The 144,179-nt window shown below is 41.7% G+C and overlaps 1 protein-coding gene across 2 annotated transcripts; it reads right to left on the bottom strand.

Moving 5' to 3' along the window:
* Positions 1-23,514: 23,514 nt before the first annotated feature.
* Positions 23,515-120,287, bottom strand: LOC142368486 (dachshund homolog 2-like). 2 transcript variants are annotated; one of them, XM_075450661.1, is made up of 12 exons: positions 119,340-120,287; positions 65,733-65,848; positions 53,670-53,780; positions 45,529-45,741; positions 43,388-43,557; positions 41,762-41,867; positions 41,324-41,398; positions 37,858-37,958; positions 37,503-37,650; positions 37,149-37,316; positions 33,917-33,982; positions 23,515-26,800 (listed from the first exon to the last, which is right to left on the bottom strand). In XM_075450661.1, exons 1-12 carry the CDS (start codon positions 120,020-120,022, stop codon positions 26,763-26,765), a joined length of 1,995 nt encoding a protein of 664 aa, XP_075306776.1. In that variant the 5' UTR covers positions 120,023-120,287; the 3' UTR covers positions 23,515-26,762. The 2 variants fall into 2 exon arrangements, with proteins under 2 accessions (XP_075306776.1, XP_075306777.1); XM_075450662.1 differs by lacking the exon at positions 45,529-45,741.
* Between the last annotated feature and the right edge of the window lie 23,892 nt (positions 120,288-144,179).

Here is a 144,179-nt window from a genome sequence, read left to right as displayed (position 1 = left end):
GGTGCTTTTTTAGGTAAGAAAAAAAATCTAATTTCAGAGCGTTTCAGATTTAATTTTTATTTCTATATCAAGAGATTTGTTCAGAGTAGAATTATCCAGAATCTTTATTCAAGTTATTCAAGTATTTCCCAAAAGAAAAAGATAGTTAAGCCTTTTTTTGTCAGTTTGGTGTGCGGTAGTCTGAGCTTTCACGCTAGGTACCGTATACTCTTCCATGTGGTAATAAAGTGCTCCGAGGGTTATTGGCTGTAAGTTGTATCCAAATTTATGTTTGGTTGCTACGCAAAGCTCAAATGAGGCACAACACCCTATTTTTATGTTTTATTTTTCACAAAACATCTGCCACATAAAAGCTGTTCTGCTGTAATTGTACCTTCTGATTCTATAAATTGCGACAATCCGTTATCTCCTATGTGGATGGTGACACACACCTGCTTAATAGACTGCCTGGACAAAAAAAGAAATAAAAGTCATCGAGATTTAAGCAAATAGGTTAGATTCTCCCAATGGAAAAGTACTGCTGTGGTTGATACGTTTCAGCTGGCGACAATTTGTCATTCCTTAAACAAGCATGTCAGAAGAAACATCCTGGGTCAAAAGGTTCAGATAATTGTTCTGCATCAAACAATCAAAATAAGGGGGTGGGAGATTGCTGAAACTACTATAACTGTATAGTGGTAGACAGCAGAACTCAGGTCAGTGTTTAATAGTCAGAGAAAGAGCACTTTCACACAAAAATGTAAAGAGAACTCGAGGTGTCGGGACCAAATAGCTGTGTGACCTCAAGAAAATCTCTTATTAGGGATGATAATCGCATAAAGAAAAGGCTTCAGTTTGCAATGGGACAATGAAGTTTGGACTCTGAATGAATGGAAATGGGTCATATGATATGAGTCCATATTTACCCTGTTCTAGAGTGAGGGGGGGGGGCATCAGGGTAAGATGAGGTGCACCCATCATGCCCAGTGCCTGCTCCACAAGCCTGTGGGGCCGACGTCATGATCTGTTGGTCAGGTCGAGGCTCAGCAATGTTGTGTCTGAAAAACATGGTCAGCTGAGCACGTAAATGCAGTGAGTGTGGCGACAAGTCTGTGTGTGAAAACGACGTCAAAAACCTGGAACAGAGTCCCGACCTGAACCCCTTTTGAGAATCTTTGGGATGGACTGGAGAAGACTTTGCACAGCAGTCTGACTCTCCAGCAGATCTTGGAGAAGAATTGATGCAGTTCTGGACGGAAATTAATTTTGTGACTTATTGAAACAATGCCACGGTGAACACGTGCAAAGTTAACCAAAGTTAAAGAAAATATTAGAGTGTAAATTCTTTATTTATTTTTATTTTAGGTCTGGCAGCGTATAAGCCTGTAGTTTCCTGCAGTACCGCATTCAAACTGTAGGCGTCACCCTATCATTTGATGCAACAGCAGCTCTTGCCTCACCGTGCTCTCTGTTAAAGGCATGGTTGGTAATCCTGTTCAGAAACACATTTTGTAATACTGGGTGAAATGGTCCGTCTGTCCTGAGAGAAATCTATACAAGATGTATTTAGAAAAAGGGACGAAAATAATCAGACCTCTGTGGCAGCTGCAGGACTGAGAAAAAGCTGACCAATCCCGCTGATCTCGGATTGGAGCGCCTACAAAAACCAATCAGATGCCTCTGCTTTCTGCCTACGCCCCCCTCTGTCGGCTCCCTGCTCCGTGTGCGCATGCGGTTCTACCGGCTTTGGATGAAGCACTGACGGAATGGGGAGGGGGGGGTGGAGCTTAGAGGAGGGGACACTTTCGAATCTTGCTAGCTCTCTTGCTAGCTCTCTAGGATTACCTACCATAGCTTTAACCAACAGCCAAGTTCACTTCTTAAGCAGAGACTAGATTAAATAGTGTGTGTGTGTGTGTGTGTGTGTGTGTGTGTGTGTTACTAAAGTTACTTTGATCCATTTACTTCTCCCCCCTCAACAATCAAATTAACACTCATGTTATTGCCTGTGTGTGTCTAATTGTTGCATGGACACATGCTCAGTGATAGGATTGAGATGCCAGTTATTTCGCCATAGCTTTGTGTTTCCGTGTGTGTGCGTGTGTTGAATTGAATGTTTCATCCACCTTCCAAACAAATATGTGTTTTGTCTGAAATGTGTGTCTGCACGTCGCTTGAGCACAAACGCAGTGTATGTGTGTGGGAGGTCCTAGATGTGTTTATTTATTGAATAATTCACAGCTGGGTGTTTAGAAAAGACTCTGTGGCCTCGGAGCTCCAATAACAGAGGACAAATATTGTGACACACACACACACACACACACACACACACTTTATCAGGCACGTCAGGGTTGACGGTTTATTTGGACACTGTGGATGGTGGAAATGGAATGTACAGAGACCGGAGACACACACACACACACACGCAAACACACACACTTTTCTGTTACCCACGGAGATTTGTCATTGCCTTCATTGGTGCCAAGACTTCCTCTTTCCTTTCTTTCCTTGTTAAGTTGAAAAACCTAAACATTTAGCAGTGGCTCAGAGGTCCTACTAATGGCACTCGGAAAGAAAAAATGCAACACATGTCTGAAATGCTCTCACGTTATCTATCTGGTGTAAATATAACAATGGAGGTGTATTTAAGGAAGGTACAGCGCATTCAGAATGGATCTATTCTGTCATCGTCCCATAGTGTGAGGTGCTTGGGAGGTTTGACAAGTTTTAGTTGCAGTTTGGGGTGTCACAGTGTCAGATTTTCCCCACTTTATTCAGATATTTTTACCAGTATCCTCAGTGAAGACAGAGTGTGAAACAATGCCTGTTCAGAAGTATACCAGAGCAAACAGATGGACTAACTATAAAGTGGACAAAGTAACCGGATGAAGATGCACACGGTCGAGTACGCAAGCATGAGTAACTACTCCGACACTAATTGATCGGGTTGTGAAGGTAAACCGAAACATTTAGGGCCAAATTGATGTTTGCCCTGAAGCAGAGTCGCAGTGAGAGCGTTGTGTGGATGTTGGTTGGCTGAAGGAACACAGAGAAGCGATTCTCCTCTTACCTCGAGAAAATGAAACAGACGTTTGAATGGAAATATAGATTCTTCCTCCCATTTCAGTCATCATCTGATATCATCTCTCCCACTAGTGTTTGTTTGTGTGTGTGTGTGTGTGCGTGTGTGTGCGTGTGCATTTGTACTCGTGTGCCATCTTTCTTTCTCTTGGATGTCATTTCAAATCCTGTTCTGTTCCATCGAGCAAGTGACCAATAACGGATTAATTAAACTTCGCATAGGCGAGTACAAAGTGGAGGGGACATAAGACGAGATGAATGCCTCCCACCATGACCTCACGTGTTAAAACTGCACATTTAATGTATGAAACGCAGTAAATGATTCCAAAAGTAGTCTTTGCAAATGAGAAGATGTTGATTTATGCAACAGTACACAGCTATTCAAACGTTTATTTGAGTTTTATAATTATTATTATTATAAATATTTAATCTCTTATAAATATTCGTGTTTATTGAGAAAATGTTCATGTTCAAGTTAAATTTCTGTTTGTTTGTTTGTTTTTTTTAAACCCCTTGATAGAAGCTTTTAATGACACCTCGTGAGTGTTGGAGCTCCCGTGTCATCTCCACAGGAATTGCCAACAAGAATTTTGGAGAGCACTGAAGACATTAACACATCTTTGACATCAGGCTCTTTTCCTTCTGCTTTCAGGACTGCCAGAGTCACTCCTCTTCTAAAGAAACCAGCTCTTGACCCTTCAGAGATCAAGAACTACAGACCGGTATCCCTTCTACCCTTTCTGTCCAAAACTCTTGAACGTGCTGTCTTCAAACAACTGTCCTCTTACCTCCACCAGAACAACCTCTTGGATCCCTACCAGTCCGGGTTCAAGGTGGGCCACTCAACTGAGACGGCCCTCCTAGCAGTAACTGAGTCACTCCAAACTGCTCGAGCTAACTCTCTCTCCTCTGTCCTGATTCTCCTGGACCTGTCTGCAGCATTTGACACAGTGAACCACGACATCCTTCTCTCTACCCTGGAGGGAATGGGGGTTTCTGGCTCTGCACTCTCCATGTTCTCATCCTACCTGACAGATCGCTTCTACCAGGTCACACTGAGAGGATCTGTGTCGAAGCCACGTAGGCTCACCACCGGGGTTCCCCAAGGTTCGGTCCTGGGTCCTCTTCTTTTCTCCCTCTACACATCTTCTCTTGGTTCTGTCATCCACTCCCATAACTTTTCCTACCACTGCTATGCAGATGACACCCAGCTGATTCTGTCTTTTCCCCCTTCTGACACCCAAGTGGAAGCACGCATTGCTGCGTGCCTGGCAGACATCTCGGGGTGGATGTCGATGCACCACCTTAAGCTCAACCTGGACAAGACTGAGCTGGTGTTTCTCCCGGGGAAGGGCTGCCCATTCAGAGACCTGGCCATCACCATGGATGCCTCTGTGGTGACATCAACCCGAACCGCGAGGAATCTGGGTGTGACCCTGGACGATGAACTGTCGTTCTCGCCAAACATCGCATCAGTGACCCGTTCCTGCCGATTCCTCCTCTACAACATCCGGAGGATTCGCCCCTTCCTCACCGACAAGGCAGCACAGGTGCTCATCCAGGCTCTTGTCATCTCCCGCCTGGACTACTGCAACTCCCTCCTTGCTGGCGCCCCGGCTTCTGCCATCAGACCTCTGGAGCTGGTTCAGAAAGCTGCTGCTCGTCTGGTGTTCAACCTCCCCAAGTTCTCCCACACCACTCCCCTTCTCCGCTCTCTACACTGGCTCCCTGTAGCTGCTCGCATCCAGTTTAAGACTCTGGTGCTGGCCTACAGGGCAGTGGAAGGAACAGCTCCTTCATACCTCCAGGCTATGGTCAAGCCCTACACCCCCGCCCGACCACTTCGCTCTGCGGCCACCAGGCGCCTGGCTGCCCCGTCACTCAGGGGTCCCTGCGCACGATCGACACGGTCACGGCTTTTCTCTGTTCTGGCACCCCGATGGTGGAACGATCTCCCGACTGATATCAGGACAGCTGAGTCGCTGCCCATCTTTCGCCGTAGGCTGAAAACCCACCTCTTCAAGAAAAACTTCCCTGATCCGCCCTCTTAGGACAGCACCTGCGCCGTCCTAGTTCCTTACGCACTTATTGTTTCCTCCACCACTGGCACCCTCTATATTTTCATTACCCCCTACCCGAACCAGGGTTTGCATCCCATTCCTGCTTTTTCTACCTCTTTTATTTCTTCCCCTACCCGAACCAGGGTTTGCATCCCCACCCCGCTGTGACTGGTGTGCAGTTGGTGAGAGGCTGGTTGGTTATCGCACTTACTCTAGCACTAGTTTTGCTCTTAGCTGTTTGGTAGTGGAAGGAAATGCACTTATGATTTCTTGTGACCTGAAGTTCTTTTGCCTACCGATGTTGAACGCACTTATTGTAAGTCGCTTTGGTTAAAAGCGTCTGCAAAATGACCGTAATGTAATGTAATGTAAAGACCTACTTTAAGAAAAAAACTTTCATTTTTTTGGGGCTATTGTTACTAAATTTGGACTAGGTATGGGTCAGACATTAGGCCGTGGTCTGATTGTGTTTTTTGACTAACCACACACACTCACATACACACACACACACACACACACACACACACACACACACACACACACACACACACACACGTCTACAGGTGCACATTAACATGAAAATTTAGATGGACAAAGTAAATATTTCTTTAGAATGTTCAGACATCTATCTCTCTTATAGTAAAACTTTGTGATTCTGACAGTTTTATTAGAAAATGATGGTGCTTACTTTCAGAAGAGACTCGTATCAAGCTTTTTTACTCCATATGGTCGGAGAACGGCTCTTAGTTTGCTCTGGGTGTACCATGAATATGCATTTTAGGTCATTTTTCCCAGAATAGGATGGGATTCTCATTTTTCTTAACTACAGCCACTGATCACATGGTGTATTTGGGTCCAACAGTATTTACCAGTGTACTATTTTTAGAATATTCAATGAAAAGCGTTAAGTTTAGAGAGGTGAAGGCATCCTGATTTGACAGCGGCTGATTTATAATTGGTTAATATTTTCAATTATTTAGAATGAATTAGATGTTCATTCCATCGCTCTTTTAAACCACAGCAGCCTGTTCTTAGTTGTTCAGAAATAATATTAATTAAGTCACGTTATTAAACAAGAATTAGACTGAAAGCTAAATACTTGGCAATAATATTAGAGCTTTGCCGCCCAAATATTTAGTTAAGTTTTGTTGTTGTGTAGTTGTATAGTACCAAACAGTAACTGTTCCGTGAACGCAGCAGTCTTGTTCCACGGACACATTGAATGTGTCATTGTTTATCATGTTTTATGCATGTATGAAAAAATTTTTGTATTGCTTTACTGTTTTCTTTTTTTAACTTTGTGTGTGAGAGCGTGTGATCTGATCTCAGCGTGTGATCTGCAACAGCTCAAAGTAGAGTCAGTAAACTCCAGTTCTGAGTGGTTGCGTTGCCCTCGAAACAGACTTTGCTTGAAAACTATTGGCCGCTCTCTTACAGAGCACCAAATGAATAATTACGTTAACAAGATAACAATCGGTGCCAGTTCAATCGGACCGCCATGATAAATGGTGCTATAAATTCTATCCCAAACAAATTTGTTTAGGTACAAATGGGAAGAAAATTAGTGGAAAAAGTGACGACTTATCGTGTGGTGTGACCCCCGCAAACGCCTCGGTAATAGTATTTAGTTTTGTTTGGCTAAAGCTGGATTTACGGTTGACGCGTAGCTCACGGCACAGCCGACCCGTTACGTCAAAATGACGTTTCAGGCCTGGCACTTGCCTTGAAAAGACAGCGCAGCGCGTTGTCGTGCGCCAGCCGATTTTTGTAACTTGGCTGCGCCGTGAACGACAAACCGGATGGACCAATGTGAGACCGGCTCAGTCAGGAGGTGCATTTGTACAGGCACCTGTACGTAATGATGGCAAAACGAGGCTTCATGAACCAATGAGGCTTTCCAGCCCAAAGGTTCGCCAAAAGGTTCATTACCCGAAGCCTCATTGAAACGGTCTCTCTAGTGACACCTGCTGTGCAAAAGGAATATATGACAGACTAAATTAACCCTGAGTTAGAGCATCCTGCAATATAAAATAAACAATTGTTGTCACTGTGTCTCAATGAAAATAAATGTGTGAAAACTGCATATATGGAAGTATTATTGAGTGCTATGGTGTTGATCACTCAAATGAAATATATCAATGATGTACACTGACTACAGTGCTTATGGAACTGGGAGTATGAAAGTGCTTATGGGACCGGGAGTCAGGAATAAACTGCAACCGAGCAGTATGGGCAACAAGACAAATATAAGTTATTGGTTTTTATTTAAAAAAATGTGTGTCAATAACGTTGCGGTTTAATATGCCCAGAAGAAAAAAGAGCGACAACTACTATGTTCTTCTCTCGAAAAAACACACCTGCACCGCGGGCTTTAGAAGAAAAAAAACGCTACAGAGCGGAGTCAGAAGAGCAGTGAAATACACGTGAGTCACTATTTGTCCTACTGTAATTTGTATTTTTTTTCATAATCATTTTTTATTTTCTCCCGTTCTAATCCAATGACTCGGGTCGCGGTGGGGCGGTGCTGATCTCCGCAATTTGAAGCATTCAGTTCGTAGTGATGATTAAAATTATTATTTTACAGTACAGTAGTTATTTGTAAAAAAATAAAGGTTACTACTTCACGGATTTGGCCTATCATGGGTTCTTTTTGGAACGTAACCCCCACGAAAAACGAGGGTTCACTGTATATCCTATATAACTATTCTAACACTATTCTAACCTAAGTGCGATATATTCTAATGCAGTATAATAATAATAATAGATGATATGACTGATATAATAACTGAACTTAACCACTAACTCTGATACAACCAACGCACACTCTACCTCTCACCAATACCAAACGCCAACTCAAAACCCTCGAAGTGCCGCAAGGTTCAAACCTTTTTATGCGATAGTGACGCTCAAAATGAATCAGTGACGTGTACACTGAATCCGAGGCCTCGTTTGTCATCAGTCACGTGATTTTTATGGAAACGATACAAGCCTCGAACCAACGCTTCATCTGGCTCGCCCCTTTTTGCTCGACACATGCTCCGAGGCCTCGCTTCAAACGCCACATCATTACCTGTACGTAACTGCAGTGAAACAGCACAGGGACCACGTAAACTCCCAAAACTCGTGGACAGAGATTGGCAGAACTTTGGGGAAAGAGGGAGAGTTCTGTAAGAATGTGTGGAAGAAGCTACGGGACAGATGCGTGAAGGCAAAGAAGAGGGCAGAGATTCAAGGTGGTGATGCCGGGGGCTTCAGACATTTACCTCTATTGACTGAAATGTCTTGGCTCACGAACTTTGTGAAACACAGAAACACACTAAGCATTTCATCTTCCAGATACTGCAGCAGTATCATTGATGACAGTGTTCCTGCTCTTGACAGTGGCATTGTTTTCTTATCGACTTTCTTCATTGCAGAGTAGCGGTAACCTTCACGTAGCAGCGACACCTCTGTGACGGAGAAAATTGCAACTACTGGCGCATCGACTTGCGCCACCTTATAAAGCCGGCATGAAATCGTGACGTCATCAACACCGCTCGCGCTAGCTGACGCTGCAACCATGCTAGAGCCTTCACAGGTTGTTTAGTTTAGTGCTTTTTGCCGCCGTGCATTCGTCGTACTTTTCTCTGTGCTGATGTCTGAGGTGCTGATGTAAGTTAGTCGTATTGCCACGCTGACGTAGCAACTTAAATTCTCCATATCGTACACGGCACCTCTCTCTGTTCGACGTCCGACAGGTTGACGCCAGATTGTCACCATTTTACAGAGGTGGTTTCCTTTTTTTTTGGCTGCCAGTTCTGTGTCCATCTTCAGCCGGTACTCGCTGCACACTAGAAAGTCACGTGACCGTACACGCCGCACGAGATGGACTGGTCATCTTTTTATTAGCTGCGTCGAAAATGGGCAAACTGCTCTCGGAGACTTAGGCTGTGTTCGAAATCGCATACTACATACTTGCAAACTGCATACTTCCATTCTGCGGTATGGCATACTGATCAATCAGACAGTATGCAGAGCGTTTACCCAAACTTCTAAACTCTGTAAACTTTAGCAACATTTGAAACATTTTCAGGCGAGAAAGTAGTCGTTTAGATCCCCGACGTGTTGAAAATCTGACAAAATACCGGCTATTTACAATTTTGTTCCAACGAATTCGTTGCTACTAAAGCTAGCCGTAGTGAGCAACACACTTCCGGTTATTTTCACAAAATAAAATACCCGTTTTATCATAGGGAAAGCCATTACGATACAATTGGTGCTTTTGTTTTGAAAACAGGAAGTGAACCTACCCTCGTTGTAGCTAGCTTGAAACTGCCATTTTGACAGGAAATGACGATCGGCGACGTCACGGTACGTTGCATCTTGGGTAGTTTGAGTATGAGTATTAACCTCATGATGCATACCCAACATTTTGGCGAATCTAGTATGCATCCGGGAACTTCTCGCTTACTCAAACTCGCAAACTAACTCAAAAAGTTAGTATGAGTAGTGGGAGTAGTAGGAGAAATATGTGGTTTCGAACACAGCCTTAGTTGTCATGTCCATACAAGCACTAAATTAAAATGGCGGCATTTTTGCGGTCGCATTATTGCACAGACTGACATCACTATTGGGAATGAATGAATCGTGCAGCACTAGTATGCGTTTGCTTACTGTCTCTTGCAGTGAAAAAGAACTCCACTCCAACTCTGTCCGCTCAGATGTTGATTTTGCACTTACTCCAAACTTGTTCACATCAACACAACAAAAGAAAATGTCATCCTTCTTCCCAGCTTGGTCTGATATGACCTGTAAGTGACAACAAACAAGAAGAAACAAAAGAGGTGCTAGAAATGGCAAGAGAGCAGGGAAATGTTGTCGAGTGCGAAGGAGGAAGACGAGACACAGATCTGATATCCTAACCCTTGATGACCTGTGAGGAGTTGGAGTCTTTCGCTTGTTTTGTTTGAACCCTCTGAATCCATTTCCCTCGATTTTGCTTGACGGCAGTCTGTTTTGTTCCACGTTGCCCAGGTTAAACAGCAGAGAATCTGCAGTGCTGTGCTTCCAAAACATAACCGTGAACCTCGGGCTGACCCCAAACACTCCATTACTCCTCGTGCAGGAAACCGAGGGAAGGAACTATAAATGAAATGGCAGAAAGAGGGCGTAGAAAAAGGCAAATTGAAAGAGAAAATAAGACAAACACTTAGCATCCATCAGTTCCTCGAACCCTTTTTTTTTCTCATAGAGGACAGCCTCGGCGCTCCAATTCATCTTCGTTCTTCTCACAGTGGTGTGTTCAGGGAAGGTCAAAACCTGGAAAATAGGCTACACACCAGGCATTTTGTCACCAGACACCCTTCACCTGCCTCCCGAACGCCGAGGAGCCGCACACAACTGGGACACAGCCGCGGCCAAAAATACATCAGGTGGAGCGGAGCAGCAACACTGCTCGCTTTTACATCGCATTCGTTCTGCATTTCCGCTGCATTTGTTGTCCTTTCGGAGGAAGCAAAAGAGCGGGGCGGGGTGACATTTTGTCACTTTTAAATTTAGGAGTCTAATTGTCATGCGTCCCCATGTGTGGCGGAGCTGATTACACGATGGCCTCCTTTACGTTTCCTCTCACTTAAGTCGAAGGAGGTTTGAAACGATTCCGCGCAAACTTGACCGGTCTGTTGTCGGGAATGAGGAACAGACATTTGTCAGTGTGTGGAGGGTGGTGAGGGTGTTTCACGTCGAGCTATGTTGGTATGGTGTGTGAGGTTTTTGTTTGTGTGGAGTAGAGCGTGTTAGCAGCACGGGCCTAACGGCGTGTTGCTGTGCTGCCTCGTATTCCTCCCGTCATCCGTTGTTCTTGCAGCGTTTCTTCCAGAAACCGTGCGCACCAGCACTGTCAGTCGAGCTCAACTAACTCGGTGATCGAGTAGTTGCATTTCCTCGTTGCTTCACAATACAAACTTCACGTTCACGGGAGAAAGGAGCACTTCCGCATGGGTTGAACGGGTCAGATAAGTGAAAGAAACAACTTGTTTACAGGATGACACGCACGTGTTCATGGTTTAATGTGGCACAGCGCAGTCAAAGCCGGCTGCGACCGATGTGTCAAAAAGCTGTGGTTAGTAAGGCTTTTTAGGATTCTGATAAAAGTAGATGTAATATTCTGCTTCATTCATTTTGTGGTAAAGCAGAGGAGGGGAGCGTCAGAGCCGATATGCGCCTCTCGATCGTGGCTCAAAACAGGAAAAAAACAACAACAACAAAAAAAAACTGCTTTGCGTCAGGTCGGATTTCCCAACGCACCATGAGCCCCGAGTCCCACGGGGACGACGCAGCAACGACACTAATGGCAGGCTACGTGGCATTTAGAGCAGAAAGGTGTGACATGCAAGCCTTCACACTCCCTGTCTGTCACACACACATTTGCATACACTCAGTCTGACGCACTCCTCAGGGCCTGCCATTAATAACAGCTGACCTTTGCACATTTAGGCTGTGAAATGACGGCACAACAGACCTGAGGACACCATATCACAACTCCCTTCATCTTTTTACTCCTTCCATCTTTCTTTCTGATGAAATCATGTCTGCGCGATTTCTTCCCCGTTTCTCTTACAATTTAGGAGAAACGTGTTTCTTATCCTGTTTTTTTAATTAATTATTATTATTATTATTTTTTTAGCTGTGATGTTTTTGTTCTCTTTTTGCATTCTTTTATCTAGTCATGCACCAAAACCAGGTTTTCTTTTTAAACTGCACATGTAATCATTTCTGTCATTTTTGTTTCAATCTAACATTTATCGGTAACCTTAAAAATGGATTGTGAATAACCTTTCGATTAACTCCGAGGCGCAGTGGTCTACAGGGCCTTCTCCCAGGTGTGCCGGTATTTGTTCAAAATCCAACGTAAAGTAAATTAAATTGTGTCGTCCTCTACGCACCCTATCAAAGGTCCTTAACCTTTCTGTCCTTTTTGGTCATTTGGAAATAGAAAAGCTCATGGGAGCACAGGACAGTTTATGAACCTTTAAAAGAAAAATCTTGAATATGAAATTACAATCACTCAAACATTGAGTGCCTGCTGGCAGATGTCTCGCTGTGGCTGTGGGATTGTTGCGTTTTCTGACTGTGGGCAAAAAGAAGATTTCTCTATGCTGTGGTGAGGGTGCATTTACTGACTGGGAAAGAAAATGTGATTTCTCAGAGCCATATGCATTGTGCTTTTATTGCCCCCCCCCCCAATTTAAAAAAAGGTGAAATTGATCAGCTGTTTGTGTTTGTGTTTATTATGTTACATCGATTTTACAGATGCTTTTATCCAAAGCCACTTACAAGCGAGCGAGTATTAAGTATTTATTGTCCTGAAACAATCCGCGAAAAAGCTTTTACTTCAGAGGGGTTTGAATATCTTTTGGGAGAGATCATAACAACCGAGTGCTATGAGCTCAACAAAAAAAGGATCAATCTGTGAATCCATACCCGAGGTTACTAAAACTGCTCACGTATTCATTATTCATGCACACAATAATGCGATCTGTGCACACAGCAGGACGTCTGGGATGTAGTTTTTTTTTTTTTTCTTTCAACTGGACGAGGGACTTTCAGGCAACTTTAATGGACGGGAGAGGGTGTCGGTGTGGGCTTCCGCCGAGACGTTTAAGCCCACAGGGGACGATTCTCTGATAGAATTACAGTCAGATTGTTAAGATGTTAATCATCTCGTGTTTTTTGTTTTTTTGTTTTTTATCCCAAGCAAAAATGCTCAGTGTCTGCTTTTGTCCTATTTGATTTTAAGTGATCTATAACAGTTTGACACATCATTATTGACCAACATTAAACCTAAAATCCAAACCGGCTTGGTCATCATCGAATTAAAACTCGCACCGGCAGTATATTTATAGTCTGCATTTTTGTTTATTTTAAATGTTGGTTTTAGAATCTTCCAAACCAAATTGAAAATAAAGAAACATTTCATTACATTCCACACCCCTCAACTGTTAGGTGACATATCCACTCTGATCTGAGTTATACCCACCAAGTGTGGTTGCTCAGCTCAGTTTCAGGTATTTCTAAGCGGACAGCATATGTTAAATGGAGCTAAATGGAGCTGTCAAGTTGCCCTTTTGAGGCCTCAGCTTGTGTCTGACTGAAGCCACTTGATTAAAATCGCCACTAAATAACTAGATGAACAGAAAGTTTTCTTTTTCATGAAGTTACTGGTCCAAACTTGACCAGCTCTAACTTTTGGTGAGAACTCTTCCTTTCAACCAAACTCAAAGTGTTTTGGTTTATTTTTTTATTTCTTATTTTTTTCTGGGCATAAAAGTTGAAACGGCACAGCTCAGCCAAACTCGGTTTACGTCTGCCTTCCTTCCTCAGCTGAACTGAAAGCTTCATCGAGATGAAAGAAAAATGGAAAGACTAATAATTATTTGCCAGTTTCCGCGTCTCTCTGCCGAGTCAAAGTGGTTCCGTCTCAGTTCGTTTCCCTTCCAGAGAGGTCGATGAACGGCAGAAGAATGTCTGTTCTGTCACCGCTCTCCATCTGCTTTTCAGATTGTTGTCGTCGAACCAGAACACAAACAAAAATTAAAACTAAGAGACGACCAGCTGCTATCTTTGTTAAGGTCAACAAGGAGTCCAAGTTCATCCAGCTAAAGCAACACACGCACACGGATTCCCTACGGATCAATTTCCATCTCTCGCTCACCCTCATTCCTGTCATACGTTTATTTGAATCCCTCCTCCGAGCATTTTCACTTTTTTTTGTTCTCATGTTCTCTCTCTCTGCCGCTCTCTGGTCAAGTGTTCGCTCTGCCTGCCAAGCCCCTCTGTTTGTTTAGAAAAAAAAGGAAAAAAAAAAAGAACCGTTTCTAATTTGGTATCAATTTGTCCCGTTTTGTCCGGAGTTGGCGTGTTCGTAGCTTTCTCGTTTTATTCCCATGATACCATATGGGCCACACACACACACACACACACACACACACACACACACAGACACACATTCCCACCCCAAGGATCACAACTGACAGAAATAGTTGTACCAAAGTTTTGGCTGAAGACATTCACATCCTGTTGTCCATGTTTACATCAGTGTCTGCGTTTTTTCCGTGTCTTTCTCTTCGGGACGTTTCGCGTCCAAAGCGATCAGCCTCATGCCTGTTGGACCTCATGATTATTCATCCCGTTTCCATCAATCAGTTGCCAAATTGTTTAATTGCACAGAAACATTTTAAATGGCCAGGAATTTGCCCTGATGTTGGACAAACATCAAGGCTGCGCTGACACGTTCAGTCCTCACTTGTTTCCGTTTTACAGAACTATGGCTTCCTAATGACATGCAGAGCAGGATAAATGAGGCTTTACATCTTTTTAATTTAAGCTGATATTATTCATGTTGTAGGATACTGTCTATGTAATTGTTGAGTTTTTTTTTTTTTTTTTAAATAGATGCTCATAATTAATGGCAATAGTTCTGATAATCGATAATTACTCAAAATAATGGTAAATGGTTACTGGAAATCTGAATTCTACGTAACTGACTATCTATGGTTGGTTGTCTCGGTGTTGGCCCTGTGATGAACTGGTGTTCCCTGCCTCTTGTCCGATAGTAGCTGGGCTAACCTGGTTTAATTATATCAGCTTTTATGGGATGTTGACTGCACTGGCTTTAGTAACTTCTTTTGTCTCTGTTCTAGATGTGGATGCACATGGCCCTGCAGTCTCATGCTCTTTTGTGGGGATTGGCGGGGCGTTTACCCATGCTGATTTTAAACAACTGACACTTTAGACGGACATGAGATTCAACATAACCCAAAAAGGATGGGGGAAGACTTCTTAAGAACTTGAAAAAAATCCTCAGTTAATCAGAGTTGATGAGAATTGACTATGGGCAGTAGCTTCTAGTTACAATACACTGTGAAAGTCCTGAGTTTCCCTGTATTTCTGCATACACAGCCATGAGAACAGGAAGTCGGTGCATTGATTTTTGGAATCATAAGTGGAATATCCAATAACAATATTTGTTATGAGCCTTTATTGTTCAACACAGTCTGAAGCTTTCTGGTCATTTATTTAAGCAGTCTTCAGGAATATTTCTCCAAGCTTCTTGAAGGACGTCCCAAAGCTCTTCTTTGGATGTCGGCTGCCTTTTGTTCCGTTCACTATCAAGATGATCCCACACTGCTTCATTCAGTAATGTCGAGGTCCGGGCTCTGATGGAGGATTCATCCCTCCATCAGACCTGTTGCCACTGATTTTCAGTCCCCCCCCCCCCCCCCCCCCCCCCGAGTTGTGTGCCTTTTCATGCTTGTATGATTCATAGGTCAGTGTGAAGTGGCTTCACAAACAATTGCTCAACACCACTTTACAAGATTACAAGAAAGTCTGGCTCCTTGGAAGCAAAATAAAAAAAAAATGAGAGGCAGATCAAGACAATTGCACAACACTGTACAGCTGCATCGTTGACAAACTGTTGACTATTAAGATATACAGAACATACGAGAGATTCATGTGGACCTTTTAAGTAATGCATTAACTCTCCTGTTGGTTTTCGGTTGTCTCCTTCATCTCTGTTTGGCTCCAACCATATTCACTTGCTCATTGTTTTTTTTGGTTCGTAGTTATTTGGGAGCCTCGCATTTCCAACATTTGATATTTTCTCTCAGGTTTGAACCATCAACCTGTGGGTCAGATTCACTCTAAATCCTCACGCTCTCTTGTGGTTTTGCCGTCCACTTGTCCTCCACGGACATAAACTGTTGTTAACCCTGGAGGTCACTCTGGAACTCAACCATGGCGAGAGGGAAAACACTGAAAAGGAGCATATCGGATTATGATTAGGCGCGTGTGAGGCGCTGTCTTTGACGCGCTGAAATCCTTGTGTGCGTTTTTGAGTGCACATGCAATTTATGTATGTGTGACCCTAAATGTTGTGTAGAGATTTTTGCTGCATCTATTTGCAGTGTTCCTCTTTCATATAACGTATTAGCACACATGCAGAAGAAGCGCCACTGATTTTTTTTTTTGTGTGTGTGTGTGTGTGTGTGTGTGTGTGTGTGTGTGTGTGTGTGGCAGGTGTTTCGCGTCACCACCCACCATCCATCAAGTCAAATGGGCAAATGACAGGAAGAACAAAAACAAATCCCTCGCTTCGGCAAGAATAAACGAATGGTGCCGACCAATGACAAGTGTTTATTGTGTGAGTGAAAGGGAGAGATGAGGGGATACGAGTGTGTGCATATTTTTTCCTTTATGTATATGATTGTGAATACATACGGGTGAAATTGAAAGAGAGAAGCACAAAGCAAAGGAGCGTTGAGAGACATGGAGAAAGGGAGAACGAGGTGGCGTTTCATCAGTCCAGCAGCAGAGGCACAAACATCGGACTTCGGGAGCAGGCACAATGGATACTTCCAGGACAACCAACCAATGGAAAATGGTGTTTCCTGTTGATCTCTCTGTGTCGCTGGCTTTCCTCACATCCTGGTGTGCTTTATGTCCTAACATGACCACGAGATGCACACGATCATCACACTGTCACGACCATAGAAGTATCATTTCTGATTAGTTAACATTTGGACTTATTTTAGTGTTTGTCGCGCCACTTTAAAAATGAAACTAGCTCGTTAGCACGGTCTTTCACGTACACTTGAAAGCCTTTTCAGGTGCTTCTCAAATAGCCCAGGGTTGTTTGAGCTCCCGCTTTGGCCTTTTAGCCCTCAAGGCTAACTCAAACACTCAACAAAGCTTCACGCGGTCGAGAATTCGACCTTGAAAGTGTTTTTTTTTGCTCACCTCACCATTGTGATGGCGAACTGCTAGCCTGTAGCTCTCATCCAACTGGGTGGCAGTGTTCACTCTGCCTTAAAATAAACGTTCCATATAGCTCTTGGACGACTCACGGGGATGTCGGTGATTCCTGTAGCTGTCCAGGTGAAATTCTCTTAAAGATACAATGGAACTTTAGCCATATTGAATACAACTAGCTCCATGTTACTGATCGGGCTGACTGGATGACATTGTATTGTAGTCTGCAGTTATACAGCAGATGTACTTATTCAACCATTACTAATAGCCAGTATTTCTTATTTTCATGTGGTTTTGACTGAATGAAACAATTTTGTGCAAATAAATGTTCAACACTGGAAGTTGAAGGTCATTTGTGGTCCCTCTGGAAGTCGATTAGCTTCTTCTGCTCAAATCTTAGAAGAACTGAAATTAAAACGCTTGACATCATTCACTAAAATCAGATACAGAAGTGGATAACTCGACAACGGGATTTTCATATAGCTGTCAAAATCAACATTAATTAGTTATTAGCTTCGACAGAGTAAATGAACCAGCAGTTGTCGTGCAAGTTTTAAAAAATGGCATCTTTTTCCATTTAGGAAATTGCGCTCTTTCAAAATTTGGTTTTAATGTAGAAATGATTAATTGTTTTTCAGCCCAGCTCTCATTAAAAGAAGGAGACGGAGAAGTAATGACCAAAGAAGATCATAATCGTGGAAAAAAAATTCTTTTGTCAATCAGCTCAAGTCGGATCTTTATTCACATCTGTTTTTAATAAAGCCAGTATTGTCTATAACAATCATCATGTTGCCCGGAGAACAGGCAAAAAAAAAAAGAAAATGGGCAAAACTTTACGAATTTTTTGAGGAGAGAAGTTTAGTGAAAAGTGGCAAAAAAAAGCAGCATGGAAATTTTGGGAAGTTGAGACACTTTTGGAAAGTGATTAATTTATCAGGTCACAGCTGAGTACCAACAAATTACCATCACCACTCTGGGCCCTGCAGGTATAGTAAGTGTGTGGTTGTGTGCGCCGCTGTAGGATGATGACAAGAAGCCATCAGCATGAGGGCCGCACACACAAACACACATTTTGTGTTGGTGCCGAAAAAGAAAAAGGACCATCTTTGTATTTTGTCTTTATTCTTCCTCACTTTACTTCATTTTAATGGCAGAAGTCTGAACCAAGTGGTGCAATTTAAATCACCCTGCATATAAAAATGACAGAAGAGTTCTTCTAGGTCCTTTTCCAGTTTCTACCATATTAATGTCCCGCCAACGGCAGCGTCTGATTGGTCAGAAGCCAGTCAGTAAAGGAGGAGAGACTGGGAGTCAGTCAAGTGATTTCATTGAGTAACATAGCTGATGGAACTTGACACTTGTCAGACAGCTGATCCAGGCAGCGCTCGTCCGTCAGCCCCGTTTCCATAATTCAGTAATTCCAGGGTGCAGTCGCATAAACCATGCATCGGAGGAAAAAAAAAAAAACCTACAACCCTTTCCTACACACAAGTGTATATTCATTATGCAGAATGTGTGCAGGTGTTTTACGTTCTGCAGACCATGCACAGAAACGATTTTATGGCGGTTTGTTGCATCTCTGACTAAATTTAACATCAAACATAAACAGGTGTGTTTTTCTCTATGATAGTGAGTCGTCTGTTTTTCTTTTTTTTTCACGTGTGTGCAATAAAAAAGCTGCCGCCAGGCGCAACAGTCATATGTGAAGATGGCTGTTCTGGTCTTTGACTTTCTCTTTGCTTTCATATTCCGTTCGGCCGTGGTGCAAATGTTTGTGTCAGACGGTTACTTAGGGGCGCACATGTCTGTCTTTGTGTGCACATACAGCTTCTGTAGCAACCAGGAACACAACCACAGATGATTTCAGCTGTCCTACCACTTACTTTCAATTAAATCCCTTCACGATGGGTCATTGTATGCCGGCTCCAAAACGTGCAACAAAGCACAACACCCGGCACCCAATGTGGACGCGCCGACTCGGCAGTCAAAGTCGAGGGTTTGCACTTGCTTCACCCGTTCTGAGTTGAGACGAAGCTTTGATATCACATGCTCGAGGGTCCTCTTCTTGGAAGCAACTCCAGCCGGGTGTTTGCCATCCTTCCCCCGGGTGGATGCGTTTCCTCGTATCTGTTTTATTTACTTTATTTATTTCAGTCTGACTTGATCAAGTGGAAGCCAATGCGCCGTCATATTTTAGCCGTTAAAGCAGCGGGTATCGTGCGGATTTCCTCCTTGACCATCTTCCGTGTGTTTCACTTCCTCCTTTGTGTTCCGTCAATATAACCTCATCGATCAACAATGAGGAAATCAACTCTTGTCATGTATGACTTCGTTCTGGCATCTTCCACGTCGCCCCATCCCTGCTGCTAATGCCATTGACTCTTTATTATTTCATAATGATTGCTTTCCTCTCATTTTTGTTTGTTTCAGAATGTACCTGCTGATTTACAATTCTGTCGATCCTTGTGTTTTACGTCACTCAGAGTTTTCTGCCCGTCTCTCTTTGTTTCCTACTCTGTAATTTCTCCCCATCGTTTTACTCGCACCTCACTCTGACAACACACGGGTTCATTAGGAAAGTGTGCACGCTTGTATCGTACTTACTTACAGGACAACACACACACACTTCTCCTTTCATCTTCTTTCATAACCCCATGTAGAAATTAACTACAATTACACACATACACACACTGGCAGGCAGGTTGGACCCCAGGGTTCAGTTTGGGAGGAAACTCCCTTTCTAATTTTCCTCATAAAGACTCTAATGAAGACTAATGACGGAGCAATGTGAGTGTGTGTCTGTGTGTGCGTTTTTAACAGCCTGCTCTCTCTGTCTGGGAATATTTCTGCTTATTCTTTCCATCCCTTTGTTGTTTCATACAGTTTCTTTTACATTTCCATCCCTACTTTTTCCACCACAGCTCCAACAAATTGTATTTTAAGCGCTGATTAATCTACAGATTACTATTAAACGTGCCGTACTGTAACACGGAAAAGCAAAAAGATCCTCAAGTTTTAGTCTAAAGCTGCAACTATTTGAACGTTTTTCTTTAGAAAAAGTCTGATAATTTTTGTAAAATACTTCTAATTCCTCAAATAAAGACAAAAACCTTTATTTATTTCAACTGCGCAGGCCTTAATTAGGGCGGCCATTTATTTTTAACTCACTGATGGTAGTAGTATGACTTAAATGGTAAATAGACTGTGCTTTCTAGTCTAGTTTATCACTTAAACGCTTTTACACAACAAGCCACATTCACCCAGTCACACACACACAGTTATACAGCATGTTGTCGGCCTTTCCTTCTATTACACATCACGTTCCGATGGAGTTGAACCGCAGATCATCCGATTGACAGACGGCTGCTCTCTCGTCTGAGCTCCACACAAACGCAGTTCTTAGCGAACAGGCTACCAAAGTTCATGCTGCCTCTACGCACTCAGCACTTCCTGCTCTGCGTCGAATTAAAATCCGTTTTCAGTTTAATTAGAAAGAAACCCTCCTGGTTGTAGCATTCCTTTTATGATGAAAGGTGTGCGTGCTAACCATATTTACCATCCCCACGGCTTTTACAGTGATACTGTAAAAGATATTATTTGGATTACTTTGTCCAATTTGACGGGCTAAAAAGTTTTGATCTCTCCTCCTTAGTTATGCTCATTTTAATAAAGGTATGTTGTTTGTTAGTTAATTATTTCAGAGCAGAACACACAAGCCCTCCCATGGCTTTCAGTCCGAGTTCTTCACACCGGTGGTGGCTTCGACACCCTTCAACCCAGTGGTTCAACTTGCCCATGAACCACTCCATACAAGTGCATCCTTGCTCCCTTACCTCAGCAGCTCTTCTTCTGTGGTACTTCGGCAGTGTTTTAAAGTGTCTCTTCTCCCCCTGCTTTTATAGCAGTACGATCTCGTATCAAACATAGATTATTTGGGAGATTGTTAAAGTAAAGGAAAACGGCTGAGCAATTCATCACTCCTCAGGCGATAAATCCAGCTTATGTTATTGTCTTAAAGCATTTCTGTGGTAAATATTTGATTGTGTTATAATAATGATAATAAAAAAGTAATTCAATGTTTAATACTGTAGTTGGAAGTTCAGTCGCAGCAAATGGAACAACAATGCCGCCTGTTGACATAAATTAGTACCTGCAATGTCCCTTTGCTAGTATGGTATAAGATGTAGGCATGCGTGATGACATAATGCCACTTATCGATGAGGGGGAATCTATAATTAAAGTCAAAGCAGGAGGTGTGTTACAGTGTAAAGCATTCTACTGGTAACGGTGGCAGGACTTGAAATGCATCAAATTCATTGCATCTCTGGCTTTGGTGTGCACGTCATAGTTATACAAAGACACTTTGTGATTGGGGGGGGGGGCACAGGCACAGAAAGTAGTGACTCACCTATGCATGTGCAAAAGTCTTGAGCCACCCCTCATTGCTTTATTTTTTTGCTTCAAATCGGGGCATCTTTAGTCTACACATAACGAAAAAACTTAGCCCAGAACCACGCTTTACTTGGGATGCATGATGACATGAAGGCTGGCTGGAGCCTTTCGAATAGTATCGTAGCTTTATGGGAAAGCATGAAAATGATGGAAAAAAAGGAATAAAATCTCTGAACCAACATGATTGGACTATGAAATTAAAGCAGAATATGCGGCATTTAATTTTCTGCTCGAACACACATTTATATATGTGCATGAAAAAGCTCTGTCTGATTGGTATGAGTGAGAGATCTTAATAGGACAGTGTGTAGTGTATTGTCTCTGTTTGCTCAAAGCTTTGCAGCTCTGATGTGACGACACGATCACTTCCAAGACTTCAGTAACTGCTCGGTGGGCTTGCAAGGAAGCTGCTCAACAGTGACATAATTACGTTTTAAATGTTCTCCATGAATCTGTTTTGCTGCATTTTTACCAGCCTCTTTTTTTGTTGTTGTTGAGGGTTAGATTTTACAGATTTGAAAGGTTTTTAATCTTTTAATGTTCTTTTGAGGTTTCTCTCCGTGTTTTCTTACTTGTCACTTTCTCTGTCAATCTTCAAATGAACATTATTTTTTCAGTATGTTACACCTCTCCCCCCGTCTGTCCATCAATTCCCCAGCTTGCTTTTTTTTTTTTACTGTTTTCCTTCCCTCATTCCCTCCATCATCCCATTTCTGTCCTTTTTGCGCCACGTCGACCCGCAGATTCTTCAATCTCTTTTCCCGCGCTGGAACCTTTTCATCCCCCCTCGTTGCCTTCTTCGCTTTCTATCTATCCTTCTTCATATTTGGCTGTTTTTCCTCACCGTCCATCGCTCAGTGTTTCTGCCTCCATTAGGGGGAAATGGAAAAAGTGACATCAGCTATTTGGTAAACGGAGAGAGATGGGAGAGACAGAAAGAGATAGAAGATGAAGTGGAGGATGGAAAAATGAAAAGCAAAGGTCAAAAGAGTGACAGAGGGAATGATTGTTAAAGAGAGGAAAAGGAAAACAGAGGAAGGAAGAAAAAAAAAAAGAGGCGAGTGACAGCAGTGAGAATGAATAAAAGACGAACATGGAAGAGAGAGACGGGTAAAGATCCATTAAAGAGAGGGTGAGGGAGAGAGGGAAAGGCCTCACCTCATTAACCTCATAATGCAGAGTAAATATACAGTCTAAATGGAACATGGACCACGTGTGTGTGTGTTTACTCTCAGGCTTCTTTCCGTCTTCATCCTGTGCAATACTGAAATACCTAAGTGCCCCTCTGACTTTGTGTTTATAGGCTCATGTGCATTTGAGAATGTGAACATATACTATATATATATAAAATGTCAGGTTGGAATGAAAGGATGGTGATAAGTTTGGCAACAAATGGTGTTTTAGACTTAAGGCAACCCTGTCTGTGTGTAGTCATTGGCTTTTGCTGCTGAAGAGCTTAAAAAAAAGCAGGAAAAAAAAAAGAAGCTCACTGTTATGATGCATTGATGGGTTAAAACACATTTTTGGGGGGGCGCTTCTTTCATTGGGTGATGAATAGTAATTGGTTGTTTGTTTCTGCCCTTCCAATTTGACTATAGCGCCTTTATGCTGACATTAGTCAGTCGCACAACAGTACATTACAACTACAGCGTGCATCACTAAACTCACTATTGCCATGTCACCGTGGTAACCAGGACTTGTCTTCGCAGTCTCTGTGTCCCAATCACCCGTGGATCGACTGGACACTAAAGGTGGATGAAAATAATCCCAACAATATGATTGTGACAGAGCTCATACTGCATAAAATAGAAAATGAGTCGCAGTCTGTCGTAAGGATTACCCAGAAGCCCTGCAGGGCTGGTAGTCTCCCTGAACCCTCTCACAGAGGTCCTTCTGGAAATCATCCCTTGTTTAGCCTTAAACCGGCCTGTAACTGGACTCCCTCTAACAGTGTCACTTACACGAGACTGGGATATTCATGGTTCTGTTGTCTCCGACTGGTTGTGCCATACATGAACTTGTATCTGCACGGCTGCTGTCAGGTTAAGTAGTTTCCATTTTTACCTGGAGGGCATGTTCCCTCTGTTTGGTGCTCCGGGCGGAAAAATATGGCAGAGAAATGGTAGACTGACAAACGAATAAAACAAAATGCTGGGGTAAAGCTGGTTTATCATAAACATTGGTTAAAGTGGAGATGTAGGCTAGGTACTTTCCAGATTTTGTCGTATTATAACAATCACAAGAAAAGCCTTTAATAAAGGATCGAGTTAATAGACAACTGAGAAGGCAGAGAAGGAGGATCATTTGATAGAATGGGACCGTTGAATGAGAAAAGATGGAGGAAGGCCAGGAATATACTAGCTTTTAATTACGGATGCGTGCTTTTAACACACAGTTTTCTTCAAATGGACACCGTGCGTTCGAAAGCTGCGATTATGTGGGTGACCAGTAGAGGCAGTATTACACTGATGGCGTGTTTTTTTTTTTTCCCATCCCGAGTCATCAGGCATGTAAATTCCTAAATGTCCTCCAACAACAGTTGTTTTTGAACACTTCTTTTTCATTGCCTATTGGCTTGCCATAAGGGTCAGGAGAGCTCGTATATCTAAAAAAAAAAAAACATAACTTCTCCACACTAGCTTGTTGGCTTGCTAACTTTCAGGGTTCAGGGCCGGTACAACAGCCAGTTCTAAGATGGTTCTAGCCAAGAACTGGTTTGGTTGCCCACAACCAAAGAGGCACCCTAGATCCACATTATTATTACATCCCTTTAAAGTACATTTTGACCCTGCTTCCACTGTTTTCCGAAATGTTGTAGAGGACCACAGTGCAGGCAGACGTTTAATCTTCAAATAAGAACAGCAGGTTAGCTTTGTCTGTCCTATAAACAGGAATTATAGCTGATTGGGATCAATAAATGCCAGCTGACCATTCTAAATCCCCAAACAATGTAGATAAATGTTGCTGAAAACACTGTTCGAAGTAAAGCTGCAAAAGTGATTGTGAATGCCACAATGGGACAGCATTCACAAATGCAACAGACGATCCGTTCTTCTACATCTTCTATATCTATATAAAGGCTCAGTTTTTTTTTTTTTTTTTAATTTATTGTTCTTTCTGAATTAAGCAGACCAAAAGCTAATTTGAATTTTTTTTAAACACGGCGGTCACAACATTTCAGCCGAGTCTCCATAACCCCGGCCGCAGATCCACCGAATCGCAGGTTTTCCACTTTAGCACCAAACCAGAGCTGGTTTAAAAAAAAATAAAAAATAAAAAAGCAACCCTTAGTTGCGTGCAAACGGAACACAGATTGCCTTGAGACAAAATGTTAATGTGTTGGTTTCCAAGAGATGTACATGACTTAAGAGTTAACCAAACAATAAATTACTTTTTTTTTTGGAATGCCATAACTCGATAGTTTAAAGCACCACAAGACAGCAGTCATTATAATACTGTATATTTGCAGTCAGCTCAAACCCAGAGAACAGTGACAGACTAAGAGATCATCAGGAGGAAAAAAACCAAAAAAATAAAACAAGAAAACGCTGAATGTCGTCTCTATCTACACAGAATATCCCTTTAATCCCAAGCCCTGCCCACCCCGTCTTCTCCCTCCCTCATTCCTCCCGTACACATTTCAAATAGTAATCAACAAATAAACGAAACACGCAGTGGGATAAACAGAACTTCAACACAACAAGTCTGCACTCTTAGTAGGTCAGAAAATCAGGGGGAACGAAAGGTTTCTGGTGTTCGGCATTTGAGGAGCGCTTGATATCTACACCTGTGGTACGTTCTGTCACCATTGAACAATTACCGATTTTTAGTTTTTCTATAAATACTTTTGCAAATCCGAAAAAAAAAAAAAAAAGAACATGTAGAATTGAAGATTTCGGTTCGTGTTTTCTACAGTTTGCGTTTGGGCAGTTTTTTTAAAAAAGTGTTCTGTAGCTTTAATTCGACAAACACCAGAAACTTGGACTACTTCTTCCAACGAGGATCGAAATGTGAAAAGGTCCGACATCAAGGAAGATAATTCAACATACCTTTTTAGGATGATACTAAAAATGACTCCTTTTTGTAATAAAAAATGGTTAGTTTTTCTGTCTTTTTTTTCCTTTCCTTTCTTTTTTTTTTTTTTTTTCCTTTTGCATTTCAGAAACTGATTCCACAGTTACTTAAGGGTAATAGAAAATGACTTCATACATTGAAAAGCTGCATCCCAACATTTTCAGAGCAATTCCTCCTTTTTATAGAGAGGAAACGAGAAAATGAAAGGATAAGGAATACATGTTGACTAAGAGGGGAGAAAGCAAGTTGGGAATCATGCAAAAAAAAAAGGGAAGAAATGTGATGTCTTTGAAGGAGGAACAGTCGTTTTTGTTTACAGGATAAAGGAAAAAGGGGGTTGAAATGAAGCAAAAAACGGTGAAGAAGAGTTTAGAAGGGGGTGAGAAAGCGAAAGGGTCGGATGTAAGGAGAGTTAAGATAAGCCAAATGACAACAGAAGTTTTCCCATGCATTCTTTTCAGTCCCTGTATGGAAAACAAAAATCAATGAAACACGAGAGACAGAATAAGCCTCTCGAGTTGTTTTCCTCCCTTTTCGTTAGTTATTTCCTTCCCAATATTTCTTCTTTTTTTTTCCAACTCTTCTTCTTTATTTTTTCCTTCCGATCCTCTCCTGATTGGCTTATTTCCATCCCATCAGAAGGGATCGACAGCGCCAACGAGAGTTTGAGTCAAAACAGGGAGGTTTGACGCTTCCCTCCTTCCTCACGGAACCACACTCGTCTTGTCAGGACTAATCGGACAAGATGCTCCTGCAGATTCCGTCGTGTCATTGGACAGTCGGTAAAAGTCTGTCCAATCAAATTGGACTTCTGGTAAAAACTTCTGGCATCAGCTTCACGAAAAAGTCTCTAAGTGGAGTGGAGGTGACGTCTGTGACGCTATGCTGTCGGTCTGGTCCATTCGCCTCGTAGGGCCTTCCTTTTGTTGCCTTTTCCTCTACTCGGGAATGATTAAATATTGTTCTGTTTCCAGAAAGAGAGAGGTGGTGTTAGAAGTTCTGAAGGAAGAATAAAAAAAATAAAAAAAAGAGGAATGAATTGACTAAAGTTGGTCTAAAAACGGGGATAAAGAAAAAGTAGAGAGAGGACCCCAAAATAAGTCCAAAAAAGGAGTGCGTCTCTTAGTAGTCTCATCGTTTCCTAGCAACCTAGCAAAGTGTCACTTTTCATCCAAGATGGAACCCAGCCTGGGGGAAATCGTTTCAATGATGAGCCAGGGGGTTCGTGGAGGCTGCGGTTGCTCCAGAAACGGGCTGGTGGAGTTCATCTGTGCAGGAGAGAGGGAGACGGAGAGGACGTGGTTTCTGGAGGCGGAGTCCCTCTCTCTAGAACATCATGGGGGTCTTCAGGAACGGCCGAGACTCTGAATTAAGAACACAAGAAGAAGACGGAAGGAAACAAAAAGGAAGGGGGGGTGTTAGAATTTGCCAATACAACTCAAAACAGTGCAATGACATCATAACGTTTGTTGGATCTGAGAGATTTGGTTGTTCCACCATAGATTTAAACTCAGATTGAGAAGCATTGTCGTCTCCTCTGGTCCTTTACCCGACACATCTACCCTATATCATCGATTATTGTGAACAAATTATTGGCTTTTTTTTTCCATCAGGCAGTCATTTTTGTATCTTTAATTGGACCTGCACCAAACTCAAGTTCCATCTTCTCCTTGTCTGATGCAGATTGGCATCTCATCACTGAATATATCGCTTCCATCCAATCATCCACAGCCCGTGTCTGCTTCCCTTTGGCCACCTGTAACCTGGTGTTCTCCTGTCCCATTGCTGATGGTTTACCAATGGATGGGATCATCCAATGGATCTCATCCAACATCGACTCCAGTTTCTGCTCATTCGTGTTTCTTCTCTTTTGTTGTACCTTTTCTATATTCCGGCATATTGCTTTGAGATTTCGGTCTTTCTGCACTTTGACGTCTTCTTGAGTCGACCTGCATGTTTCCCTTTCACAACCTTCCCCTTTTGTTTGTACTTTAGACACAGCTGACTGGGAGCAACCAGCATCTTTTCCCAGACTCTGAGTTGAATTACCTTTCTTCTTTCCATTGACAACTTTCTTAATGGGGGCAAAAGCTTGTTGTGCTCATTAAGCACTCGTTTAGCTGCAGACTTATTTGCACATTAAGGCTGTGTTCGAAACCGCATACTTCTCCTACTACTCCCACTACTCATACTAACTTTTTGAGTTAGTATGCGAGTTTGAGTATCGCTTACTTAGTTCCCGGATGCATACTAGATTCGCCGAAATGTTTGGTATGCATCATGAGGTTACTACTCATACTCAAACTACCCAAGATGCAACGTAACGTGACGTCGCCAATCGTCATTTCCTGTCAAAACGGCAGTTTCAAGCTAGATATAACGACGGTAGGTTCACTTCCTGTTTTCAAGACAAAAGCACCAATTGTATCGTAATGGCTTTCCCTATGATAAAAGCCAACGGGTATTTTATTTTGTGAAAATAACCGGAAGAACTCACTGCGGCTAGCTTTAGTAGCGCCGATTTCGTCGGAACATAATTGTAAATAATCGGTATTTTGTCAGATTTTCAACACGTTGGGGATCTAAACGTCTACTTTCTTGCTTGAAAATGTTTTAAATGTTGTTAAAGTTTACAGCGTTTAGAGTTTAAGCGAAATCAGCTTCAGGCCGGCTGATTTTGGCTCGGGCAGGAGCGAAATGCATTGTGGGTAAATGCTCTGCATACTGTCTGATCGATGAGTATGCAGCATGGAAGTATGCAGTTTGCAAGTATGTAGTACGTAGTATGCGGTTTCGAACACAGACCTAAGACTTGTGCAGGTAATAAGAAATGCATATGACAGTCGTATCTTCAATTTGACCTGAGAAAATTTTTTAAATTGCAGTGGTTTCATTTATTTTATTTCTTAGGTATGTTTTACAGAATGTTCAGTAGTCAAATGAAGCAGTTTTGTGTCATATCTGGGATCTATTTACTTGTTGGTTATCACAAAGTAAAACAACAACCTCCAAGAAAGTTGATTCTGTAACTTTTCCCAGGGGTTCAAACGGCGTCAGAACAGAGTCGTCGTAGCTTCAAGTTTATTCTAAAATACAGTTTTAATGAGTTCATATTCATGCAGGAACTTGATTTCCCCATCATGATTATTTAAACAGGATGTATTGTTTTAACTGAGTGTTGCATCTTGTTCTCCCTTGAAGCTGCATCCGTTTATGATAGAAATCTCCTATCTACAATCTTTTTACTCTCATTTCACCTCCGTCGTTCTCCATCCCCTCCCTGTTGTGCTGTATCTGCACCCACCCACACAGGAGTGTTTTCACACACTAAAAACACACCAGACCCACACGTACATGCAACACACACACGCACCTTCCTCTCCCTGCGGTGTCATTGTTTTCTGCGAACGTTGCAAAGTGTTTACATTTCTGCAACCATAAAGCTGCCCTCGCTCCTCTTTCCATCCAGCTCTCCTCTTTCTCCTGCCCTCTACCACTTTTCTACTTATCCTCTCCTGCTCTTTGTCATCTTTTCTTCTTTCTTTCTCAGATACGTGTTGGAGTGGTTAAAAGGAAAAAGAAACTTTCTTAAATTTTCTTTCATCTCGCCCCTCGTTTCCTCCTTCATATTCACTGCCTTCCCTCCTTTTCATCCGTCTTATCTCCTGCTCTTCCCTATTTTTATCACTCCACAATCCACTCCAACCCCTCCTCTCCTCCTCTTTCATCCCTCTATTCTACATGCATCTCCTCCTCCTCAATTCCCTTTTGCTCCTTCCTGTCCTCTATCTGTTACTCTCATATTATTTTTATACCGTCCCATTCTTCTCTCTGTCCTCTCCTGTCTTCTCTTCTTTTTTTCTTTTTTTTTTTCTTCTCTCGCTCTCTCTTTTAGACTGCAGGCTTGGCCCGGTGTTTAAAAACTGTCCTGCAACTTGAAGGGTCGCAGCATTTCACTCCCCACTGCTGCCCTTAAAACTATAATCTGTGCGTGTCCTCTAATGAAGACGCCGGAACATCAAGTCATCTCAGAGCTTTGGCTCAGTGCTTTGCTGCCTGCGCCACAAGCAACGGTGATTTTTAAGTCGGTTTAAAATCCCAATTCTCATTTTTGGAATGTATTCGGAAATCGGGACACGTGGAATTGCTTCTAAAGTTGGTTTGATCAAGAAATTAAGCAAAAATACTATACGCTTTTATCCAAAGCAAATTACAGGTAGGGTAACAGGGGTTTTGCCTAGGGACCCCTACTGGAAGTAGTACCTTTCATGCAGGGTATTTGAACCCAGGTCACCTACACAAAAGGTGGCAATCTTACCACTACACTATCCAGTCTTACTTCAGGGATAGTTTGGGGACCTACTCCAGTCATGTCTACATTGCATAGGCAACATAATGCCTTCATTTTTCCTGTCTCACGAACTGTAACATCCTAATCAGCTGCCAGACTGCTGCACTCAGACACCAGTTATGATTGTTGTACTTAGTAAAATTGACACCGTATTACACCATAGTTGCTATGTTTTCCACCAGTTGTTTTCTGAAAAATTCATTTTAAAGGCTCGTATGTTGCAAGTGTTCAGATAACAACGATGTACCTCAGCCAGCCTTGCTTCCGTGCACATTTGTTCCGTGCATCTGAGCACGAAGAGGGGAGAGACGGCTGCAGCATCGGTGCGTGTGGACCGCTCGCCAAACACAGAAAGAGGGTTTGAATAGATGCGCTGCGTGCAGCTCTAACCTTAAAGAAGAAGTCGCCGCTATTTTGGATGGCAAAAAAACATTTTTGGAGGGCGTCTTGAGTTTACTCTCTCGGTCTCAGCCCTGGCTTTGTGCCTCCCACCAGGTCCACTCATCCAGCCCTACATGCATTCAGTCCTCTTCCTCGCAGCTCAAACGATGTTTTGCGTTAAGAAACGAGCGTGCAGTTTAGGGCCATGAATTGATTTGATCCATTCATTCAAATTTGCAGTTTCTGACACTTTGCTTTTATGAAAATAGTCTCGTCTTTCCCCCTTTAATGTGTGACGCTCTCCTTGGGCTCCTGTAGTTCAGAGTGGCTTTTTCTCCTTTTTCCCTTTCCGCTCTTTCCATTGTGACCTGGCAACCCCGTTTCCCTTCCCCTCTCACCTCCATTTGTCACTGTGAACTACACCTCCAGCTGTGTGTGTTTGCTGTCCTGGTTAAAAAATGATGCTGACCTGCCTTGTTAAAAGTCTATCAGCTGGGTGGAGGAAATGTCACCAGGTCTTGGAACAAGGTCACATTTTTCAGCCCTGTCCCAGAGAATCTGCACACTCCTCCTTTGGCTACTTCATCCCTCCTTCCCTTGTCCTCCTTTCCCTCCTCTACCTCACTTTCTGTGCTTCCCCTCTCTCTTCTCATCCTCAGCTCACCCCCACCTCTCATTTGCTTTACCTTTTAAATGTCATCGGCTTTTTTTTCTCTTCAACCCCTCGGTGTTCATCATTCCGCTTCTCTTTTTTTTACCTCATCTGCTCTTCTCTCTCCACCCTTTTCTGCTCACTCCTTCCCTTTACTCACCTCTTTACCAAACTTTCTCAGGCTTTCCTCTTAATTTTCAGCCTTCTTCTTCTACTCTCAATTTTCTTCTATTTCCCTTTCCCCCTCCTGGAAAATTCCCTGTCCTTCCTCCTTAAATCCTCCCCTTTAGTCTCCAACTCTTTCACCTCTCGCGGTTTTTACACAGCCAGTTAGACAATCTTTTAACCGCCTCTTTCCTCGCGTTTTTCTGGAGACGTCCAGCCCCCATTCTTGCTGATCATTTGATTTTATTCCCTTCCTTATACTCCTCTCTTTTTGATTGTAATGCGATGTCTTTCTTTGCATTCAGCAGTTTTCTCCTCACTCGTTAATTAAGAGTGTGGAAGGTGAGAGAGGCAGGGGAGAGGTGTGTGTGCAAGTAAACCACCGTAGGTGCAAAATGCTTTTATGGCAGGAGGGATGAGTGTGTGCTTGTCTGAGAGTGTGTGTGTGTGTGTGTGTGTGTGTGTGTGTGTGTGTGTGTGTGTGTGTGTGTGAGCAAAGCAGCAAAGGGGTCCTACTGGGCCAATCAACATTAATGAAATCAGGTGTGTGTGTGTGTGTGTGTTTGTCGGAGTGCTTGGCTTGCAGAAGAGAGGGGATCTAAAAGGGGTCTAAAGAGGAGTGAGAGCTAATTAGAGTTCCCTGTCTCACAAGTGTGTAGATCAAACACACACGCTAAAATGCACAACTACAGGTACAGAGAGCACGCACACACACACACACACACAGAAAGTGTGTGCCTGTAGATATTCATTTATACACTCGCAGAGTTTCAAGTGAAGGTTTTCAATGTCAGGGAGGACTGAGCACAGCTGGTGGAAAGAAGATGACACATGCATACTAACACAAACACACACATCAGTACTGCACTAGTGAGGACCTCATTGGCATAATGCATTCCATAACCCTAACGTAAACCTACCTAGTTTCGTCTTAACTTTCTCACATTGAAACATCTCCACCGTCAAACACGCAGAAGTTTCATCATAGAATACATTTAGAATATTTTTTTTTTTCCAATCAATCTACGCTCAATTCTCCCCAATAATAAATCATTTGGTTTTGAGTGTTTTGTAAGTTTATCCGAAATGGAAGCAACTTGGGCAGCAGATAGGGATTGACTGCCTTTAGGGCTCATTAATGAGAGCCTCAAATTGTCCCTCTGCGTTTAGCTCACCCTACGCATCTTTGGTAATCGGGCTACTCACACAGATGTGCAGTCAACAAAATCGCTCGCTGGGAATGGCCCTGGGAGGTGGTGCTCTGTGTACGTTAAACACCGATTTATCGGCTACAAGTGGCATTCACGGGAAAGTAGCGTAAAAATCCCATTCACTGACCGTAAAGTCCAAACATGGAGGCTCTGAAGCTGACGAAAGGAGTTCTGTTGTGTTGGCTGATGCAGTTACTGGACTCTGAATGTGTTGCAGACCCCAAAGCACAACATGCCACTAACGGCAATGGAAAAGGATTTAATCAGATCATCTTAGGTGTGTAATGTGTACCCACCTTTTAGGGAGGGGAATTGAACTGTATAAACATGTTGGTTTTGGTGTAAAAACGGCATATGACTGCTGTGTTTTCCACAGCAGAGCAAAACTAAAGGACCATCAACGGCACACCAACACAACCAAGAGTAATCCCCACCTGATATTATTTCTGAGCTTGCCCCTCAGGGGCAGCAACACGCTTTAACATGTAGACATGTACAGAACCACATCAAAGTCTTCTTAGGAGTGATCCTACAAGATTGCCACTGCATTCCTTTGGAGTCCTCTTCCATTCTTCTTGGCAGAAAGCTCAACAGGTTGAGATGGGAAGCCATTTTTATTCCCTCTATCCTGACTAGAACAGAAAAACCTCCCCACAAACAGCTGTTGCCCAAAACATGTTTGGTTGTCGGGATGGTACGAATGAGATGATGCTCGGTGCCACGTTTCTTCCGCTCATGACAAGAGCCCAGTTTGATCTTTGCTGTTCACAGGCGGAGCTGCTTGCTCTCAGGCTGTCTTTGTGCACAGACCCTGAATTCTACTTTCAGGAGAGTGTTGCTGTGCTGAAACTGCAGGATCAGCCTCTACAGACCACATCTCAGTACATTTCTAATCATCATAACCAAATGGTAAACAGGTCCAGTACATTCAAATAAGGCCCTGGTCGACTCGAATGAAGTCGCTGTGAACAAAGGTTCTTTAATAAGGTGCTAATGTGCTCTTTAAGTTTATTTAACTTTATTTTAAATTCATGAGCAAATCATGGCAAAATTCTGTTTATAAAATGTATAAAGCATAGAAATTAACTTTATTTAATTTCATTCTAAACGTATTCATAGTCATCATTGCATGTATAATCCTTACAATAATAGCAAAACACACGAGACAGGATTTCAAAATGTGGGATTATTCAACATGTCCGACTGTTGAAAAACAAGCTCTCACCTCACAAAAGTCTCGTTCTACCACGACGTCTTTATGAAACTGATGAAAACGACCATTACTTTAGATGAAAATGGAATTTGGATTTTAATTTTAATGTACGAAATTTGAAAATTCCTTCCAAACCTTCCAAAACACACGCACACACACACACCCACACACACCCCGTGTCGACATGTAGATGCTGCACACCAGTTAAATGAAAAATTTACACGCATGTCTCATGTGTGTGTGTTAAGGTGCACATCAAAGGGAGGCCACTATGTCTGCTTAATGTCTCCACTAATCTAGACTGGGCCCCAACACACACATGTGCCCGCCATGTGTGTGTCGAAAAAGTCTGCCTTTGAACGCATTTGTGTAAAGTGTCGTATCTGTTAATATGTGACATGTGTGTTGGGGGGATGTTTTGTTGTTTGAGCATATCGGCATGACTGCGTGTAGGAGTGAGTGTGTGTGTGTGTGTGTGTGTGTGTGTGTGTGTCTGTTTTCATGTACCTTGCACAGCGCCATTGTCTTGCTGGTTTCCATTAAGCTCAGGTTTGTCCTCGGCTATAGCAGCGTCTGGCATGAAACACAAAGACAAGACAGAGTCTCAGTGGGTCGGCCAATAAAAAAACAAAACAAACGGCACCTTGTAACTGTTTATGGGTCAAAAACAAGCTGGATCCGCCTAGAAAAAAGAGGGGAAAAAGCACCGCAAACAAAACAGTGAGTCCAGAAAGTTACCTGCAAAACACCAACGAGAAAATATCTGTTCAAAGAACAGTTTGGGATAAAAGCATCGAGAATCTAGAGGGACTTCATTCAGTGCACGAGTCAGATTTTTCTTTTGTCAGTAATCGCACTGTTTTCACAGTTGCAGCCGCAGAAACTCTTAGGGCAGTGATTGGTCTACATCTGTCGACGCCTGTTTCTTATCTGCTACATGAGATTACACAAAACTGCACTTCATTTTTAAGTTCAAGTTGTTTTTAGATTTATAACAACAAGTTTGTCCGTTTATCTGATATACTTCAGGTAAAAGGTAAAAGAAGAAGAAAGGTTCAGGACCTGTGATAGTACATAAAAGGGGGAGCAGTACGACCCCCTTTCTGCTCAAATCTTAGCAAATACGTCTCTCTTCGAACTTTGGATTTCCAGGGACAGCGAGAGAAGATGCAGTTTTGTGTGCACTCGATCGTGAAAGTTTTGATCAACAAAATGTTTAGGAGGAGGTGTGAAAATATTATCACAGATCGCCCAACACTACAGCTTGCAAACGTTTTCATACTGAGACCAAAAAAATAAAAAATCCTTGCATCAGCAGTCGTCTTTGCACACAACTCTTGTGGCGGCTGTGGGCACGGTGCGTTGCCGCCTGTGGCTCCCTCCGTTGTTCAACGCGTGTTCGGTTGAAAAATGGGAGATCTCAGAGTTGCACACGTTCTAACCGTAACCCAATTTCAGAATCAACAAGTGATCGATGACGGGTTTGAGACAGGGGAAGGTCTGAATCTGTTGTTTACAAAACGATAAGTTGGCAAAATTACATCGACTCAATTTCTGTTTTTACGTAGGCTGGGACAACAGCCTTCAATATGATGTAATTAACACACAAGCATTTCAACACAGAAGCTCATTACCAGCATGTATATACACTCACCGGCCACTTTATACAGGAACACCTCTTCAATTGTTAACACTAATAGCTAATCAGCCGATCTAGGCATGTAGAGGTGGTCAAGACAACTTGCTGAAGTTCAAACCGAGCATCAGAATGGGAAAGAAAGGGGATTTAAGTGACTTTGAACGTGGCATGGTTATCGATGCCAGAGGGGCTGGTCTGAGTGTTTCAGAAACTGCTGATCTACTGGGATTTTCACACACAACCATCTCTAGGGTTTACAGAGAATGGTCCGAAAAAGAGAAAATATCCAGTTGTGTGTACGAAAATGCCTTGTTGATGTGAGAGGTTGGGGGAGAATGGGCAGACTGGTTCATGATGATAGGAAGGCAACAGTAAGTCAAATAACCACTCGTTACAAGCAAGGAATGCAGAATACCATCTCTGAACCCACAAGAAGATGGGCTACGGCAGCAGAAGACCACACCGGGTGCCACTCGCACAAACTCACCAAAATTGGATAATAGAAGATTGGAAAACCGTTGCCTGGTCTGATGAGGTTGCAACATTCAGATGGTAGGGTCGGAATTCGGTGTAAACAACATGAAAGCATGGATCCATCCTGCCTTGTATCAACAGTTCAGGCTGGTGGTGGTAGTGTAATGGTGTGGGCCATATTTTCTTGGCACACTTTGGGCCTCTTGGTACCTATTAAGCATTGTTTAAGTTCCGCAGCCTACCTGAGTATTGTTGCTAACCATGTCCATCCCTTTATGACCACAGTGTATTACTTCCATGCACCATGTCACAAAGCTCATATCCTCTCAAATGAGTTCACTGTACTCCAGTGGCCTCCACAGTCCCCAGATCTCAGTTCAATACAGCACCTTTGGGATGTGGTGGAAGGGGAGATTTGCATCATAGATGTGCAGCCGACAAATCTGCAGCAACTGTGTGATGTTCTCATGTCAGTATGGACCAAAATCTCTGAGGAATGTTTCCAGTGTTCCACCTTGTTGAAAGTGTGCCACGAAGAATTAAGGCAAAAGGGGGTCCGACCTTTTACTAGCAAGGTGTACCTAATAAAGTGGCCGGTGAGTGTATATATGCATCTGTGTGTGTGTGTGTGTGTGTGTATATATATATATATATATATATATATATTTTTTTTTTTTGCGCTTGAACAAAACAGTTGCAGCTCACCAATACCACTGAATCCCTGAAAGATTGGAGAAAGGTGAGAATATTAGAGCATAAACCAGGTGTCCATACATCCTGCCTTCATTATCATCTCTGCGCAAATGTTGTAGCACTTCGGTGTGTTTTAATTTTTCGGGTCGCCTCTCGGTATTGGCCTTGGCTTGATCTTTAAATTATCCTGATCAGCACAAGAGGACAAAAACTCTTGATCAGGACCAAAAAAATGCTACAATAACCCTGTCACAGCACAAGTGAGCTGGAGATGTTTCAGAAGTTACTGTGGACATGTTGGTGCATTTTCCACCATAAGAAATGTATTCATTTATTTTTTCCAGTTTTGGCCAAACTGTTTATGATTGACTGTTACTGATTTTATTTAGGCCACAAACCCCGACAGATTTATCACCGCGCGCACAAAGATGGCCAACAGAGGCCGTCCCTGTCGCTGACGTAAAACAAACGGAGCACAAAAAACTTTATCGACAGAGTGCCGTAAATCAAGCCGCCACTCTTTGTCGGGAGCAGGAGAGGCTCGGCTCGGCTGATCCGAGATCTGGGAGAGCACACACGATACCGTCCAATATTAGCAGTGCAAACTGTGCCGGTTGTAGTTCTCTGCCTTGATGCCACACAGACGCATTAACTGCACATTTACTGCTGCTGGTGATTACTCTGAGTTTTATGGAAGGAAGACAGAAAAACAGAGGCAGCTTGTAACTCAGTTTTAAGAGCTGCTTCAGTCAACGACGGCTCGTATACAACAAACATTAGCCGAGGTAAACACACGGTTGTGGTGGGGGGGTGCAACTGACACAAGCGTTGGCACTGAATAACAGATGACTGATACAAATGCAAATATTAGCAGAGGAAACAATAGAAGGAAAAAAAGAGTGGTAGAAGGAAAAAGAAGCCTCCTGTCCGTACCGTTCTTGATGTTGTTGGCATTGTGCAGCGGCTCCGGAGAGGGGGAGGATGAGGACGAGTGTTTCAGGGCGTCCTCCACTCTCTCCCTCCTCTTCGACTCGAACTCCAGCGCCTCCTGCAGCTTCCTCTTCGCCTTCTTTTCCTTCTTCAGTCGCTTTTGGATGGAGGCTGAACACAGAAGATGGGGAACCAGAAAAGTGTCACCGGACAAGACCCTGTGTGTTCGTTTAATATGTAGGCAGAGCGAGCAGAAGCATTGGCAAATTTCTAGCAGTGTTTCAACCTTCTTAGGAACCTGCGTGGTTATTCAAAAAGCTTGTAAAAACGTTGTTGGTTTTTTTGCCCCCCCCTCACCTCTGCTCTGCAGCTCGGAGTTGAGCTGTCGTTCCAGACTTTCTCGCATCTCTCTTTCTCTGTAGAGCTCCATCTTCAGCTCCCTCTTCTCTGCTTGAATCTGCTTGTCTTGTGCCCGGGCGTTCTCCACCGCCACCTTCAACAGGCCCTGAGTGCAGAGGTTTGGAACGGAAGCCAAACTGTAAAACGCGTGCTCTCTTTTTGACCGTATGCAACGATGCGTTGATAAGTTGATCAGGTAGTCGGTGTTGAATACGAGGAAACGAATGTAAAAGTCTGGTACCACTGAAACCCGATCATTGCAGCCAGTTGGAAACCCAGCCACTAAAATGAAACCTTAAAAGCAGGGTCATACCTGTATGTTGGTGAGGAGGGTCTCCACTGACGACAGCCCGTCGGCGAATAGGAACGGAGCGGGAAATCCGTGCGGCAGGGTTTGACCCAGTGGAGACTCTTCTGTCAGGAGCATTTAACAGAGGATACAAACTTTCATTTCAATTTCCTTATGTGATGTCTGTGTTATCACCACATGTGAAGGTTTTTGTCCTTTTTGACAAAAAACCCCCCCAAAAAAACCCCAGAAATGTCGTGGAAATTGAAGGATCCTCATGAGTTGTGGCTGTCACGAGTGAACTTTATGAAATATTGGTGTTTACCAAGTTATGAAAGGCAGCAAAGCAACATTAGAGAAATCAATTACACCAAACGCACTCTCACACACACACACACACACACACACACACCGAGGTCGTTAGTATTCAGACAGTCATGTGGGGTACTAATTGACAAGGATTAAAGACATCCTTGATTTCTGTGTGTGTTCATTGTGAGTGCGTCACAGTGTCTGCTCAGCCCTTAATGCCTAACACACCAACAACTGGGTTAACTCTGCTGTGAAATTAACGCTGATTAAGATGCACCCTAACACACACACACCCACACACCCTCCATCCCCTATCTGCCACTTCATCCATACATCCCTCGACTCCACCTTTCTGCTCTCAGATAATTTTTCATCACTTTGTCTCCCTTCCCCTCCCGTCTTTCTCACATCTTCATCTTTCAGCACTTCTTATTTCTGTCATTAATTTTCATTTTCCTGCTTCTCCCAAGTCCCGTCTCAGCTTCTCTTTTTTTCTTTCTTTTTAAAATCGCCTTTGCCTCCTTTCTTTTTAATCTTTGCCCCGTACTCTCTCCCTAAATGAATTTCCTTTTTCAATGCTAGTACAAACTTTTTTTTGGAGGGGGAGCGGGGCTCACTTGGAGGCTTTGGAAACAGGAGCACAGCATTTAAATCGATAATTCTATCAAGGGTTTAACCTACAAACAGCACGATTCCCAGTGTCAACTTGATACATTCTTATAACATATTGATGACAGCAGCTGATACAAGTCAAATGCACTTTTCTTATAACGCTTTTATGTGTTTTCTCAAAAGGCGTCTTTCTGTGCTTCATCTTCACCTTACGACTTCCATTCCACACAAGAGTGATTAATCACTGCTTTCTCACATAGTTAAAGAAGAAAACAACAAGTTCTTTGAGCAAAAAAGAAGCAGCAAATGACGAAAAGGAGGGATAAAAGAAGGGGCGGGGTCAGAATATTAGCCGTATTCGCACTGTAGGAACCTTTGGCAGTTCCTATAACCTTTTCAGGAACGGGGCCGTTTTCTCCCGCATTCGGACATACAGGAACTCGGGACCATCGCCCTCAGTTCCTATAACCATTTCAGCTCCTTCTCCGAGGCTGGTTCTTTTCTGGGTTCTATAGGAACACATCTGACGGAGGTGTTTGGTGGTTGGTAGCTACGCCCCTTGTCACGTTGTCATGGCTGAAATGTTTACTCATACGACACAGACACACCCTGCGCAAATTTATTCCTCAAACGAGAGTCACCCCGGCACGTAGCGCCATCCTTGACAAAATTCTGCGGAAGACCGTGGTCACAGCAACCCCGTGAGCCTTCACTCCTTTTCTCCGTCACATCTCACGTCAGCTCCATCCACTGGGACTGCCCTCAACGCCTCTCCGTCTCTCTTAGATGCTACATTGGCTCGTTCCCTCTTAAAACACACTCCGGATCAAAATACAACGACGGAGGGGAATGCTTATTCGGCTACACTGTTTGCCAATAAGATTAAGAGACTTTTAGATCCAAGTGATAATGTGCGTAAAGGCAGTAAGTTCGTGGCAGAGTAACAAGGGAAACCTTGACGGGGTGGATGGAACATGCATTGAAACATCATGTCATATGCCAAAAAAAAAACCTGCTATGTGTAACCATAAGTCACTTAAAGAAAACGCACAAAACCAGCTGAGGGCACGACGCACGGTGAGGTCATTTTTGATTGCAGTTTTGGTTTATTACCGTGTTCTGCTGCAGTAATCGCTGCAATATACTGTCCAGATGGAGGGAGGCCACAGAGAGCATTTTCTCTGTCGTCCCCCTGAGATGTGCAGTAACACGCTGCGTCTCTCTGTTGCTTTTAAAAGTTTCCCCATTATTGACAAGCTCTTACAGTAATAGCGGGTGTTGCTGACTGAACAGACGCGTGCGAAGCGAAAACCTGAGCGCCTTACCTTACCGAACACCACTTTCGACTTTTCACAGCAGTTTGTGTGAGAGCTTTTTTTTTTGTTACATCACTGTAACCGCGGTTCACTTAAGTCGCCACAGTTTCTTTACAGCAGAACGTTCACGTTGCAACACGGTCTTCAGCATCTTCCAAAATGGTCCGCGCAACGGTTTCCTCAATAAAGGCTTTACTGGAACGGCTGTGAAAGCTTTGATGTTTTAGTTGTTCTGGTGGCTTTAACTCCGCCTGTCAGGAAACCAGCCGATACCCCAAACTGCTGCAGGAAAGATGCCGACTGCTCATGAGCACCACATAAAAAAAAAAAAAAGAAACGATTAGGAAGGGATATCCCTTTAAAGGCCCTGCTTGTTCATCCCCACACACCGGCTTGTACACACGATACAGATTGTAGTAAGAAATGAACAGGGCGGCTACAGTATGCGCAGACAAATATGAAAAACCTTCAATCCAGAAACCCTCATTATAATTCCCACTGGCTACGGTTAAAGCAAGTCAAGTCTCGGCCCTCACTGGCTTCGGCAGTCGCCCTTTCATTTCTGTACACTGGAAACGCATCTTCACATTTGTGAAGAGGTCACATGGCCTAACGCCACCGCGTCCGCCCCAGATAATTTCATCAAGTCCGGCAATCTTTGGCACAAATGTAGCCTCTTTCTTCCCTTCTGCCCTTATTGATCTTAAAGGAAGTATTCTCTCTGCTGCTGATGTCTGCAGAAGAGCTTCAGGAGTACCAACGGTGAAAGGTGGAGGGAGAGTGAAAAATTAGATGAACGGAATGTGTTATAAGATGGAAAATTCAGAAGAGGGGGTGCGATGGAGGGAGGAGAAGCCCTGCATGCTTTTAGTGTGTGACCTCTTGACCCCTTTTATCCATGCCTCCTTCACTTATCCTCCCTTACTTCCCTCCTCCCCGCTCCATCTATCCATCTTCTATCTATCTCTCACTCCCTCATTCCTCTGATTGATGGCTCAGACAGGTGATCAATGAGAGGGCAACGCGTTCTGATGCTTCTGTTTCTCTGTTTGTACGTTTGTCTGTCCCTGCTCAGTATATAGGGGTGTGTGTGTGTGTGTGTGTGTGAGAGGAAAGCCCTTTTAAGTGAGGACAATTTGTCAGTTGTCAAAAGAAAATGGCTGAGGGTTTAGATTAAGGTGCATAATGGAATATCCTCACTTGTATAAGTCTGTGTGTGTGTGTGTGTCAGTGTGTGTGTGTGGTCCAACCTTTGTCCTTTGTTATTTTCTTGATGGGTGCAGCAGAGTTGGTCAGTGCAACATCAGCATCAGCTGACACCAATCCTGTTGAGAGAAAACACGCTGCGTTTGTGTGCGTTTGCGCACTCTGCATACATGTATGCTGTTGGTGCATTAGTCTGGATGTATATGCTATGCATACACTATATTTCAAACCGTGTCTTTGGGGCTCTAACCCATGCATGTTGATTCCTAATTTGCGAATGATGCCGTTTTGGTTAATGGGTTAGTGATTTGCTTGTGAAAACTGACATTTTGTACTGACAAAAAAAGTTTCTGTGAATACTGGGCTCTGATTCACTTTGATTCGCTTGCAAACTATTATCAAAATGGGGTATGTCCCCCCCGGGCTGCTGAAAAGACATGGCGCGTATTGTGTTTGCTGTGTGTGATTGTGTCTGTGTGTACCCAGTCTTTCAGGTGAGCTGGAGGCAGAGCTGCTGGGCTGCGACTGCAGAGGAGTGTTGGTTTCATCAACAGACGGAGACAGAGAGGGACTGTCACACACTCTCTCCTGAGGAAGAAGAAAAGAGGATTGTGTCGGGCTAAAAAGACACCAACGTATGAAGACAAGTAATTTTTCCCCTTATTTTCCTGGCGTTAGCTGAGAAAGCCTCGAGGCCTCCGCACACTCAGTCTGGTATTCGGCATCTGTGAATGTTGCACGCGCAGAAGTAAATATGCTGTCATGTTTGTCGTATTTACACGCAGACTCCAAAGGTTTTTGCCATCTCTCTTATTTTCAGAGCGAAATCGTAGCCATCTTACATGCAAATGTCTTTATCCGACATGGCATCTGACAGAGTGGTTCACTTTATTTCCCAGCAGAGAGGACTTTATGACAAGCAGTGTAAAGATTCCAGGGCGACTTGTACGCTGTGGTCTTTTTTCAAATGTGCTGCCAGCAATGCCAGCAAGGTATCAAACCAGGCATTCTTAAATGCACTCGGAACCTTGCTCTTGAATTCCAGATCGGTTCGATCTAGTATTTGTACTGCTTGTGCGTAATGATTTTTTTGGCAAATGATAAGACTCAGACAGTCGTGCAAAAATAATGACTTGGTGTGCGAAGGCCTTGAGTAAGTTTAGTCCAAACAGTCGATATATTCGCAGTAAATGTTATGACACTGACGCAAAAGGTTAAAGAGAAATTATTAGGATTTAATGTAGTCCAGTGAAAAAACCCACAGACCATGTTACTAACTATACAAATGATTTGTCTCTAATAAGTGCAACAAATGACCACTTCCTTTGTGGACGGTTGGGTAAAGGACCCTCAGTTTGACACACGAGGACCCTCTATTTCTTGGTCTTCTACAGTAAAGATCCCTTCAGATAAAGTTTGAAGAAGACCCAGCACCCACTCCATCTTTGCACTTAGTTTCGCTAAATCGCTGCACGCCTAGACGGTCAGAATGCTGTTTAAGCCCATACACACTCAGCAGGTGAGCCAAAGTAAGTGCATATTTCAGGTTGAACAATCCAGACGACACTTAATGCACATGTGGTCTGCCCCTAAGGTATTAATTTGTTTCTGGCTTTGTTAAAAACGCTCAAATTCTCACAGGACTAATGTAGTTGAGCTCCTCAAATCACGAACATTTAGTTAAGACTTTTGATAGCTGTAATATTCCTTCCCTCTATTCACTGAGCCTCCGCTGAAACTGTTTGGAGTCCCCCTGGGGACGCTTGTGTCGCACTTTGGAAACTTCTGCTCTAGTTTTTTATTGTCTTGCATTTTTTGCACTTCGGTAAACTTAATTGCTGTTCAAAAGTGCTGTTTAAAATAAATGACCCTCAACATACACTGAGGATGGCGGCTTAGGCAGCTTAACATGCCATTTAGTCTCACTAAAGAGGCAAGAGACTTTTGAACTGAAAGTCCCAAACCAGAGAACACACTCTTTATTCTTGAATGTCTTATCAAAGTTTTAATAAACCACGGTTCGAACTATCCGCACATTTAAGCGAGGGTTCCTCACACGGGAGTTCCTCAGGGAACATGCTCGGGTCCTTTGCGTTTCGATGCGTTACCTTGATGACAGGCGCGCGATGTACGTGAGTGTGTATCTGCTGGGCTGCGGCGGCCATGTTGGCAATGGTGTTGAGGTGGTTCATCTGGGACATCGCCATGGCAACAGACGCAGGCGGCAGCCCCATGGGCAGAAGGGGGTGGGGCATCATCATGAAAGGCAGGTCCAACCCTGAGACATGAAGAGAGGCACTGGTCAGCAGGGAGGCGAAGAACAGCAGAACAACAGCTTATTCTAAACTGGGAAATCTTTCAGTGACCTCAGACTAAGTGTAAAATCTCTTTGTAAGTTTACATTTGGCCTGCTTGACTTGGCTACGACCAGATGTGACAACCTGACAAATAAATCTGGAATAAAAAATACAACACACAAGACAAGCCAGCAGAATACAGACAGCATTATGGGTGTCGGGATGTTTTACCACCTGCACCATCGCATGCTGATTCCCTCCTGTTATCAATTTAGCCACGCACACAATTACATTTGGGAGATGATGCTTTTAAATGCTTATGGCAGATCTTTGGCTTCAGAAGTGATGCTGAATCCCCTCTGATAGGAAGCTGCCACAGATGTTAAGACATAAAACGGTGTTGTGTTTGTGAACTTGTGTTGAACTCGACTGGAGAAGTCTCATTTCAGTTTAAAGTGTCTTTTATAATGATAAAAAAAAAAGAAAAAAAGCAGACCAGTAAGTCCAAACCTTTGAATTTAAATTACCCCCATCTTACCTAAAACGACCCTGTTCCCTAAAAGAAGAAGACCCTGAGTCAAATGTAAATCATTTGCTAAAAGCCATCATCTTTTTTTTAGCATGGTGCGGGTAAACCTCTATGAAGGCACCGTTATTATTAAACAATGTTATACAGGTTTCTAAGCAACATGTGCTGCCATCCATGTTACATTTTTTATCTGTTGCGCAGCTGAAATCCTCAATCAGGCAATGTTTTGAAAAGGTGAGGTGAAGTAGTCCGAGTATTGATGCTCTCAATACAAGAACAGCGACGGCTACAAATGACGTTCTGTCAAACTAATTCAAAGCTTGGTAAAAGAGCTTTTCCCAGTCAGGGTTGTCATATATGGAATGATTTTCCATCTTCCTGATAATGTCAGGCATAGACAAGTTCTAAAAAATACAATAGACAATAGTATTATGTACTCTACAGTATTTTTAATTTGGTGTGTGCAAAGTGTTATTTCTGATGGATGGCGTGTTTCTGAGATATATTCAGGTTATCTGAGTTTTTTTCCTTGTACTTTTGATCCTTCTCCTGCATTAAAGTGGTGTTTTTATGTTGGACTCTTAAAAAGAATAGCACAGTTGACACGGATCCAAATTATAAAAAGGTTCTAATCAAACCCACCATCTTCCATCCCTCTTTTCCACCTCATCTAGCTTTTCCCTCATGTTGCATCTTGTTTCGTACATTTTCCCACCTTTGCCCTCTTTTCCTCCCCTTCTTCTTCACGCACCGACAACACAACTCGCTGCACTTGTGGAGGATGTTCCAAATCTCTTTTGTCTCTTTTTTTTTTTTTTTTTTTTTTTTTTTTTTTTTTTTTAACCCCAAACCCCCTAAAAGACCACCTCTGACCTCGGTGCCCTCGTCACCCTAAAACAGCCCCTATTTTCAGAGATGAGCTCCCACTGGATGGGACACAATAGGGGGGAAGACGCCTGAGCTGTCAACCACACACACACGTATACACACAGAGCTGCTTTCATTCCAATGAAACAATAACACTGATTGCTGTTGTCGTGACGACTGAAGTGATAGAATAATCAATGTGAGTGTTTGTCGCTTCCTGCTGCCCGGTGTTGGTGTGCAAATACATTACTTCTGCAGTAAGAAAAAGAGCGAGTATCTGTTTGTTTGTGTGTCCATATGTGTGCGGCTGTGTGTGCAGTGTTGATGAATTGAGTCATTTAGTAGAGTGTGTGCTGATTAATCCAGGCAGAGTGTTAATACAGGAGATGGGAACAGATTAAATGGCGTACATTAACAAATATTGCCATCCTTTAAACACACAGCATGAAGGTGTGTTTGCGTGTGTGTGTGTGTATCCTTCCTTTTTTCCATGAAGACTGCCTAAGTGTGTCATCTGTTTGGATTTAGATTTCTGTCTATGACCGTGTGCTCTCACTGTTAGCTAGAAGCTGCTGCTGCTGGAGCTGTTGTTGATTGACAGCTCCTAAGGTGGCCCCCCTCCCAGGACCTCCAGCTGCACCACCTCCTCCTCCTCCTCCAGCTCCTCCTCCCACTGCCGGTGCTCCTCCACCTCCTCCTGGTCCTCCACTGTGGGCTCCAGCAGGGGGGCTGGTCAGACGCTCTTTATCCCAGGAACACTCACTCCCTCCTGGGTAGAGATGCAGACATTTATATTCCATCAGTGAGGAACCGGAAAACTGTGACTTTTCGATGTCTGTCGAACCTGTTGAACCACAACTGCTTCTGAACTTATACTTTGTGTTTCCACCTAAGAGCTTGATCCTCTACTTAAACTCTTGATGTGATTTTAGGTTTGAAAGACCAAAAAGTCCAAGGCCTTGTTCTTCAAAACTCCCTTAAAGCAGAGTGAATATCAATGAATTCCATGACACACCTGGTTAGGCAATCTGTGGATTCTGAGCTATGATCAGACAATACCTGCTACGGGGAAGAATAGCATATATTGCTGCAAGTAATCATGGATTCTCTTGCTGCCTAAACAGGCCTATCCCAGCCATCTTTGAGCGAGAGGCAGGGTTCACCCTGGATGGGTCGCCAGCCCATCACAGGGCCACACCACCGTGCAGCCCCTCTTAAAAATGTAAGTAAAGAAAGGAAAAAAACACCTGTACACTGAAACTAATTGCTTTGAAAAACACTCCCCTCATAGCCGGAAATTTAAGTTTGGGGCTCAGTATCACAGGGACACGATGTGTTTAAACCAGTTAGCGTCTTGAAAAATAAAAATCTTGAGCTGGAAAAGGCATTTCTCATCTTTTTTGATTGTTTTTAACTAAAAACTATTTTTAATTATATTCAAATATTCAAAAAAAGAGATGGAAAAACCTTGTGAAGGATTCTGGAGGCTTTACATTGTGTCAGAATCCATTGAATGATAGATGTGCCACGAAAAAATGTACGAATAAGAAAATGATTGAGGAAACGTGGACAAACCACTGAATGTGAAAATATTAAATAAAAATGACAAAATAAATGAACATTAAAGCTTTGTAAATAAAGCATTGTCTGCATGCTATTATTTTATACACATATGAAGAAACACATTCCATTTGATTTATAAATTGATTGGCATGTCATTGAGTGAAATAAGCAACCCGGCCATTCTGGCTCCCACAGATTGGCTGTATGCCCCGTGTGGCACACAGATTACAGTTAATCAATCAATTACAGATACTCCCGACCTCAGCTCGTGATGGTGTTTAAAGCACACCTGTCCACAGAATACGTTTCTTCCATTCCAACCTCTCCACCACTAATGAGCAAGACCAAAAAAAGCTGTCCAAGGATGGCGGGGGACAAGATTGTAGACCTGCACGAGGCTGGAACGGGCTACAAGAGTATCGGCAAGAAAGCTCGGTGAGAAGGTGACAACTTTTGGTGCGATTATTTCGAAATGGAAGAAAAATAAAAATGAACATCAATCGCCTTCAGTCTGGAGCTCCATGCATGATCTTACCCCATGGGGTGAGGATGATCATGAGAAAGGTGGGGGGGTCAGCCCAGAAGTACACGGAAGGAGCTTGTTAATGATCTGAAAGCATTCGGGACCACAGTTGCCAAGAAGTCTTAAATGTGCCAGTGAACATCTAAATGATTCAGAGAAGGCGCTGGTGCAAGGTGCTGTGGTCAGATGAAACCAAAATCCAGCTCTTTGGCATTAATTCGACCCGCCGCGTTTGGAGGAAGGAAATGCTGAGTATGACCCAAAGAACACCATCCCCACAGTCGAGCACGGAAGTGGAAACATAATGCTTTGGGGCTGTTTTTCTGCTAAGAGCAAAGGACGACTTTACAGCATTGACGGGGCAATGGATGAAGCCATGTACCGTTAAAATTTAGGACCTCCTTCCCTGAGCCAGACCACTGAAGATGGGCCATGGACGGGTTTTCCCGTATGATGATGACCCAAAACATACCGGCAAGGCAACAAAAGGGTGGCTGAAGAAGAAGCACACTAAGGTGATGTCGTGGGCGAGCCAGTATCCAGACCTCAGTCCTGTAGAAAATCTGTGGAGGGCACGCAGCCAATCTGTGGCAGCCAGAATTTCTGTGTGGGTTGTAGGGGATCAAATACTTATTTCACTTAATGGCATGCTAATCAATTTCTAACTTTTCCATAATATGATTTCTCAGCATTTTTGGTTGATATTCTGTCTCTCTCCATTAAAATGAAACTACCATTAAAAAAAATTCTAGACCGTTCTTTTTTTTTTTTTTTAGTGAGCAAACTTACAAATTGAGCAGGGGATCAAATATATTCTTAAAAATGCTTATATATATATATTTTTTTACATTCCTCATTTATTTTCTTGTTCTTTTACATATTTATTGGTTTTTGTGGCACTCCTGTTACTGCATACAAACCAACCCGGTTGTGGTGACACTCCTAAAACATTTCCGTTGTTTGTAAAATGTATTTAATGGCTTTCTCTCGTCGCACCTTCCCTCCTGCCTCTCTCTGCTCCCCTGTTCCCTTCTCATCCATCTTCATCTCCCTCCATTAGTTTGAATTAGCAACCGTCTCTCTCTATTATTGCCTACTGAATTCCCTGCGCTCAGTGTGTGTCTGTGTGTGTGCGTGGATGACAGCTGGGCCTCATCCCTTCTGCCATTTACACCGGGGAAGAAAAGAAGAATAAACAGATGGGCAGATGTTCTCTCTCTTTCTCCAGCTCTCCCCTCATTTTTTCCTTGGCCTTGTCCTGCTCCTTTCTCCCTTCTCCTCTGTCAGTCTTTTAGCTTTTTCACATTCACTTCCATGTCTTTTTTTTTTTTTTTTTGCCTTTCAGATATTCTCACAAACTCGGTACACCTGAATCTAGTTCAAGTTAAGTAGCTGAACATTTTCGCTCTTTTGTATTTATACAGTGGACTTTAATTTAGTCATAAATCTACAGCCAGGTGTGAACAACTGCTGGAGTCATTTATCTTGTTCACACTGTTTGGGTATTAAGAAATGCCCCTTTAACATGATTCTGGTCTAATTTGCCAAAGTACCAGGCTTCACGGTCCAAATTTAGTTATGTTGTATTGCTGAAGCTGAAAAGTAAGTGATGTAGTTCCTCAACTTTTAAGACTGCAGAAGCCGGACTAACTGCAGTTACCGTGAAACACATTTGTACAAACTGGTTTCGGTACCACATCAGAGCATTTAGACTGAATTAAATCGACCGAAAAACCTGTTTAATGTTAGAAATGGGCACCTCACTATTGTAAAACCAAATGTTTTGGTCACTCTGATCTCTCCACCTTCCAGCTTCTTAAAACAAGCATCTGTCTTTGGTTATATGTCACTGAACACAACCTCAGTTTAACTCGGGGCAACACCGCTACAGACTCTTAAAAAAATCCCTCCCTCTGCAAGATTTAAGACTAGAGAAATTTTATATGCTTTTTTTGTATCAACTTTATGTCTTAAGATTTATTGGGTAAATCTTTTTGAAAATAATTGCATTATTGATGTTCTACCTTTTAAGATGTAAATACGTTTTTGTCCAATAAGGTTTCAAATTTCACTCTCTAGCTCCACCCCCCCCTTGTCCAAATATGGCCTCTTTTGGCTTCAAAATAGGCGCAAGCTAATTTCAGTTAAAAAAGCAGCGGGCTTTGTTACAGTCGCTGCATCTGTTTCTTATATATTGATCTTTAGGTTTAAGACAAATTTCCTTTCTTTTACTATAAAGTCTGAGTGAACAGGTCACCATTCCATCACAGGGTAAATAAAGAGTCATACAAGGAGGAACACTCACTCCATCTGCAAATGGCAGATGGTCTGGCCCACACTGTGGGCTAAAAGGCAACCAAAACGGTTGGGAAAGTTAAGGGAAAAACGTTTTGACCAAGGGGTTTCTGTGTGACTTGATGTTGGAACAAATCATTTGAGTTAGGGGGGTTATGTTTCCCCAGTATAGGGTACTTTTATTCTGTATGATAGGAGCAGGATTTACCATTGTTACCTCTCCACCCCTTAAAATAAATCTGTCCATGATAATGCGAGAGATCAGCAGAAAATGATCAAATCAGTTGGTTTTAGACCTCAAATGGATGATAATACCATTAAAAATGAATGGGTGGAGGAGAGAGTCTGTAGGGAGGCTGATTGTAGTGGAGAGCAGAGGATGGGCCTCGTGGTTACCTCACTGAATACATGTAGCTGCTCCTCTGCTCTCTGCTGTCCATCCACTTCTCTTTGGTAAAATATGGAACTTCGTCCACCCACAGTAATCCCCATACACCACTTATACAGCAGAAGAGTTTCATATAGAGAGTTATTAGCAGTTTGTAAAGATACAAAGTGAAATTGACAATTTTCCCGTTTGTGATTTTTTTTTTTTTTTTTTTTTTTTTAAAAAGAAGAGAGAGAACCATGGCATTCAGTTTAACGCGACATAAACATACCTGGAAGTATTCCAGACTCACAGACCTCTAACTGATGTGATTTGGCATTTGACCTCCACTAAGGGAGTTGTGTGATTGGTTTGTTTTGTTCCGTCTTTCTGTGTGCGAGATCACTCGGAGCAAATGGAAGTATTAGCATAAAAATTTTACCAGACGTGTGGCGCATTCCAGCTTAGAAGTGTTTAACTTTTGATGTCGATCTGGATCTGGAGCCAGGATTATTTATTCATCATCGGTGGCAGTACGCGGTCTCAGACTGCTCCGGTTTTGGCATACTTTGGACCCAGCTCCTCACCAGCTGCAGTTCAGTAGTTAGCATTATCTCACTCCAACTCCTGCCAGATGTAGGCCACCGTGCAGGAGAACATCGTGCGCTGCAGCGCTCAGTGTAACATCGCTTTCTGCACACTAACCAATTAAAGTCACAGAGCACATCCGGGTGGACCGGCTGCCAGAAACTCCCCCTGTCCGTAATATTCAGAGTTTTTGTGTTATAGTCACAAAAGGTCAAAATCATAGTTTCTCGCCTCTCTTGCTCTTTTTCCCTCAACCACTTGTGTAACGGGACACAGCACTGCTCTGATGAGACGTCCTTGTTCTTAACGTTTTCTGAGTTAAGTTTGATGGACGAACAGCTGCGGGGGCCGTGCCTCCGTATGGCAGAAACGAATGAACGAGAGTTCGATCAGAAGATCCCAGTGAACAAAACTCGCAGAAACGAGTCGTCCTCTTCTCGGTTCCTCTTCGCCTCCTCTCCGTCACGACTCTTGCCTCTTTCCACTTAACTCCTCTTTCCTTTCATCTAACCTTTCTCATCACTCTCTCTTCCTTTACTTTTAAAACTCCACCTCCTTTTTTTCCCCACGAAGCAAAGACACGGTTTCCACTGACACGTAAATTTGCCCTTCTCTCTTTTTTTCCACCTCTCCTCTCAGACACCCATCCCTCCAATCTGTGTTTTTCTCATTCCTATCAAGGGGAAAAAAAAAAAAAAAAAGCATGCGACTGTCACCGCAAGCAGAACAGGCCCGAGCGATCGACTTTCACCCATCAAACACCAGAGCATCTTTTTTTCTCCCCTCTTTTCCTCTCGCCCTAAATATCCCAGTCTCATATTTTCCCCCTCTGTCCACCCTCGCTTTATTTTCTTTTTCGTTTCATACACTCTGCTCTATTGTCCGCCGCAGTTTCCCAGGCCGGTGTGAGTGTCCCTCACAAAGAAAACAAGGTCGGACGCTGAAAAGAAGGTTCTCTGCGAACGCACAAAACAAGGAGGGGGGGGGGAGAGCAGAGGAAGAAAAAAAAATCACTCTAAACGAAATAAAAGAAGGCAGAAGAACGGAGAAGATGAGGAATAACAGTAGGAGGGAATAAATAAAAAACGACTTGGCGAAAGAATAAAATGGAGGAACAGAGGAAGAGTAACTCTATCAGCCCATTTGCCAGGTCAGCTGAAGAAAAGGGAGAGACTGATGAGGAGAAAAAACAAAACCAAGGAGAATCGGGGTGGAAACGGAGGGAAAGATTGCTTCCACCATTCTTTTCACTCAGCTTTTTGTTTTCTGTCTTTTTAATAATTCAGAGAAGCAAACACAGCAGAGATGGAGTGGACCGGAAAGTGTGTGTGTGTGTGTTTCATAGGTGGCATGTGAAAAACAATGTTCAGACTGGACAAATGAGTGATTTTTTTTTTATTTATTTATTTATTTATTTATCATTTATTTAAAATATTTTGTCTTGCTCCACAGGTTTTGACTGGGCTAACAGTTATTGCTAACAGTTATACTCCTTAAAAAAGGACAAAAGGTTCGAGAAGTGAAGAGTTCTGTGTGATCTGTGTTGTTCAAGTCACCTTCACACCAGCATCTAACACAGTGATTTAAAAAAAAAAAAAAAATCTGTGTTTTTGGCAGTATTCCTAATGGTCTTTTAAAGTTTAGCATTTCCTGGAATAAAAATAAAAATGTTTATGACTCATCCTGAACCCCGGGGGCCACGTTCAAATTCTTTTGTCCAATAAAAAAGAAAAAAGAAGGAATTTCTGCAGAACGGTGCAAGGTTCCTACTTAGGCCGGTGGAGCCGACCAATTAGTGCAAACTGGCAGCTTTCCTGACTCATGTTATGCCGGGAATTGTGGAAATAAGCAGGAGCTTACAGCAGTTCTTTGGGAATTACATGGAAACTGCTGGATTCAGATTGAAGCCTGCATTTTCTTCACCCCTCCCCCATGATGTTTAAAATATATCAAAAGAATATTTTATTTATTTATTACTGGTTTCTATCCACATGGGGATGTTCACACATAATGCCTCTAATGACGTGAAACAAAAAAGTACAACCTCTATTTTAAAAAAGTTGTGACACTGTGTAAAATGTAAATGAAAATAAATAAATGAATAACTCCATTATTTCCTAATCTTATAAGCCAAAACTTACTTCACAAGAGTTTAAAGTAAAGTTGGGACAGGGAGACTAAATGCTGGAAACGAAACGGCTGGAGGAAGCAGGTCAGTAACATGATTTGGTGTTTAAAAGAAAAGGGGGGGGGGGGGGGGAAGAGCACCTTAGAGAGGTAGAGTCTCAGAAGTAAAAAAAAATAGGCAGAGATTCAGCAGTAACTGAAGAACAATGTTCCTCAATGTAAAATTGCAAGCACTGTCAATATTCCAAAATCTACAGTTGCAATTAAAAGATTCTGAGACTTGTTTGTGCCGAAGGGATACAGCAGAAAATCAGTAGCACTGCATTCAAGAGACATGATTCTGTCATGGAAACCCCTCCGTGGGCTCAGAAACACTTCCCGAAATCACTGTCTTTGAACTCGCTTGAGTTTGCTGTGTCCTTAAGCCTTTCCTTCTGAAACTCAAGGATAGCACTTAAAAAAAAATAAAAAATCAGACAGACACAACTCTATATGAGACATGGAGGCTCAAATGCTAAATTAGATTTAATGGGGTCTTTAAAAGCGTAACAGTGCCCTCTACTCTTCTCATTTTCACAAAGAATGAAGAAATGTTGAAGCAGCCTTGTGTCTCTGTTTTTTTTTTTTTTGGAGTTTTAAGCTGATGCTTCCTTTTATCACGCCTTTTCTTCATTTAATGTTGTCATAATTTAAATACTTAGCTGTGCACAACAGCCCGGAGCCTCTTTTTTCTTATTCTTTTGCTCTTTTTGGATCAGCTTCTGCCTTTTTTTTTTTTTTTTTTTTTTTTTTAAATCTATGGCAAGATGTTTATTTACAGTTCCTATTTGCAGCTTCCTCATAGACGTGTTCGTCCAACTGCCAGAGGTATATTCTCTCGATGATTCTCGCAAGTTGTGTGACTATAAGGACCTTTTTTTTTTCTTCTTTTTTTCCCTATCATTTCTTAATTTTCTGAACTTGCTGATGGTGTTAGTTTTGTTCATTTTTGCTGATGTCCACATAACCTCAAAGTCCAAAGGCCTGATTGCAGCTGAGGTGGGTGTAGTGTTCATTACACTACACAGGGAGAACAAACGGGCTTGAAAAGTTTTCCTTGTCTCCAGGGTTTCTGTTGATTATTGCTAATATCCACACTAAACTTCCAGAAACTGTCAAAACCTCACATTTGACATGTACTGAGTAACTTTGTTCATCATTAACTCGCAGGTGTGTTTTTGCGCGTGTGCTGCACCTGTATTGGAGTGTAAGTCGTCGTTGTCGGACTCATTGCCGTTCTGGAGACTCATCATCATCTTCATTTTCTGTAGCTTTTGGAGCTCGGCCATGGCTGCCGCCGTCAGGCCTGACACACACACACACACACACACACACACACACACAACCGTTAAGATCATCGTCATCATCGTGGCGAAGGCCTTCAGCAGCACGCTGTCAAAAGCCTGTGGAGCAAAAGTCATCACAGCTAACCAATCACAGCCCCCCGTTTGCACCGTGCCAGACCTCACAGGTGCTGCCTGCCTCTACCCATGATGCTTTGCAGTGCGGCCCGGCTGTCGATGTCAAACTTTCTTTTCAGCGTGAGCGTTTGACTGAAATGTTTCAGGGTGTGAGTGCAGTTTCAGTCGCCTCTGGCCTGATGTATACTCACTAATACACACACACAGAAGAACAAAATATACCCAGAAAGAACACGGCCTCACTGCCACACACACACACACACACACTCTCTCTCTTTTGTATGGACCAAGATCCCTGGCTCTGTGCACTGACCTGGAACTGACTTCTATACACAACAACCAGCAGAGTGAGAGAGATGACCCTGTGTGTGTGTGTGTGTGTGTGCGTGTGTGTGTGTGTGTGTGTGTGTGTGTCATTGTGCAAATCCACCCTTATGTGTGTAAGTGTGCGTGTTAGCTTTTGCATTGTGCTGAGTGTGTCTGTACAGTTTGCTTTCATGTATAAATGCATGTGTGCGTGGGTATGCATGCATGCTTATCTGTGCATACTTTCCTCTGTGTGTGTGTGTCTGTGCGTGTGTGTGTGTGTGTGTGTAGGTCAGTTGGTTTTGCCCCGGTCACGCTTGATGGCCTCGGAGGAATGTCCATTACACACTGTACAGTTGTCTGTAAGCTATAAAGAAAACAAGATAGAGAGACATGGGAAGAGGGAGGGCAGGGGGAGGAGCCGTTTTGAGATTTAATTTAAAGTTGGATGGATGGATGGATGGATGGATGGATGAAGGATGGAAGAGAGGGAGGTGTGGAGGACACAAAGATGTATGCTGGTTACACTAACCCGGACAAAGTAATTATTTCATACCTGCACTTGTACTCCGTTGCAGTAACTCGCGCTTAAAGCACCCATAGCTACCGTATGATCCAGAAACTATAACGTATATGAATTTGGAATTCTACTCGCTTGTATTTTCCGACACCTTCAGCGCAGTTTGGAAAGCGGGACTTTTAAAGAGGCAAAAGTTCTGATTACCGCTAATCAACCTTGTTACAATAACGTTGCAACTACGTTACAATTTCATTCCCTTTTCAACACACGTTCCTGTTAAAAGAAGATTCAGAATTTCGGCGGCCGTAAGTCTGGAATCGACACACACAAAATCGACACTGGAAGGTTTTACAGAAATCTGGCGCTTCGTGTAAAAATAGTGGATTTCCAACAGGACGGTTGAGTTTATCCATTGGGATCAAAAAGCACTGCGATTTGTTTTGCTTCTGGAAATGCAAACATGTGGCTCTTACAGTGTTTTTACATGGCGGCTGCAACGAGTAATTGAAAGTTTCACCGGTAATTAAAGAGGCCAAACCTGCTCTGGTTCAAGCTTTTTCTTTTTTTATCCAAGATTCATGTTCCTTATGAACCAAATATCTTTGAGTGTTGTTTTTTTTTTTTTTTTTTTTTTTTTTTAGATTGAAAGAAGAAGAAAAAACACAACCAAACCCAAAAATTTGACCTTGAGTAACTGTTACCCAGGACAAAATTCTAAAATCTTTTGTTTTGATGATTTTATTGTGATGGCTTTAGTAGCTTTAGTAGCTTTCCAAACTTTTTGTCTCATTCTTTAGAAATCATAAACTACACCAGAAAGTTTAAAAAAAAAAAAAAACACATCTCAAACTTTGTAAAATCAGGAAATGACATCAGAGATAACTCGGTAAAAGAGAGGGATCAGAGATGGGTAAATATGAGCCAGAAAACAATCTAAAGTGGGATGAAATGAGTTCCATCCTGCATCATCCTCACCTCTCTGTACAAGGCGAGTTCCCGCAGCTGTTTCAGCACCTCTTTCTCAAACATACACAGAGATTTCTGATGGACATTCACCTAAGGGGGGCATTGTTGGGCCTGGGCTACCAGAGCATGAGGGCCATGTTTTGGTTTCCTCTCAGTTTCATACAAACTGTTTGCTCCCAACTACCTGGCACACAGGTGTTTTGCACTCACCGTGACGGAGACGGAGAGCCTAACAAGGCTGGTCACTGTTTGCTTGGAGTGTTACCATGGCTGAGCTGTGGATACAAAGGCCTCGAGGTGCAGGTGAGGCAAGATGAGGTGAAAGATGGGTTGTCTCCTGTTTCTGAGGCAGCAGATGACAATTCTCCTTCACCTCTGTGGAGCAGCTGCTGCCTGACCGAGGCTGCTGTTGCTAAATAACTCCATTTCGGGGTCATTTTACATGACATAAGTTACGCGTGTAACTTAAATGATTTATCGACAGAGTTATGCTGTCGCTATGTAAAAACTGAAAATCAGGAGGACTGATTGTGAACCCTAAATCGCTTTTAAAAAGTGCCAACTGAACCTTGTGAAATTGTGAATAAAATAGCTTATTTTAGGCCCTGGCTACATTTCCTTTCAGACACTGAATAATAGAGATGGCGGATAAGTTGCCCTGCTATTTAGCCAGTCACACAGGAAATGATGATGTCGATACTTCTCGTCAGAGAAGCCCTTCAAATAGAGTTTAAACAGCAAATCCATTAACAATTCATTTCTGTCGTACCAAATATTCTAATGCCAACCATTAGAAAGAGGTTTTTTTACTTTTCACATATCGGTGTAAATTGAATATTTCCATACGTTAAAGTCTCACCTGACAGATAACCTTTAGTAGCAACTTACTAATAATTGTACAGATGTTTTAACTGAGCGACAAACGCTGGTTAGACGAAAAGCAAAAGCAATGGTTGTGATTGCTCTTCTACTACTTCACATCTTTAATCCTGTTCTTGCAAAAGTTGAGCGGGGATGTTCGCAGGAGCCTTTTCGAGCTTAAGAATGAATATTTAGGAACGGAGAAAATGGAGAAGGGGGTTAAATGGAAAATGGAGTCTCTCTGTGGGGTCAGAACGGTGTTCACGCATTGATTGCTCTACTGAAGAACACCTTGACACACACTAACGCACAAAGTCGCATGTAGAGATACAGGAAATACACATAGGTTGAGACACACGTATGCTTGATCGTGTACACGCACACACACACACACACACACACACACACACACACGTTCGGACAGAGTCAGAATGCCCGCTTCGCCTCAGTGCAACCAGAAGTCGATCAATAGTGAGGGCAGAGCCACAATACTGTTCTCCATCATGACTACCAAGCACACACACACACACACACACACACACACACACACTGCTCTGCCCCTCTTTCCCTCTCGGATCAATGACTGTCCGCTGTGTCCACGGTTACCGAGCATCGACCCCCGTCGCTAATGGCGACCACGGAACCTTGGGAATTAGTGTGTGATTGATTGACAGACTGCTTCAAAGACACACGCACCATATAGAGCTTGCGTGCGTGCGTGCGCTCGCGTTGCAGAATATACATTTTCCCGTGTGCCTGTGAGTGTGTGAGTCTCAGCGTTCCCATGTGGGTCATCTGCACCTCATTTACGCATCTCGTTTTCCCTTCCCGTGCATCATAATGCTTTCTGAAGGACGGACAGAGGAAAATAACAGAAAAACAGTGAATCATCAGTGTCACATGATAATCTGAACTAAGAACCAAGAACCCAGGAGGTTATTACCAACAGTGCATGAGGGTAAACTTGTTAAGACCGTCTGAAAATAGTTGACGTAACAATCCATGATTTATGACTTTAGTACGTGCTAGCAGTAAAGAAAAAAAAATAAATCAATAAAATAACCGCCAATTTTCTTAAAACACAGATTTTATAACAGTGTGTTTATATCTTGTATATTAAAATAGTTTTCAGCACCAGCCATCAACGCAAACAAGAACCTTCTTTTTCCAACCACCACATGGAAGGCGATCTCTTAACAAGATCTGATGGTGTTCTCCTCTTGTGCTTCGGTTCTGAATGGACTCAAAACAAAGCTTCGAGTTTGTTGCTGAAGGCCGTTGGGTGATCTTCAAGAATCCCGGGGCCCCCCCCCTCTGAGCTTGCGTGAAAACCCAACCCATTTGGCAGTGGTGGTAAATATTTAATTGAGTGCACCTACATCTCTGAAGGAGTGCTCTGAACGCGCTCTCAGCGATGGAGTGACACTTTGAATAAAACAAACAGGGAAACGGAGAAATTGCTCTTTGTGTTCTGAATTTAGAAACACACTTTTTACGGCTTTTTTTTTTGTTTGTTTGTTTTACCTTCTTTTCTTCCTGCGAGCACTCCGGAGTGCCGATTTACAAATGCAGTCGATTGCTTTTGTGCTGAGTCGGATTTCAGCTCAGTGCTCAGGCACTTAAGTCGCCCATCTTTAGCTCGCACCGACTGTCCAAGACGGCCATTTGCAGCCATTTTGAGATGGCCATTTGGTACTATTCCTTCTGCTACTTTGTGCTGTCCCTGACTTTAAGATGTTTCTGAATGCGTAAACAGCTCAGCTAGAAGTCTCAAGGTTTTCCATCAGGTCATCAGAATCCATATAAACTATTCCACACCGCTCAGGAATAAAGTCAAAGTGCAACCTGTACTGTAAGCCATCAACAATGGTCCCAATGTGCCAAAACACAAATGAACTAATGTGTCCAATTAAAGGCTTTTCTTTTTTCCAATTGAAACTTTCAGGAGGGCTAATGCCGAATGGCCTGGCTGACAAATCACAGGGCTAGCCTCCCTAGCTTCTGCTTTTGGGCTGTTTCATGGGAACTTTAAAGGGGATAGAGAATCAAAATAGTCTTTTTCACGTTTTTGGTGTTAGTTCTGAGTCTCCCCGCTGTGGGGAGTACACACGAAGTGCCAGCAAGTGTCAGAACCTCTGTTTCAAGTACTCCCCCTTTTTTGAATTGCCGCCAGAAAATGGGCCAATCCGTGTTTGAGCATTAAGTGACGTATCTTTTGGCGCAATCGCCCCCCCCTCACCCAAATCCACAGCCACCCCCTTTCAGACACGCCCCTTCGAAATTAATTATTTATAATGTTGTGCCCACCCATTCCCACCTGGAAGAGGAGCAATGGCGAGAAACAGAAACAGGTGTGCCTTCCAAGGCTGTGAAAGCGGACTACGATCGTTACATATTCTTCCCCCGGAAAGCAATGTTCGCGATCAATGGCTTTTATTTATTTTTAACAGCATCCCCAGTACATACAACCGCCGAATGCTCAGTAGAGGATCAGTTCCGACTTTGCAACAAAATCAACCCCAGCAATCAGTACAGCTGTAAGTATCACATTTTATTTTGTTTTAAATGTGTGTTGTGCCATATTCCTGTTGTAAGAATTGCACGTTAGCTCTGGCTTGTTCTTTTCAGTGAGAGCAAGGGCAGCCAATCAAGCAACGGCAACCGAATAGCGCCAACACCTACCTGCATTTCATAATGAGGTTGCCAGATAAGCTCTGAAACGACGCCAATAAGGGCAAACGACGCATTCTAAACCCAGCATAGTAACATAGCTGTTTGAGAGAGCCTTTTAGGGAGGTTCTGAGCCATTACAGACCCAACCAATTTTTTTTGGGCTACATATCACATCACAGAACAAGGATTAATGCCCCAATCAATCTTTCTCTATCACCTTTAAGGGTTTTGTTACCTTTTGGAAAAAATGTCTCGATAAAAATATTGGAGGGGGCAAAATTATTTCCATCTACTTTCAATTTTAGGGATTCTAATCCCTGTAATAGTGAGTATGTGGTTTGTCTTTTAAAGTCAAATTTTATTTATTTATTTTTTGTCTGTTTTTGTTTTTTAATAAGAATTAGTGCCTACAAATGAAATATGCCTAATAAGTAGTGATGGGAAGCCTCGCTGAGGCTTTGGAGCGCGTGTCGTTCTAATCGAGGAAATGGTTCACGAAGCGCGCATCAAAGCTTGTTACGATGACGTATGTGATTACGTCTGAAGCCTCGCCGGCGGGATGTACCACATGACTGGTTCAGGAAGTGGTTCGCAATTTGGCGCACCATTCAGGGAAAGTCAAACCTGTAAAAAACCTGAAGCCTCAAGAAGCTTTGCCCTGAACTAATTTGATGAAAAGCTTAAATGCTTCATGAAGCCTCATTTCGCCATCACTACTAATAAGTAATGGAAAATCATCCAGTTTAGTCTACTGGTTAAGATGTTTAACATGGCAGTGTTTAGGAGTCTTCTCCCTGTTGAGCGTTGACTGCTAGTGCTTCTCTCAAAGATTAAGGGTTCTGTTGCCTTTTCAATTCGTTCAGCTCAATTCAATAATATTTCATGAATCCACAAAGGGAAATCCTATTGCTTCAGTATAAATTATTAATATATATTATTATATATATTCTTAGAGATGGATAACGAAATAAAACAAAATAATAATCAGTCCACAGACTTTTGTTTAGTTGAAGTGCAGCAGAAAGAGCTGCAACATCTGTGGTAGAGAGACGCTCCCTCTTAGCAACATTTCCAGGATTACACCATCTGTTGTTAACAAGCTCTGTAATCCTCCTCCTTCACTGTTACCTCTCTGTCTGCAGTCTCTGTCTGCCTGCATAGTCGGACAGCCAGATTGAGAGGTGTTATATTCATTCCTGCAGCCATGTCCAAGTAAAAATTAATAATAATAAATACTGCATTCCCAATGTTTTTGCTGCCTTCTTTTCAGGGCTCCAAGCACATCCATTTCATGTGCCCATTCCAGCGGCATAGTATCCAAAGCAGTTTCAGAAAACTCTTGAATTCTGTTTTCACTGAAAAAAAGCTCATCCGAAGATGCCAAGATTATATGTACCAACAATACACATGAGATGTTCAGAGCTGCTGCAGAAGGCTGCCAGTAGGGCAGCTTCAAACATCCATCTATCCATTTTCTATAACTGCTGAATCCAGTTCAGGGTCGTTCTCACAGCCTGGTAAAGATGGAAGATGGAGGTTTTGTGAACCCTGAAACTCTTTGGCTAAATGTTCTTTTGTATGAAAATTTATTTTCAGGTCCCTTGCCGTTTTAGCATTGTAGCTCCAGTAAAATGCTGTGAATCAGTTTGGTCATAAGTCCTCTCTATGAGCTGCAGTACCCAAAACTACTATCTTCTCGCAAATATTTGGAAACCTGACGGCATACATCGTCAGAACGTAACCTGGGTGTTCATCCTTGTATTTTCAAAATAATTTAAGAAACGGCTACACTGAAAAAGTAGGACATCTTGAAATAGGACCTCTGGAATATGAACGCACAGTGATGATTTTACCACCATACCTTTAAAAGTCAGGAGGAACAAACGTTTAGAGCGATCAGTCTTTTTTTCTTTTTTTTAGGCTATAAAATCAGTCCCTTAAATGCTCAGCTATCTCTATTGTGACGATGAAGCCATACAGCACAGTCCGTCTTTTAATCTAGTCAGAGGTTGAGAAACTCTCTCCGACAACGGAACATTGTCGTAATTTAATTGATTGGTCAGGAGGTGGCGCTTTTACATGCGATGATGTCTTATCTCGACTCAGGTTAGGCGGCCAACGTGATTTGTAATGGGGATACACCCCATTACATTATAAGAAGAAAAGCAGCTGTTGAACCTGATGTTATCTCGCTAAGCCTGCTTCTTAGTGCAGGCCTCTGGTTGAGGTGGATTATTTGGGTGGAAAAGGTTGCAGGTTGAGCACTGTCCTCTTGGAGGAGACTGAGCAAAATAATCAAAGTAACCTCTACCAGAATGCCAGGAAGCCAGGTTTTCCTCGCAGAAACATGCATTGTATTTAGATGATCAGTATCATCCACATCACAGCTTAATCTTGAAGTAAATCGGTGTGTTTCCCACAGAAAATTCAAAAGAAAAAAAAAATGTACGTGCAAACTTAACCAGTGGGGGGTGCTGGCTGCTAAATGTCACCAGTTTAGTGTTCGGGTAGAGAAAGCGGAACAACGTGAGGCAGGAGGAGGAGAAAGATGAAAAAGACTTAATGCCACTTTAGTCCTCTTCAGCCCCCCCCCCCTCCCCCCCCCCCCTCCTCATCTCTGTCTCCTCTCGGTGTCTGCAGGTGCACATGAGGGTCCTCAGATGAGTGTATTCTCCTCAGGACAAGATTGAAAACACTTCATCTGTAACCCATACAGAGTGCGTTTCAAAGTGTGTGTGCATGCTCGTGAGCCAGATGTGTTTATGTTTATCGTTTCAAAATGTGAGTTTAGGTAGCTTCGGTGTGTCTCTGAGGCTGTGTGTGTGTTTACATGAAGTGTGTGTGTGTGTGTGTGTGTGTGTGTGTGTGTGTTAGAAGACAAGGCGAACCATTGAGCTGTTTTTGAAGTGAATTAACAAGTCAAATGAGTGCCGCAGCACCCTGCATAGGTTACCACACACACATAAACACGCTCCCACGCTTATCATCACAGCGTCTTTGTGAAGGAGGATGAGGCCAATTAAACTGATATCACTCGCTTGCTGTTGTTTAAGTCTCCTCACTCTTTTTTTCCCCCCTCTTTCTGTTTTTATCCCATTTTTTCTTCTTCCATCTCTTCTTGCTGGGGTTTTTTTCCAGCTAAATTTCCTCTCGTTTCATCTAATTTCTGTCCCTACTTGTTCATCCTTGCATCTTCACTCCATCTTTTCATCCTTGTCTCTCTTTTGCCATCTTTGACTCAACTTTCTCCCACGTATCGTCTCTCTCCCCTCCTCCGTCCTCCTCATCCTCATCTTCTTTCCTTGTAGTCTCTCTCATCATCATCTCATGTCCTTTGCCATCTTCTCACCATTTTCTCCCCAAAAAAAACAAAAAAATCACTCACTTCGTGTTTTTCTACCAGTGTGATAAATGCCCATCTGTGATTGGCCGATGACCCCCCATCGCTGTGGCGCCCGCAAGGTCGTAAACAACAGCTCGTCTCCCCCGGCAACGTGGCGTCTCCATGGACGCAGGGCCGCTAAGACGACCAACTCTGCGTGTGTGTGACTGAGGCGGATTGCGACATCCAACGACTGCCAAGTGTGTGTGTAAGCGAGTGTGTGCTATGCATGTTGTGTGTGTGTGTGTGAGCTAATGAGCGATCATAAGTGAGCAAATGTTTTCTCTGGGTTCCACTAATGTTCAACAAACACACACACATATCAGGTATGTGTGTGTGTCATTAGTATGCCACAGTGAGCTGTGTCCATATGTCACTAAACACAAGCATGTTTTATTTATCCTGGAGAGGAAGGGAGGGAGAAGGAGGCCAACAGTCACTGTCAAGGGAATGGAAGGAGGGAGGGATGGAGAGGAAAATAAACTGGCAAAATGACGAGAAAAAAAGATTAGAGAGGTGAGAAGATGGAGGAGGGATGATGAACAGGAAGGCGCAGATACGAATGAGAACAAGTTTGGAGAGGTTCACAAAAATAAGAAAGGAGGGTAGGAAGGACAGAAGGAAGGATGGGCAGTACTGAGAGGGTGGAGAAAGAGGAGAGGAAACGAGACGGGAAAGAGAAGTTAGAAATGAAAGTGGGAAAAACAAGGGAGGTGAGACGGACAGAAGGTGGAGAGGAGACGGTCAAGAAGGCGAGGGGAGTGAAAGAGGCAGATGAAGTCTGCAAAGGAGCAGAGTAAAGGAAGTATGGAGAAAGGGTGGAAAATTGTAGTTAAGAAAAGGAGAAGAGAATGTAAGAGGAGATGAAAACAACGTGAGGAAAATGGAGGAAAGCATGGAAGAAGGAGTAAAAGTTAGAATGAAGGAGAGGAGCAAGTTAGGAAAGGAGGAAAGGAAACGGGAGTACTTTGGGAAGAAGGGAGGAGTCGGCAAGATGATTTCAAAAAGAAAGTGGGAGGAAAAGGATGACAAAAGAAGAAAAATGATTAAATGAAGAAGAAAAAAGGGGAGGAAGACTGAAAAGGAGATGTTAAAGAAGGATGAAATAATGGACAAAATAAGGGAAGGAAGGAAGGAAGGAAGGAAGGAAGGAAGGAAGGAAGGAAGGAAGGAAGGAAGGAAAGGAGGAATGACAAAGTGGGGAGAGGGAAGGAAGATGAGCAGGAGAAGAAATGAGGACAAAAGGAGGATAGAAATAAGAGAGATGAGCGAAGACACGGAAAGGAAAGAAGGAATAATGAAGAGAGGGAGACGAGCTGAGGAGGAATGGAAGAGAGGAGGAACATGAGGAGTGAAGGAGGAGGGATGGACAGATGGAGGAGTGGGACCCCAGAGACGTCTCATTCATCACACCACCGTGCAATCTGCACTCCTTCGCCCTCTTTCTCTCATCTTTGTTTTCTTCCTTTTGCGCCTTTCTCCTTCTTCCCTTCATCCACTCCTCCATTTTTCCATTCCTCATCCCCCTGTTGTCGCACTTGTAGTGTCTTGCTTGGTCCATCTCTACGCTTCCCTTTCCCTTCCCTCCCACCGTCGTCGGCTCAGTACTTTGCGGTCGTTTTTAGGTTTCATCATGATCAGCTGGCGACTTCCTTCCGTTCGTTCGTTCGTTACTCACTTATATTTTTTTGGCAACAAGAGGGGGGGAATAACCTGTTTTACTTAAAAGAGAAGGATGTGAACAGAGGGATGGGCAGAAAGAGAAGAGTAGTCCAGAAAAAAGATGACTAGATGAGTAAATCAGATGACGGGAAACGGCAGTGAAATAAGAAAGTGAGGGTGACACAAAGCAGTGATGAAGGGATGAAAGGAGGCAGAAGAAAGGGTGGAAGCTTGATGGAGGAATAGACGCAGGGTGGGAAAAAGGAATGAGGAAACAGAATATCGGGGGCTGGGATTTGACTTGCGAAGAGGAGAAAATAGGTGGAACGAGAAGAGGAAATAAAGGGATTAAACTAAAGGGGAAGATACTGAGTTTTTTACATTTTTTTTTTTTTTTTTTTTCCCAAACAAGGAGTGACGGCAGCGAATCCACGACTCTCACTGTGAAAAGTTCAGATCGACACAAAAGCTGTTTTGCTCGTGGCGTGGAAGAAAAAACAAAAACATCCAATTAATCCAGCCGAACCTCCCCGTCCGACACTCACTTTTGACACCAGTCTGGATTTCACGACTGGACCGAGGAAACTGAAGCTCGAGAGAGAAGGAGGATGTTTCAAGAAGCTCACTGCACAAACTTTGGCCTAAAGATGGTTTTTGTTATTCTTTGAATTGTTTGAAATAAGGAAGATTTTTAACACCCCCCCCCCCCAAAAAAAAGAAACACTTGAAAATGGGACAAAAGGTTAAAAGACAGACAAGCACTTTTACCTGACCACTCGATACATGCTCGGATATTAATGATTTATATTAGAGGCAGACAGCTTCAAACCAGAATTTGATCAGTATTATTGATCATCTTCACTACAAAACAAAGGGCTACATGTTTCATCAAAAGCTTTTAGCTTGCTCCTCGAGCAGCTGTTGCTAACTCCCAACTGACAGTCAAATGCAAAGGCAGAAATAAGTCCTCATCTAACAGTCATTGGCTGAAGTAGACTAACTTTTAAGCCTAAAAAATCTGCAGCTCTGACCACATCACTGGGGCTAAAAGCTAAACGTCTTTCTTACATTTATCTCGTCATCTTCATGTTGATCTCCTTAAAGTTCCAACCACTTGGTCTGTACATGTCTTACTGTATATACAAAGGTTGCAATAATTACATCTAAAACCTTCCCCAGTACCTGTGCTCTCTGGTCTCATATCAACCCAATACTTGTTGGAAATTAATAGCGGGGGTCAACCCATCTATCCACCATTACTCCCTTCTCCCTTATAGACTTTGCGGCTCTATAACCACATCCAGTTTCTTCCATTAATCTCCTGCCACTGCACGGTGCTTTCCTAAAGAAACCCATCAGAGCTGCGTATAAAGACTAAATCAGGATTTTAAAGAGAGCCCCAGTTAAAACAAAAGATTAAACAAATGAGTGGAGCAAAAAGACGAGAAGATTGTTGGTGTGTCTCACCGGTGTGGGACAGCAGGTTGGGGGACAGCAGGCCGGGGAGCCCCGGGTGCAGCAGCCTGGGGCTTTCTTGGATCCCGGCACCAGAGCAACGCTTGGGAGGACGGCCCGGACGAGAGCTGGAGGGGTAGAGACACAGAAAGCGAGTTGAATTACCCCCAACTCTAAATCAGATTTTTCAGAGCTGAGCAGGGAAACAAGGCCACGGTACCAGTCTTCCACTTATCATCCTCGACAACTGCTACAACTGAAATACACTCGAAGCCGGGCTTCGTTTTCAGTCTTTCCCTTGTTTAAGGATGAAATTGGTTTAGAGTCACCTTTTTTTTTTCAAATTTATTTCCATCATAAATCTGAAATATCCTGTTGTGTGTGGAAAGCTCTCTGGTAGCAGAAAGATTAAAAGAAAATCTTGGAACGATGTAAAAAAAAAGGGGGGGCAGCATTAAATCATTTGTTACAGCTTACACTGCATGAAAATATACAACTACATCGTTAACATTAAAGTTCTCAGAACAAGAGAATTATTTCTGAGATTCTCAAATCTAAATGTATTCGTATTTACAGTTGTCTGTAAGGTTTCAACTTTTAACTCACTAATCGTGCGTTTTCTTGCACGTCGACGATTTTACTTCATTCAGCTGAAACACCAAAATGTTTTTCTTTAGGAACTAATAAAAACGAAACATTTTTAACATGTAAATTTATGTTTGACTGTTATAACAGGAGCCAAAAGGACCGTCGGTGCATTACATTTGATATGCTGCTATAAATTGTGTTTTCTGTTTTGTTTTTTTTTCCCTTAAAACACTTCAGGCTTATTTTTGCCATTTGCGAGCCTCTTGGGCTCAGATCAGAAATGGAAAAACTTGCGTGGTGTTCCGTCGGTCGAGCGTCACCTCGGCAGTCGGACGCTAACAGCTGGATGCTCCAGCAGACACAGCAGGTCAGTCAGACGTAATCAAAACTGAGAGTAAACGGCAGCTTCTGAGAGTTTTCACTGGCTAACGGACGGGGGGGGGGTGAAGTTGCACCTTATTGGTCCAAAAAAAGAACCATCTGGGTGACATGTAATTGATCGTTCTCGGTCAGCATCGCTGGGGAGTGACTCAACGAGCATATTTTTTGTCACCTTTAAGTACTACAACCAGCAGAAATCCTAACACATCCCAGCTTCATTACAGCAAGGGCTCGATTAGTATTCTCCATTCAGTTCCTTCATGATAAAAACCTAAATTTGACAAGTGTAATGAATAAAGGATTTAAAATGTGTCTGCTTTTAGACACTGATGTCAGAAATAGTAACACTTTGCACTACAGGTTTGTAATAAGGATAAAGGAAATAACACGGAAGTAGTTCGGGTTACATGGACCTTATTAGACTGAGTACTGGGCTGATCGTATGATGTAATTGGAAAGCTGATTTATTTATTTATTTTTAAATAACCCGAATAATCTAATTCAGAGTATTTGGAAGCTGACTGACAACCTGAAAGTTCAAAACCTTGTGAAACAATGTGAAAATGCTGCATATAGGCAGAAAAAATAGCAAAGTAAATAACTAAGATGAAAAAAAAATAATAACAGAGATTTTCAAAGCAAAAAGTCACTCTAAAGAAGACCGTTTAAAGCATTAAAAACAATAACAATCAAATAAATATTGGTCATAACATCACTTATTCACAAGCCAGTAACTGTCATGCATCGCCACCCAGAGCTGCTGTCAGATACTCAGGCCAACAACAATGCAAAAATGGAAAACTATGCAAGATGGAGTCTTTAGAATCATTGAAACGGGCTCTTTTTTTTTTTGGATGACAACATATGTCTTCTTTCCAGGACATTTTCTATGTAAAAATATTTAATTTGTATCAAACACTTTGGCCCTTAATCATCTTAATATGATATACTAACCTATAACTGAAATTCTGTTACTGGTTTTAAGTTAGTTTACTGCTTGAAACTACAAATACCAACATTACAAAGATTTTTGTTTGATGAATACTGATTAACGCAAAACTGAAAATAATTCTAAAATAGATTAATTGTAACAGGAAAGATGTACTCGCTTTTAGTCTGGTCACCATTTTCAAGATATCTTTGGGGGTCTCTTGGGTCGGAAGACTTGACTAGTCAAATCTTCTCATTCTGTTGCTGATCATTTAGCTTATTTCAAGTAAACGAAATCCCTTTTTTTTGTTTGTTTTGTTTGTGTAAGCTTAGTTTTTTTTAAAATCGTCCTGGTTCAGAAACCAAGAGACAATTATGTGAGACAAGTGTGCCAGTGTAAGACTATAAAGTACTTCCTTTCAGCTTTCTCCTACAAAGAGAATTGGGAATTAAAGAAAGGATAAAAAGTAAAGCTTTAACATTAAACCTTAGGCAGCTGCTCCCGAAATATCTTGAAATATAATTTATTCATTGAGAGAATCGGACAGATGAGGAGACATTAGCTTCTAGTGAGGCTAAATATGTCAACACTTGTATTAAACAGCATCCTCCTTACACAGACAAACACAGGATTACATGTTCTACATGTGCAAGTGAAGCTGAATAAACACTCAACACACTCAAGCATCTCTCTTACCCCCCAGTTTTGCCTCACACACACACACATAGCCTACTCTATTATGCATGTGCACGTAGGCATAAATAACCACACTCAAACACAAGAATACAGTAACTGCACACATGCAATTTAACATAAAGGAAGGTACACACACCCACACACACACTCAGGAGGTGCGCATGCAGGCCAACTCTCTGCAGGGTGGCTAAGTAACAGATGGCCGTCCAAAGTCATTTACACCTAGAGAGAGAAAAAATAAAACCTGTATATGACAAACACCACAGTGTCACTGCATGAGAGCAGAAATGATAGAGCAAACTCAAAATATATATTCAGTAGGTTAAATAAGGGCATAAAACTGAAATAAATACAACACATTATATTCAAGTTTACTAAAACCAAACACACTGTAATGATTGTTTAAAAATAGATTAATCAGTTGAGCTGATTGTAAGCCTTATTACCTGGACCAAAACTCATATTTCCAATATTATACCAGCTGTGAATGTGGTGTTTGCAGGTCAAACGTCCTCTTAAACAACTTCGGTAAACCCACAGCACGCTGTGAGAGTCAAACTAGACTGTGTCTTTATACCAAAAAAGCCGAATTCATGAACCACGGGACCAGAATCTTACATTTTGATGTCAGTTTTAACCATCAGAATGCTCTATGATAATGTTTTCAAAGACAAATCTGGACTCCCAGCAAAAGAGAGTGTGCTATAAATTAGGTCGGCTAAAGCTAACGTAACAACTTTTTCTGACCCATTTTTTTGGGAACATCTCAGGGTGAGAGATGAAAAAATGTCTTTTTCCACAAGTAAAAATGATTAAATAACGTTTGCTAGTTCTCATTTATGGAAAAAACTAATAAGATGACAAGCTCAGAGAGTCCTGCTAAAACTATAACTTGCCTAGCTAAAACGTGTTTAGACTTTCGAAACAAGATAATGATTCATATTTGTTCCCCTTCTCTTTTCAAGAAATAACCATCATAAAAAGCACAATTGTGATTTAGATGATTATAATGACACACAACATTCAAACTGGTCTTCACAAGCTCTGCGGTCAGCAGACTCACAGAAGCTAACATTAATTAGCTGGCAAGCTAGCAAAGGATTAAGTATCTAAAAGGTGTACATTTGAGAAACACTGATTAAAATTGTATTAGCCTGCTAATAGTCAAACAAATAACTTTTATTAAGACTTTTATGGTGATTCCGACTGTTAAAATCTTAAGATATCACAAAAAACTTGGTATTTGTTTGTTTGTGATGTTGGTTGATTTATTTCTGCCCATTTCTGTGCAACTAACGTCAGTGTCACCTGGCTCAAGCGAAAATGTCCACAACAAATTATACTTTTCATAAATTATATTTTTAAAGAAATGAGCTATGTAGGAAAGCTAGCTTAAATTAGTCTGGAATAGTTGCTGAAACTAATTGCAGAGTTAGCTTGGACACCATTTATGTAATTGACTAAGTGCGCAGAGAAGTTTCTACAATGGAAGATTGTGTGCATACAAATGATCTGAAGTCTTCTGACGTGGCATTAGAGTTTTGCATTTTTAGACACAAAATTAGCACTGCAGAGACTTTAGGACTCGCAGGACTGCAGTCCACCTTTTTATTGGCCTGGAGCCATGATCTTCTGCGCTTGGCAAAGTCCGTAATCTCCTTGGAATAAGGAAAAAATTTCCATCCATCTTTTTGGCCAGTTGGTACAGTTTTACTGCCTCGTCATCTCTTCTCAGAAGCTTGGCTTTGGCAAACAAACAAAAATAAGCCCTGCTGCTAGATGCACAATCACCTCAGTGATAACAGTGGACAGAAACAAAATAATATGGACATGCTAAGTTAGAAGTTGAAAACTTGATTTAGTTAGCGAACCTCTTCCCCACCTCAACACTGCTTTCAACATACACATGTAAGCATATCTCCTCATTTTAAGGTTTTAATATTGACTTATAAGGCAGTTAATGAGCTCGGCCTTTGCAGTCGTAGCCCTGAAATTATGGAACCAAATGTCCCTAACATGACAGATGGGCTTCAATGCTTCCTGTTGTTAAATCTCATCTTAAAACACTCCTTAATTCCTTGACTTTAAATTCCATACGAGAGTTTTTGTTTTATTTCCATTGCTTAATTTGTTCTAATAGTTTTAAAGTTCTTCATATTGCTGGTTCTTCAATTGCTTATTTTAATGTACAGACTTTGGTCAACGACGTTAAGTGCATAAAGAACAGAGAACCTTCACAACCTTTAAACCTTTGTCTCATCCATTAATACTTTTGGGGATTTCCATAAAGTACAGTTTAAATTTGCACTCAGTCAATGCGAACTGCTCACGTTGAGTTGGACAATGGCAGCTTTTCATGTGTAGCAACAGTTACTAGAGAGGGCGGGGCTTAGGGAAGATCCACTTACTACAGTACTAGAACAGATCAGACGGGATGTCGGGCTTTTCAGGAACATGTTGAATAAATCGGTCTGATCCCGCTGAGAGTGGAGGAGTGTGTGTGTGTGTGTGGGGGGGGGGCGGACGGACGGGGGGGTGTGTGTGCTAAAAGACGTGAAGAGAAAACGACTGCGAATGTTTTTGGGTGTGATCTGTATGTGAGAAAAACACACACACTCACACAGAAAGAGAGAAAGGCAGAGGAGCATGAAGAAATGAAAACATGAACCTTCACTTTTCCTCTGAACTCTACTTCACCTCTTCCTCCCTCATTCACATTCGCACACAGATACACACGTCTTTGCAACAAACACACCACTCTCAAACAGGTGTTTGCATTCAGACCTCGAAGCCTTTCCATCAACAAGCCCTTGCTACCCTTCAGCTGCTGCTAACACACAATAGATACATGTTACAGTACCAGGTGTGTGTGTGTGTGTGTGTGTGTGTGTGTGTGTGTGTGTGTGTGTTCATCTGCATCCATCCATGTGTAAGCAACATTAAGGTGTGTATCCACATGAATTCATGCCGTGTGTGCGCAGAGGACACATGATATTGCCTTCTCATTAGCCTTACAGTTCTTTGTTCAGAGTAATGACTGCAGTGTGTGTCCGTGAGTGTGCGTGTGTGTGTGTGTGTGTGTGTGTGTGTGCGTCCCGTAGGGTTGCCATATGTTGGGCATTAATCCTAGTCAACGGTCCACTCTCCTTACTGCACCGAGCACAGGAACAAAGAACAGGTCACACACACACACACACACACAATGTGCAAAGAAGCTCTCACCTAAAAAACAGGAGGCATATTCACTCACATTCTACACACACGTATCCACAGTTGCACGCAGTATGTTGAAGTCTGGCTACACACACCTACACACACACACTTCTCAGGCAGTCCATTGACCTACATTCATTCGTTCACCCTTAACCTCGACTGCAGTCAAACTTTTAAAGAGGAACAAATCCATTTATAATCCACTGGTTCACGTTTCTTCAGCGAAACACAAACTCGGAGTCGGCGTGGAAACAGGTAAGCCACGTTTGTACAGGCCCCCGTTCACACGTCTACACTGTAGTGGCAGAACATTTCCTTTGTCTTGTTTATTTTTGCATCTTGGGGGCAGCCAATCAGATTTGAGCACATTTACAGTACACAAGTAAAAGTTAATTATCTTGTTATTACCACTAAAACTAGACTGGACTTTTAAGCATGTTAGTCTGACCGAAATCAAGCTTTTCAAAACTGGATTAACACACCCAGTTAATGTGCTTGGGGATCAAATCAGTCTCAACTGGACTCAAATGGGGCCTAGATGCCCCTCTGTTAGTATCTTTGTGTAAAAGAGTAAAGTTAAGCGCATATTAATACAGCTGAATTAGAAAGTTAGAAAACAAACTATTTGTTCTTGCTTGTTCTTTTACTATCACAACTGTTTAAATCAACAAATAGTGATGTGTGATGTTGAAACCGAGAAGTTAGGACACTGATACAGCCCGAAATGCCTTTCTTTCCTAACAGAGTAGTAGACCTAAAAGTTAAAGGTACTATTGGAATTGAAATTCTACCTTTTTTTTTTTTTAATTTAACAGAAGGAACTCAAGAATGAAACATTAACCACACAGAAGAAGAGTGTCAAACTAACTGAGCAAAAGCAGACAAACTCAATAGTCTCAGAATGCGCATTTAAGATTTACAGCTTGGAAAAAAGTCAAAAGCTTAAACTCTGTTGGCATGAGACATGAAACGTCTCTTTGAGAACATTTCTATGATTACAAGTCGTGTTTGTTCTGAACAAAATCTTTGATCTTTAATTCAGACACGTGTGACTGTAGAAGCAGGTTTTTTGGTCCTTTTATAACCATCCAGGTTAACAGGATTCAGGTAACGTATCTAACATGTCAACTTTATAAGAGGGGGAAAAAACGGCAAACTTAGCATGTGAATATGTTGTTGCTTTATGTTAGCCTGCTTTATTTTACCCAAGAGTAGACGGCAAACAGGCCTCGGCTGCTTCCAGTGAAAACACTGCGGGACAGAGACACAAAAATATCCTCTTGTAGGCGAGATAAAAACGCAGCAGAACCTGCATAAATCTTTCAGCCCAACCGCAGGTTTTAACCGCAACTCATTCTGAGACTGAATCACCCAAAATGCTCACTATGAGTCGGATACTATTCACAGTTGATGGTCGACGACCTGTTGAACAGGCACCAAACTCATCTGTTGAAATCAATCGGAACTTTCTACTGAAGTGTCAAGCCTTTGTTTGGCTTTGTATATCTAAAAAGGCCTTTGATCAAAAATATATTATAATAGACGGAATTACACAATTAAGACCACACACACAGACTTCTTACTTAGATCTGAACCATATTTGATACAGCGCGCACATGTTTGAGGCTCATTAGCAACATTACAGGTTCACCAATTCTTGATTTGAATCGAAAAACTATTCATCTTGATAAAACTGTTGCTCCGACTTTTCTCCACACTGAAGCTTTTCTTCGCAGTGCATTTCTGTTCCAAAATATCAATAATTGATTTCTTAAGTACAGTCTAAGTACAGATGGCCTTCGACATGAAAAACTACGCGAGCTCTCAGAAATTCCCGGGCGTGATGTTATCATGGACCTAATGCTGTGATGTTAATTACAATGAGACACACTACAACTTTGAAATGTTTGCCGCTGATGTATTTATGTGTATTTATGACCTTTTTTTTAAAAAAATTGGCCAAGAAAACTAAAACATGCCAGGAATGGAAAACACAGAGCTGACATTTCTCACACACACTCGATCTGATGAGCCACCTTGAAGTAAGTCTTCCCACTTTGACACATGCGCCCCCTCGCCCGTCTATCCAAATGGCCGTCTCTATGGTGACGGAGCCTTGATCAATACTCCGTCATTGGCTCTGATGGCCGGTCAGGGTCAGTCACGCACACACGCACACGTATACACACACACACACACACACACACACACAAACAGGCATGGCGGTGAATAAGCACAGACTCGCAAACGCGTTTGACAGATTGATTTATCTCAGAGTGTGCAGAGGTCACACACACCAAACACGCACAAACACACAGCATAGTTTATCAAAGCCTGATGCTGTCAATACTTTGGGTAGAGCGAGGGGTCAACCCTCTAAAAGCTCAAATCTTTCATCTTTCACTCCTTCATTTCTTTCATCTCTTCATCGGGGTGCTTATCTGTTTACCCCCCTGTTCTTTTTCTTTTTGTCATCCTCCTCCTCTTCCTCAACTGCAGTTTTTCTGTTTCAATCCTCATCTTGAGAATCATTTTCTTTGCCCTTTGATTTGGTTTCACACCATTTGTCCTTTTACTGTCCTTACCCCCCCTCCTTCCTTTGTTTTCTTTTCATATTAAAGCAAACATTTACTGAATGTATTTTTTTTTCATTGCTATTTGAATGATATTTTAATCACTTTTTTAATAATGGAGAACTTTGCTGACGTTAAGGCTAGAAAAAATGTCTTACTCATACACCATTGATAGCTGATAAATAAGTTATAAATAACTGCATTCCTGACTGGCCGCTCTACATACTTTTAGTCTTGTGTTTTTGTTACCTTAACGAGGCTTCCAACACAATCGGAGCTGTATTTCCTAAAGGTGCAGGCGTGCTATGTTTCTGTGTTAATCTATGTTGTTTTACTCAACAGATTAGTGAAAGGATTTTTTTTTCTTTAATTTCTTCCTACTTTTAAGCACAAGGACCTTTCAAATGGTGACTGTGTTTCGAATCCAAATCCTGAGAAGTTAAGTTCAGAGAAAAACTGTGCTTTTGATTATATGTTAATAAAGTCAACATGTTGTGTCTCATGCTGCAAGTCATTGCTTATGTCTTCAATAATTAACCAAGGTCTGTGATTTGGCTAAATGAAAGCATGAAAAAGGTTAATCATGCTGTACCTGCAGCCAGAAGAAATTGCATGACAAGCAGTTAAATGTGCACGGTTAATATTTTGCAACTTATCTGACACATGGTTTTATTAACCGAGCAGTTACTTAAGCTCCGTGTCACGAACCTTCTATTTTTGCTCCTTCTATTTTTTCCCACTGGCCGTTTTGTAGCTTAGCACTGCTGTGTTGTTACTGTGTTTTCTCTAAAGAACTACAAGTTTTACTTTAGTTTCCCTTCATCTTTTCTTTTTTGTGGTTTAACATGTATATAACAACATTTTAATACTTTCTGCTCTGCTTGTGGCTCTTTTTATCTGTCCATCCATCCCTTTTGTCTTCCTTTTATTACCTCTCTCATTTTTGTCCTCCCCCACCTTGAGGTCGAATCATGTCACACCGTCTGCCTATTGATTACCTTCTTTTTCCTCAATCAGAATCGCTGTTTTATGGACATTTATTCCTTTTCCCTGTGTCTATCCGTCTCTTCTTCCTTCCACTCTCCCACACTCCTGTTCTCTGTCTACCCACACCTCTCAACCATCATAAATTCTGCCACTGCCTTACATCCTCCCTCCCTGTGTGTCTTTACTCTTTGTTTGTCGCAGAAGAACAATCTATTCTTTTTAAAGAGACACCAGAGAAATGGGATATATGTCTGTCCACACACACACACACTCTCACACGGAGAGGCATCATAATCATGGACGCTCACGGACTCACGAGAAAGAGAGAAGAGAGAGATGGATGTTTACTTTCCTCTGGGCTTCCGCCTCTTTGATTGGACAGATGAATGACTTCATTGTGTGTGTGTTTCCTTCTCTCCCTTTTTCTGTCTTTCTTTTCAACATTGAGAGCAGAGAGGGAGAGGTGGGAAATAAAGAAAGACAGAGACAGAGGTAGAGTGAGGTAAGCAATAATAAGTATTGATTGATAAGGGAAGTAGAGCGAGAATAATAAAGGAGAAAAAAAAAATCGCCTTAAAACACAGAATGGAGAGAAACAGGGAAAGTGTATTGATTAACTGGTGACACCTTTCTCTCTCTTCTCCTTTCACTCTATTTATCTATTACTGCTTAGTTACTATTCATCTTTCCACTTCCTGTCTTCCATCCTTTATTTTCTCACAGCTACTCAAATTGTAACTTAATATAGTCTCCCTTTTGTGTACTAGTGTCTATCCATCCCTTCATTGAGCAGATCTCTCCTGCCTTTTTTATCCTTTATATCTCTACCATCATTTATCCATCCGATATATATACTATGACATCTATTCCTACTTTTATCCACTTATCTATCCACCATGCATTCATCTACACCCTGTTTTAGCCATTTGTTTTCAATTTTACTAACAATGGAGCCATGTCGATCATCTGTCTGTTCATCAATTCTTTTCACATTTTAGTTGTTTAATCTTTAGTCTATTGTGTTCCAAAAGAACTTAGATGACCCATCACACACACAAATCGAATATGAGATCATTGCATACTCTTTGTTGGAATAAAACTCAAGCCACAAAGCCAAGAACTTAAGCCAGCAAGACGGGATGTGTCCACGCACAGAAACAACAAACTTCATAGTTGCCAAACTGAGTGACCCAGGACAAAGGATCTTTGCTTGACCTATAACCAACAAGCCAGTTCACCACTCCACCGATCAGGTCTTTATGGTCAGACAGATGTCATTCTTCATGAAAAGACACAAAACATCCTGCTGAGAGATGAACAAAAGGCACCTGGTGGACTCTTGGACCATGACAAACTAAATCCTTTGATCTCGTGAAATTGAACACTCAACTATCTGACTAGAACTGTCGAAGGCATGTGTGGATAAAAAACGAGATGCTGAGCACTACATCATCAATACCATCCCCACAGTCAAACACAGTGATGGCAACACTATTCTGTGGGAAGGGTTTCTTGTGAAAGGGAGACGAGTGAGGATGGAGAGAAAAAATGTAGAACGGTGCTGAGAGAGAACCTGTTTCGGAGTGCTCCAGATTTCAGGCTGGGAGGAGGGTTTGCATTTCAGCCAAACAATGTGAGAAAGCATATCACCAAGAAAACACAAAAGTGACTGAAAGAAAACTCCTGTCAGTCCTAAAGCGACCCCGCCTGAGCCTTGGACCTGTTCCCCGTTAAACAGAACGACCTAAAAATAGCCGATTCCACATCCAGTTTGGTTGACCTTGGATCTTTTCTGCCTAGAGGAATGGCAGAAAGGTCCATCCATTACAAAAGGTGCTTTAACTCTTTAGGCAAGGTTTGCACAGACACAATGAGTTAACACTTTACAGTGGGTGGGCATGACATTGGGAGTTGTAGCGACAATCCGTCATGAGATCAGACATACCATCATTCAAGCAATTTGACTGGCTGGTGGCAATGCTGCCACTTGAAAAGTTGAGCTATTCTCAATCTTCCATAGTAAGATGCGCTGGCAAAAATGAAGCAATGGATCCCGAGGTCAATTTGCCAAGGCAAGATGTCACCCCATTCAAAGGGAATGAGAAGCATGACTGTTGATGCCTGAAATGACTACAAGTGAATCCTGCCTTTAAGTGCTAAGATAAGGACCCCTCCATCCACCCATTTCCTTTACGCTCAATTCTGTGTGAGGTTAAGAGGAGAGGGAGGCGGAGCATATCCTTCAGAATCCATCAGAGTCCATCAGAATGCGAAGGGAAGGCTTTGAATACTTATAATAATTGGATCTTTCAGTCTTAGCAAACTGACAACGCATTCCAACAATCTGTTGTTGCTTTGTGCTGGTATGTCCATTTTATAAGACAAAGTCAAACGTGACACTGGGTGGGTTCTGAAAATTTTTCCATGAGCACTGTACACCTCCCGTCCATTGATCCTCATCTCACCATTTATTCATCTCAACACACGCTATCATTTATCCATACATGGTCCATCTCTTTATCTATACATCCTCTATTTTTCTCCATCTAGCCATCCATCTGTCTCCCTCTTCTTTCTCCCCCTCTCTCTGAGGAGGAACAGGTGTGCAATAGGACAAGAGACAAAAACACTCCTGCATTTTTAACCAGCACCCATTAAATATTAAACACCGCATACGCACACTCATACACACACACACAGAGCGACACACAATCGCTGACGAGACAAGTTATACAGGTCGATGGGCTAACGTGTGTCTGCATGTCTGCGTGAGTGTGTGCGAGTGTGGGATGGCTTTAAGAGTCATTACCTTACTTCCTCGGCATGTGAGCAAACACACACACATACACAAACAGAGACGAGGATAATTCATACAGGCATACACGGTGCTCTCACATGTTAACATTTAAGAGGTAAAACTATAACAGACTCCATGTCCCCCCCCCCTTTTACTTTTACTCTGTCCTTCTCCTCCCTCCTCCTCCCCCCCGCCTTATCCCCGGCTCTTTGAAGTGCTCCATAACAAACTATAACAACAGGAAGTTTTCAATGCGCCACATTGAGAAGGAATGTCACATATGGTAAGAGCAAGGGAGGGAGGGAGGAACAGAGAGAATTAGGGAGGATTAAAGAGGAGATAAAGGGATTGTTATACGGATTGAGTTGGAGTCAAATGTTCTCCTATGCTGAGATCAAAATTAAGATTTTTAATAATCACACAAAGCTCTTTCTTCCTTCCTGATGTTTCTGCAATGAAAATAATAGAATAATCAACACATCTAATGTGGAGAAAAGTCCTCGTGACCACTGTGCACTTTGCTCTGGTTCAGTCCACTTTATTTTCCCATTTCACACCCACCAAGAGTCAAAGACAAAAGCAAGTTTTTCTTAATGCTCACTTAATGCAGGACAGTTAATGACCTCGTGGTCTGTGTTTTTACAGGTGGAACAGAATATTACGCAACAGTTTAAAATGCAAATACGAGTCTGTGAATCAGTCAATGTTAGCCGAGTTTGCTTTAGCTAAACATCAGCGTCCCCAGAGCAGACATTCAAGGATGCATCAGGTTAAAGAAACAACTTCGAATTTTAGCAAACCGCTGGAAACCAGCAGACTTCCAGTCCAAAATAAACAGAACTAAAACGGAAACTGACAAAACTAACACCCTTTCAAGCAGCACGTGGATCTCAGTCTTTAAAAAAAGCAAAATAAAAAAAAAAAGCAGCGCAGTCTCGACTCTGGTTTTATCCCTTTGCTTTCCAGCTTTTCAGCGACAGAACACGGTTTATTATGACATGTAAGAACAGCAGGACCAACTTCCCCAACACAGAACCGAGGAGCTGGAAATACAAGTTAAAAGTTACTTTATTTATCGTCGCAGAACTATAATTGTTTGCTGCTGTGCAAAGGAAAACTGCTTAACAAGTTACATATTATGCATATGTGATTTAGTAACTTAGGAGTTGAGGACCAGTTTGGGATCGTTTATTTTTCTCTGCTTTTCTTTTTGCTCTTTCTTTCTTTTTTTTTTTTTGCTGGCTCGTGAAGTTCAAGGTTTTAAGTCTGTGTCAGTAATTTAAGGTTTTAAGTCTGTATCAGTAATTTTTTAACACGTTTTTCTCTTACAGACAGAAAGCCGAGAAAAAAAAGGAGAGAAAAAAAAGAGTCTTCAGGTAATGGGGATGATTTCTTTGATCTTCTCAATTCGCAAAAACTGAAAAAAACCTGGAAATTTTAAATAATGGGGTCGATCCAGAGAATGGCGAAAATATTTTTACCAGTTGACGAAAGAGCCGTCCGGGACTATCTCCATCCCAGGTGTATTTCAAGATGCTAATGGTGCAGTTTGATATACTCTTGGCAATACTGGAACTGCTCACTTAAAAAGAGAACACCACGTGTGTAAATTTGACATAATGTGAGATTCTTTTTATTTCTGACCGTCCAATATTATCAGATGACAAACACAGTTTCCCCGCTGTATTGAAAACTAATACTTATGGCATGTTTCTGTTACTATGGCAAGGTTACATTTGGTTTTCCACTGTCGGCAGTACCACACAACAGACACTGATGCTTAATTCTGAACTACCTCAGTCGAGGTTCCAGGCGTGTTGTGCTGAAGCTCAACTGTGACATTCCGACACTTTGGCCAACTAATTGAAGAGCGAATAATCACAATGAAAGATCTGACAGGCTAAAGACCACTAAATGCTTTTAAATGGTTGGTAACATAAGTGATCTTATGTGTGCATCGCCATGATTTTGTTGGCTCCTATTTGGGATTCATTCCACCGCCTGAATTGCATTGTCGTCTATATCGGGTTGAGATAGCATTTCAGAAGTTGCGAGTGGTGCCACAATGATGATCCGAAATATTCAGCCCATATCAAGGTGAGCTTCTTTTTTAACTCAAATTCATTCAATAACAGATTATGGTAGAGATTTAAGGGGGAACAAGTTACGAGTTTGGGTAGCCTACTTTATACAACAGAATCTCACAGCTTATGCTCAAATCCTAGAATTTGGGCCCATGGGGTCTGCAGTTGAAGCACAGAATGCATATACAGGATGGATATAGCCACCTTGACGTCACTCACTGGTTTGTACACTGCCATTTCAAAGCCTCTACTGTAACAATTTGATTGCGACCATCTTCCTTTTTTGGAAACCAGACATTATGAGCAAGCGTTGCATGAGAACAAAGACCCAGTCACACAGTATACCTTGTTGTATCTTCATCATTTAAAAATTCAACACCATGCTTTATTGTGGATCAGAAACTCATCAGAACTGACCAAGTGAGTCGAAATAGAGCTCCATACCATTGAACTTCTTTTTTGGAACCACAGATGTTGTCCCCTACTGGCCATCAGAGAAAATGCAGGTTCAAAGCTCTTTGTATTTGTTGTACTTGTCAGACTTGCAATCTGCTTACGCAGTCAATGAGTTTGAAACTTCGTCGGCATGCCGTCATAACCATTTAGGTCACGGAAGGGTCTAAAGAGATTTTTGACGTGCGAATAGCATTCCTAACCATTTAGTGCCAGAATGGTTTCACTAAGATAAACATTGAAGAAAGATGAAGAGAGGGAGACGGCAGCAAAGAACAAGTGTTTGTAATGAAGGGAGAGAAGAAGCAAAAGAGCACATGAGGAGAAACGCTGGCTCAAACCTTCATCAGATAAATGTCTTTCCTGTTTTTCTACCATCCCTTCATCTTTCCTCAACTGTAGTTAATTTTCTCCCCCTCTGACTCTTCATTGCTTACCCCCGACCGTCTCTTAGTCCTCTACCTTCTTTTCTTCTACCTGTCCTCTCCTCCCTCTTCCTCCTCTCTATCAATCTCTTTCTCCTCTCGCTTACTCCCTCCCTCCATCTCTATCCCTCTCTGCAGTTAAGTCAGTGTAATGTAAATGATGTGCCATCGATCGCCTCTGACAGTGCAAGGACGCTCACCTCTCCTTCTCCTCCTCCTCCTCCTCCTCCTCTTCATCGTCTTGTCATCTCTCTCTTTCTTTTTTCACACCCCTCCTTCACTCTCTATCTCCCTCTTCTGCTGCTCTTTCCTCCACCTCGCATCTTTTATCTCTCTCTCACCGTCTTCCCATGTCTGTCTACCTCGTTCAGCCGCTGCCTCCCACGCCTGTCATCTTTCATCTGTCCCTCTCCCTCCATTTTCCTCCCTTCTCTCTCTTTCACCGGCCATCATTTATGCCACTCTCTTCCTCCATTGTTCTTTCGGAGCATCTGCTCTCTCTCTCTCTCTCTCTCTCCATACCTCTGCCATCTTTTATCTCAGCCTCTCTTCATTTCTCCTCCTGTCTTTTTGTCCATCTCTCTTCGCCGTCTCTGCAGACCATCTTTTGCCTCACTTAAAAGAACACAGACCACCACAACAGTTTCCAATCACCTATAGTTTTAAAAATGATGCTATGTTCAGCCGAATCAGGTCAAATTAAGAACCCTGTGGGCCTCGCATCAGCTGTTTTTCTTGGAAACAAAATAGTAATATACTGATACTTTATTTTCATTGCATTCATTTTAGGGGAAAAGAATACAAGGTAACATTTTCACTGGGGTTAAATGTAAGCTGAGGATTCAACGACTCAGTTCCGCTATCAGATACTGGTTTTCTTGTTTTGAAGTGGAATTCCTGACCAGTCTGCCGCCGCAGTAAAAGGCTTACACATTAACATGTGCAATGATTCCTTCACACTTCAGACCCTGAGTGTTACTTTGTGGCAATGTCGAGCAGAGATTTAAAAAAATATGAAACACCCATAAATTAAAAATGGTTGATGGAAAAAAACACCCAATCTGCAGTTTGAAAAAGAACTCCATTATAAAGATGTCTGCTTGACAGCTGTAACCTGTGGTGACCAATGTGTTAAATACACGTTTTTTTTTTCAAGAATAATTTAAAACAGCCAAAGCAACAAAGATAAAAGATCAAACACCCAACCAAAAAGTTTCTATGTGTTACACGGTTATCATCAGAAGAACAGTGCAAATCAACACTTTGTCTTTCCTTTTTGTTCAAAGCTCAATATATTATCTACTATTTATCAAACAATAATATTACCAAATTAAATGTGATTTGCACAGAATTATTAACCTGAATTGTTGTTTTTAAGCAAACTGAGTAAATCATGTGATTCTCCCATGTATTTTGATGTATGGCAGCAACAGTCTGCAGCTGCAGAGACACTCATGGGAGCTGAAGATGTGATTGTGACTAATGTGAAGAAAATTAAATTAAAGCTCGCTCATCTGTTTTACTGTCTAGCACAGCAGCAAATTCGCATTCTTCACTGTCATCTTTTCAAAGACTTCTACTGGGAATTGAACCATTGAACGAAACATCTATAGCATGTACGCGTTTGCCAAAATGCAAATCAAGTCCTCGCTCTCTGCTGTCATACTGTAAAATGCTGAGAATTGATAACTTCACTGAATACCCACAGACAAAGATTTCAAAGTTATTTTGCATATTTTTGAAGAATACATCAAAAATTCTGGTTCCAATGTGGTTTTATGAGCAGAGATTTACCTCCTTAAATCTTGCAATATTATTAAAGTGAGTCTTTCTGTCTGTTTTGGTTTCAAAATGGTGAAAAATTCCCGATAAACAAATTAACAGTTTATAGCCAAAAAATCCCATTTTAGACCCAATCCCAATTTCTCACCTTGGCCCTGCCCCTCCGTTTTGGAGGGATAGGGTGTAGTGATGAAAGAGCCCCACTCAGTGTGACCCCCAATACCCCTGACAAAGGGGGTAAATGGCCACTACTCCTTGATCTCCAATAGAATGGGGCACCTTATCCCTCCAAAATGGAGGGGTAGAGCTAAATGGCAAGGTCAAGGGGAAGTGGGATTGTGTCTTAATCAAAAGATCTTCAGTCTCATCTCATGTGTGACACAAGCATAGAGTCCTCACATTTGAGAATGAGAAACCTTTGAATGTCTAATTGGAACAAAAACATTTCATCAGCCGCATGAATTGTTCTAAACGTTGTCATCATTGTCAATATTTTAAAAATCCAAATGTATAGTGGATTAATATTGTAATCAGGTCAAAGTGTTTAACTGCCTCTGATTTTTTTTCGTCTTTTTAATTCTTCTCTCATATCCCGTCTTGTCCTCTTTTGTAACCATCCTTCCTCCCTGCGCTCCTTCGTTTCATTCTCCTCATCCAGATAGAGGACGGAGACAATCCAATAAACACCCCCGCTATCAACAGCTGGAGTGTGCGTGTGGGTGTGTGTCGGAGAAGCACAGAGTCAGCAGAAAACTAGGATGACACTCTGCGCGCCGGACAGGAATGTCACCGAAAAAAAGAGAGATGAAGAAATAAAGAAGGAGAGGGGAAGAGAAAAGACAGATGGGACAGAGAGAGGAGAGGAAGAAGGGAGAAAGAAAACTCTGGGGACTTAGAATGACATGTGCAGTATTACTCACCATCCCCATACATCACACGCAAACACACATGTAGGCACACAACAAGACACACTCTAGCTCATTCTCTGGTGCACAAACAGACACACAAGGACACCAAAAGACCAACACTCTCACTTTCTCCTGTCTGTCCAACAGCCGCAGCGTTTTCCGACCTAAAAATATGTTTCTGAGAAATTGAGTCCATTGGAGACGAACAAGGACAGGGCTTGGAGTTTTAAGAGATAATTCCAAAACAAATCATCTTGCTGTGCAGCTACAGAGGTACAGATGAGAGAACACAGGAGGTCAAATAAAAGCGCTGATGATTATCGGAGTCATCCTCACTTTATTTTCATGTGATCAGAGGTTTGGTACAGCTGGAATCTGAATGGCCAGAGCCGGTGCTCCCATCCCCACCAGTGGGGTGAGAAGGCGATGCAGCAAGTAGTTGCACTGTGTGTATGAGAACCTTTGCGTTCAGACTGTAAACACTTAATGTTAGAACATGAATCAAGTGTATGACAAGAAATGCAAAATTACCAAAACAATTAAAAAGAGAAAGAAGACAGTCGCAAAAGGTCAACTGCAACGTAGATACAGCCCATACTAGTATAATTTAATTTAATATAATTTAATTTAATATAATTTATTAAATTTGACTTACCTCCTGCTGCATCCTGTGAGCCGAGTTCCAGACTCGTTTTGGCGTTGACGAAGGTAGTGTGGCTAGTTGGCTGGGGCCACAAAAATAAAGCGTTTTGCTTCTCAAGACAATATGCGTTCAAAAGAGAAATATATTTGCATCACAAAATCGTTCATCCAGAAAAAGTCAGACCTCACAATCGCTTGCCGCTATTTTCTCTCCCTTCGTATCACTGTGTGCTGCCACCTAGCGATAGCCGCACCTGTTACGGTGTTTACTGCTCGGAAGCAGGGGACTGCTCAGTCTGCACTTCGGTCTGCACAGTTTACACAGCGCGTAGTGATATGAAGGTAGAGAGAAAATAGCGCCAAGCGATTGTGAGGTCTGACTTTTTCTGGATGAACGATTTTGTGACGCAAATGTATTACTCTTTTGAACGCATATTGTCTTGAGAAGCAAAACGCTTTATTTTTGTGGCCCCAGCCAACTAGCCGCACTACCTTCGTCAACGCCAAAAAGAGGCTGGAACTCGGCTCACAGGACGCAGCAGGGGGTAAGTCAAATTTAATAAATGATATTGCTAATATGGGATGTCGTACAGCTTCATGTCAAAAGAGGCAAACTATCCCTTTAAAGTCGAGCTTCAACAATCACTTCATATAAAGAAACAACAAACAGGCATGATGAGGCGAAGCCACAGAAAAGATGCCAAACAAACTGAATAGATTTACAATGACCACAAGGATACATTTAACAACTACAAAGAGACAAAAAACACAAAGAGCACCAGGCAAAAAATATTTAAAAAAAAAAAAAAAAATCAGAAAACTACCAGAGGAACTTAAAAACGGCTTCAAATTGAAGAATCACAAACAATAAAGACTGACTAAACTATTTCAGTACTACTGTTTAAAGTCAGGGTCCTTACCGGCTACATTTCTGGGACGTTATAAGAAAATCTCATAGGAGACATTCTCTTAGGGAAACGGTCCTTTTTTCCATAAAATTTCAAAGATGCTTTGGTTTACGCTCAAGCAAGCCTCCTCGACTTCGAGTCAAGACTTAGAAAACGTGCGTGTTTAAATGAAAATGTAGGATTACTATAAAAACAATGGTAGCATCTGTTTCATGTGACCACAGAGATTTGATTTGACAAAAAAAATCTTCAACACTCGAAGGGATAAACTAAGAACTGTACATTTTGGTAAACCCAATCCACACCAGATGGGGACAGTAGTGCACCACCCCGTTGCTCGGCAACAAAATGAGGAAGTTTGACTGTTTTACTTCTTGATTTAGAAAAAAAAAAAGTTTTATTGGGCAAAACCCTGTTTGACACGTAAACTGGGTTTTTAAATCCACCAGCACATGGTCGAAATCCAACCCAGTATACCCGCCCACACACTCACAAAAACATGAGAAGACACACACACACACACACACACACGGAGTCAGAAGGTAAGCCTAGATCCTACAATAAGTCCAGTTTTATGACTAGTGTATAACACCAACAGCTGAATCAATATTAGTTTACACTGGTCACAGTGGACACACACACACACACACAAGCACAACTCTGTCCTTCCATAAACACACACACTGAATCTCCCAGAATATATTATTATTGCAGATTTACACACAGACACACACGGATTAGCTGTTATTCTATTACACCCTCGTGGTAGGTCGCCTTGGTCATGTAGAAAAACACACACACAAACACTGTTAGCCTTTATAAACGTGATAACTGTACTGTAATAAAACACACACACTCACACGCAGTTGGTTATTATAAAAAATGATAAACATTCAAAGAGTTGTAAAGTTTTACAGTGATGAACTAACATATCAACTTTATTAACGGCTGCTGACCGTCCTCGTTCTCAGGCTGCAGCCGCGTTTTAACACACCCATTTAACACCCCCCCCACACACACACACACACACACACACACACACTCCTTTATAAGAGCTGATCCGAAGTCAGAAACATTAAATTACTTTATGGTGACAAAGTGACTTTAAGTGCATTTTCAGAGCTGGACGTCTCTCAGCAACAGGAACTCTCAGGCCAGGAAAGAAGTCATAGTTTCCATTGATAATCACACAAAGCAGGTGGCTTATCCTCAAAACTGAAACACTTGGAGTGATTTAGAAAATCAGCTTGTAAGCTATATGAGGACTTCTGATGTAGAGACCTTGGAATTCTGTGTTTGTAAAAGTGTTTGTAAAATGGTAGGTTTACAATGATAGTTAATGGATGGGTTAAGAGACACCCCAAATTATACCATCCCATCAGTAAACCCCGTCGCAACCTCATAATTATAGAAACATTTTGCCTGACAATCTATTACTCTAAGTTGTGGATTTCCATTGAAAATTTTAAACAGAATTTGACTGAAAACGCACATATGGTAAACATTTTAATGCTAAATTCAATTAATATTAGTCATATATAAGTTATTTTGTAATACTGAGTAGAAAAACAGGTTATAGCTCAATAAATGGCACAACTGCGCCACCTGTTGATGTCAATTGGTACCTGCATTGTCCTTTTTGCTTGTAAGGTACACAATGTAAAGCTACTATTGGAAGTTCAGGGATTATGTCATCAGAAAGCAGCTGGTACATGGTATCCACCCAACTGTCAGGGTTGGTCTGATTCTTTCAGGCAGCCACTGATCAAAATATACATTTTTCATATTGGAAAAAACCTACAATAGAGAACTTCTGGTTAAAGTCACCATAGCCCAGGACTCGATAAACGTCTTACGATGCGCCACAGTGAAGCGCCACCGATTTCGGCTTACCTCTCGCTTTAATGCAATTTTTAACGCAAAAAGTTGATATTGTGAAATTTTGTGATAAAAGTTCTGTGAGTAGCATTTAAGATGATCTAAGTTTTCATTAGCCTCAAGTCACGTAATAGATCCCAGCGTTTTTGTTTTGCTATAACAAGTAATTTACATCCAGAGACACTGCGGGACACCCTCCTTGCTGCCCGACCACATCGTACCGACATGTCAGCCAAGGCAAATGCTGCCTCTCAAGCCTGCCATTTGTGTTGTGCTCAGCCACCATAGTTTCGTGGGTATATAGAGAGTATTCCATGGGTTGTAATTTGCAGTTTCTGCCAGTAGACGTCACAACATTCTTAACTTTAATTTATTTAAGGTAAACACAAGAAACTTGTGCTAAAGAAAAAAAAATAATGGACCAGACTCAGTGAATAATTCCCTATACTACCGATATAGATCAGTGAGCAGTGCTGACCAACATGTCATTGGGGTCATCAGGTGGGAACCTCCTTTCATCACTGTTTCGACTAGTTGGGCCCACGACACCTCCAGGAGGCTAGACAATGATCACTGGCGTCCCAGAGTCACCCCCCTAATGCCAGCCAACACTGCTCCTCACACCACAACAACCATCTTTTTTCTTTTTTTTTTCCACAACCACAAGCTACCCCAGCCTCTCACCAACCGCACACCAGTCACAGTGGGGTGGGGATACAAACCCTGGTTCAGGTAGGGGGTAGAAATAGGAGAATTAAAGATAAGTAGGAATGGGATTCAAACCCTAAACAGTCCTACAATCACTAAAAATGCCAGCAAAAACAAAGCCATACAGGCCAACTCACCTAAAATGGCCACCTGGTTTCAAAAGGCTCACATGGGCCACACCCTCCACTTAAATATCCTGAATTTCTTCTTTGCTTCTTCAAAGAGTCTGTTTACCCTATGTGCTCCCCCTGCTGGGCCCCCGGCTGCTATTGCTTCTTCTAATCCAAATCCACTGACTGGACTTTACTGCCTCATCTGACACTTCCTTCACTATTTTCCTCACACTCTGTCCACTTACACCCAGCTCCCTCAACAATGAGACAACAGACTTTGCAACAAATCCTCTACATCTTACTTAAAGCCAAATTGCCATAATTTCCAAGCAGTGGATGCTACCAGCTTTTATAAATTCAGAGGTCGTTAACATCGTTTAACAGGGGGCCTTGTTTGACAAAAAAAACAACAACATTTTGTGACATACTTATTCTTAAATAACAAATTAATAAATAAAATGGTTGTTATTCGTGTAATGTCTATGAATTAACTATTAATATCCATAGAACTGGTCAGGAAAAGCCTTTAAGATCAAAGTTAACGACAGTTTTCTTATCATGTTACGCAAAAACAGACAAACGGCAAAGGAGAGATATGAGAAAAAAAGACAGGTGCAGCATCAATTTTGACTAAACAACATTGAAAAACAAGTCTGTTGCTAAAGGAGTCAAATACAAAATCTCTACATCACAGTAAGGCTGAAGTTTTGTGTCCTTTTTCTTCAGTCATGCTCTGTGACTTCCAGGTTTTGTCACCACATTCAACCTTCTAAATTTGACTCTGTTTTATGTTGATGTGCAGCAAGTTGGAGTGGTGGAGTTTCTCCAGCTTTCTCAATGACTTATGAATATTGTGCACAGTTGGCAAAGTAAGAAGTCATGATACAAAATCTTTTCTTATGTCTAGTGTTCACAAGATAAATAAGTTGGGGTGTTGATTAAATACTGGATAAATCAGCACTTACTTAAAGCATGAAATGATGGGTGTTAAAGAGCTTTTGTTGCAAGTGATTAAGCAAATCTTCCATAAATCAAAATTTTAAGAGGCTGGGCTGCATTTTCACCAATTACTTTTGAAATGAAATGAATGCCTTGGCTAAGAAAACCAAGAAAGAAAAACACTGTTTATCCAATCCAACATTATTTGTATAAAGTGATATAGACCTACTTTAATAAAAGCTCTTTATCTCTGAATGGTGCAAACTTCTTTGGCAGAGACGAGCGTTGTTAATATCTCCTTAAGCTACAGTGGCCTGCGGATGACACAAACAACACTTTCCCAACAGAGGGAAGTAATCTGGCTAATTAAAGTAAAAATCCAGGAGAACCTTCCAGTGAGGAGGCAATATATCACCACACTAACTACCGGAACAATAAAACTGCTTTGTCATTTGCTTTTTTTGGCATGAAAACAGGGACTTTTCATTCCTCCTAGGTTAAATATTCAGCTGCGTTAGTTGCTGTTTGTGTGTGGCCAAAGGGGAAGTTCTGCTTCTAAACAGAAATTGAAGCCACAAGCAGCAGCTGGTGAAAGCAATTACCAACCTGCTCCTATTGATCAGCGCTCTTCAGAGGAGATATCGTGGACACATCGTTCAATTGGTGAAAATATGACTTTCTGCTTCCTGCGGTCTTTATTGTTGCCATCATTTGACTCCGATCTGATGAAGTCAACAAGCTCCATCAGAGGAAGTTAAGCGGCTCTCGCTGCAGCTTTAACTATGTCCTAATTTACAAGGCTGTCGACACTATTTGATTACACACAAACTGCAGCACTTTATAAGGCTGTTAACTCTGTTATCAGTTAGTCAATGGGAAGACGGGGAGGAGGAGCCGCATCATAATTACAGGTGTTGTGGGTCATGGTCACGTTTCAAAGTACAACTTCACCTCCATCTGTCTGTCAGACTTATGTATGTTGTTTAACTCTTTGGAACCTTTTTTCCAGCTTTGGGCAAAAAAAAAAAAAAAAAGGTAGATGATGTGATAAGAAAGACCGGGAATGTTGCTGGAAACGCACAAAATGCTGTGTTCTCATTCGATGTCAACCGGAGAGTAACGAAGCCGGATTCATACAAGAATATGTGATCAAATAAAATACACACAATAAGTACACAAAGGTCCAAAAAAGGATAAATTAAACTACATAACTAACATGAAATTTCACAAGTTGGTAATGCTAGAAATTTGGGGGTGTGACACAAACATTTCTGGAAATAACAATGAAATATCAACCTAGTTATGATACGATCGGATTTCCTCCTAAGTTACATCAGAATTCACCCACAAATTTACATCCTATTGTTGAGAATCATGAAGGTCATTTAAGTTTTAAGGAAGGAAAAGATGTAGCACCAGTTAAGGTGTTGGAAAAATTCCATTTCATTGCTGCCTAAAATAATCTTGTTGTATCAGAAATGAATTCAACTTGAAATATTAACATATTATAAATGTATATTATTCGTACTAAATCACATACCTTTTTCCCATAAACTTCCTCAGAAATGTTGGAAAATAAACTTTAAGGCATTGCCTAAAGAAATATTTAGTGTAAAACGATGATGTGCTTCTTTACACTAAATACTTGTTTCACAGGAGAACATAGTTCTTGCTCTTTTTCTTGTAAGAAACGGAACTCCCAACATGCATCACTTCAGGTAGATTTCTGTTTACCGAAAGAAAAAAAGCTTGATGGGTGGATAGACTGGAGTCATTTTCAGAGTCCGGTTGCAGGGGGGGGGGGGGTATATCAGCTCAGAGTGACGCAATGCTTCATTTCTGCAACCTCCCAAGAACATTATGCTCCAAAACACAATCTATTTAATGCAAAATGACACCGTTTGTGCCATCAGGGGATTCGAGCTGGTCTCCAAACCAGGAGCGATGTCATTTTGCATTAAAGGACAGAAGGTGAGCTGGAGCACGTTGGCGTGAGGAAATGAGAATCTGACGAATGTGTGCTGGCTGCGGTGTCGGGTATATCAGCTGTAAGATATCCAGATATTATCATTCTTTATAGATATATTACAATTGTTTCTGTTTGAATGTCTAAACATAACGTCCTGATTCAGAAACAGGCTTTTATTAAGGCACATAAGTCTAGTAGAAACCTGGATACTGTGACACTTGAACGCCAGGTCCAGGTTTCAGATAAGGGTCCGTGTATGCTGTGAGATACTTAGACAGTTATATATATAATTATTATAGATATGATTAAAAAAAAGTGTGGGCTGTGGACTGAAATGGACTAAAGTAAAAGTCATATCAATAAAGCAAAGGATTAAAGTTACTGTAGCTTCAGTCTATTGATACAGTTCGCTTGTTACACAAGAGACAAATTACAATGGCACAACCGCATCTGTAATACAGTAAATTTCACTGGGCAAGGAAGAGCAGCACAAATGAGAATAAAGGAGACAATGCTGAGACAGATTCATGTGTACATAAAGAGGGTTAATCAGGTTTCACGTTCTATGACTCGCCTGGTAGGAAGACTGAGGGGAGAGTTTAATCATCTGTAGATTGACTTTCAATCTGCCACCACGACGCAGCAGTGAACAGCCGGCGAGTTCACCGGTGTTTCCAGTAAATATCAGGCCCGATGTGACACACCGGCTCTCTGTCTGTGACAGTCATTCCCTTTCCTGGAAGCAGACAGCCCGTAAAAAGAGTGCGACTCTCTTTCTGCCTGGTTAGATTTCAGAGACACCAGCCACACAAACCATTCTTTGTTTTAATAAACCGGCTTGTTATTGCCCTCATTATGCTGTTGTAGTCTAGTTAATCTGTTTTCAGGGAGTCCACTGCGCTGTCTGGATTGTGCTGAGTCAGCCCTAACCAATACCGTGCTTTAATGGAGTCAACATCGGTCGTCTATTAATTATAGCTGACTGATAATTTTCCTGTTTTGTTCTGTTTGCGTTACAACACTCGGTACATGGCTGTGCAAATGAAGCAGTCAGTGTTGTGTTTGCTGTGGGTACTGCTCCTATTTGGTACAGTTGATTTTTTTATTTTTTTATTATCATACGTATACTTTAAGTACTGTAGGTTCTTGCATGACAATGTCATTACTTTTTTATCCTTTCAAACTGTTTGGGTTACTAATGCTCTTGACCACAAATGTGTTCCTCCTCTGCAAAGACAATAAAGAAAAAGGGAAAGAAAAAACAGATGAAAATATTGAAGGTTCCATCCACTTTTAACAATGTCAGGATTTATGTCAGGTTTAGGAAAGTCCTGCTGACAGTTTCAAGATGACAACGACATAGGCAATATATTCCTAAAGAGACAAGTTCCCCTGAATCACTAGCAATGATCTACAGTGAGGATGATGATGTCATTATGAGACCAGAAACAAAAGAAAAAAACGATTCTGACTTCACCACAAAGAAAGGCAGGGTTTTCTGCTATTCATTTGAATGTCAGAATGACTCAAATTTCCAGGAAACCATCTGACTGTGGACTGATATTACCGGCAGATGGATGCTGTAAAAAGTTGTAATGACCAACAGAAAGTAAAGCTAATGCCCAGCTCAGACGACAAGACATAAGCAGGGATGGCGGCGTCTTACAGCTCCCAGTATGACTCCAATTACCGACACAACATCTGAGGTGATTGTGTTACGAATCCGAGCACATCAGTGACGAGTCTCCACTCCTGCAATGTGTGAACTTTGGAAAGCAAGCTTACTTACGAAGTGTACCATTTGAATTTTCTCTCTGTGTGATCTTGACTATGACTACGTGGAGTATGCTGATCTTACTCGCATTGTAAATACACCATTTTCCCATCCTAACTTCTTCAAGCTGCATGCCTTCGTCTCCACAGATGCCGAGCCTGTTTATCGTACACCTTCTTTGGACTCTCGAGAACACAACTGCTTGTTTTGAGCTTGTTTTCATCTATCGGGTTGCTTGTTTCTGTCACAACATCTGGCACCAACAGATCCAGCTGTAGAGTCGGTGCAGAACAGGGTGGTGAGAAACCAGAGTAATATGCCCGTGCCTTTACTTCACAGGCATGCTCTTACTGTAGGCTTTGGGTGTGCAGAGAACCGAGTCTCAAGTGGGCTGAGAATGTTAAGAGGACGGACTCAGTTCCTAATAATAGCAGCACAGTAAGGTTTAGTTAACAGTAGACACTCTGCACTCTCTCAACAAAATAAAAACAAAATGGTGTCCAGCAGCTCAACGTTTCGTGGAAGTGTGGCTTAACAATTCATCATTTCGGTATTTTTCTGCCATTATTTTCTTCACTTGGTATTCTTTCCTTCAAACAGAGGCCGCTGCCTAATAGGACTGTCAAAAAAAATGGTGTTTCAAAAAATTTTGAAATCAGCACATAATTCACACACACATTGGCTGGCAATGCTCTGAAATCACATCGTGAGTGACAACGGCTACAACTGCTTCAGGACAGATGACAACTTCACCTCGTGTGCTGCCGAGGCTTTTGGCAACATCAACAGCAGTGTGGCTCCTTCTCACCTTCACACCACAAAAGACACAAATGTTAAGCGTCCTGCAAGCAACGTGCTGTGGCGGACTGTGCCTGGGACATCGACCTGCCGATATGACGTACCCCTCACTGGGGTGGATGGCAAGCTTTGAGGTGAGTCTGCAGATTTGTTGTTGCTGTAGAGAAAGACGGCTGCTTTGTACAAAGTCAACAAACAGCTTTTTTTTTTTTTTTACCATTTGCACAGTGAAATCCAAAGTAAGTACCACGGACCACCTCTGAGATTATTTGGCGTTCTTATTTCCCTGTTAGAATGGCTCTGTTTACTAATGTCCTCCATTTTCCGAGCAACGTGACGTGAACAACCTTAGCTTTTTTTTTTCTGTGAGGTCACGAGAGCGCATGTTAGGCCACGCTAATAGAAGGGTGTCCTCTGCGGGTGCATACAGCACATTACCTTTAATGGTCTGGTGCAGTTATAGACTGTTGTAATTTAATTTGAATGTGGTGGTAGCATTCAAATTTAACCCACGTTTGAACAGATGCTCTAACCGCTCTACTGTCTGACCTTGGTCATCCAACTGTGCTGCTGTCGCCGTCTGCAGGCAGCCGCAGACGCTGTGCAACTGCGACTTTTACCACAGTAATGATGATGCTTCCACAGGGTGAAACACGAATTGATGTCATCAAGTATTGTGCATTTTCATAGAGCATTGAGTAAGTTAAATTGTTTGAAATTCAGAAAAATGCATGAGTAAAATGTAATGATTAAGATCACTTGATAAAGGAAACTCTGGAGAGGCTTGTGTTTTTGGAGCAGACGACTGTGGCGTTCCTCAAGGCTCAATCCTGGGCCCTGTCCCGTCCCCTGTGAGTACTCTGCCTTTGCCTTTTCAGGAAAGATGAGATTTCCTTCCGCTGCAATGAAGATGTCATAAAAATCTATCTTTCCATTTTACAAATGGAAAATCAAATTTCAATATTTCAAGACTTTTTAAATCAACACGAGTTAATACTGGAAAATTATGGTGAGAACTGAAGCTGGTATCATGAAGCAGAGGCAGAGTAGAGGAATGTGGCTTTTGTAGGTCACCCCAAACAAAGCATAAGGGAACAAACCACACACACACACACACACGCAGATATGGATACATACACATAAACATACGCTGGCAGAGCACTCTGACTAGTCCACGGTTAATCTACAACTATTGCATAAAGAAAACACAAACAGGTGCGCATACGCAGACCCGCATGTTGTCTCTGACTCTGAGACACACACACACACACACACACACACACACACACACACACATACAAGATCAAGAAAGAGTTCACACGAACAGTGAGGCCTGTGGTATTTGTTGGCCTCAAGTGGGTCACTCACACACGCAGGACAAATAATCATGTAGCTTTCATCCTCTGAGGCAGGAAATGCTACTTTTAAGCTGTGTGTGTTTGAGTTAAAAGACCAGTTCAAACATACACACTCACATAGACAACCTTTGGGAGTGTTACAGAAACAGAAAACACATTTATAACCAGGCGAAAATGTCCTCTCTACAAGATAAACGAAAACTTGTGTCACTGTTAAAGATGTTCACACACATTTTTGCCTTCTTTACATACTGAAACGTAAGCCGAAGATTCAGTTCTCCAAAACACCACAAACATGGCTGAGATTTGACATATCCTGAAGGAATTCAAACAGTCAGAAGATTCGCGTCCCACATGCAAGAGAGAGATTGATGGAAGATGGGATGAGAAGAGGGTGAGGAGGGCTGGAGAAAGAGTGGAGAGAGATATATATATATAAAAGAGAAACAGAAACAAAGATATGAAGTAAAGAAGATGGAAGAGATGCAAAGAGGGTGAAAAAAGAAGGTAGAGCAGTGAGAAAGTAGATAGGGGGGGCAGCGTCGGAGAAAAAGGAAAGTAAGAAGCAGCAGAAGGAGATAAAGGAGGAGGCTCACTTGAGATTGAATTGCATCGTCTTTCAGTGAAGAAAAAAAAGAACAAGAAGAAGACAGAGATGTCTGACAGGCAGGAGAAATGAGGAGGAAGGAGAGAAAGAGGAGCAGTGGGAGGCAGTGATTAATGGTCATGGAAGAAAGAGGAAAAACAAGGCATGCTATCCATCTATTGTGGAAAGAAAGAGAGAAAGGAAGGAAGGAAGAAAGAAAGAGAAAAAGAAAGACTTGCACACAGATTCCATCATAAATTTTTTTCCAGCTTTCTTCCACAAAAGTCAAAGGTCGCCAGTGTTACGATAAAATCCCAATCCGACAGAAACGCACACATAGATCACAATTAGACCTGGTTTGTCATGTCCAAAAAAACCATCCACACCCTAAACATGAGCAAAGTTGATTTGTTGAAGTGGTTTCCTCGCCTTGTCAGCCACTTTTGTTCAAACACTTGGATACCTCGATGTCCGTTTCACAGGAAACGGCTAAAGTTGGCCTCGTTTGTGTTGGATGATATTTAGCAACAAGCAGAAGTCAGAAAATATCAAAGTAGTGAAGTCGCAAATAACTCCACAAACCATGTGAAGAACACAGCCAAACTTTTAGTTTCCTATCTTTAGTCTCTCCGTGTTTTCACACTGAACTCTTTCAGGCTCCCGTAGGCTAAAGAAAATGTTTCAGTCTCTGGGTGACCTTCCTAAAGATGGATTCATTTCTGGATTATGTTCCACACAGAGAATCACAGCGAGCCACTTTCAGCACAGCGCAAATAGCTTGTTATTATTCGATGTTAGGTCAGCTAATTCTTATTTTGGTCAAGACTTCGCCTTCCAGTTTGTTTGAAAGAGTTTATATTCTCTTCTTGGTCCAACAAAGTCTACTATTTTTATCAATGAAGCAGTAAACTCAACCCTCAACGATGCCAGTACATTTCTCAGAGATCTGCCATGTTGGCCCAGCAGGAATCTTGTAAAAAAAAAAAAAAAAAAACTACAATACTTGTTTTTTTTTTTAAAAGATGGTGGTGTTGTCTCAATGTTGCAGGGTTCATCACCCTTTCCCCCCAGAAAGTGGAGAACCTTGATACAAGTGGAAGAAGATTCGCTGCTTTTGGACCGTAAGAAGTACAAAGCCCCCTTCACACATGCACTGCTTGCCATTAATCTGGTGGCAACTGGAATGTCTGTGCAAAGCGTGAACAACCCCTCTCGGTTGTTTTCCGTAACATTCTGAGACAGAAATGTGACTAGATTGGACCGAGAAGCGTATCCGTGTCGCTTTCAACGTGGCACAAGTGTGAACGGCTGCCGTCACATTAACAGGCAGACCCACACAGCAGTGAGGGGTTAATCTGACACATCCTCAGCTGTTCTGAGGAACCAGACAGGCTGCATTACAAAAATCAGTTGGTGCACGACCGGCTGAAACGACACCGAAGGGCTACATCAATTTTGCCGAGAGTCTGCACGTGCCTTTTTCATTAGAAACTGAAGAAGAGTTTTTGAAGGAAGAAAACACCTGCGACTCATCACTTTTCCTGAAGAGAAACATTCAGGTTCAATTCAACGTGACACCGTTTAAAGCCACAAGCATTGTCAGGTTTAGCAGCAACTCAACGTCCAACAAGTGACGGCCGCAACCAATAAGCCAAGAAACAGCTGAAAAACTGCAAGTTGAGTCTCACCGATCTGTCTATCTACCTTTCTATCCGTCTGTCCATTGCTGCTTGTGCAGCAGTGTTGTTGTTAAAATGTCAGACCGACTTATAATAGGGCAGCTGGAGCGTGAAATCACACAGAAAGAAGGAGAGTGAGAAAGACGGAAAAAGAGAAGACACCGATAAGGACAGAGAGGGGATGAAACAGACGTCTGAGCACAGAGGGTGAAACTAAAGTGCGCAAGAGAGAGCTAAAAGAGGAATAAAGAGAAACAAGTGGGGGTTGCTGGTTTGGGCAAAGAGTATGACACAGGGTCAGTGTGAGAGAGAAAGAGGGCAAGCGGGATGGGGGAGGGCGAGACTCACAGAGAGAAAGAAACAGACACCAAATTCATTGTTTTCATTGTCTAATTCGAAGCACAGAGAGGGAGATGGTTATAGAGGATCGGGGGAGTGGAGGAAGGGAGGAGGAGGAGAGGAAGAGGAGAAGAATGAGGAGGAACATGAGACGAGCCGAGAGAGATTCACACACATTCCTACTTCGGACTCTAGTTCTGAGTCTGAAAACGTGTTGTTTTGTTTTCTTTTTCATTCAAAAAACGTAAGACTGCTTCTTTTTCAGAGCAGCTATATTCCCACAGCAGTAACTCCCATAACTTCTCATCTGTTTTCTTACCCCCACGTGATTCAATTATAATCACATTAAGGCTCTTATTATTGTAACAGCCATGTGAATACCTTAACCAGCTTATCTTCGAGTGTTGATATTCTAAACTTTTAAAGAGACCGCGTTATGCTTTTAGCGATTGCAACTTTCTTTTCATTGGGAATTGCACTGCAAAAATCAAAAAGCCCAAAGGGAGTTAATTTTTCTCGAAGAGGAGACTCCAGGCCTCAGCTGCCGGAAATGCCCCGTTTGTGCTCCAGTCCCTCCTCCTGGATTTGATGACGTCACCACGAGACGGCCGTGTGTAGCGTTTGGCATGATTGTTTGACCAATCACAGCAGAAAGTTTTATTTGTTTGTTTTTTTTTCAGACCAAAGTTGACGAAAATTGCCGAAATAAACGATTGAAAAATAGGGTTGTGTTTGGAAACCCGTTCCAGAAGACCCTCAGGGTAACACCACAGACCACTAAATGAGCATCATAGGAAAGATTTGCAAAAAAAACAAAAAAACATGCAATATCCGTACTTACTCATGTTTTTTTTTCTCTCAAATTACTTTTTACTATGGAATAGACCAGTTTATTAAGAATAATAACTTAATTAATTGATAATTAAGGAAAGTGTTTCACTATACAGCCATTGCATTTGCAGCAGAAGTCAAAAGCTAAAGGCAGGACTGTTGATGAATGAATTATGAATCAATGAATGATCAACAAGAACAAATATGCTGTTAGCAGTTAAGAATACATGTACTTTTTGGTCACTTACAGGGAAAATTCTTGTTTGTTTCGTGTGCATCGAGAGACTGTTCCAACCAACCGAGGCAGTAAATGCTGACGTCATCGCTAATGTTTGATGAACGGAAATATTATTGCTACGTCATGTTTAGATTCTGTGTTTTGCAAAAGTTTTGCATTGATGTTTCGTTCTCTGGAATCTTTTTCGAACCATATTTCAAGTCAGAAGGAGGAGTCATTATTTGTCAATTTAGTCGGGTTTTGTTCTCTGCGGCCCTAAAGCAGGTTAGAGGTTTCGGTCCAGCCAGTTTCTGATGACCACTGTGTGCTCTGCCTCTGCCTCGGCCCCAGAGTCCCAGGCCAAGGCTAAATTTACTCGCCGTCGGTCACATGCTGGAAAAAAGGCTAAGAGCTCCTGATATAGGCTGCATAAACACACATGACCTTTTATTTTTGCTGCAAGTGCACTGACTCTTTTTAAGAATGGAGCTGTATTTATCCAGCAAAATGTTTCATGAACATGTTTACACTCGTGTTTTAATGACTTCCTGTTGCGTGTTCTCACACTCCCACACATTCACAGGCGCTGCTCCGTGAGTTTTTGGGGGTTTTTGGGGGGGGGGGGGTCAGTGCCTTGCCCACTGGCATAGGGGTGAATAGGAGGAAGTCTTTCACATGATGCTTCTTGGCTTCATGCCCTTATAAAGTATGACTCTTGATAATCGACTGTCAGTTTATTTATTCCCAAACCGGAGCAATTAAAGCAGAAATCTCTTGATAACCGTAAAAAAAAAAGTTTATTACTAACAATAACCAGCTTCCTTTGATTAATCTGTTTATCCGTTATTTAACTGCGGAGCAAAAACTGCTCATTTCAAGAAGTATGAAACAGCAGCAAGGTTGAGCTGGGGGTTGAATTCATTCATCCTCACACGAGATTGTGACAATGACAAGATGCTAATTTATCACTGACACCATATACAAGGCACAGAGCCCAAAAAAGGAATGCATCATTATTGGAATTAAGCATTCGACACAACCAGCCTCTGTTAACAGTGAAGTCATCTGCAACATTCAGAAAGAACAGTCCATTTGCTAAAAGGTGATGCCGATCAGTTTAAACTGAAAACCAAGTGATAAAAAGTGATAGAAACCTCACATTGCCATTTGTTGGCAGATTAGACTTCAGGGATTAAAAAAATGTTTGTATAAGAAAAGAAAATCTGATTCTTTTCTTTGAGTACATTTCTTGAAAACATCTCTTCTTAAACCATCTGTGCATTCTGATATTTAGGGTCTAAAAGAATAGTCCTCTCGCATTTTTTCAGAACTGTAATCTTAATGTGTGGAATTAGGTTCTGGGCGCATTCAGTAGGCTGAGTGCATTAAGTGTGATTCGGAAGCGAGTCAAAATGGCCGTGTTAAAATGACCAACTTTGCCCCTACTCACTCCTCTTTATGATATGACTGTATTTGTTAAAGTATTTAGTTGCTCACTCTGTTAAATTGCCAAATCATCATCCATTATAATGGCTCACTTTAAGTGACAGGTGAGCATCACAGAAGCTTCACAGTGGGCACACACAGGATCCTCAGGCTGTCAGTGTTATCTGTGTCTTCCGCATGACTTTGAATAATAACAATCAAGGCTTTAAAATGGTCCCTGTGATTTCATTTATTTGTATAATATACATATATAAAAGCAGCTTTTAGATAAATAAACTGCCATCACTGTCGTTTTTAGACCAGCTTAAAAAGTAACCAGTGTGCAAAGCTATATGTGCCACATGGATCATTTGAAAAATCTAATTTTAGCAGAGTTTGACTGACAGAAAAAACAGTTCCCATTATATATCACCTGTAATGTTATATCTGGCAATGCAAATGCTGAGCAACATGAACAGCTGAAACACTAAAGGAGCAACAAAGACAGAAAACACACACATAATTTAATTGGGACCAAAAACAGAAATAGTAGTGTATTGAGTCTGGGTGTCTTCTTCAAACAAAACACACTTTGCTCTTTCTCCCTCTCACACACCCCGACAGATAGTAGTTGTTGCTTACATAGACGCTCTTGCCATCCTGTAAACTGCAATAAACCCAAACACACACACAGACACACCGTAAATCTCTCCATAATACGCCCTCTGAGTGTACGTGTGTGTGTGTGTGTGTGTACGTGTGTTTTATAGGTGTTGTAAATTTGGCTGCCGGCGTTGTTTTTATCAGCATATTCGCAAGCTGTTTAGCCAACGGTGCAGATGTCACTGTTACGACCACACACACAAAAACACACACATTAAGCAGTACACACATAAAGTAGTTGTAGAGAGAAACAAGTTCACACACACACACAGCGTATTTGACACTGTTTATACAGTGTGGTATGTGTGTATAATCCTATCTAAATTCACCTGGTAGTGTGTGTAGGTCACACACACAAACACACACACACACACACACACGTGAGATAGCCCACCATTTGCATCTGCCTGCGTAAGCCTGACTTGTGTTTAAACGTATGCGTGTTCGCCGTGTATGCAAGTGAGTGAAGGTCAGCACAAGAGGGGGTGTGTGCGAGAGCGTTCCAATGTGTGTGTGAGTGTTATTTGATTAATGCTGAGAACCGTGGAGTGTTTAGAAAGAGGTTGTGACCTTTCAGCTTCCATTCAATCAGACGGGGAGGGAGAATACCTCTATCCTCCTTTTTTCCTCCACCTCTCTCTTTCTTCTGCCTTTTTTTCCCTTGCCCCTTGAGAATCTGATAAGCCTTAGTCAGCACACACGCTCGCTTCACAGATATACACACACACCAAATGCTAATAAACTGAGCTCCTCATTTACCTGATGTGCAGCGATCACAAGTGGCCGAGAGTAGGTGGACAGAGTGGGTGGGTGGGGGCGGTCGTCCTTTTTTCATGGTTCATGTGTTTGGTGGATAATTTGTGTCTGTCAGTGGAAAACTGTAGTCCAAGATGCACCGTGAGACATATATAAAAACATATTTCTTTTAAGTTTCGAGCAACCGTGCACAACCATGTCTGCAAACCAACCAATCCGAAAAACAACATGCAATGAAGTAGAATTCACAAACTGAGTTCAGCCGTCTCAAGCAGAGGGAGATGCATTGAACTCACACGATTGTCACTGTTGCGGTCTAAAAGAGTTTCAATCCCTGAAAATCTTGTGGCAGTCTGATAATTTGTAACTACAACAGGGTATTCTTAAGGAAAAATTGCAGCATTGGTTCTTTGTTTGTGCCATTAAGTGTATATAATAAGAGAACTAAGTAATTATCCAGAAAACCCTCAGGTTTTAGCAGTTTTTAAAAAAAAAAAAAAATTTTCTTATGTCTGAATAGGCTGAAATTACAGTTCAGTGAAAAAAGAGCTGCCCTGGACTCTAATGGCCATCAGTGTAATGTACTCTATGGAACATCGGTTTTCACTTCAGATCCTCTAACTATATACATATTCATACACTGTGGTATGAATATGTGGTACACTATGGTTTGCTCCAGACAACACTTTCTGTTGACCCTAGTACAACTACTGTAATATAGAAGCACGGGCATTACACATTACTTGAACTGTTTACCAGAGCGTTGGATAACTCGGGGAAAGCTCCTTCCCGTGCGCACCTTCAACACTGGTGGAAGATCAGAGGGTGGTTGATACTGACATTATGAAATTAACATGCACTTCATGTTGTAATTAAATCAGCTGTGCAGAGGAGAAAAAGCATGCTGGGACATAACTTTTCACAATATGTGCTTAACGGGTATTTGTGGCCCCTCTTGTACAACATTACAACTGTCTTGTAATGGTTAGTTTGACTCCAACTTTTAAGTGTGGCAACTTTGCACATCAAATCTAACGGGACCCCCCCTTCAAGTTGAAAAACCATCTTCGGGCTCCTTTACACCAAGCCAACCATCAGCTGTTGGTTTTTCGGGAGCCTCGGCGGATGTCAGTCTCTCGTGGCTTTCAACTGTCGCCTCTTTCAGAGATCATTGACGGGTTTTTTTTTTTCAATAAAGCTGTCAGTAAGCGAAATGACTCTCCTTCATTAATGAACTCTATACATTGTGTGTTATTCTTCAATGCATGAAACTTAAAAGCATAAATGTATAAAGCTATCCCATATGATATGTTGGTTTAAAACTGTTTGAGTTGTTTAAACACATTAAAACACACCCACTCAAGCTTGAACCATGTTTAATACTAAAAAAACGGAAGTTATAATGACCTGACTAGGAGTGGGACGCAGTCTTTGCAGTGTGTGTGCGCAGCGGGGGGGGTCTGTCATTGTCACTGGTTCTTGTCACAGCCTTCAGGATAGAGGCTGCATATGTATCCGCTTCCAAGTTGAAAGCAGGTAAACATATCCACAATAAGGTCCTGTTTCAAAACAGGATCCTCTTGGAATTGTACTTGTTTGGAGAATTACAGTAAACTTGTTTTCATTATGGTAACCCCCCCACCCCACCCCACCCCGCTCAGCGTCCATGCTGGGTCAGTCCTTTGCTTTTGTAATGTTGAACTTGAATGAAGGTAACTGCCTGCGTCTGGTGGGAAACCTTTCCAGAGAAGCAGCTTGTTACAGCAGCAGTTTAATGATTATGCTTTATATGATGTTTAACAGCGACACGTTGGTGGAATGCTCAGGTGTCTGCATACTCTTGGTGTGAACTGTAACTTGCTTATCCACTGATCTCGTCTTTCTCTGAGTCAACACTTTCTCTTTTCCTGACTTTTTCCCATGTCATCTCTTTCCCTTCCTCCTCTTCATCTCTCCTCCAGTATCTGTTAATTTGCTCTCTATTGCTCTCGCCTCTCTTTGAACCTCTCCTTTAGCCCCTGCAGCCCCAGCCAATTACGCACTGTTTGTCCACCCGTTTTCAATAAAACACTGCTTCCCTCCCTCCATTCCTTCCCCACCTTTCTTTTATTTCTCCCACTCTCCCCCTCCGTCCACCCCCAACCGCTTCTGTCCACTCCCACCTTACCTCCACCCACCCTCCTTCTCCTCCGTTCGTTCTCTTTTTTCATTTTTAATTAACTTCTTTTGTAACTTGGAAGCACCCCCACCAACATGCCTCTTGCACTCCCACACTCGCCCTGTATTTCTCAAAAACACACACTCATTTGTGCAAGACTCCTGCACACAAACACACATGTAAATGGGGGTTAAACATGCTATTTACATATCAATTACAGGCAAACACCGAATCAATGATTAATGCAGCCTTAGATTAGCGCCGAGCCCATGAGCTTAACCGCTATCTGCTGGTGTTTAACTGCTGTGTCCAACCAGCTAAAGATTTCATACATTTGATTAAGATTTGAAGGGTTTTTATTAAAAGCAAATGGATTTTGATTACTTTCAGTCCTTAAATCAATGGCTTGTGTCAGTTTGTATTTAGAGCCTAGCTTCACTGCTATCTGACTGGAGGCGTGTGTGTCAAACGTGTTGAAAAGATTTTAGATTTTGGATTAACATTCATTCGGGTTATGGCCCTCCATCAGTTTGGATTATTTTCAGCGTTTGCATCAATAAACTTAGCTTCTCTGGAAGCTGCCCGTTTACCTGGTTTTCAGCTAAACCTTTATATTTCAATTTAAGAAATAAAAGCTTATACTTTTGTTTTTATATATATGGAATTAATCGATTCATAAATGGCAGTTAATTCAGCTATTGATTAGCTGGAAATTTGGAAGGAAAAAAAAGGTATCAGCTGCAACCTGCATTCTACAGTCTGAAATATTCCAGCTTTTTTTTAAGGAATTTGTTATTCGGTAATTAGATAACTGAGGTTATGACCTCAGCTTTTGACTTATGCATCACTAGGGGAGCCCATCTGCTAAATGCATGAAATCTCCAAAGGTTTAACTTGTAAAGGTTTATTATTTTGGTATATTTTACATCTTTTGCATTTCATAACTATGTGTGATCTTTGAAGCTTTTTCTTCTTAAATAGAACTACATTTAAGGTAATAAAGCACTGGAATTTTTTTTTGTGAACATATTTTGTATTTTTTTTATTATTCCGATGAATGACTGAAGAGAAGTGACTGAGCTTCAGGTAATCGTTATTTCAAACGGGCATCAAATTGAACGTGCTAGCGAGATGCTAACATGCTAACATATTTTATGTTAAAACTAAGAAATAAAAAAGTGGAGCTGGACACGGCCCAGGTAGGAAAGAAAAAAAGCATACCTGTTATTACAGTGTGTACCAAAGATGAAAATTTCAGTTGATCCCACTTTTATGAGATCAGTTTAATTAAGTAGCCATGCTATTTTTAGCATTTGACAAAGTTCCCATTTGATTCTTTCATTTTAAACCACTTCGGATCAGTCAGAGTATTTAAACAGAGTATGAATGCATGTTTTTCCAATAAAAGCCCTGCAATAGACTAGGGGTGATTTGAACCACCTAAATTCAGAGGACATTTTAGCTTGATATGGCGCGGGAAGTCTTAAGTGCGCAGTCACAGCTTGTCAAGCTAGTAGCTTGTTAGTGCATTTTGCTCGTTTCTTCAATGCACCACAAAATTTCAACTTTTTCTGCATACTTGAGGCAAATTCAAGAGAATCAAAAGCTGACGGAGAGGTTTGGCACCTAGGGTGTGATTGCAGCTTTCCATAGGAATTAATTGATGGACTTCCATTGACTCCCGAACACATGTGTCTGTGTAGATGAGGCGCAAGTGCATATGTGCACCATACCAGATTTTGTTTTACGGCATTAAAATAAGACATTAACATGCAGCATTGTAGAAAAATATGACAATTCATATGAATAACAGTGAGAATTTGAAATAAAGGCTTCCACCGAAAGCCTGGTACCCTGAGCCGGCTCGATGAAATACGGTAAACTGCAGGGAAAGTGAAAGGAAATCTTGAGATTGAATAACTTCAGAATATGAGCTGTCTGCGTATCCAGTTCATTTCAAACTATGTCCTGTTTCATTAGAAAAGCCGTTTGGACGAGCCTGCGTAGCTTGACTTCTACCTGTAAAAAGAAAAAGAAAATAACACCACATGAAAGTTTAAAGTTGGGAATCGAACATATAAACGATTTGATTGAATGAATGAAAAACCGTACGGTTAAAGCAGGAAACCATTTCAGATTTCTTTTTTTTTTTCTAAAGTGGTCAAATGAGACTATTTAAAATGAATACAACAAAACCAGACAATGACAGTAGAAACTGGGAACCGCCATAATTAAAAGTTATTGAATGGGTGAACAGTATTGGTCTTTATGAGTGACTGCTCAGTATTTCACTGTGCTTTCATGTTCCAGTATGTAGTTTTATTGGTTGGACTGTGCTTTGCTTTTATGTTGGGCTGCAGTTTGGGACTTTACTGGCTTTGGCTGCAGTCTAATTTCACTTTATTATTTTCCTGCGGGCTACTCGCGTTATTTTTTATTTTTTTTAAACTTTTATTTGAGGTAAACCACAGAATGATATGAACTGAAAAGAAAAACTGCAATTGTAAAAAAAAATGTATTTTACATTTTCTGGGCCAAGTTTGATGAAAAAAGTTAAACAATTTTTTTTTCTTATCGTTCACCTGTCATTCAAATATCCACCATAACCTGATTTTATTTCATAATTGCTTATTGTATAGTTCTAATAATTCCCTTTCTTTTTCCAGACTTTCTATAGTTACATATAAATCAGTCTTTATAAACAACAACAAAAGAAAGTTGAACTTACAGAAGACAAACGAATTTTAGGAAAACTTTTTAAAAATACTCCTTTTTCCTCTATAAGGTTTTGTGAAGTTATTTATTGTTGAGACCAATATGCACAACATTCATGCAGGGGGAAAGTAAGTAAAAAAAATGTAAAAATACGAAGCAAAATGAAAAACCAAAAAAAAAAGGAGAAAAGAAACCAAAAGACTTTAAAAAAAAATGTTGCGCAAACTGGGAGGCCGCTGTATTGACACAAACAGGGACACCAACCACACAAACACACTCACGGAGAGTGGATGCTTTTTTTTTTTTGACAGCGAAGCATGTATTGTTGCATTGTTTCCTTTGAGTAGAAAATTACAGTGGACCGGATCGCTTCAATGACAAGCTCTCAAAACGACAGCACGTCCGCCTGCACGCGCACATGCCTGCACACACAAAAAGCACGCAGTGGGCAATCGCAGATATAGGCAAGTTAAGATGCAAATCCACTTCCACACACACGTGCCACGCTGCTACTGAATGACAAGCTCATAGCTGCAAAGGCAATGTTTTCAGACTCACACGAGAAAAACACTCTCCCCGCTGGTAATAACTCGGGGAAACGATTCAGTGGTTGGAGATGTATGAAAAGCATTTTTATGCTAATGTCCAGGTGCGAGTAAAGTTTAGGAAGTCGGGATGAAATTTTCAAACACTGCCTTTGATTTTTGTTGAAGGGCTGTTGGAAAACCGTTATTTGAAGAGCGTTTCGAGTGAAAGGGCCTCAGAGAGAATATGTTTTCATATATAAATCAATGGCATTGAGTGAGTTGTAACTGACCAGAGCAAGGGAAAATTCCCACTGTGAGACACTACAGAGGAAGTCAAGTGCTGCTAGATAATAAAGGATAAAGAAAAAAAAGGGAACAGGAAGCTGCACAATCGAAGCACGAAGCAGATGATCATTTTGTTTGCACATTCAGCTTTTTATAGTTTCAGTTTGTTATAATTAAAAGACTCGCACACAATCTTGTGCTTTTGTATTTGAACATCTCCTGCAGCATTACAGGAATTACTTTCCACACAGGCATTAGTTGGGCAGGAAGCCAAGGTTATTAATTCATAATAATTGCAGCCAATACCACTGGCGACCCATTTGAGCCTGTCATGGTTGACGCTTCCCATACATTGATTTATTTTTGGTGGTCTGCTACAGTATTTTAATTCGAAAGTTGAATCCCTGCTGAACAGCTACCCCTGGCACGTCCCCGTCTGGCACGATTTTCTGAATCCTCGATGTTCATTCAGTGGCTTGTAAGTCACTGAATAAGTCACATACACTCATATCTTGTTGGTCCACCTTTAACTTTGATTACACCACGTATTCACTGTGGCATTGTTTCAATCAGCCTATACACCATTTTTAGGATATGTCTGTGCCATCAAGCAAGAAAAAAAAATCTAATCCCGGTCATTCAGTACTTTCAGGAAGTCAGCTGACCTTTTCTTTTTTGGGGGTTACATAATGTTGGTGAAACTAGACTTTTGTTAAATCCAATTAGTGACTTTTTGTTGGCCAGGTAATACATATATAGTATAGTTGATCAAATTCATGTGCGTTCCTCTACTTATAAAGACCAAATCCAATAATTTGTTAATCCATCTTTGAATACTTTGGCTTCCCTGCGCTGTCTACAGTCGCCTTCGTTCCAGATCAACTTTTGGAAGTTGCAGCTCTTTTTATCTGGGCTGAGTAGCTCTTACAACATTTGCTGCTACCCGAATGTAAGCACAAGAGGACCTATTATTGATACAAGTATACCCATTGGTCCAGCGGATCAGTAAAACATACAAATGCTGCATCTTCAGCGACTGCCATTTCTAAAAAAAAAAAAGCTGTGTGAGCATTGGGAAAATGTCAACAAAACACAGTCTAACAGGCTTTTTTCAACCTGTGTAGGATGCAGAAAATGTATTAAAATCCGTTATTTTATTATAATAATCATAAACCAATCACCTGTTGGCTCTTGTGGGATTACCGTGTCTTCCTACAATCTTGCAGGCACGTACTGTAGTTCTCAGGAGAACTTTTCTTCGGATAGTTACCCAAAGAGAGTCACCTAAACATCTGGGTTAACAACAGCCTCATGATTCTCAGCCTCACTTCCTACCAAACTCGAAACTTAAAAACATCTTAATACTTCAAAGCTTTGGGTATGCCTTTTAACAGATGGTCACTGTAACGACAAATCGAACATTACTTAAAGGTCATTTTTTTTCAGGTTGAGGGTTTGACCTGATATACAGTCTCCTGCGTGTTCATGGTAATGAAGGCACATGCCACTTGCTGCAGAATGATGGCTGATTGATGCGCGTTCTGTGTGCAGCAAATGTTTGATTTCACTTTTTTTGTTGTTGCTCTTTTGCTTCAATTTCACCATTGAAGTAAAATGCAGATCATCGAGTTTTTGGATACACGCGCACAAACAAGGCTTAACTCTGTGATTTATGGTTTCTTTACTTTTGGGGTAACGTGGGAAACTCGCCGTCTACTTACTTGGATTTTAGAAATCCTGTATCAAACTGCACATTTAAGTGAAGTGTTCATCTGTATGTGGAAGAAAAGAAAAAAAATGGTGATGATTAACTTGTCAGATTCCAGTCTTTCTCTGGTGGACATCATTTGTTATAACTTCACTTCCTATCCTTAATCTCTTTATGTAAAAACAAAAGAGCAAACAGCAGAAGTTGGGAAAGTTGGCACTCAACTGAAGTGCGAATATGTTTGTTTGCTCACACACACACACACACACACACACACACACACACAGCTATAGTGATGAGAACTCCTTCCTCCGTAAACGCCTCAGTCAGTTTAACCACTGTTATTATTCTAATCATGATGACATGTTTTTAAATGGATTATTATACGTTTTCATTAATAACGAGCTGTCTGGGAAGGATTTTCGATGCGCCGGATGGTAGTGATGAACACACACACACACACACACTCTCGGCAAGTAAAAACCTAAACCCACGTGCTTAAAAAAACTTAAAAATGGGGGTAAATACAGCATGTTGGGTGAGAAAAAGTCTTTCTTTAGAGAAAACAAACTTATACGCTCCTGACATGTTTCAACGCTGCTAATTACAAATTACAAAGTTTTTCCTAATAACACGCTGTCTGCTTAAGTTTCTGCGTGACGATGGCACTGGTGGGCGACCCACACATAGATATGCATGCATGCTCTTGTCATGTTTTTAATTGATTTCAGCTATAATTATTTTTGTAATAACACACTGACAAACAGACACAGCCTCTCTCTCATGGTGGCGTTTTTTTAAAAATGGATGATAATTACGTTTTCTTCCTGTTTTTATTAATAACACGTTGTCTGGAGGAGAGCACACACACATCACCTGTCATCCCCTCGCTGCCCTCTCTTTACCCTCTCCCAGCTCCTCCCCTCTGTTCTCCTTTCATCTCCTCCTTCGCCTCTGACCTCCTCCTCCTCCTCCTCTCCGTCTTCTCTCTCTTTGATATCGCAGTTTGCGGATGCTGCTCGCTGTAAACTGTAAATCTGTCGCTCGCTTTTCTTTTTCTTTCTGTGCTCTTTTTCACCCCCTCTCGAACACACACACAACTCTGACAAGCTGTCACAATAAATAGAGAGATAAGGCCAGGTGGAGGGAGGGAGGACGGGTGGAAGGGAGGGAGGGGCAAATGACAAGAAGATTGAACAGAAGAGGGATGGGAGGGAGGAGAGGATGAGGAGGTGAAACAAATGGAATGGTGGAAGGTGGTAGGAAGAGCGGGAAAGTTGGAAAGAAATGTGCAGGATGCGAAATAGGATTAAACTTTGTTAACAAAAAAAAAAAAACAGAATGGGAGATGAGAGTAAGAGTTGAGATATGACGAAGGGAGGAGGGATGGAGAGATTACCTGGTGAATGAGAGGAAAAGCTGTTGTGACACTCCCTAATGCGATTTCTAAACCAATCTGCTAAGTGCACCTAAGAGACTGTGTGTGTGTGCGTGTTTGTGTGTTGAAATGTGTGTGTTCAGAAGCATCAAATAATCTTGTTGCAGGCAACAACCTCCTTCATCTCTCACCTTCCCATCCCTCCAACTCTTTCTGTCACTTGGACTATGTCCACACTAACCCAGCGGAAAATGCATCATTTCTTGCATATTTCTCCAAGCTCAAGTGTTTCCCCCTTAAATCAGCACTCGAGTCATTATCACTCAGGGCTTTTGACACTAGAGGGGCTCTGGGGGACGAGCAATCTGAAAACATAAGGCGCCTCAATGCAATATGTAAAATAATATGTTACTCGAGAGTATAAATAATGCGAACACAATTCACTGAACACACTTTTTATGTTACTGGGTCCGACATAAACGGACCGCTGTTGCGAAATGTCACAGAAAAGCATCACTCTGGCCCGTAAGTTGCCAGCGGAATAATCGAAAGCAGTGCATGTTCAAGAGGGGTAAAAAAAAAATCAAAGGAACTCAACAAGAAGTTCGATGTTGTTGAACATCCGCTCTCACCCATTTTTTTGCTTCAGTTTGGTTGCGTTTTGGAAAAGACCGTTGACATCCAGTGGCTTGAATTTGAGACCTTGACCAATGAGGTACATGCAACACTGCAACTGCTACATTAGCATGGCGGTCCTATCCAGTGAAAGGATGAGCAGAGTTTTCTGATGCCACACAATTCTTCACCAGTTCAAACATGGAAATAAATATATTATTGGATTTTTTTTTTTTTTTGCCAGCAGACTGCCTTCCACATCGAAAATCAAAACACCTGTCCGACGAGTTGACCGTGCACGCTGAAAAACTATTTTGAAGCCTATCCAGCTCATTATGGCCTCGTCATTCTGATACAGGGGCATTAAGTGAAGCTTTGGGAGTTATGCTGGGCTAAAAAAAAAAAAAAAATGCAAAAACTGAAAATATTTACAGCCCAGGATCTCATACTACAGAATAGTCGATCGATAGCAGACTTACAGTTCCATCTCTGCCGGGATTACTGTGCATTCAGCAGCTGAGACTCTGCACCACAGCTGGCCAGATGTTGGCCGAGACGAACGGTTTAGTTGCCGGCTGACAGAAGAGGATGGTGAGGAATTTTAAATTCTTTCCTAAAGGGGCCCGAAAACGTTTGTGTACATGTTGGGTTTTTTTGTTTTGTTTTTCCGAGCAAACTAGACCAGACGTTCACTCATTGCAAACTTGGACTCTGAAAAGAAAAAAGGGAAAAAAAAAAAAAAACCTTTGTGAAACATTATCCACTTCCCAACACACACACGCGTTGACCTGCCTCTTCCCTCTTGCTGTTTTGTTCAGTCCACACACACACACACACACAGGGAGAGGATCAGTTCTTTTCCATGGTGACAGAGGGTCATATTTCTTGCTTTGATCTTCACCTCTCCCTCTGTCTCTCTCTGTGATCCGTCACTCTCCTCTGTTTTCATCCAGAAAAGAGAGAGAAAGAGAGGGAGCATCTTTACCCTGTGTCTCTCACCCCGGCTGCTTGGTAGGAGGGTAAGTGGAGCATGAAACCACCTCTTCGGCCCCTGAGACACACAAACACACACTCAGCCACTGGGCTGCTGGATAGAAACTGTGATAAACATTAAACTGAACACAGGATGTGAAGAACCTGCTCACTTCTGACATGTCCGTGAAAATCTGGGCTGAGCTGTGCAGTTTTTCAGCTCCGTCTCATGGAAACATTAATATACTGGGAATTTACCAGAGAAATGTGACTGTGACCATGGGCAATGGCAGTTATTTATGTCCCAAATGCGTTGAAACGTATAAGTAAAAAGCTCGAGAAACATCTGTTCTCGCCGCTCTATAATGGCCCATATTTACAACAGCATTATTAATATGTAACGGTTTAGTTCAGATTAAAGAAACATGATCTGTTGAAACTCTTTTTAAAAGACATATTTCATTTTCTTTTCTTAGTGCTGCATATTTTTTACAAGTGTTGTTTTTTTTTTAGGGATTCAAATCCAAGACTGTGTCATTGATGAATGAACTTTACATTTCCCACGTAGGATTTCACACAAATATCAACGCAGTTTCAGTCTGATACAAAGCGACTGGGTCTGCACTTTTAAAACAGGGCATCCTACAGGCCACTGGCTTTTTGATGTTAAGTAACATGAGACACCACTCAAGTTTCAGTTCGCTAGCGAAGCAAAGCAGAAGCAGTGCTTTGAAAAGCCGCAAAAGAAAATGTGAATCGTGCATTTGTCGCCACAGGGTGGCAGTATATAGGCTACGATGTTCGTTGCTGCAATTCAGTAGAAGAAGTAGTTATCCTCACGAGAAACTTGTGGAGAGATAAAAAAAAAAAAAGGCAACAAATATTGCATGGACATCCCTAAGAAGGAAATTGAGAGGGCGTTTCTTCAAGAATAACTTTCCTCTCTGGAAATATATGCATATGACATAATAACATAATACTATATCATATCTGGGCATGCACCGGTGAGTCAAGCAAGTTTATTTTTTCCCTGTTCCCTCTAATGCACATCGAGCCTTTTCTCACAACAGGCAAAAAAACACCTCAAAGACGTTTTGTTATTCGTATCTGCTCAATATGAATCAAAAATGGAAATCCGGCTAATGTGTTTGTGCACATTTTAGTGTTTTTAACTGTCTGAACTGCTAACCTGCTCTCACAGTAAAACTCGGAACAGACATGAAACAATAACTACTTCAAAGTAATGTATTTTAGTGGGAGGTTTCTTCCATGTTTGTCCAGCGCTCGCGTGTTTATCAGAAGGGGTCGGACCAAACTGACCAGTGAGTGAACGCCAAAGTAAACAGCGAGTATACAGACACCTGGTCAGCTGGGACGTGAACCCGGGTCTCTCGAATGACCGCGTGTGCAACTCCACCACGAAACTACCTTCAGCCTCAAATATGAACGAGCTCACCTTTTTACATTTGGTGTTTATTCCTTTTTGTGACAGTTTTACAAGTAAGAAAATCCATAGATTGCCCGTAGATAGTGTTCTGTTAAGGCTTTACAAACTGTGCTGTGACTGTGTTGAAATCGCAGATGGGAGAATGGACAAAAACAGCCATCGCAAGTTTGAGGCATCGCTGTCACAGTTGGTGGCCGGCCAGAAATGCGTTGCTGGACTGTTAAACATTAATCGTGTCAGGGCTGTCATGAGATCCAATCTTCACTCCACAGTTAGCGTGGCTATAGGTACTCAGTGTGACAACATTATAGTAAAACCTCTGAAAAAGGAAAGGAAACAAAATAAGACTATCAGTTCATTTAATCTTTGAGGCATGTTTTGTCCTTTTGTTTGGCAAATTACACACAAAAATGAGAGTTTGGAGGTTGTTAACCAGAACTCTATAACAGCATATTAAGGAGAACAGAAAGTACAATCATACCTTAGAAAAGCGTAAAAATCCACTTCCAAGCTCTATCAGTGCAGAGTCAACTGAAATAATCTCCCCTATATGGATAGTGGTGATAGTTTATTTGAACCAGTTCACACTTGATGCAACACAGATATGCTCAATCTCGGTGTATATTTCCAGAGGTGGTCGTAAACCTCCAGACAAACACTTTTGTGTCTCTTGTATCTTCTCATTGTCTGATTGGTCGGCATCTGGCCGTTAACACACACTGTCACACTGCAGTGAGGTGACCTCAGCTCCCCGCCGGCCTGCGCTTTAACCTTTATCAATTAACCAACAGCACAAAGCGGAGCTGAAACCAGACACACACACACACACACACACACACACACACACATGCATGCATGCAAGGAAAAACACACCAGCAGAAACAGAACCAGGCACATGCAGGCGAGTGCAAACAGCAACACGCGCAGATGTAACCAGACCCAGTGTGACAACTGATAGCTCTGTTTGTGCTCTCTAGACTGTCTCTCACACAGACACACACCTCAGCCAGCAGGCACAACAACTGACCACATTTGAGTGTGTGTTTTACAAACCACTGTGTTCCATTAAAAGAACTTAATGCTCCATGCAAACGAACGAAAAACACCAAATCGACGGAAGGAGCTCACGCTGAGTGTGTGCCGACCTTATTCTGCGAGTGTGTGTGAAGCCCGCAACGCTTCAACAAACCAAAACGACTTTTCTCCCCCTGTGTTACAGACAATACAACCTCCATCATCGGCATGGGCGTGTGCGAGTGTGTGTGTGTGCGTGGGCTCTAACAGCCTGTCGTGATAAGGAGAGCCCAGAATAACACTCCGACATCAGCAGCCCTCCCTCCTGTCACTCACTATCGATTCCCTCTCTCACACATGCAAATGCACAAAAAAAGCACAGAGGTGACAAGGAAGCAGAAAACACTCCATCGCTCCATCTCAGATCCAAACAGCGCCACAGGTTTGATTCTCTGACAAATAACGTCTACAAGTAAAGTCTGATTATACAGCCGGGCGTCCCAGGGAAATATGAAATAACCATGAAACAACAAAGCTATTCTCAAAGTAGCGTTTTCGTTGGAAGTCATTTTTCTGCAGTTTTGAGAAGCTCGATTTCGTATGATTTCATTGGGACTAACGTCTATACATGCATTTTAAACATCCAGTTCTGGTCGGACTAACACAGTAATTAGTTTTTTCCTACTGTCATGTAATGTGCAAACAATATCACGTGCACTGGGCCTTTATAAGCCATAATTACGGCCATTTTTTTATGTAGCACATAAATGTTGGAGGTTGAACACAAACGGCCCAGATCTGAAGCAAATCTGCGGTTCAAACGGTGGCCATTGATCTCCATGCGTGAACGCTCCAAAGACGAGATTTGTGAGGCTCATGGAGAACGAAGAGCTGCAGCCAAAGAGAGCGTGAGCCCTCACAAGAACCCGAACAAATACACAAGAAACATTACAGAGAACAGGTCGAAGGAGCAAAAGTCCGCTCAGAAAAATGAGCAGAATCTGGTTATACATTACACCTGGTTATACCCTTTGGCTCACTAATATTTCTTGTACGCAACATCATGATGGACTCAAGAGAATGAGGCCATGGAGAGAAACTGACTGAGTTTTCGCCAACAACCAGATGAGGAAAACGGATTGAATCGCTACGAATTTAAAACTCACACGAAAAACGCGTTACATTGTTAGACCACATCAACGATCCAACAACACTGAAAATCTCTTAGTCCAGTTTGGCTGAAGGCGAGGCATTGTTGTGTTCCTTGGTCTAACCAACAAGATTTTAATGCGCAAAAACCAAAGTCAAACTGCGTCTGAAAACTAAAAATAAGCTTAAATCTGAAGTCACGATACAAAGTGCTGAATCAGAAGTGACGAGCTCAGGTCTCCTGACTGACAGCAGTGTGTTTAAATCCACTCAAAACCACAGTAACCATCAAACTGTGGACTTTTTCCCCTTGTAGTCTGTTCATGACAGTTTTGCAAAAAAAGTTCCTGTTGGGCTCAAAAGAAAAAAAAAGAAGAAAAAAAAGGGAAAATTACTGAAGAGATGAATAAATAAGATTTCATGACACTTTCACAAACCTCTGTAAAGACCATGTTGGCTGAACTGTGGGAAAAGAAGTTGCTTCACACTTTTTTCACATATATAACAGGGTTTGCCCACCTTTTATAACGACACAAGGACAAGCCATCCACAGGTCACATCAGCAGCTGTCAAATAAATGCCAGATAAAAGGAAAAAAAAAAAGAAAAAAATGAAGGTTTGACTTGCATGTTGGTCTCATTTTTACAACTGCTGTAGGTTTGAGTGTGAAATGAGAGGTGGGGGGGGGTAAACCCTGTTCAGTCAGGTATGACTTGCTCCAACCACCCTAAACCCCAGAAACATTTAACAAAATACTAGATTTGAACCTCCGAGCTTATTCTAAAGCCTGCAGGTCTCAGAGCTGACATCATCCCCTTTGAATAAGTCACATTTGATTTGTACGACTTTAACAAGAAGTGTGGGAACTTGGTTTCTGTGCTTCTGTGTTGTTTTTCCACTCGGGCTGTTTTCTCTTCCTCGGAGAAAGCTTAGATCCCTAATAAAAACCACATCAAGAGCACTTTAAATTAAAACAAAACAAAACGCAAGTTAACAAAACCGACATCGGGGGTACAAGTGGATTTACACATGCAGAAACACAAACACTTGCATGGGTTACTGGGAAGACAAAGTATGCAGAATCCCAGCGGGAGTTTTCTTTCTCTTTGTGTGTGTTTGTGTGTGTGTTAACATTTAATTTTTCCCTTTCTTTTTCCCAGGGAATAATGTCGGGGGGGGGGGGGCATTAAAGAGGGTGAGAGGGAGAGGCATTAGAAGAATGTCAATATGACTGGAGAGAGAGGAGTGTGTGTGTTCGCTGTGCGTTCGACAACAATGGCTCTCCAGCCGTGTTGTTCCATGTGCATTCACATCATCCATTATTACCCCTGACATGTACCGCTGGGCATGTGTGTGAGTCTGTGTGAGTGCGAGACAGAAGACACGATGACTGAGATCAGGAGAAAGTCAGGAACAAAGAGAAAACGTGAGACAGAAACGCACCTGTGACTGTGCGTGTTCGCAGAGAGGAGAACACGGCTCGTAAAAAGGAGTCGACGGAAGAACACGGAGAGGCAAAAACAGGTGGAAGGTCCAACATGTCACGCTCAACAAACTGTAGAACGGTGTGTGTGTGTGTGTGTGTGTGTGTGTGTGTGTGTGTGTGTTTGTCTGTGCGTGTGGTCAGCTAAAAAGCAGAGGTCACGCTCCAACAATCCACCGACTCCCCAGCAACACAATCCGCTGTTAATTATTAGCCAATACTGAACGCCTACCAGCGAAAGCCATCCATCTATCATCTGGTTCAACACAAAAATAACCGAGCTGAGTGAGCAGACGACGACCTGCGTTCCCACAGGAACCCTGATGTGAAATTCTGGGATGTTTCAAGGAGTTTCCAGAAAAACAGTAAGAAGGCACGAGATGTTTTAGTCGCTTGTGTGGTGCAGATTCTTATCGGCTTAGTTCTCTCAAAATTCATTCTGCAGCACGACAACAAGTTCAGACGTACAACTATCCTCTGACACAAGAAGAACAAGCCCCCAATCACCCCAGAGCTCTGATCTGAGCCTGATGAGGTCAGCCTGGGTTTACATGAGGAGGCAGAGGGCGTTGAGGAAGACTGAATCCACAGAAGAGCTGCGGAGATTTTCTCCAATATGAGCCCAAAATCCCCATCTTCTCCGACTCCCGTTAGTTCCCATAATTTGGATGCTGAGCTGCTTTTTTCACATGTATTCCTTTACATTTTTTTGGCAAAATGCAGTTAAAATAACACCAGGTTAGCCATTAGCAACAGACAACCGTCACTCAAACACCTTTACGCTGAAGTAAGACCTGTTTTTTCTAAGATTTTCCAAGCAGTCATGGATGGTTATCTGGCATGAACGTTAGATTTTACACTCGAGGTTATACTTAATCTCCAAATGCCTGACACGTCTGTGTGTTGGGTTTTGACGGTCTAATCATTGAGACAAGGAGGGCAGTAATCTGGTGCTAAGGGTTTTAAAATAGCCTCCGAGCTGCAGGTCAGCGTCACGGCGGCAACTGTAAACATGTTGATAAAGAGAAACTGTCCAAATGAAGCTGCTTTTAGAAATCCGGCTCATACCTGTCCCTTTCACATCACCCAATCGGATAAAAGTGACTGCTCTTTTTACAGGTTTCTCTAAAACAAATAAAAAAAGACAACTTTTCCCCCTTTTACGTTGCAACAAAATCAAATTTGTCAGGTCTGATCAGGCAGTCCGGGGAAGGAGACTTCCTTCTAGAAATGGGATTTTGTGAGTTTAAACTAAAATATTCAGTGTTGAGGTGAAAATAAAGCATGTTTACAGTCCTCTACACTATCAAACTCCTGTTTTTCCCATCCTGCTGACAGAAACATGTCAAACAGATAAGCAGCATAATGACAAAACCCATTGCTCTTCACCACTGACAAATAAAGAGGGAATTTAGGAAATCATACTTTGGGAAGCCATTCAGATCTAACAAATTTGGTCAAAATGTGTAAATTAAAACAGATACTGTTGCCTCTCATCGCAGATTCTCTTTCTCTCTAACACGGAGGTGGTTACTAAATACCAACAGAGCATACAGCACACGGATGAGATGCATTTTGCATCAGTCCAGTTTCAGAACGAAGGAGGTCTACAATCTGATACTCAAAAAGTTTTCATTTGAAAAGTGGAAGCAGACAGTTTAAGACACTGTGTGTTCAGACAGGTGAGGTGGCAGGTAAACTTGCAGCAGGCCCACACACACTCTCACACTCTCAAACATAACAAATGAACTCCTGAAGGTGGGTTTGCACGCTGGCACACATTAATGCTGCCACACACAAATGCTCGATTCCTGCTTAGACGCGCACACGCAGCCTCTGACACATGATCTTTCACACAACACACAAAGACACAGAAAAGGCTTTCCCGCTCACACACACTTACACACCGAACGGTGAGGTAGAAAGTAATGGATTGTGCCGTGGTCCAAGTTGCGAGTTGTTGGCTTTGCATGCGTTGGCTGCCGTGTGTTTTTATTAAAATGAAACACCAAATTAATGAAACATAAGCCTGCTTGTTTGTCCATTTAACAGCAGGCAGGCACACACACACACACACACACACAATTCCATCAAGCTGAGAAGTCGATACAGTGAAAGCATCATTTTCACTCTGAAGTGAGGTCATGGACAGAGCAGACAATCAAGGATACAACCGATGAAAAACTGTTTGACATTTTTATGAATATTACATCAAAGTCTCCTGAAAATTGTCCTTTTCCACACAGTGATGACACACACTAACACACACTAACACACAGTCCACCACACAGATGACATGATCAGCAACATCTAAGGAAATGTGTAAATATCATGAAACTGAGTCTCACTGTGAGGATCAATTCTGAGAAAGACTTGAGAAATGTAATGAATTCCTAAACTTATTACTATGAATTCACATTTTCAAGGACGCAGCTAAAGAACAACAGTTACGCACACGCACACACACACACACACACACACACACACACACACACACGCAGATAAATTATAACTGAGCACCCTTAATTCTGAGGACATGCACAAAGGTATAACTGGAGTTGTGATATTATTCTGTAATGTTTTAGGAAACACGTTCAATGTTCCAAAGATGTAACTCAAAGCTGAACTTTTCTGACTCCAGCACAACGGGAAGTTGCTGAGAACATTACACCGAGGTAGATTCATCTGCGGTCCATTTAGAGCACAGTTGGAAAGAGTTTCAGATTAAATGGAAAACATACTGAAAGTGCTCAAAGTGTTCACCGACCTGGCGCTGGTGCAGTCCTGGTACAGCGTCTCGAAGTCCTTCCTGGAGATGAGCTTGCAGCGGTTCACGCCGGGCTGGATGGCGCCGAGTCCCCGCAGGACGCGCACCTGCTCCACGGTGCACACCACCGGCGAGATGTCCAGCCTCTTCAGCTTGGTGTAGACCGTGTGCAGCCCACCCACCAGGTGCTTCAGGAAGAGGTCGAACACCTGCGGCAGGCAGATCAGCTCCTGGCCGTCAACGCTGAAGCTGGCCACCTTCACGCCGTGCACCTCCACCAGCTTGCACTCGCTGCACAGACCCGGGTTGGAAGTTGTCTGAACCAAGCCGGGGGAGCTGGGAGTCAGGCCGGCCGCGCTGAGTGAGCCGAGCCCGCTGAGAGAGCCCAGGGCAGCACCACCTCCGGACACAAGAGGGGCGGCGCCGCCGTTCCCCAAACCGGCCAGTGCGCCCCCTGGTCCGGGCAGAAAGGCGCTGAGCATGCTGCTGGTGAGCCGCGGGGACGGGGACAGCGAGTGGGAGTGAGAGTGAGAGTGCGAGTTGGAGTTAGTGTGCGCCGGGCTGGAGGTGCCGGTGGAGACGGCGGAGGTGTGGAGTCCCTCCGGGGCTGAGCGGTAGAGCCCGACAGGAGTTGGGGCACCCGAGCCCTGGGAGAGGAGCGGAGGAGAGCCGGGGAGCGACATGAAGGAGGTGGCAGTGGAAGAAGTGGAGAGTGGTGAAGGCGCACGCACTCTCTCCTCCTGTCTCTCGCTTTCACACACTCTCACACACTTTCCTCCTCTCTCTTTCCAGTTGGGAAACACTTGTGCCTCTTTCCTCCTAAGTTTTCCGCTCACTTTCACCTCCTCTTCTTCCTTCCTACCAATTTTCCTCTTGTTCTCTTTCACTCTTCCCTCTTTACATCCAGAATAAACTCTCTCTAGATATCCATGGGTGGACTGTCCGGTCTGTGCGTAAAACAGACTGGATCAGACTCCAGGTCAGCCCTCGTGCTGGCCCCGCCTTCTTTACGCAGGACTGACAAGCCCTTCAACCAATCAGATACAGACTACCGATGTGATTGGTGAGGAAAGAGGCGGAGGAGGACTTTATCACACTCCATTGAAGTGTGCGTGTGCGTGTGCGTGTGTGTGTGTGTGTTTAGGGTATCGGTCAGATCTCTCCCTTTGCTGTTTCATAAACTTTCTCACGAGCTGCTTTACTCTCAAACGGGAAGTTTTTATTTTTCCTCTTCATCATTTTTTGCCTCAGCCTCCCGAGTCAGTGCTTTCGCGTGCACGCGCGCGAGCGTGCGTTTGCCCAGTTGTGACTCACATGCGAGCTCTGGTGGCGAGATGGACGCATGTTCCTCACACACTGACCGCCGATCAGTGAAAGTGTGTTTAAGACATGGAGGGAGATGGTTGGAGTGGAAGGGGGGGTCATGAAAGAAGCAAAAAAAGACACGCAGGGATGATAGAAGGATACTGACCCAAGAAGAGACATAAAGGAAAATTGAGAGAATCACAAGATGGGGGGGGGGGGGGGGGCGCTGAAGGAGATAGAAAGGGGAAAGTAATGAATGAGGGCGTTTCAGAAGGATGAAAAGAGTAAAGGCTAAATGGCGCATGGTGATCATTTATATCACAAAAGAAGAAGAGGGAGAAGAGGATTAATGTAAAGAAAAAAGCTATGAAAGAATAAGACAAGAGATCATGGAGCAGCATCAAAGAGAATTACAAGTGTGTGTGTTTAAGCGGTGAAATGGGATTGAGTGGTGTGGATTACAGACAGAAGGCTTTTTTTTTTCTAAATCCCATGTAATCTCATTACATTGAGAAACCCTGACTGAATGAGAGGGAACGAGTGACATCAGGAGACACACACAGTGCGGGAAAAGATGAGGCTGAAGGAAAGTTAGAAGAAACGAAACCGCTTAAAAAGATATGAAATTAGAATGAAGAATACAGCTGCTTTCGAGAGGAAGTCCTGATACTTTCAGTTTTGTTTTGTTCAGTTCTGCTTTCAGACCAAAACAGGTCATGTGCAGAGCAAATTAATTCAGCTTGGACCAAAAAAAGGAATTTTGCATAATAATAAGAAGAAGAAAAATCTTTGCATTGGATTTGATGGCTGGATAAATAGATGCAATATAGTGAAACCTCAACCAATTTAACTCCATCACTCCAACATTTTCTCTCAGAAAATTTTGCATGCTTTTTGCTAACTTCTTAACATGCTTTAGTTCCTAACTTGTGTCAGAAAGTGGGGTTAAATAATGACCATATGGCTAATCAGCATACAGATACCAGAAACACAGCCTGTCTCATTCTTTTTCCTAAATTTCGATTTTATCATCATAATATCTCGCGTTGAATATTAAGCCAGACCTTTAACGGCTGCTCAGTGGGCCGTTGGCTGGTGACCACTGCATTTAAGTGTAAAAATCATTTCAAGGTATATATTGTAATAATGATGATATTTTAGTGTTGTTGGAATTAAATTTAGAGGCGCTAGACCCACCGAAGAGGGTCTGAAATTGCCACTATGTTAGTTTCTCCTGTCAGGTAATATCAATTGAGTTAGAAATCTGTTCAGCCGGGGCTGCATGGTGGTGTGGTGGTTGGTACCGTCATCTCACAGCAAGACAGTTTCTGGTTCAAATCCCAGCTGTGTGGAGCTTGCATGTTTTCCCTGTGTATGCATGGGTTCTATCTGAGTACTCCCACCGTCTCTGTGTGGCCCTGTGATGGACCGGCGACCTGTCCAGGCTGGACCCTGCCCCTCTTCAAATGACAGCTGGAATGGACTCCGGCCCCCTGAGTTTGATTACGCGGGTATAGAAAATGGATGGATGGATGTATTCAGCTGGATATTTTCTTTATTTTAAAGCAATTAAATGTTTTCCCTTGTTTAAACCTAGGAACTTCCTCCCAGTCTGACACTGCGATCCAGCATAGTAATTTGTCTAAGAGCAGCAGGAGTAATGTAATATTCAAAAAGATTCATCTTTATGGTTGTGATCAGTTTGATGCTCCGATCCGTTGTCCAATCTAAAACATGGATTTACAGTTTTTATTCACTTTTATTCACAGTTTTAGTTTTTTTTTTTAACTTTGAATGAAAGATGCTTGTTTTACATCTTATTTTCAATTGAGCATTTTTTTTCTTTCAGTTTTATTGTTTTCTTTTTTTAATTTGCAAATGTGCAGAATTTTCTTGTGGCCCATTTGAATCGACTCCAGGGAACAGGGATATTCGTCGTTTGGCAGCTGTTAATGCAATATTTCAAGAGAACACGCGTATGCTTTGTCTGCTGTTTATCAATGCAAAACAGTCAGCTGTAAATGAAAGAGGTCAAGTGGAAAAATATAATAATGCAAAAGAAAAATTCCAAATGTAAAGGTAAAAAAAGTGGGAGGGGAAGGGGAAACGGTTGGATAGCCCCTGAGGATGAAAAAAGTTAAACAAAGAGAGAACAGAGGTAAAAAGGAGAGTCAGATGGCAGTCATTTGTCTCTCAGGACTAATAACGATCAAACTGAAGCTGGACTCAGAGAAAGACAGAGAGAGATGAGCTCTTAGTGGAGGTGAATATCTCTCAGTGGGGATATAATGACTGGTATGAACTTGGAATTGGACTTCAAAATGTAGAGGGTAGGAAAGAGGAAGATGAGCAAACTCAGCAAGAGACGGAGAGGAAAAGGAGGCTAAATGAGACATGTGAGTAGGTGAGGAAGACCAACAGAAAGAATGAATAAATGAGGTGACAAGGGAGAACGAGGACAAAAAGTGGAAAAGCTTGTCTGCCAAATGCTATTCGTCCCAAGAGAGGAAGACAGAAGAAGAATCAGAAAACATGCCAGTTTTGCCTTTTTTTCAGACCATTAAATAACCTGTCATATCTTTGAGGCGAAGCAGGTTTTCGGTGTGGAGCAAAGAGCTGCAGCACTTAGGATAAACAGACTCTTAGAAGAGGCAAGGAAGAAAACCAGAATATTTAAGTGGAGGGTGTGGCCCATGTGAGCCTTTTGAAACCAGGCAGCCATTTTAAGTGAGTTGGCCTGTATGGCTTTGTTTTTACTGGCATTTTTTAGTGGTTGTAGGACTGTTTAGGTGAGTTTGTCTGCTGAATCTGCTAGTGTGTCTTGTCCTGCCTCCACCTCTGACACCCTCTATACTTCCATTACCCCCGACCTGAACCAGGGTTTGAATCCCATTCCTACTTATCTTTACCTCTTCTATTTCTACCCCCTACCTGAAGCAGGGTTTGTTCCTGCGTAGAGTTGATTATATGGCTTTCTCCTTCTATGGTACAGGTTCATGTTACATTTCTGAATTCAGAAGGGGACTGTGTTGAGTGAAAATGGTTTTCCAAGGTACTTCTGGGCCCACGTGGCTTTATTGATTATGGTGAAATGATGGTTTTTCATGCAGTGCAACCTGAGGTCATGAAGGCAAACAACATCCAACAGTGGTCTTTACACACTGAGATTTCCCCAGATTCCCTGAATCTTTACACAATATTATGATCCGTAGATTTTGAAAGACCAAAGTTCTCTGCAAATGACCATGAGAGTTCATGATTTGTTTAAACAATTGATCCTCACACCTTGTGAAATAAATGGGTTTCTATTTCCTAAATAGTTGGTCAGTGAAGACATTGAAAATAACTTCTTTTGACCTGTGTTTGTTAAACAAAGGTTCAAATGAATGTTGCATTATAGAAGCCTTCCAAAATGTTCTGGAAGCAGAGTTTTATTGATTATTTTTGAAAAATTGTGCTGGGTGGAACAAAAGAAAAGTATAATTTACATCAATTTTCTAAGATTCAATGACAAAAGATTCATTGTAGATTTTAGGTGGGATTTTATGCTTGTGTCAGAATTAAGCCTATAAAACCTCGACTCCACTCCTCGTTCAAAACAAATGAGTGGGTGAGTCCAAAAATTGCAACTGAGTTTGAATGTTGATCGTCTTTCCCTCCCTTTCAAATAAAGAGTTTGATTTTGGTCTAAAGCAATATGATTAAACCAAAAATTTTGTTTTGGTGCCTGTATCCCAGCACAAAGCACCCTGTTCCTCTGAGCCTCACCTCTGTTAATCACTCTCTCCTTCTAAGAGCAACACAGGCAACAGAAGGGGAAATAATGTCATTTATCAGTGAAGAGAATCTCCCAGGGTGGCTGCTGGATGTACAGGGCCACCTGACAATGATGTATGTATGAGAAAAAGTTACCTGGAATTAAGATGAAGCAAAGTTTGACAACAGTGTTTTCTAACTGAATCTTTTTGAGATCTTATAGGTACGGAAACCTAACCTACTTTTGGTGGCTTTTGAGTATTTTGTACTGTCAAACAGGGAGTTGTATTAAAACATTCAAATATTCTACCTCCCAGCCTTTTTAGTCTTTAAGCGCTGCTATAATCGTGGTTATCGTTGTGAACGCTTCAGCCTCAGATGTGAAAAGAAAACAAATGACACCCAAAGTGAAAAATGTTGGAAGCATAATACTGCCATCTATGATGATAATTTGGACAAAAGTCATTTCTATTTTACATGCAAGGCTGCATTCTAAAGCACACGTATCGGTGTGTAGTTCTGGTTTGCTGACACGGGTTTGGTTTCCTGGCCACGCAAATAATGATCTCAATTTCAAGGAGGCTAGGTACACGAAGGGGTCAACAATGTGCGTGGGAGATGAATATAAAAAGAAAAAGAATGAAGAATAGAGAAGCATGGAAGTGGAATATTTTATTCTGGGTGACATTGGTCTGCTGGCTTTTTTTTTTTACTTCCATTTCAGTCAAAAACATGAATGAAAGAGCGCTGCAGGCTAAGAGAGTGTAAATGAGTCTCTTTAAACTTTTTTCTAACACACACACATCAGTTTTGTCAAAAGTGTATATACAAGCATCTCTGCGACACACTCACACTGCTGCTATATGTGAGCCATCACTTGAGGCCATCAAGATTTATTTAGGTTTTATTTATACAAGCTTAAAGTCAAACCATCCATCTCACACAGATCAGCCTGCAGCTTTCATTACACTGTGTGTTGGGATGTGTGTGTCTGTGTATGTGTGTGTGTGTGTGTGTGTGTGTGTGTGTGTGTGTGTGTGTGTGTGTGTGTGTGTGTGTGTGTGTGTGTGTGTGTGTGTGTGTGTGTGTGTGTGTGTGCGTGCGTGCGTGCTATAGATGACACCATGTGCATGTTTGCAAGTTTGTGTTGCTATACAGTAAGTCTTTGATGATGTGTTTGTTTTCCCATCATCTTCGGCTGTACCTTGAGCGATGACGTTAAGAACAGCGGCTCAAGTTGTGTTCTTTAATAATCTAATTCAACAACACAATTACCAAGTGTCAAACTGCAGAGTGAGCGTCTCAGGGCTGGACAGAGTGACAGCGATGCTTTGTTTCCATACAGGCCACTTTATCTTTTTTCACAATCATCAGCTAATTTGAAACTGGATGCCTCAAATATTCAATAAAAATCTCCTCCTGTTTTACGCTCGCATGGGGTGGAAAATAGATTTGTCGATAGTGAAACCATGCAAAAGCAATTTGATGCATGTGTTGATTAAATAATTATGTCCCTTCATGCAAAATGTATGGTAAAGAGCACCTTTATTAGAGGATCGTTTGATTAGTCAACTGCTCCAGTATACCGTGGGTCTAATGAATGCTTAACTGTGAGAGGTTTTGGAGCACTATTTCCACATAACTGCACTGCTTTCTCAGCTATTATCCTGCTTCTGTTGCTGCAACATTTGGATTCAAACCGACAAAGACCGTGTCAGCGTCTCCTTTGAATAGGAATATAGATTAAACATATATTCAGTAGAGATGGCTGCCTGATGATGGAGGCTGCCCATCTTTGATAACGCTACGTGAAGATTTAAGAAACTGAGGTTTTTCTTTGATATAAGTGATTCATGTTCGACAATAATTGCTTAAGAATACAGTAAACAACCTAATTTTTAATAGTTTTTCGTGTATAATTTTTTTAGGAGGGTGCTACAGGAATCATGGCTTCATGATCGACTGGAGTCATAACAAGTATTATCATGCCTGTATTAAACCACATAAGCATCTAAGTCACTTAACTCCACCAACTAGCTAAGAGCCTGAAATCTAACTAATTATACCTAACTAATCAAACAGGCCTTTTCCCCCAGTAATGCATCAAAACTGGGACAAAGCTACCAAGCATCTCTCAGTATTATTATTACTCTATATTAGACCACATCTTCTAGCTAAGCCGCTAACATCTAGCTTGCTAGCTATAGCCTACCACTGTTTTCCCTGCATGGTAGCTGGGACAGAGCCATGATGCATTGTTATCTATTATTATGCCTGCATGAGCATCTTTAGGTAGCCTACACGCAGTTTCCCAAGCTGTTCACATAACAGTTAAGGGATTCATTGTCATGGCAGCATAGAAAATGTCAGGAAAGCTATACAAAGATATCCCCACAAACAAGTCATTTTAGTCACTAATATTTGCTGAGTACTTTTAATCCATAATGAACCCGCAGTGGATCAAAGGAAGAAAAAAAGAAAAGTGGAAAAACACCAGTGTCGAGGTTGGATTTGACTATCCCCCTCCTACCCTCCGACCTCTTTATGCAGTCTGTGTCAATTAATGATAAACCACAACTACAGAAGTAGTGCTTTATCATGCTTTATCATTGGCTGAGCTGATGTGTTGCTTACCGCTGTAGAAGGACGTATGCCAAGATGTAGCTTTGGAACAGTTCCCTGTGTGTTGGAAAGTGAGATTAAGTAGTACCCCATGCATTGATAACTGATGCTAAGGGATCTCGACCAAGGGTCAGGATGTGAAGAGTTGGGAGTGAGAATGTGCTGTGAGATCGCAGAAACTCCAACTGGTTGGAGGTGAAGAGTGAAAACATTTTGTTGACAATTTATAAGTTTCTTAAATTGTAGTAGGGCTGAATTGGTGGTGTGGTGGTTAGCACTGTCACCTCGCTGCAAGAAGTGTCACAGTTTGACTCTCACCCGGGGGCCTTTCTGTGTGAAGTTTTCACGTTCTACCCGTGCACGTCTGGGTTTTCTCCGAGTACTCTAGCTTCCTCTCACAGATCAGCAGTTTAATTAGAGATTTGAAAGTGACCATAGGGCTGTGTGTGGTTGTGTCTCTGTGTTGGCCCTGTGATAGACTGTTGGCAGGATGTTCAGGATGTTCCTTGTCTCCTGCCTGATGGCAGATGGGATAGGCTCCAGCACCCTGCAACCCTGAATAGGACGAAGCGGGTATGGAAAATGGAGGGATGGACAAATGGTAATGATCAAATAGCCATACAAAGTGACAGAAACTGAACCTACAAAGACTAAAATGGTCAATGTCAATTTTTGAAATGTCAAAATGCTGATACTGTTTTTCTGTATCTGTATTCCATGTCTGTTTCTAAGCCATATTCATGTTCAATCCTGTGTCTCTTGAAGACGAGCTCATTAATACCCTCCTCGGGCCACATATATTAACCGTGAACAATAAAAGGCTGCGATGTACACTACAGAGGAACTTATTCTCCCAAAAGATTAGGAATGGACTTGTCAAAATGGAGAAAGCATGCATGACACCCACCTGGGGCAATCTTAAAAGGCTTGCTACTGTGATGCTTGCTTTTCAAATTGGTCTCTTCATAAAAATATAGACAAAGTAACATACAGGAACACTAACCTTTCTTTGAAATGTCTCAATGTTGGCAGAGTTGACGTATGTGTCCTTGACGCATTGTCATATGTAGGTTTTTCTCTTAAACAAATGATCTTGAAAGTTTCAAATCAGACCCAAACCTTGAGACCAACAGGGACATTTTACCCCATAAAAATGTTAGGCAATATCCAGCCTGGTGTAATAAAGCCAGAGCTCATTTCTGTTTCCCACTTCTGTCTGTCCCCATCTCTCTTTAACTTTTTTTTTTTTTTTTTTTTATCTGTCCCTGTCTGTCCTCCACCTCTCCTTCCCTCTCTGCCCTTCATCCCCCCTTCTCTTTATCACTCTGCTCATAAAACCTGCTCATCCAGAAAGAACAGAGTTTAGAGGAGAATGGAGGAGAGAGAGACGGAGAAAAATGAATGAGGGATAAGGACGGGCAGAGGAGAGAAAGATGAGGGGGTAAGAAAAAATTTAAATGAAGGAAATTTAAGGAAAAAGTCCAAGACTGGTGAAATTTCAAGCTCAATTTAAAAAAAAAAAAAAAAAAAAAAAAAAAAAAATGATTTTGTATGTTAAATAGATTTGCTCACAAAATCGAAATAATCCCCTGCTTAGTTTTGTTTATCGTCCAATGTTTGTGAGCCCTGACAGGCAATAACATTAACCATTGTTTCCAAAGTGTTCTTTGTAACAGCTGAGCCAAGGAGTCCTGAACTGGGGAATCATTTTACCTGTGTCACACTGGTTAATGTCACCAAACCTGCTTTGCCTGAATATAAACGGCTCCACAAGAGAGTTACAGGACAGTCTGTAGTCTCTGCAAAATTGATTATTTGGATTAAATTTGATTATTTCCACATGCACGATGCAAAGAGAACTCAAAGTACCGGGACTAAACAGCTGCATAGCCTTAAGAAAGCCACTTATCAGTGAGGCTTATCAAAAAAAGGTTTGCTAGGGAGGATGAAGGTTGGACACTGCATCAACAGAAAAGGGTAATGTGATCTAATGAGGCCAGATTGACCCTGTTCCAGAGTGATGGGGGGCATGAGGGTAGGAAGAGTGGTGGAAGTGCTGCGCCTATCATTCCCACTGCCTGCTGTATATGCCTGTGGGGGCAGAGTTTTGATCTGGGGTTGCTTCTGTTGGTCAGGTCTAAGTTCTGCAACATTATCGAACCAAGAAAATGGCATCAGTTGACTACCTTAAAAAACTGAATGAGCAGCTTTTTCCATCAATAGACTTCTCTTCCCTGATGGTTTGGGCGTGTATTCTAAGATGCAAATGCCTGGATTCGTCGGGGGAAATGTGAAAGAGTGGGTCAGGGAGCATGAGACATCATGTTCACACATGGATTGGCCACTGCAGAGTCCAGACCTTTACTCCAGTGAGAATCTTCAACAAGATGTGCTGGAGAAGAGAAGAACGCAGCGATCAAACTAGCCCATCATCAGTATCAAATCTTGGTGGAAAAATTCATTAACTCAGGACGCTGTTTAGGCTTATTGAAACAATGTCATTGTGCATTTGCTGTGCTGGGATCAAAGCTAAAGGTGATACAACAAAATATTAGTGTGACTATTTTTGGTTAGGCAGTGTATGTGCATATATGTTGTTGTTGTTTTTTGTCCTTTAATGCAACGTCAAAGCCTGAAATGTTTCTTAATGTGACATTAGAAATAATTAGTTTTCAAACATGACAGTCAACAAGAGCCTTTAGGTCAAACACTGGCTTATGTTTAACTAAAAACATAATTACTCATTACCAATACTCAGCTGAATTTAGAATATTTAGAATATCAGAAGACAGTTGGTTACAGTGTGCAACATATTACAGCCGATTTAACTCTGAACATAACATCCTCCAAAGCAGGTTTTTGTGTTCAGCGTGCATTACCAAGGTGATCTAAAAGAGAGCCCCATTGTGACATTGAAAACTTTGGCTGTAGGCTCAACATACCCCGCTTACCCATTAATCTTGCTACATAGCACACCCCTCTACATGGAAACACTTCAACTTTCCACAGCCAACAAAGCAAGGTGCACGGATGAATCTAACAACTTCTCTAATGTCAGATGGTTAGGTCGGCTGACTTGTATGGAGTTGCCTTTAGCAAAAAGCTGCTCCGGGCAGCTAGTTTCTGTTCATATTCAGTCAGTGAGAGAAAAGGTTTAAAATCATAGATTTTTTCCAATGTATATTTTGAGCTGGAGTTGCAATGTTTTTTGTGAGTTAGCATTCATTCAGCTCTACACTTCAGCAGGTGTCCACCTTGTACTTACTACTTGCACCGAGATTCACAGTCCATATTTGAATTGTGCTTTAAGGAGTTTCACCCTGCCGCTTTTTCATTTGATTGAGCTCTTAGACTAAAAAAAATGGAGAACAAAGGAAGGATAGAAAGAGAGACGTGGAAAGATATGGAAAGGGAAAGTAAGAGGGAGGGCAGGTCTCAAGGTGACCAGTCATTGTCCTAATTCCTCTTTTAACATAGTTAAAGAGGCCAAAAACACAACTTTCTCTCCTTGTTTCTCTTACTCTCTCACAGGCTCGCTTTCTCTTTCCACTCCTCCTCTCTCCCCCTGTTCCTGTGATCTTTAGAAAAAGAGGTTAAAAACACCCCCCTGTCTCACCCTCCGTTTTATTTATATTCAACTCATTCTTTTTAGCATTTACATTCCTTCATCCTGATGCTACCCTCTCTCTCTGTTCCTGTCGTCTTTGCCAGCAGCGATGTCTTCAAACTCTGATTGATGATGGTTGCCGTTGGTTACCACTGTGTCCTGCTTTCGGTTTATACTAAAATACTCTTTTCTCCCTCTCTCCCGTTTTCTCCTCTTAAAAGTTTTTTTCCCCTCAAGTGCTGATATGAAACTTAAGTCTGTCCTATTGGATTATGTTTGCATGTGATGTAATGCAATTTTTATTTTTTAAATTCTTGTTGAAATTACTTTGATAACCAGTAAATAACAATGATACCTAATGTATGCATTGCAAGTAGACATATGCTCAATGTCATGCGTCTCATGTTTTATCATTCTCCATCTGGATAAATGCTCATTTCAAATGATATTTTATTTGTGGTGTCTTTAAGGCTGACAGAATAATAGAAATATTGTGAAATATAGTCTTCCGCTGAAAAATTCTTTGTCTCTTAATATTTCATCCATCCATTTTCTTCCGCTTTTCATGGGGAGTTTAAGCAGAGATCCCAGACCTCCCCCGCCCCAGCCACCTGCCCCAGCTCTTCCTGTGGGACCCCAAAGCGAATCCTGGGTTTAATCCAAGGCAACCTCTTGTTGGGTTGTGTCCAAAACGCCTCCCCTTGGAGGCCTCCAGAAGGTATCTTGACCGAATGAGGAACCGCCTCAACTGATTCCATTCAATGAGACGGAAGCACAGTCTCTCCTGGATGACTGAGCTCCTTACCTTATCCTTAAGGGTGAGGTCAGGTACCCCTCGAGGAAGCTGAATGCTTGTGACCATAGGTGAGTGCTGGATTGACAAGTAAGTGACCAACTTGTGAGTGAACAACCTCTCTTCTTGACACATCTTTCTCGTCTGAGAGTAACATAACCCAAAAGTCTTCAATTGCTACATCTGTTTTATCTGTGTCGGCGTATAGTTGAGCCATACAAAATGACTCGGTTATGATGATGGAAAGTTCATGCATTGAATCAAAAAGATGGCTATCTTCATCCGTGAAAGTAAGAGCTTGATAACCTTTAGAAGAAGGTGGTTAGTGTATTTGAACATTTGAGCAAATATAACTTGCAGGTCGCTCCCTGTCCCTCTCTGCTGTGCTTAAACTCACAGCACTCTCACAGTTCATTTCCACTTCCATGTGTTTTCCTTTTTTGGTCAGCAATATATGGATTCTGCCCCCTAGTGTTCAATGTAAGAGATGCATTTCAAGTGGACCAACTTCGCTTCAGTAATTGGAGAGGCTCTCATTCAATTTCACAGCATATATACGCATGGAATTTCCATGACAGAAGAACAGTTATAATACAGAGGGACAGGTCAGTTAAATATGGTTTGACTGTGTAGTAGTTGTACATTTTTTGAGAAAGACATTGATAAAAGATGTCTGAACCACCATCTATGAACTCCATAGTTGCACAGCTTCCCATTATTTTACTACTAGTGTTGGATGAATACAGCATTGAGGTTTTTAATTGATTAAGTTCAAAATTATGTGATCTCTTTGACTGTGAAGCAGGCAGTCTGTGAGCCTGTTTGCTACTTCATTATCAAACTTTGCAATAAAGCTTGATATAAAGTACTTTTTCACATTTATTTTTCTTTATGGGGTGATGGCAGTGTACTCTTGTGGATTTAATCGATGTGAAAATTACACTTTGTTCATTTGAATTAACTTTTGAATGATTTATTTACATGCAACTTGTTGAAACAACTAAGGTAAAAACTGATTCTTTTTTTCACAGATGGTCTCATATTTTACTATCGGAGCATATTTTCTGTATCAGCGATCTGAAAATCAACACGCATTTGTGCTGTCAAAACCGTTTGTCCCTCTGTCGCCTCCAAACAACTGCTCAGTGGTCCTCAATCAGAATGAGCCCTTCATCCACAATGCATACAACAGACCAAGAACTACAGTGTCCAACATTCAGAAGTTAAGCAGGGCAACTTCTAACAAAAATATATTTAAAAAAAAACACAAAAAGCACATCTAAAATGTTTGAGGGCTGTTGTGCGATCCACTGTATAGATTCAGAAAGAATTGAAACTTTTCACAAAACTAAGTAGACAAATTAGTTTTCAGAGATGGCTGAAATCTAGGGTAGACAAATAGATTTGAATTTACTTTTACTTTTTACTTTACTTTTTTTTTCTTTCTTTTGCCCCAGGGACAAAGGGTGAGGGTCCTTGATCCAGCAAGTCTGGGTCCCGCATGTGGTCCTTTTCTGCATGTCAACCCCCTCTCGCTCTGACCTCTTATCTATCAAGATACTTTTAAATAGAGGCCACTGGTGCCCAAAAATCCTTGAAAAAAAAAAAAAAACACACGATAAGCTATTTAGCAGTTCCCATTTAAGTCCATGTAACTGTAATATTTTGCCATTGATGGAAAACCACGTGTCATGCTCCAAGAGAAAAAGGGCATGTTTATCTTGATAACATCAATATCTTCAGATTAGTAATATTTTATGCATTTTCAAAGGACTAAAAAGGCCTGTTTTGTTAACCTACTCTGTAACAGTGTCACCCAACATTCTCTTTTGCTGCGTTCATAGTTTCACCAGGCCACTCGTGATCTTTATCGGTTAAGTGTAAACACATGGTTTTTGTTTTTGTTTTTTTGTTGGGGACTTGGTGGAACGATTAATGACATCTTCTCCCTTAAGAGGAAACACTTGGATGGACACCTGGGCTAAAGTTTGACACGATTTAATCCCCCAATAAAAACACATCGTGTTAATTGACACACCATGATGGAAATGGACAACAGTGGAATTGATATAAGAATCCCAAAACACATCTCACCTTCCCAATAAGAAAATGGGTCATGATCACTGGATCAGACTAAACGATGGTGTGATAACTTTAAAAAAAAAATAATGATTTATTTATTTTGCAGCTCGTTTAAAAAAAAAAACTAAAGAAAAAAAAATTTAACCTCAAGACTTTATTTAGAATTAATTAAACTATTAAGTGTAAGTCTCCCTACCTTCCCTACTCTTTTCTTCTTTTCTTCTCACACCTGTTAGGTAGGTAGACAGATAGATAGATACTGTAGTTGGTTCATTAATGGGTAGCTTTATTGAATGTGTTTCTTAATGTTTATTTCATTATTAACATATAATCAGTGCCATCAATCACCGTGACAGCCACCTATTGTCAGCCTGACTGTCACACTGCACCGCTGTGTGTGTGTTTTAGCAAGAGAAGAACAAACGGAGAGATAGTGAGTGTACTTCACGCAATTTAAAATAGGTGTGTAAAATCAATAGCCCTCGTCTTAAGGCGAAAGACAGAGGATGCTGTGCAAGGAGGCAAGGCAAGGTGGTGAGGGACATAATGAAAAGAAGAGAGAAAGATGCTGGAATGAACCGATGTAGATGGTTGCAAATATCTTCAGTAGAAAGTGTAAAATCAGTTGCCACATGAAGGGTTTATACTGTGATTATTTTATTGGATGACAATATTTACCAGTATAATACAGGTTGTTAAAAATCCCACGAATGTCCTTTGAAGATGGCCAAAACTCTAAAGTCGTGCTGTAAAACATTACCAATGGGTGAAGTCATGTTGCCTCCATTTATCTTTTATACAGTCTATATTCTAAGCTAAGCCAGCTCGTCCTGTTGATGTATAAAATATCTTAATGACTCCTGACGGACAGAAAAATGAGCATTTCTCAAAATATCACACTGAAAGTAGCTTTGAAGTTTTATTTAACAGACAAGTTTTTTTTTTTTTTTTTAAATCTGTCCTTCTAAGATGAGCTCAGGTTCAGGCCATGAACATATATAGCTCCCTGCTTAAGTAATGCAGTTTACAGTTTTGTGTAATTCATCTCTAGATGCAGTGGCAGTAGTTTTTTAAGGTTCTTCTGATTGCACATGGCTGTACTGGTCATGGTGGCAGGATGGTTGCTTGAGGGTCACACACATCCAACAGTGGTTTCCATCCTTGGCATTCAACACTCCACAAATCTTTTCCCAGTAATTGCGCTCGAAATCATTTCCACTTTTGTATTGAGAAATATTTTTTGGAACTTGTTAAAGATTATTTGAGTGGTTTTAGCACAAAAAGGCAGCCACGGCCCATCCTTGTTTGGAAAGACCAAGCCTTTGCACGATGCTCCTCTTCCACCCTCACCTGCCACTAATTAATCTGCTACTTGCAGAATCTCCCAGGAGGCTGTTATTGGATATTTTATAAACTCCTCTTTATTTCTCTGCCTCGCTTCCAACTTCTTTTGGACCATGTTCCTGACATCAAATTTTCAATTTGTTTGTGTCCTCTAAAAACAACAAGAAGTGAATAAGTGAAGCTACTGAAATCCCTTTTTTTGGACTTGGGTTTCTCATTACTAATTACTTAAGTCTTTATTGCATTTAAGATAACGTTTTAGTAAGCTTTTCTGGAAATAGGGCTTGTACCATTTACATTATGTACCCCTCACAGCTGTCTGGGCAGCTGTTTCATGTAGTTACGTTTCTGATGAGTTGCATGAGTGTAGACTAAGACTTCTCAGTTCTACAGATTACCAATCACACCTTTTGCATCCTTAATGTAACCAACTATTGCCCTGTGGCTAAAAACTTACAGCTGGAATGTTGCAGGTTCAAATTCCTCCCAGAAAACACACGTGAAGTGTTTTTTTGTTTTTTTTTCTTTAAATAATAAGCTACATTTTGTTGTAAAAGCTACTTCTGCATATGCATGTTGAGTAAACATGTTGGCTCTGTAATGGCGGTGATTAGAAAGAGTTTATCAGGAATGAGTTAAGAAAGGAACATGAAATAACGAAGAAAGAAAATTACCTTTAATGAAAACGATCCAAACCAAAGTTGGTTTGCATGCAGCACGGGGCCACTCTGGGTCCCCAGGAGGAGCTGCTGTTTTCATTTCCTCAAAGCTAAATAATTAAATGAATAAAAACTCCACATGGGACGGGGAAATGGCACCGGAAGAATGAAAGCATCTGACTTGGGTTTTAAATTTGACTCAGAAAACTTTATTGATCCGAGTGCCAAACAGAATTACGGAAACGAACCCAGAGCTTTGAAGAGAAGTTTCACTGTCGTTATCGTAAGCCCCTATAATCCATCATATCTGGAAATCAAATTAACATATATTTACATGAACACACACACTTTTAATCCATCTCGCATAATTTCTCTTTCTCTCTCAGGCACACAAACACATGCAGGCACTAACACACGGGCCAAATCATTAGTTGTAGGTTAATTAGTGTTATAATTAATAACCCAGCAGACGTGCGGGTGTGTGGGTGTGCCTGTGTGTGTGTGTCGAAGGAGGGTTGGGGTGTATATGTGTAACGAGGGGTCGGGAGTTAAATCATATTAATTTCAACATTGATTAAGCAATAAAAAAAGACTTTTAACTAGCGGGGGTGTATATCACTTCACCACACAGGCATCGCAATTTAAATCTATGTATTAATTAAAATGTGTGTGTGTGTGTGTGTGTGTGTTTTGCCAAGCTTGACGCTGAGCTTTCTGGAACGAGGAAGGGATCAACACTCTTTAACAGAGATAAAGAAGGGAGGGAGGGAGAGATTTGAAGGGGTGTGATAGCAAAACATGGATCTAATTCAGAGAAAAGGAGCAGAAACAGAGAAGTAGAAGAAGAGGAGGGGAGAGGGATCGAGGGAACGTGTGAGAGGTATAGATAAAATGGAAAAAGAAAGAAAGAGGGGGAGGTGGAGGGAGAGAGGCTCATTGCTGTGTGATTGGATAAGCGCCAGTGACTCTTTGAAATTGTGATCTTCTCAGATATGCATTTCAACGTATAGCTTAACTTTCCTCACATAGATAACAGCTTTGTTAGCCGAAAAAACTTTGTCGGTTGCCAACTTGAAAGCTGTTGCATGAGTTGTTTCCGTTTTAATTTTCAAGTCAGGATTTGGGGATTGAAGTGCTTTGAAGGGGCTTTAAGCCATCAAATGTAAAAGATGCAAGAAGAAGTTATGTTTTCACTGCTGCGAAACTTGGACAGGTTCATGTGGCAGCAGCTCTGAGGGGCGCAGTTTCTTCGAGAGCTGTTTGGGATGCAACAACGGTGGAAAATAATTGAGTCCTAACAGTGTTGTTGAAGTGCTGCCTCTGAGTTATTGGCTGTGTTAGGCTGCCAAGGCTTTCCCAAGGCCCTGCAAGGCCTCACTGAAGGTGAGCTCCATAAAACACAGCAGCCTGGAAGGTTAAACCTGCAGCAGGTGAGATTTTAAGCTCGAAAAATGCCCTCGTCTTATCAGCGGGAATCACAAAGTGAGTCTGCGGCGGATAGGGGCCCCTAATCCTGCCTAACAAAGCTTCTTTAATTTCAACCGACATAAATATGCATTCGACTCTCCTAGGAATTTCTGGGCCAAATGAGAAAAATTCATTTCAGAAAATGAACCTTTTCCTCTGTAGAAACTGATCCTTCGAAAGGAAGAGTGTGTGCACCTCATGCATTCTTCAGACCACGCACACACACTTATTCATAGCATTGTCACCCTGATATGAGGTGGAAACGGAAAAAGAGGCCACATGATATAAATATAATACAAAAAACACAATTCCACTGAGATTGCTTAGTAAGATAATTTGTCATTTTTTTTCTGTCTCACTCAGTAATTGTTGGAGCTATGAATAACTGCAGCTGTGAGTTGTGCGTAATGGCAGTGGTGGACCTTTCTAATGAGACCTTAAAAAGACATCAAATATCAAGAGACTGTTTGGATTTTCTAGCACAAGATCGTCTTTTGGGCTTCCACACTTCTGATTTGGGAAACGGAAAACATGCTGCGATCCACCTTTACATCATGTCCTTCTGATCATCTCCACGCAGACTGTATGCTGTGCGCTCAACTGCTGCAGATACACCAGAAGCTGTCAGTTGGAGCTGATGGGAGTTTGGTGGCTGGTTTATAAACGGACCACTTTTTTTTTTTTTTTTTTTTAAACCTCTATAGGGTAGTTTGCTCTGAGCCCACAGAGATGATCACTTATTACTTTGTAATTTAGCTTTAGCATTAGTTTTTGTTTTGTTTGTGATTCCAGAACAGAGATCACCGAATAAAAGTAATTGTCTTTTTCACACTTTCTCCAACGAATGAATTAGTTTTGCGTTTGGGTAAAGGCCTCCGCTTTTTTATTATCGTTTTCATTATTATGTCTTTTTAGTTGTGGTTCAAGTCGTGTTAATATGCAAATGGAAAATTAGGGGAGTGTTCACATCGAGTCACAGCTTAAAAATGTTATGTAAATGTTATGGATGCTATTGCTCCAATTAAGGTGAAGGTTATCTCTGGAAGGAAGAAGTCTCCATGGCGAAATTCCACACTGGTGAAAATTGGGAAAAGAGAGTGTCGGAAAGCTGAGCGCAGATGGAGAAAAACAAATCTCCAGGTTCATTATAACATCAAAAAGAGAAACTTCACTCTTATAATTTACAACTGAGGAATGCAAGAAAGTCCTACTTCTCTGACACCATTACCAAAATCAGTCATAATGCTCGGCCCTTATTTGCTACAGTTGACAGGCTAACAAACCCTCCTGTGTTTGTGGCAACTGAACTTCATTCCACCATGGCCTGCAATGACAAAATGACAAAATCCAAAATATTAGACAAGCAGTTGGTACATCAGCAGCAGGTTCAACATATGTACTGTGTCCACCGAAAACCCGTTTAAACACCATGATACAGTTCCAACCCATTAAGACCTGGAGGACATCTTACGTCAGCTGAACTCCTCCTTTTACTGTTTAGACATCCTGCCAACAGCTTATTTCAAAAGGGTCTCAAAGATTTTGGAGTCAGACCTGTTACTGATCGTGAACTTGTCTTTAATGTCGGGTGTGTTTCCAGAGCCACTAAAAACAGCTGTAATCAAACCTCTGCTGAAAAAGGACAATCTTGACAAGAGACAAATGAACAACTACAGGCCGATCTCAAATCTCCCATTTTTAAGTAAGATCATTGAAAAAGCGGTTTTTCAACAGCTTAATTACTTTTTAAAACAAAATAACTGGTATGACACCTTCCAGTCAGGTTTTAGACAGCACCACAGCACTGAGACTGCTCTGACAAAGTGTTTAACGACATATGTCTGAATACAGACGGTGGAAAAATGTCAGTCTTAGTTTTACTGGATCTCAGTGCTGCATTTGATACAGTTGACCACAATATATTACTCAAACGACTGGAGACTTGGGCGGGTCTTTCCGGAACTGTACTAAACTGGTTCAAAACATACTTAGAGAACAGGAAGTACTTTGTGTCAATAGGTAACTTTACATCTGAGCAGACATGAATCGCATGTGGAGTTCCCCAAGGTTCCATCCTGGGACCTCTTCTGTTTAACACTGGCACAGATTATAAAAAATAAATAAATAAACTAACATAGCTATGCAGATGACACGCAGATATACATTAAAAAGTCACCAGGAGACCGAGACCCTGTACAGGCTCTTGGTAAATGCATTGAAGAGATTAATGACTGGATGTGCCACAACTTTATCCAGCTAAACAAAAACAAAACTGAGGTAATTGTCTTTGGAGCCAAAGAGAAACGATTACAGGTCACCACAGAACTTCAATCCATACACCTAGAAACTACCAACCAGGCCAGAATGGAATCAGACCTAAATTTGGAAAAACACATTAAGGCAGTAACAAAGTCAGCCTACTATCACCTTGAGAATATATCAAGGTTAAAAGATCTGATGTCTCAGCAGGACCTGGAAAAACTAGTCCATGCATTCATCTTCAGTAGGCTTGATTACTGTAACAGCATCTTTACAGGTCTACCTAAAAAGTCAGTTAGACAACTGCAGCTTATTCAGAACTCTGCTGCTCGAGTCCTCACTAAGACCAAAAAACTGGACCACATCAGTCCAGCTCTGAGGTCTTTACACTGGTTGCCTGTCCATCAGAGGATAGACTTTAAAGTTCTGATGCTGGTCTATAAAGCTCTGAATAATCTAGGACCAATATTCATCAGTGACCTACTGACCTAGTATGAACCTTCCAGTCCAGGATCCGGTCTTTTATCAGTTCCCAGAGTCAGAACCAGACATGGAGAAGCTGCATTCAGCTTCTATGCTCCACATGTCTGGAACAAACTCCCAGAAAGCCTCAGATCAGCTGAAACACTCAGTGTATTTAAGTCCAGGTTGAAGACACACCTATTTTCAGCTGCATTTGAATAAAGCTCCAAATCTGAAGCTTGAGTTTCAAAACTTAATCATATTTTAACTCTGATTTTATCTATTGTTCATATTTCTTTCTTTTTTGTTTAAATAAAATTTAATTTATTTCTCTTCATGTCTCGTTTCTATAGTTTCGTTGGTCATCTCAAAAAGGAGAGAAAAAAAAGAAAAAAAAGAAGGAAAATGCTTGTGTGACTTTAACCGGCTTAGTTGGACCATCGTTTAAAACACACAAATGATTTCAGAGAAAAATGGAGTCGGGACAAAGGACACACAAATCTCGCACTTTTCCTCACGCACACATAAACAGTCACCGCAGGGTGTTGGAGGGAGAACTGATGAGAAGATCAATCATCAGCTGTCAACACTGGCTAATAGAGTATGAGAACAACATATTAACTATACTGGTTAGATTAACACTCACTCCTTCTATCTCAAGCACACACACACATTTAACTAAACAGCGTTGAATTATCAATACAATGGCAACTATTGATCACTTCAATAATTGATCATCATTAAAAAAAAAATTTTTTAAATGACGTAATAAACACAATGAACATAAATGTGATGCATAAACACACAAAGAATCCACAAAATCAACTGAAATCCTGCAACATGCAGATCAAGTCACACTCACGGACACACACAGGTGCAAAGATTCACTTAAAAATGCACTGACTCAAGCAAAATCTACAAATCAAACCTGTTAGTACTGCTGGTGGTTTTTCATTTTCCTGGATTTGGTGGTAAACAGATTGTTCTCCATGGAAAGAAACTGGCACTGCTGAAGTGTTTCCTCTCTCAAACCTGCCAGAAAAACAAAAACTTTTTTTTTTTTTTTTTTTTTGATGGGGTTCCTCTTCCACACATGCTTTCTTCTAAAGTGGAGTTGACTAAATGCTGGAATTTCACCTGGACACTAGTGGAAGAATGTGAACGTTTTGAGAGAACAAAGGCAGAAAGGTTAAAGGTGCAGTTTGCTGACTTTGCTCTCATGTTAAAGAGGAATAATCAGGACTGCAATTGGAAAGAAGGAAGAGTGCAGCATTGCAGTTTGTTTTTGAATTGTAGTTTTAATCAGAAAACGTATGTAAGGTAAGCTTTTATGGGTTATTTCGACTTTCATGTCTAAAAAGTGCTCAATTTCGAAAAAGTAAAAAAAAAAAAGAATTAAAAGTTCAAGCTAAACTTCCTTTTAGTGGAATGCAGCCTGTATTATGCACCGTTACTCGTCTTATTCAAAGTCGAGATGTCTTTACCATAATGCGATTGTCCTTGCAATTGTTTGACACACGCTGTTGCTAGACTTGGACATCCATTCAGAAATTATATTTATAGCTGCAGCATCGACTGGCTACCAGGGGTACTACACCCCCTTCCTGCTCATGCTGCACCTGTAAAGGAAGTAAATAATAATAAAAAAATAATAATAATAATGGTGTCCGTAACGCACATATCTTTCTGGAGTTTAAGTTTCAGGATGTGCTTATTACTGCACCATAAATGGAATTATCACAAACTGAAAGCGTTGTTCAGTCTCAAACAGGAAACTACAGTAGAACTCTTTTCTTTGACCTCCTTAATGATCCATTACACCAGTGTGTGTTTTTTTTGGGTTTGCGTGTGTGTGTGTGTGTGTGTGTTGACCTTTCCCAAGTGTTAGCCAGTCTGAGCCATCACAGGAGGTATTAATGGACTAATCACATTAAACAGAGAATCATTAATCATCTCCCCTCAGCGCTGTCACTGCCACGCAACGCCTAATCAACTCTATTGTTTACACACACACACACACACACACACACACACACACACGCACACACGCAGGCTGGCATGAGCCTGGCACACACACTGATGCAGGCACACACAGGGAAGGATTGAATGCAACTGTGCATGCAAAAAAAACACACGCATAGGAGTATGCAATGGCCGATTTTACATCTCCAACTATTTTATTCATGTTTACTCTGTTTCTTTAGAGGACAACGTCTCACAATGTTCATCAGATCTTTTTCATTTTTCACTCATCTTTTGACTCATATCTCTTATCTCCCCGTTTTCTTGTTCCCGCTTTTGCATCTACTGGCCATCTTTCCTTTCCAGGCCTCTTTCTCTCCCTTCTGTCCTGACCCTCCATCGTTCATCCTCCTCACTCGGTACGCTGTTTTGCTGATTCAGCAGGGGCGTCATTAAGATGCCAGGCAAAAGGCAAAGACGCACACGCTTTGCATCTTTAATGATCGCGCACACGGCTGAAAGTGACACAGTGCTGAACGAAGCTAAAACTTCATCTTAATCCTCTCTCAAAACTATATTCCTTAACTTGATTTTAATCAGATTCCAGCAGTCTTACTGATCAGCTGTCATAATCCTATAAGTTTCCTGTTGTTCTGTAAACAAATGATCAAATATGTTTTATGAATACGTCCTAATTAAATTATGTTTCAGTGGTTTCAGCTGCTTGTATTTATTAGTTTTTTTAAGTAGAGTAAATCCATATTTTCCTTATGCTGTTCTAATTAAAAAGTAAGATCCATGTTTCCAGACCTGACTAAATGCATGGATAAAATGTTGGTGCTCTAAGTATGTAAATGTTGACCTGATTGATCTACTCTTGTGATACTTAAGCATTCCTGGCATCTGGAAGGGCTTCGATTTTAACATCCACTCAATTTTAGAAAGGCTGGAGATAAACCAATTTCATTTTTTTCTTTTTGTCTTTGTTTGTTTGTCTCTTTCCCCTCAAAGGGCGCTTCTCGAAATGCAGAAATCTCCAAATAATTGATCAAATTTTCAAAATGGAGCAGCACAAAATCCACACTTTAGTCGCTGACTCTATAGACATTTCAAGTGTGTTGACATTCAGGATTATGACGGAACCATAGCTTTATATTTGCAGCTTTCCTGGCCAGGTTACAAACAGGATTTTGAATTAGGATTGAGGATCAGGCTCTTGTGCTCAAAACACACAAACCACCTAACCTAACACTTCATTCATAAGGAGAGCAGGGAGGGCACGTGGAAAAGTGTGGAAAATAACAAATTGATTCTTGCAAAGAACAACTGTTGCTACAATTAAGACACGGGTGTAATACTGCAGAACATAAACTTAAGACATGAACTTAAATGTCTTAAGTTTATGTCTAGCTGTCCATGAAGCTCCTAAACTAAGCTCCTAAACTCAACTTTACACTCAGGAAGTGCATCCAAGTCTTTCCCATTAGAACCTGGAAATGATTGCAAAACCAAATAAATCTGAGATCAACTTTATTTATTGAAAATCTTAAATATATAGACTAATATAGACTATAGACATGTCCGTCTTAGATTCAGTATCAGTAGTATGAAACGGACTCGGGACGCAATATAAAAACTTTCATAGCCCACCCTGATTCACCAACTGAATCCATGGTTCCCATGGTAACATGATGCGCAGTATAACTACAAAGCTTTTTTGATTGCGTAGTGTATAACTGAACAGGTTATATAAATAACATAACACTGAGTTCAGAACCAAAGGGTCCCTTTTTCGTTAAGGTGCAAACTATCTAATATATCATATTATGAAAAATTTAATTGTAATCTAATTAAATTCCTTTGAATGAGGTTATGATTTCAGGCATCAACATGGATTCAATAATTCAAATCTTGTGTCAGTGAACTGTTGAGATCAGTTGGTATTATCTAACAACCTATAACCCCAATGCAGACATGAGTCCAGACAGACAACCTTTTTCTTGTCATTATAATAAATGTTTTTAAGGTAAACACAAGAAACTTGTGCTAAAGAAAAAAAAATGGACCAGACTCTGTGAATAATTCCCTATACTCCCTATATAGATCAGTGAACAGTGATGACCAACATGTCATTGGGGTCATCAGGTGGGAACCTCCTTTCATCAGTGTTTCATCTAGTTGGGCCCACGACACCTCCAGGAGGCTAGACAGTGATCATTGGCGTCCCAGAGTCACCCCCCTAATGCCAGCCAACACTGCTCCTCACACCACAACAACCATCTTTTACAGCCACAATCTACCCCAGCCTCTCACCAACTGCACACCAGTCATAGTGGGGTAGGGATGCAAACCCTGGTTCGGGTAGGGGGAGAAATAAAAGAGGTAAAGATAAGTAGGAATGGGATTCAAACCCTGGTTCGGGTAGGGGGAAATGAAAATAATAAATAAATATATGACGCCGTTTATGAAGCAGCCAGGATTAAAGCAATGTAAGGACAAACAAAGTCTAATATTATGTTGAC

Source organism: Odontesthes bonariensis, chromosome 19 (assembly GCF_027942865.1).
Source record: "Odontesthes bonariensis isolate fOdoBon6 chromosome 19, fOdoBon6.hap1, whole genome shotgun sequence".
Lineage (NCBI taxonomy): Eukaryota > Metazoa > Chordata > Actinopteri > Atheriniformes > Atherinopsidae > Odontesthes > Odontesthes bonariensis.
This window is presented reverse-complemented; position numbering and strand designations above follow the sequence as displayed.

What these genes read in the sequence shown, in the direction of transcription:
- LOC142368486 (XM_075450661.1), bottom strand. Translation starts at nt 120,022, where the DNA reads ATGTCGCTCCCCGGCTCTCCTCCGCTCCTCTCCCAGGGCTCGGGTGCC. An exon ending in CAGGACTGCACCAGCGCCAG is followed by an intron (nt 65,849 to 119,339) that starts GTCGGTGAACAC and finishes CTACCCCTCCAG; the next exon opens with CTCTCGTCCGGGCCGTCCTC. An exon ending in CAGCTCACCTGAAAGACTGG is followed by an intron (nt 41,399 to 41,761) that starts GTACACACAGAC and finishes TTCTCTCAACAG; the next exon opens with GATTGGTGTCAGCTGATGCT.